We start from the raw sequence: 140,601 nt of genomic DNA on the forward strand, positions 1-140,601 counted from the left end.
GGAAAGTCTAGGCAGCCAGGCCTTGGGGCGGTGGCCCAGGCTTAGGCCCCTGTTCCACCCAAAAGAGAAAATGGATTTAGAACATTTCTCATGCTCTAGAAGCCAATGTCTTTACTTGTAAAGGGTCTTAGGCCCGTTTGTGTTCAACCAGATCCATCAGATGTCCGTTAGGTGCCAACAATGTGCCAGACAGCATCCGGCACTAAAGGACAGTAAAGGTGGTTCACATGTGGTTGCCACCTCAAAGGAGGCTGTTAAGAGACATGACAAGTACTCCAGTGACAGTATCACCAGATAGCAAATCAAGATGAACCTGACACTTCATTTAATGAAAAAGTTTTGGGTACCTACACCTGTTTTATATAGAATTGAGGCTTTTCAAACTTTTTCTGACGATTGCTTTAGTCTCTATGGACTCCGTGAAAACAGCTGGAGGAAAAGTGTTCCTGGTGTTTTTGTCCGGAAACAGGAAGTGTTATTTCACTGAGTTGCTAGTTAATCTTTACAGTCCTGGGTGTACAGGTCTCTCTGCTCTTCTTGAGGGACTCTGCAGTTTAGTCCTCTCCGAAGAGACCTGGGTGCAGGATGGAGAGGGGATAGTGAAGGTTTTCCCTGAAGTGTCCTCGAGGATCACTGGACTAAAAGTCCAGTGTGCTCATGGGATGTAATCACTTTCCCCTCCCTGCTCTAATAAATCTGGCCCTCAGTCCTGCAGTCTTTGCATTTCCTCCTTAAGGAGTCTCGTAGCCTGAACAAATGCCATTTGTCCCCATTTGGGCCTATAAATCTCCCCCACAGCTGGTCTGACCTTGACAGATTACTGGATAATCTCCCCCTGGTCTTGTAAAAATGGCGGGGGGTGGGCGGCAGGTCAGTGTAATGGTTCAGGGCTCAGTACTGACTGACTGGCTGACTGTGCATTGATCTGGACACCAGCTTCTCTTGGTTGCCCACTTTGGGGCAATCAGACCCATGTGGTTCCCAAGGAAGGAATGGAGAGAGGGTCAAGGGCTTTGCTTTGTTGGATTTTTCTGTAATCTAGCCCTCTCCTTGAGGCAACCCATCAGGGGTTGGCTCGTTAGATTTTCCCTTCCCAAAACAGGCACTTGACCCAGATCTTGGCCCTGGACCATGAGGGTCAAGTATACTTCACTTTACAAAAACTGCCATGTCATGGGAAGAGAAGGGATTTTCACACTTAAGAGTCTGTATCGGGGCGCCTGGGTGGCGCAGTCGGTTAAGCGTCCGACTTCAGCCAGGTCACGATCTCGTGGTCCATGAGTTCGAGCCCCGCGTCGGGCTCTGGGCTGATGGCTCAGAGCCTGGAGCCTGTTTCCGATTCTGTGTCTCCCTCTTTCTCTGCCCCTCCCCCGTTCATGCTCTGTCTCTCTCTGTCTCAAAAATAAATAAACGTTAAAAAAAAAAAAAAAAAATTAAAAAAAAAAAAAAAAAAAAAAAAGAGTCTGTATCACCCCTGACTTGCATCATAATTTCAGAGATTTTCTTCATCCTTGATTATCTTAAATTGCCATCCCATCTCCTTCCCAATCCTAAATATCTCTTTGAAGAGGACGTAAAATAAGAATTTAAAATCACTCTTCTTATGGGAATGAATCCTTTCTGAGTGTGTACCTGCCAACCATGCAGGAGGAATTCTCTGGAGTATTTTGTAAATTTATATTCTTTATGGGTTTTTCTCAGAAGTGAGGTTCATATGCATTTGGCTGCATCGGCCTTGCTACCTGTACGTCACTTTTCCCTAAACACATCTAGAAAGGGCCTGGAGCAAGAACTACCAGGCTAAAGAGGGACATTTGAGGACAACATTGTGTTCTGCCAGTGAACTATTCCTTTGGCACGGGGGGGGGGGGGGGGCGCGGTGCAGAAGCAAATGGAGAGGACAAGGAGACCAAGGGGGAATGGAAGGGACGTGCTGCCCATCATGCCCATCAGCTCTGTCTGAAAGTCAGTGCCAGGTCCAAGACTGGGAGCAGATATACCAATTCTAGAGGCTGCTCATGGAGAGAGGAGCCAGCCTCAGAGACTGGGATGCAAATTTAAATCTCTGTCAATCTTAGGGGCAGTCAGGGGCCACCAAAGGCACAGTCTTTACAGAGTCCGCTTAATCCACTCAGAGATCTGACTTGGAGCCTGGATCCCCAAGGCCCTTGCTCAGGAGCCAAGGAATCCTCGCTTTGTTAGCAGGGAAAAGAGCCAGAGAGACATCAACTTTGCTTAGTGGGGGGAAGGGGAGAGGGAGGAGGGAAATGGGAGACTTGGAGGTTAGGAAGAGGCCCAGGGCGGGGAGAGAGATTTTGGAGAAAATGTCCTTGTGCTTCCTGTGGTGTAACCCTCACCCCGGTCCCCTCCCCTCTCCACTCATCTGCCCTGGGTTGGACATGATGACTCCGAGGCCTCAGAGACAGGCTGCTAGTCCAAGCCAGCTGTGATCATTTCAGCTTCAGTCAAGGGGCAGAAAAGATGCGTCTTCAGCCATAAAAAGGATGAAATCAGTAGCTGAAGAAACAGGCAAGATTCAAGTGATTAGTATGGAATCCCCCTACGGTGGGGGTCCATGAGCCACTTCTAGCTGAAGAGGTGGGCATCCTTCCCGGAATGCCACAGCGTCATCCCAGGAGAGCAGGCCCTGACTCACGGTGGCCTGTCCAACACAAGAGAAGTTCTGCCACTTTGTCAACACCAGGAGCTCTGTGGCCATCAAGGATCACTGAGGGAGAATGGGGCAAGGCTGGAGGTGGGGAAGGAGAGTCAAAGGAGGCGGAGCCTTTCTATATGCTGTTCCCTAGGCCTAGAATGGCCTCCCCACAAGCAACTTTCCCATTTCCTCCATTGTGAACCCCTAGAGGTCTTGCAAAACCAATGTAAATGTGGCTCCCTCTGAAACCTCCCCTGTAACTTTAGGTGGTTGGCTCATTCCTCCTCAGTGTGACAGGAGAAGTTGGCAGATACCCAAATAAAGTAGAGGTAGGCCAGCACCCTCTGGTTTCTAAGTCCGACTGTGGGTTCCACATCCCCTAAATCTCCGGTTCCAAATTAGTGGGGCTGTGACAGCCTGTGGTTTTACTGACTTTGCCCTGTATTGATGAGTCCCAGTGTCCGGGAAGCCTGGAACACAGCAAAGAACCAAGTGCCGAGACCAGAAACAACAGCAACAGCTAAGTGTGGCCCCCAGAGGATCCAGTGGAGGGTGAGACCTGGCAGACCGTCCCTGAAATACAGGGTTGCAATCAAAAGCAGAGTTGGAATCTGACAGGCCTGGGTGTAAATCCAGGCTGTGCCACCTGGAGCTGTGTGATCTTGAGCAAGATACATAACCTCTCTGGCCTCCCTTTCCTCAGCTGTAGAATGACAGTAAGAATGGACGCCCCTCCACCTGGTCCTCCTATTTTCCTATCCCAGGAACAGCAACATCACTTTGCTCAGAGACACTAACTGCATTCTCCCTAAGACCTACAAAGGAGCCGAGTGCTTTCCTGCATGGCTTCCCCACCTCAGCCTCTCAGATTCTGAGGACTGGCATCCAGCATAGGAACCAGAGCCTCATGCAAGAATGAGACAGTTAGATGGAAGACGCATCTTCGGAAAAGCCGCTAACTGATGGTTGGCCGGAGATGTGGCAGACAGGGCTCAGGTTAGACCCAGGGAAGAACCACCGGGCTGGGAGACCTGGAAAAGTGGTCATGACATGTGCCCAGCTGGGGACGGTGCATCCTGCTTCAGAGAAGTCTTTCCATCTCGCTTCCTGCCCCCGCACGCACTACATCCACACAAGATCCGCGGTCCCACCTCCTGACCAGAGAGTGAGTTCTTACAGTGGACTGCAAGTCTGGCTCGGGCCTGCCCTCCTGCCTTCTCAAGAGGAAAGGAAGCGCCGCCTCCTGCCCAGGCAGGATGGGGGAGAGAAGCCTGACAGCCTCCTCACACCTGCTCGCTCCCGAGTCAGTCCCAGTCGGCTCCACCTGCTCTCCCGAAGGAAGGCGTCCCGGGGCTCACGCGCTCGGAGAGGGGGCGGGGGGGCCCGCAGAGAGCGCGGCAAACGTGGGTTTTGCCAGGGCCGCATCGGTCAAGCTCCCGTGGTGCCCAAACTGCCATGCCTAGCGTCCGGTGCCCTCCACCGTTAGGCCCGATCTACTTTGCCGGCCTCCCCTCCGCGATCCCGCCCCCGGGCCGACCAGAGTTACCGTGGGGCTGCGAGGGAGCAGCTGCGAGCCACCAACCCGGGGCGTGACGGCCCGCCCCCACTGGAGCACCGCCGAGCCGGGACTGGTTGAAATCTCCTGCGTTCTGATTGGTCGAGTCAGGGTGTTCCTTCACGCCGAGCCGTCCTCCTGCAGAAGTTTCTCCAGTGCTGCTTCACTTTCTTCTCCCCGCACGGTAGTTGTACGTTTTCTATGTAAATAGGTACAGTGCAGCTCTACGCTTCCGCAGGTGAAGTGCCGCCGAATAGCGTTGGCCCCTGAAGGATGGCCGGAGCTGTCACTTTGTTGTAGCCAGCACCCAAATCACACAGGTGCGGCGAATCGGGAGAGGCTTGTGGGAAGCTGGGGGGGACTGCGTTTTGCAGCCCTTGGGAAGGCCGCCGTTCATCCTGGGATGGCCTTTGCTGGGGTGGCCTTTCAGAAGACTCGCTATTGCTAGAAACCAATCCGTTCTTCCGCCTACGCTTACATTTCACATTTCATTGCCTTCTGTCATGTTGTTCCATATGCTAGGAATGCTTTTCTCACTCACTTTTTTTTTTTTTTTCAAATGTACTTAAATATTCCTGCTCACCAGGATCCTCCGGAGAAAACCCTGACTGCAGGGCTTGGGCACAGAAAACGTAAAGTGAGCTTGAAATATTTTTCAAACACTTTTTATTTGGAAATAATTTCAAAATTACAAAAAGTTGCAAAAATGAAAATAGTACAAGAAACACCTGTATACCCTTTACCCAGATTCACCTATTGCTAACATTTTATTCCGTGTTTAATTACATATAAGCTCTCTCTCTATCTCTAATTTTTTAAAAACTATTACAGGGTTTCATACATCACGGCCCTTATCCCTAAATACTTCTGTATGCATTTCCTAAACATAGATAATGCTCTTACACTCTTATACTCTTATTAACTTTATACACTTACATCTGTATAATACTTTCATTTAATCTACTATCCATATTACAATTTCGTCAGATGGTCTAATTATATCCTTGACGGCACCCAGTATAAGGTCTAGTCTAGGGTCAGGTATTGTGTTTAGTTGTTGTGTTTCTTTAGACTCCTTAAAACTGGAACATTTAAATGACTACCTTTATTTATTCTTATTATTTTTTAAATTACAGACCCCTGCTTTTTTGGGGGGTTTGTTGTTGTTGTTGTTGTTGTTGTTAATAGAACGTTCCTCTGGGTGCCTGGGTGACTCAGTCGTTTAAGCGTCCAACTCTTGATTTTGCTCAGGTCATGATCTCACAGTTCATGAGTTCGAGGCCCGCATGGGGCTCTGCACTGACAGCACGAAGCCTGCCTCTGATTCTCTGTCTCCCTCTCTCTCTACCCCTCACCTGCTCGCTCTCTATCTCTCTCTCAAAATAAATACATAAACATTAAAAAACGAGAAGACATTTTAAAAAATAGAACATTCCTCGTTTTGTGTTTCTCTGATGTTTTCCCATGGTTAAATTGAGATAATGCATTCTCAGCAGGAATACTGCTGAGGCAATGTGTCCTCAGGATATCCTATCTGGAGGCACATGATGTCCCTCTGTCCCCCATAGATGATGTTAATTTAGATTGCCCAGTCAAGGTGTTGCCCAGTTTCTCCACTTATGATTACTTTTCTCCCCCTTGCAACTAATAAGCAGTCTATGGGAAAACACTTTAAGACCATTCAAATATCCTCCTCATCAAAATTTCCCCCCAGATTTAGCATCCATTGATGGTCTAATTCAGGTTCACCATGGTGGTGTAAACATCTCTTTGCACAAGTTTGTAGAGATGGGAATGTATCAGATAAAATGGGAACATACTGAAAGAACACAGGAGCAAGGAAATGGCCAAAATCTGGAACAAACTAAGCATTGAAATAAATAATGATAATAAATTATAACATTGAAGGAAAGTAATAATCCATGAACCCACAGTAAACCAAGCCTGGGGTGGCTCAGTCTGTTGAGCATCCGACTTCAGCTCAGGTCGTGATCTCACAGTTTGTGAGTTTGAGCCCCACGTTGGGCTCTGTGCTGACAGCTCAGAGCCTGGAACCTGCTTTGGATTCTGTGTCCCCCCCCCCCCCCCCGTGTCTCCCCTCCTTGTGCTCTTTCTCTCAAAAATAAATAAACATTAAAAAAAAAAAACCAACAGCATAAATCTCAGTTTGGGCTTCCAGTGACCCCACCGTGCAGTGGTAGCTATGCCCCTCTATGCTACTATATTGCTGTGCCTCTCCTCTGACCTGCCACCATCATGTGACACTTTCCTAATTAGGAAACAGAGCTGAATTGAGCCCTGGCCTCTATCTCCTCCTGCCCCAAGGGAAGCAGGCCCTGCAGGATCAGGTATGGGACCTGGAGCTGAGGGTCTTGGACCCTGGAAACTCAGTCCTGTCACAGCCTCAGGGTCCCCTTGTCCCAAGGGTTCAGCTCTGCCAGAGGGCTCTATTTTCCCTTTTAAAGAGACACCCAGTAGGGGCGGCTCGGTCAGTTGAGCATCCAACTCTTGATTTCTGCTCAGGTCATGATCTCCCAGTTTGTGGGATCGAGCCCCACGTTGGGCTTTGCACTGACAGCGTGGAGCCTGCTTGGGATTCTCTCTCTCCCTCTCTCACTGCCCCTCCCCTGCTCATTCACTCTAAATAAATAAATAAATAAATAAATAAATAAATAAATAAATAAAAACTTAAAAAATAAAAGAGACACCCAGTAAGTGGAATCTCCCTCAAAGATATCACTCAGCCCTCTAGGGAGTGTCCCCTGCCCACCACCTTGGAACTGGCCGTGGTACAACCCCAGGGAAGCTCTTCTGCCAAAGAAGAAGACATTCCTGCCTTTCCACTAGTGCCCAGAGCCTCACTCAGGGACCGATGATGTAGCGCTAGCTTCCTCTCTTTCCTTCCTTGGCCATTTACCAGCCCGCCCGAGGGGTCCTCCCCAGATGCTCCTTTACCTGTGGCTCTGCTCCCCAAATCCGACTCAGGAATAGTTATCTTGCCCCATCCCCAACCCCCTCCATGAATCATTATTGCTGGGACGGACCAGATCTAACATCTTAGACTAATTTGATTTCAGGCAGGCCTCTTAGAATTATAAGAATGACAGTAAGCAAAACAGGCATCATTGTCTAAGTGTATTACAGTGATGAGTCACGGACACTGCAGCCAGACCACCTCCTCCTGATCCCAGCTCTGCAAAACAAATGTGCACAAGTTACTTAATCTCTCTGTGCCTCAGTTTCCTCATCTGTGAACAACGCCTAATGGTAGTACCTACCTGAGGGCTGTTGAGGAGTAAATGAGGTAAGAATGTTAGTGTTGGGGAGCCTGGCTGGCTCAGGCAGTAGAGCGTGCAACTCTTGATCTCAGAGTCCTGAGTTCAAGCCCCAGATTGGGCATAGAGTTTAAACGTTTAAAAAAATTTTTTTTAATTTTTTATTTATTTTGAGAGACAGAATCCCAAGCAGGCTCTGCACCATCAGCACAGAGCCGGATGCGGGGCTTGAACTCAAGAACGGTGAGATCGTGACCTGAGCCGAGATCAAGAGTCAGACACTTAACCGACTGCGTCACCCAGGAGCCCCTAAAATTTTTTTTTTAATTTTAGAGAGAGAGTGTGTGGGGGAGAGGGGCAGAGAGAGAGAATCTCAAGCAGGCTCCACACTCAGCATGGACTCGATCCCAGGACCCTGGGATCATGACCTGAGAGAAAATCAAAAGTCAGTGGCTCAACCGACTGAGCCACCAGGAGCCCTGAGGGTAGAGTTTAAAAATAATAAAAATAGGAGCGCCTGGGTGGCTCAGTTGGTTAAGTATCCAACTTTAGCTCAGGTCATGATCTCAGAGCTTGTGGGTTCAAGCCCCGCTTCAGGCTCTGTGCTGACCGCTCAGAGCCCGGAGCCTGCTTCAGATTCTGTGTCTCCCTCTCTCTCTGCCCCTCCCCCGCTCGTGCTCTGTCTCTCTCAAAAATAAACATTAAAATTAATTAATTAATTAATAAAAATACTTTTTAAAAATAATGTAAAGGTTGACTGGCACATAGTAAGCATCATGTGTTTGCTTTTATAATAATTGTAATTGTTAACTCCAGGAGTGTAGTGAAGGGTATGGACCCTAGAGTCACAGGCTGGGTTTGTACCATGGTTCTCCCACTTACGGTTGGAATTTGGGCAAAGCTTTTGGCCTCCCTCTGCCTCAGTTTCCACATCTGTGAAATAGGAGTGAAAAACAATGCTTGCCTCTTAGGGTGTTTCTGGATTAAATGAGGTAAAATGTGCCAAAGTGCTTAAAACAGGGTCAGACGCATTGTAAATTGTTCAAAAAACTTTGTCATTGACTATTATTATTTTTATTTTGCTGTTTTTATTTTTAAGTAATCTCTACGCCCAGTGTGGGGCTCAAACTCACAACCCCAAGATCAAGAGTCGTATGCTCTACCGACTGAGCCATCCAGGCGCCCCATACCATTATTATTTTTTAATCTAGTGAGGAAGACAGTGATATTCTTACTGTCGTCTTAGAGATGAGAAAACTGAGATTCAGGCTAAGTACCTCGCCAGTAAGTAGTACAGCAGGGATTTACTTGTGCCCTGGTCTGACCGGCGCCAAGGTCTTGGTCACCACACTATGTGGACGGAGCAGGTTTAGAGGGAGTTTACGAGGAAGAAGGAATCTGCTGCTCCGAGCCAGGATTGAATGTCCAGCCTCGTGAAATATTTGTGCAGGCTCAAAAGCCACTTCGTCAAAGGCGCCCTCTCTGATCTCTCCCCCGTGACAATGAACCCCTTCCTCCCTAGATCTGCTTACACCTTGACCTTCGTGTCACACTCTGCCTTGTCTTGTTTGCCAGCTGCTCCACATCTACCTTCCCCTTAGACTTGGGAGGTGAGGTGAGGAAGGGCTAGACCTTGTTCATTTTGGGGGTCTCAGTATGGGAAGTGGGCGAAAAAGGTCCTAGAACTGGCTTGAAATTGCCTAAGTTAAATGTAATTGCAGAGGGAAAGGTATTTATGTTTAACTTTCCTCCTTCCAATCAAGGTGACCCTGAAAACTAACACAGACATATACATATATATGATTACAAAGGAATGTACATTCAACGTAGGAAATTTGGCAAGTCCAGAAAAGTATTAATTAATAATAATTATTAATAAAACAAAAGTTATCTGGGGTGCCTGGGTGGCTCAGTTGGGTAAGTGCCCGACTCTTGATTTCAGCTCAGGTCATGATCTCATAGTTCATGGGTTTGAGCCCCAAATGTGTTTGAGTGCTCTCTCTCTCTCTCAAAATAAATAAACTCAAAAAAAAGGTAAAATAAAAGTTATCTATAAAACTCTCATTCAACAATTTGTTAATATGTTGGCAAATTTTCTTCTATGCTTATAACTAAATAAATGAAAATAAATAAACGGGCTCATAATGCATAAGCTGTTTCATAGCCTCCCTTTTCCAAACACATTGTGAACATTTTTGTAGACATTAAATATCCTTTTTGTTCGTTTGTTATTATTTATTTATTTTGGGGAGAGTGCAAGCAGGGGAGGGGCAGAGAGAGGGGACAGAGGAGCCAAAGCGGGCTCTGTGCTGACAGCAGCAACCCAGACTCGAACTCACAAACCACGAGATCATGACCAGAGCTGAAGTCGGATGTTTGACCAACTGAGCCCCCTGAGGCCCCTGGATAAAGGTTACCTGAAATTCCATTTATATACACCTGATCTCCACCCCACTGCCTTGTAGAGGACAAGCTGGCAGACTTTGTACAGGAGGTCAGGACCCCTGCAGCCTTACAAACTTACCCGTGAAGGGAGGACATGTGGTTTTTGTAAGGGCAAACCAGACGCGTCTCACCCCCCTGTCAGAAGTCAGTCCTTTGGCAAATAGTTACAGACAGTCCTTGCCTTTCAGTGGTCCAGTTTGTGATTTTTCGACTTTATGATGGTGCGAAGCACATACACACTCAGTAGAAACTCTACTTCGAATTGTGAATTTGGATCTTTTACCTTGAAATGTGAATTTGAATCTTTTCCCGGGCTCGTGATATACGAGGCTCTCCCGTGATGTCGGTGGCAGGACGAAGCTTCTAGTCAGCCCCAAGATCAGGAGGGTCACAACCCACACACTGATAACCATCCTGTACCCATACAACCGTTCTGTCCCTCACTTTCAGTACAGTATTCAATACGTGACATGAGACAGTCAGCACCTTATTATAAAATGGGCCCTGTGGTAGATGATTTTGCCTACCTGTAGGCTAATGTTAAGTGTTCCTAGCACAGGTCAGGCAGCCTGGGCGAAGCTGTGATGTTCAGCAGGTTAGATGTATTCGATGTGTTTTTGACTTATGACACTTTCAATTTATGATGCGTTTGTCGGGACGTAACTACTGTAAGTTGAGGGAGATTTGTACTCACTCATGGCGCTGCCAGGCTGGGTGGTGCCAGCACTGAGACAGAGGACACCCCCTGTCTCCCAGGAGCTCATGCAGAGAGCTACTACCTTACCCTGAGCTATATGTAGGCAGGATGGACAGAGGGACCGCTGGGGAGCAGCGGGCTACTCAAGAGAAGGAGAGTTCGCAGAAAGTGCTACAGGCATGACATTGGCATTGGTGCCCCGGGAAAGGGGTGAGGGGCCTGGGAATCCTTCTCTCAGTTGGAAGTCAGGTTGGCAACCCCACAGGTTTCCATCTAGTTACCATCCCGGGAGGGGAGGTGCGTACTCATTTATTTTGAGTAAAAAATGTTTCCCGTGTTTCCGTGTTTCTCTCATGTGTTCTTTCAAAACCCCCACGTGTTACTGCCAATTACTTGTCAGCGTCCTCTGAGTTTCCTGCTCAGATCGGTGAAGCTGGAGAAAGGGATAGGATTACCCCAATTATCTGGATGTTCACGCCACTTTCTTTTCCACCTTGGACCTGACTAAGCTTCGGTGATGCTAGAAGGCTTCTCTTTAGGGCAAGAGAATGGGCTGTTTCCCAAGCCGCAGCCACGTGTTCTTGTCCACGATTTGTGCCCCAGCATTTGTCTGGGGCTGCGGAAATCCCAGAAGGGCAATGTCTGGTTTTCCCTGGGGTCCAGTTGGAACCCGCTCTTTCCAAGCCTGAGCCCCACAGCTCAGCCTCAGCCTCATTGCAGAGGTGGGACACAGCGGATATGCTCCCACTTATCTGTGCTTAGTATAGCCACAGACTTGGCAAGAAGCTTTCCTCACCTTCCCATTTGCTCAGTGGGAACAGCAAGTGGTCTTGACTGTCCTAGCATGGGGGTAAGGGGCAAGGACAGGAAAGGGGAGGGACTGGAGTGTAGGCGAAGGGCAGGCTGGGAAGGGCCTCTCGAAGGAGTTCAAATTTTATTCTCCAAGCAATGGGTTGTCATTCGTATCTTTTCAACAAGACAGAGACATCACCAGTCTAAGCTTTAGAAAATAACCTGCTGGGTGCCTGGGTGGCTTGGTCGGTTAAGCGTCCGACTTCGGCTCAGGTCATGATCTCACAGTCCGTGAGTTCGAGCCCCGCGTCGGGCTCTGTGCTGACAGCTCAGAGCCTGGAGCCTGTTTCAGATTCTGTGTCTCCCTCTCTCTCTGCCCCTCCCCATGTTCATGCTCTGTCTCTCTCTGTCTCAAAAATAAATAAACGTTAAAAAAATTAAAAATAAAATAAAATAAAATAAAATAACCTGCTAGCATCGAGAAGGACAGATTGAAAGTCAGGAGCCCTGGTGGCACCAGCAGAACAAGGGCAGAGCCGTGGGAATGCAGAGGGGGCACATTCCAGAGACATTCAGGAAGTAGAAAGCCCTGAATTCGCAGCATGTGAACTTGGTAGCTCAGATGAATGGGAGGTGCCCTTCTTCAGGACAGAGAGTTCTGGCGAAGGAGGATGTGGATTTCACGGCTTCCAGGCTTGCCACGCTGAAGGTGAGGTGGTTCTGCGCCAGCCTGTCCAATGGCAGTTACACATTCCAGGCAGGAGCTCAGGAGAGGGAGTGGGGACCCCAGAATGGGTCATCACCCCAGACAGCTGGCGGCAGACGCAGTGCTACTCTCATCAGTAACGATGCTAGCCGTCACTGAACATTTTGATGTGCCAGGCAGTGGTCTGGGCACTTCACATGCGTGGATTTGTGTAAACCTCACCCCGATCTTTGGAGGTAAGGCACTGTTGTGAGCTCCAAATTCAGGTGAGGAAAACAGGCCCAGAGAAAGTTCAGTTACTGCCCTAAAGTCATGCAGCACGCAAGTGGGGGCAATCGGGGCTTGGTACCTGCTCCACTCTAGCCCCACTGGGAGAACATCTTGGGAGTTGTGGGATTTAAGGAAAAGGCAAGAGGACTGTACCCTGGAGAAGCTCCTGGGGCAGGCAGGGCTGAAGAAAGGAAGGAGCTGGTAGGAAAACAAAGAAGGTGGGAAGCCACGGGGTGGGAGTCATTTCAGGGTGTTAACTGCCCCTGGAATGCTGGGAGCAGGGTCTCAACTGCAGGATCCAATGGGGATTGAGGGATTAGACAGCATGTCTGGTTTCTTTTTGGAGAAGTTTATTGAGCTATTGAGGAATGGGCAAGAGAGAACCAGGGCAATGGCCGGAGGGCAGGGCAGGGTTACAGGCTTCTTAGAAAGGGGGGCATCCCTCAGGTTTGAAGGTATGAAGCAGAGAAGGGGAGAAAGAACCGATGGAGCCTCCTGGAGCGTGGGGGTTGTGCCTGAGAGCATATGTCATCCTCTGAGCTGAGCAGGGACAACAGGGGCCCAACCCAGGGCAGAAGCTGGGGGAATAAGGTGGGGGTGGGGGTGGAGGAGGAAGGAACAGGACTTGGTAACCAATAGAATATAGGGCAAGGGACAAGGCTCGGAGTTCGATTTTAGCCTCCTTGCCTGTGAGGTGTCCGAGGGACCTGCAGGCCTGGCCTGGGAGCCTCTGGGCCCTTATGGCTCAGAGGCAGTGGTAGGAGGGAGGGAAGTTACCCAGGGTGGGTATCAGAGGCAGGGGAGGGGTCTGAGGAAAAGCTTCCAGACAGCCCTGAAAGGAAGGATAAGGTAGCAATGCCTAAGAAGTGTCCTTCAATGAAGAGCGTCCATTCGAGTGATTGATTTCATTTGATGACTGTATTAATAGCATATTAAAAGATTTTATGAACACTCAGGGGCAAATGCAAATAGCGGTATCTCCAAGTCTGCGGATGCGTTTTCCGGGCTCTGCAGGTGACAGGGAGGAACTGCAGAAGCATCTTGCAAGTAGGCAGAAAAGTGAACCACACTGTGGGCTGGAATAAGGTAACACTCATGATGACATAATTTAGAAGACCGGCAAACAGGATCAATTCCAAGCTCCCAGTTACAACGTCAGGACAGGAGCCAGGAGTCAGCAGGGAGGCAGGAGGCAGTTGGTCTAGATAAAGGGTCTTTGATCTGGGGTCTAGGACTACCTCCTGAGGTTTCAAGCACCCCCCCCCCCCCCGCAAGGGCATGTACCACCAAGTGAAGGAGCATGAGGTGGGGGGTGGGGTGGAGAGGAGATCCTCAGAGGGTCTGGGCACCCCACCCTGGAGCTGTACTCCAAATGCTAACCTGGTGTTGGACCTCCCCAAGGAGGGTGTGGTTCTGAGGTTTCTCCTCCTCACAGGTTCCCAACTTGCTAAAGAAACCTTCCCTTGACATGCAAATGATGGAAACACATGGTGTCTGGGGCACTCTGGTTTGTGGTTTTTACCATCAGATGTCTCTGTGGCTGAGCAGGTTGACTTGTCTCAGCAGAGCTAGGGGGAAGCCCTCAGAGGAAGAGGGGAGAGGGGCTATTCCCTGGAGTCTGGGCCCACATGGGAAGTGGGCCTCCAAGGCAGGCTGTGGAAGAGGAGGGTGCAGACCCTTCGCAAGCTGTCGGGGGCGGGGCTGGAACTGCACCCTCCTCAGACCTCCTATGTAGCTCCTCTTCAACGCAGAATACTGGGCTGTCGCCACCGGCCCCCCCCCCCCCCGCCCCACATTGGAGTTTGAAGCCAAACCACATGAAAAAGAATAGTCAAATCTGATCTCCCATTTATTGGACAAGTTCTTCTGTGGAAAATCTTCTCAGGGCTCAGAAGCCCTCAAAAGTGACCGGGGATGCTGGGAGATGGGGAGATGGCAGGAGGTATCTGATGATGTGATGTGATGGATAACAGCTTTGATCTCCTGACCCCCTCCTCACCATCTCCTCCGACCTCGGCATTTTGTTTCCTTCCCGGAGCCCTGGCTTCCCAGGGGCCACCCTTCCCCCACACCGCAGCTGTCCCAGGCCCAGATGTGCGTCGTCCACCCTCTGCACCCGCCCGGGCAGCTCTGCTCTTAGGTGGCCCTCCGAGCCACGCGCTCGGGTCCCCGCCCCACCCCGGCCCGTCTCCGGGAGCGCCTTCCCGGCGCCGGTCCCCGAGCAGGGAGGGGCAGGACGCCCCGCACCCCACTAGCCGGGGGAGACCGAGGCTCCTAGCTCACGCCCTCCGGCCCGCCGGTGGGGGCTCACGGCGGCTGGTGCGGGGGCGACGCAGGGGAGACCCCGCCAACCGTCCCCCGGGGCCCCCCAGCCCCGCGACTGTGCCGCTTCCCGCCCCCCCCCCCCCCATTCCGGCTTCCCTCCTCTCTCGGAGGGGGTCGGGCCTCCGAGCGGGTCTGGGGGCGCCGCGGCCTGGCCGGCGCCCCGCCCGCGGTCCCGCTCCTCCCCGCGCGGCCCCACTTGTGGCCCCGCCGGCGGCCGCGCAGGGACAGCTGCATTTCTCGCCGCCCGCCGCTAGGAAGCTGGCCTCGCCTCGCATTCTCCGCCTCCCGCGCCCCAGCCGCGCCGCCGCGCCGGGCCCGCCGCCGCCACCGCCGCCACCGCCGCCGGCGCGGGATCGCGGCCCCTCCCCCGCCCGCCGGCCCCTCGGGCCCGCGGGGCAGCGAACGCGCGTGGCGGCTGCTCGGTAAGACCCTCCCTTCGCTCCCCCGCGCGAGCCGGCTCCGGCCCGGCCCGGCGGCCCCACCTTCTCGGGCGCCGATCGCCGCGGCGCCGCCGGGAGGGCCGGGCCGGCGCGAGTTTGATTCCCGGCGCTGCCGCCGCGGCTTCCCGGGAGCCCGCGCCGCCCCAGCCGCGTGCGCCGGGTCGCGGCCCTCGCCTCCTCCCTGAGCCCCCTCCTCACCCAGGCCGTGGGCGCGCGAGGCGGGCGGGCACCGGGGGGCGGGGAGCGGGGCTCGGGGCTCGGGGCTCGAGGGGTGGTCGCGGGCGGGCGGGCGGGCGGCGCCGGGATGGGCTGCGAGGCCTCCCCGAGCCGGCGCCGCCCTGAGCCCCTGCCCCGGCCGCTCCCCCTTTTGTGTGGGCGCCCCTCGCAGCGCTGCCCGGGCCTGGGGGCGCTGGCTGGCGGGGGGCGCCTGCTGAGGGCAGAGCTCCTCCTAGGAGGAGGGGAGGCTGGCTTCCCGTCCCCGCCGATGTCACAGGTCGGCTCAGCCTTTTCTGGTCCCACCCGGTCCCCTGGGAGCTGCATCTCCCGGTGGCTCGCTAGGGAAAGTTCAGAACGCACTGTCCCCGCCCCTGCTCCCCCGCCCCTCCGGCTCGGTATGCCCCCGGCTCTAAGCTCCAGGGGGTTGGTGTTGGCGTTTATTCATTCTTTCCTCTTCAGTTTCTCCTTGCATTGTTGCCTTACACCTGGCACTGGCTTGGCCTTTTCTTTTCTCCTTAAAAGAAGTTTTGGCTGCAGGAAATTTTTGCTGAAATTAAATTCCTGGAGAGGGACTTGTTTTAGGGGAAAGGAGGTTTTAGATTTTCCTTTATTTTATTAAGGAAATAAAATGTGTGTGTGTGTGTGTGTGTGTGTGTGTGTGTACATTCACACACACACACACACACACACATATGTATGTATGTATTTTGGTGAGAGTGAGGGGAATGACTGGGAGTTTAGATGTAAGATGTCCTAGAGGTGGTACGGGATGCAAGGAGACCATCTCACTCCCCACCTGGCCCTGAGGCAGGAACACCACCCCACATGGGGAATAACCTTGCCTGTTGGTTATTCTGAGCATCCTGAGCCACCTGGTCCTGCAGAAAGGACTCAGGGAGATGTTCTGGGCCTCTCATGCTCTTTCTCTGGCAGGCATGCTCATCTTTACCGCCTGGTGGAGTTAGCCATGTATGCCTGAACAAGTGAGGGACACAGGGAATTCTCATGGAGGAGGTCACCTTACCATGAGATTTGGCCCCTTTGTAGCATCAAGTGTGAAACTGGCCCCTCTCTGTTGTCAGGGGTCGATGCCATTGGGACCTCTATTTTGAATGGAGGGTGGCATCTCTGGGATGGAGAGAGAAACCTGGCTCACGTCACCAGGAGGCTGAAGGGTGTGTGCAGGAGGGTTGGGTTTGAAATCCGCCTGTCCCCTTTCTGCTGCTGGAAGGAGCGGGAGACAAGGGAACAGGAGTGGTGCGTCAGGCCTGGGCACATCCTTAAACAGGAGAGAGACCTTGGATGACTAGGATGGCCCAGCAGTGGTAACATGACTAGGGGGGACTTGGGGCCAGAGGCTGGGGTCATGGGCCCCTTTGAGAATCTGGTGAAAGCCCCAGCTCCTGCTGTCTCCAAAGTGCACGTGTGCAGGGACACATTTTGTATACGCTATCACGATGTTACCATACCCTTTGGAACTGGAACCCCTTGGAAGACCCCTGATCTACAGTCTTGGTCCAGCAAAGTCCATTCAGAACAGTTCTCTCCTTTGTGGCCAGTCAGTGAATAATCCCAGTGTGCGAAGAGTAGACTTCTCAGGAGGTCGTTTCTCATGACCTTCTCATGCAACTTTGGGCGTGTGGCCACAGTGACCTGGAAACTCTGGACCAGAGTCCAGCTCCCTACAGTCAGCCAGAGGATGGGGGCAGATGGCTGGGGCAGGGGGCTTCTCCAGGGGCTGTCTGTGTGGCGAGAAGGCTCTAGGCGCTGCGTGGGGGCCACAGTTCTATCGGATTAGAGGCAAGTATAATTTCACTGGGTATGGAGCCAGGCGCTTTAAGAGCCCCAGCTTATTCTTGGGGAAGAGGGCTTCAGGTGGAAGGAGGAGCTTCAGTGGAGAGTGCAAGTGTGAAAAACACTGCCCCTCTTGAGGAGTTTTGGGGCACCGTTGTCCAAGGCCAGGATCCAGGTACTGTAGGTTCCTTTGGACTTTAAACGACAGTGGGGGGCCCAGAGGAGACAGATGTCACCGACCCCAGTGCACCCCAGGAGGTGTGGCCTGCCTTTGGTTTCTTAACCAAAGTGCCCTACTTTGGCTGCTCAGGTGTTCGTGGCACCTACGCTTGCTGTCGGATCTGGAAGGGCCTTTAGTAGGGGCTTCCATCTCTGACTTCTCTGCTTTGGTGTTGAGAAGCACTTCTGAGGCTCAAGTGCCCCGAGACAGTGGTAGCTCATGGGCATTTTGCTTTATTTAAGTAGCCAGCGCAGTGTTTGGGGTACAGCAGTACCCACACTTGTTCCCTCCTTCAGAGCTTCCTACATTTCCTCAGGAGTATTCTAAAGCCTTGGGGGCAGGAAGCTGGAGTCAGGCAGGGGTCACCTCTAACTATGCAAAATGGCCCAGAGGAGGAGATGCCTCCATTTCATTGAGCCACAGGAGGCCTTGGAGACGCCATAGTCCAAGTCCCCGAATTTGGGACTTGGAAGTTGTCTTGGTGAGATGTCAGGGTCCTGTGGCAGTGTCTAAAATTTCACATTCACTGCTGCTGCCCTGGATAGCACTGGCGAGTTGAGGATGCTGGTTGTGGTGGCTCACTCAGTGCTTCTCTGATCCCTGCCTTCAGCCTCCCAGTGAGCACGTCTGATCTGTCAGAGCAGTTATAGTGGGCTCGTAATAACGCGGCTATTACGCTTATTTTTAATTTTTGTTTTGTTTTTTTTTTTTTTAGAGAGTGCACATGAGTGGGGGAGGGACCGAGGAGCGGGGGAGACTCTCATGCAGGCTCCACGCTCAGTGCGGAGCCGGACACGGGGCTTGATCCCACGACTCAAGGATCATGACCTGAGCGGAAACCAAGAATCGGACGCTCAACTGACTGAGCCACCCACAGGGGCCTCTCTTATTATTTTTAAAACAGGTCATAAATGGCAAATGCTATAACAATGCCTGTAAACAGAAACTCCCTTGTAAAATGTGGCCTTTCCATTTCTGTTATGGTGGCACCAAGTGTCTCTGAGGAATGATTGGTGGGATAAAGAAGTTCCAGCTCCCTCTAACCTCCTTCCCCAGAGGCAGTTGGGGCCCTTTGGTGCCCTCCCCCCCACCCCCTAGCTCAGTGGTTTAGAGCGTAGGATCCGAAGTTAGAGTCCCAGCCCTCTCTCTTCCTCTCTGATTTTATAAGTGCCTCAGTCTCTCAGCTTTAGAAAGCGTGGAAGGAGAGCTAATGTGTATGCCAAAGAATAAATGTTCTTTAGTGTGGACGCTATTAGTACTATTATTTTTGTTAACTTTTTTTTTAATGTTTATTTATTTTTGAGAGAGGGTGTGCGGCAGTGGGGGAGGGGGAGAAGGAGAGGATCCCAAGGGGTCTCTACACTGACAGCAGCTACCCCACGTGGGGCTCGAACTCACAAACCACAAGATCATGACCTGAGCCAAAGTCCAATGCTCAACGGACTGAGCCACCCAAGTGCCCCTATTATTACTATTGTTATTTCTGCGCATGGGTGCTAATGTTCTGAGGCTCCTTGTTGTTAAGGAAAATCTTTGGTAAAGATTTTACAGTCTAAAGACTGTAGAGGTGGAAGCTGGCTTTAGGAGGAGTAGGATGAAGTGTGTTCAGGCTTTTAGATCATGAGCAAAGGGCTCTGCATGGTGGGGAGATGGGAGCCTGAAATGTCAAGGGTGATGATAGAGAAGCGTAGTTGGGTACAGAATGACTCAGCATCTGTAGCCCTGCGGTGGAACTGACTCTTCTCCCTTCTTTTTGGGTAAGAGAATAAGCTGATGAGAGTAGGGGAGTTGGGAAAGGGTCATAATAAAGTAGGAGAGTTGCATGACTTTTATGTTGATGCTAACATTGGTTCTGGAGAAAGGGAGTGTAGCGGGGGTGGGGGGCAGGCCCCCTATGCAGTCAAGAGTGAAAGCTGCAAGGTGGAGGGGGTTTCGGGAAGGAATAGATCTGCTGAATGATATAATTCCAGCACTCCCTGAGCACTTGCTATGGCTCAAGGCCTGTTCCAGGTGCTTCTCACGGATCAGCTCATTTAATTCTCACAAGACTCTATGAGATGTCAGATCTGTTTTTCAGTTAAGAAACAGAGACGTAAAGAGGTTAAATAACTTGCCCAAGATCACATGTCTAGAAGGTGGTAGAGCCAGGATTTGAATCCAAGAGGCCTGTCTCTGTAGAGCTTACATCCTTAAAGAAATTCTGGGCTAGGGGTGGAGAGAGGCGAGGATGGTGGGGCTGGGGCTAAAGGGCTTCGTGCTCTGCTGGAAGGGCAGCCCAGGCCACATTCAGACATCACCAGAAGGTGCCTGGAGTGTTCAGTCTGCCGAGAACCGCTGGCCAAGTGCCAGGCACTCTGCTGGGGCTGACCCCCCGTACAAAGGTCATTGAGGCCCCTGCCTGCAAGATGCCTGCAGTCTTGTAGGGGAGACAGGTTAGCCCAGAACTCCACGGCAAGCACTGCTGTGAGACAAAGCACTGCAGAGGGGACGCTCTACCGTCCAGAAGAGCTGGGGTGGGGAAGGCTGCCTGCAAGAGAGGGCACTTGAGCTGAGTGAGAGCAAAGGTGGCCGCTGTCTCCGGGACATCGCTCTCCCACTCTGTGAACTTTGATTAGAACCGAGGGTCAAATTTTCTGGATCCTGCAACACCCTGGCTGGGGTGAGGCAGGAACTGGGAAGTGCAGTTGGCTTCCTTGATGTCTTTGTGGTTTTTAAGAGTCACCTCCTGTAATGTTTGCAGTGAACTTGCTGAAGAAGAAATAGAAATCTTCTAAGAGTTACTGCCCAGAGGGGCACCTGGCTGGCTCAGTCGGTGGAGCATGCAACTCTTTTTTCTTTTTAAGTTTATTTAATGAGAAAGAGAGAGAGAGAGAGAGAGAGAGAGAGAGAGAGCGAGAGCGAGCAGGGGAGGGGGAGAGAGATAAAAGAGAGAGAGAGATTCCCAAGCAGGTTCTGCTTTGTCAGCACAATGCAAAGCCGGATGTGGGGCTCGAGCTCATGAACTGTGAGATCATGACCTGAGCAGGAATCAAGAGTTGGATGCTTAGCCCACCGAGCCACCCGGGTGCCGCTGGAGCATGCGACTTGTGATCTCAGGGTTGTAAGTTTGAGCCCCACGTTGGGTGTAGGGATTACTTTAAAAAAAAAAATAGAGTTACTGCTCAGAGCACAGTGATTCACTCCTGTCTCTCCGAACTTAGAAGCAGAACCAGAGGCAAATGAACGTAAGCTGCGGAGGAAGGACTCGAGTAAGGGATGAGGAAAACGTTCCTTGCAGATAGGATGTGAGATGTGAGAACAAGTGACTCATAGGAGCGGAGGGGAATGGCCTCCCCTGAAGGTCTTTAGAAATGGGAACGAGTTTCATTTGTCTTGGTGGTTTCAGAGATTTCATCTGGAGACAGGAAGATGAAGTAGAGGCCCCTAGAGGTCTGTGTCAGCTCAGCGATAGGAGGGTGAAAGGAGCTGGAATTTCTGAGCTAGAAGATGGCTCAAATCTGGCCTAGGTCCTTATTCTGCCATAACACGGAGCAGCTCATCCATTAGTCAGTGAGCCGGGACACGAAGCACATCTGCCCAACAGCTGGGGTCTTGCCCTGCGCTGATCCCAGTCAGAGGGGATGCTTACCGGGAGTGCCCACAGGGTGGGGTCCAAGCCTTGTGACGAGGCCTGCAGGAAACCCGCAAGGAGTTGACCTTTGGGCTGTTGGCACTAGAGAAAAGCATCAGCTGTGCTCAGATGCTTCTGAGGATGCCTGTTCCCTGCTGGAGCTACTGGGTCATCCAGGTCACCCTGCTGGCCTGGCACCCAGAAGAGCTTTGGGTGCACATTTGGCGCCTTTGGCGAACCTTGCCGAATGAAAAGTAAATAGCAGAAGTTATTAGTCTTTTGCCATACACCTGTTGGGCCAGCACCCTTGTCCTTGCACTTCTGTGTAGCATAGGCCGACAGTAGGATCATTGTCTAATCCCCCCAGGCGCAGAGAAAGGTGTCCCAAAGCGTGCTGGGGCGAGGGGAATTGACACAACACAGTTTAGGATCTTCCTCAAAACGTACAGTTCTTTGAAAGAACATCAAGGGCTGACGTTATGTTCATTTATAATGACCTGCTTTTTTCGTTTGTTTTGGGTTTGTCATTGTTCCTAGCACAAAAGTAAAGGCTGAATTTTCCAAATTGAGGAAAAGCATAAGGATATAGTGATCTAAACTGCATTCAGCAAGAGGGCCACAGAGATCTCTGAAGAGAAACAAGGCTTGCTCTCAGAAGGGAATCTGATTAAGAATGAGCCAACGGGCGCCCGGGTGGCTCAGTCGGTTAAGCGTCCAACTTCGGCTCAAGTCGTGATATCACGGTTTGTGAGTTCGAGCCCTGCATCGAGCCCTACACTGGCAGTGCAGAGCCTGCTTGGGATTCTCTCCCTCCCTCTCTCTCTCTGCCCCTCCATAACTTGTGCTCTCTCTGTCAAAATAAATAAATTTAAAAAAAAAATAAAGAATGAGCCAAATATGAACAGATGCGGAACAGTGGCTTTGAAATACTGGGTGGTGGGCTTCACTTGCTGGGATCAGTTTAAATGGACTCATGCAAATTAAAACAAAGCAGCAACAGAAATCACTGCCTCCTCCTCTAACCTTGTTGTCCCTTGTTTGTTAAGGAAGCAGTAGGTACTAGGGGGCCGTTCTCCAGAGCTCTGGTTTAGAGCTCTGTTGAGAAGATTTTCAGTGGTCATGTAGGGTGATCAGGCATAGGAAATGATTTCATTTTGTTCAGGTCTGAGATTAGTTTCGGTTTCAGGCTGTGCCAGGAGCTGAGAGAGCCAGGGAGCTCGGGCGAGCGGCGGGAGGGGTGAGCTGGGAGAGAGCCTCCCCGCTGGCCTCGTGTGGGCCCGTGGTAAGGTGGCCAGACAGGGAGCCCCTGGGTTGCGCAGGGAGAGGAAGAGGATGAATCAGAGATGGAGTCGGGCTAGGAAGCCGTGGAGGGTCTGTGTGTCTGGGGACTGGGATGCGCGATGAGGAAGGGAGCGTATGAAGATATCAACAGGAGTGTGTAGGACACAACGTTGCGCAGTTACCTGACTGCTGAGCCACCGGGCTGGGCGGTCACAGGGAAGCTGTGAAACACATTGCCTGCGTCAGGTGGGTTTTCCACGAGCAGGTGTAGACCTGAGAGGAGAGCAGGTGTAAGTATGCCACAAGGCCCACACACACCTTGGACTCACAGCCTTGAAACTAGCCCCCACTGTGCACATTTTCTTGCATTTGACTTTCGTTAAAAAAAAAAAAGAAAAAAGAAGAAGTCAAATTAAGGTTTGCGCACTGACAGTTGAGAATTAGCAGACCCTAGCAAGTTTGGGGTGTCCTGTAAGAACTTCAAGCTGTCATTTTTCCAGAGACGGTTTGGGGCCTGTCTGGTTGTTTTACAGGGTATCATTGTCCTGGAAAACCAGGAGTTCTCCTCCGCTGGTGGGATCTGGGGAAGGCACACACAGATGTTTCAGTCCATCTTAGCAGTCCCACCACATCATTGCATTTCTCCAAGTCATAAATTCATTTTATTTCTAAAAGAGAGAATCACTGGGGTGCCTGGCTGGCTCAGTCGGTAGAGCATGTGATTCTTGATCTTGGGGATGTGGGTTTGAGCCCCACATTGGGTATAATGATTACTTAAAAAAATAAAATCTTTAAAAAAAATTTTTAAAAAAAAAAAATTTTTTTTTTCAACGTTTATTTATTTTTGGGACAGAGAGAGACAGAGCATGAACGGGGGAGGGGTAGAGAGAGAGGGAGACACAGAATCGGAAATAGGCTCCAGGCTCCGAGCCGTCAGCCCAGAGCCTGACGCGGGGCTCGAACTCACAGACCGCGAGATCGTGACCTGGCTGAAGTCGGACGCTTAACCGACTGCGCCACCCAGGCGCCCCTTAAAAATTTTTTTAAATGTTTTATTTATTTTTGAGAGAGAGAGAGAGAGAGAGAGAGAGAGAGAGACAGAGCATGAGCGGGGGAGGGGCAGAGAGAGAGGGAGACACAGAATCTGAAGCAGGCTCCAGGCTCTGAGCTGTCAGCACAGAGCCTGAAGGCAGGGGCTTGAACTCACGGACCACAAGATCATGACCTGAGCCAAAGTCAGATGCCTAACCACCTGAGCCACCCAGGTGCCCCAAAACCTTTTTTTTTTAAGTTTATTTCTTTATTTTGAGAGAGATAGAGCGTGAGCAGGGGAGGAGCAGAAAGAGAGAGGTAGAAAGAGAGAATCCCAAGCAGCCTTCATGCTGTCATCACAGAGCTGAATGCGGGGCTCGAACTCATGAACCGTGAGATCATGACCTAAGCCGAGATCAAGAGTCGGATGCTTAACCGACTGAGCCACCCACACACCTCCCCCAAATAAAAATCTTTAAAAATAAAAAAATAAGAATTACTGAATTTCGTTTATTTATAAAGTTTATTTATTTATTTTGAGAGAGAGCAAGCAAGCAGAGGAGGGGCAGAGAGAATCCCAAGCAGGCTGTGCACTCTCAGCCCAGAGCCCCACGTGGGGCTCGAACCGGAAACCACAAGATCATGACCTCAGCTGAAACGAAGAGGCTTAACTGACTGAGCCACCCAGGTAGCCCTTGAGAATCACTGAATTTTATAGCCAGAAAGGATTTCGAAGCTCGCCCAGCCCGTTCCTGGAAGAATTTGTGATCCTGGGTTGTAAGGCAGCTCAGAAAGACCTATGGTATGTGGTTAAGAACATGAGTTTGAATGCCGCCTCTGCAGTCGCTGTTGGGTTTTTAGGGCAAGTTACTCAGTCTCTCAGAATCTTGGTTTCCTGACCCACACAATGAGGGTATCGCTGTTCCCTAATAACTGCTAATGAGAATCAAATACTTAACCGTTTTTTTAAATTTTTTTTTTAAAGTTTATTTTTATTTTTGAGAGAGAGAGAGAGAGAGAGCGCAAGTGGGGGGGAGGAGGAGCAGAGAGAGAGGGAGACAGAGGCTCTGCAGCAGGCTCTGCACTGACAGCAGAGGGTCTGATGCGGGGCTCAAACCCATGAACCGTGAGATGGTGGCCTGAGCCGAAGTCGAACGCTTAACGGACTGAGCCACCCAGGTACCCCGTGAATCAAATACTTACTGAGTCCTTAGCGCAAGGCTTAGCATATTTGCAAGTTAGCATATTTGCTAACACGTAAGCGTTAGCTGCTGTTGCTGGTGCCAGTTGTTGTTTGTATCATCATTTCGTGAAATGACGTGGTAGTTGGTGGTAGGGCCAGGGCTACATGTGAAACGCTTTTCATTGCTAGCTCTCCAGCATGGCCAGAAGGTGACTTCATCAGTCTTGATATACGACGTGAAGAGCATTCATGGAAGCGCATGTGTAGAAATCTTGTAACGAGCCTTCATAACAGAGCTAGAAGAGATGGGCTTAGTCCATTTATTAGATACAATTAAGAGTTTGGGCAGGAGCATATGCTTACCAAATAATTTGTTTCCACAAATATCATTTACTCGTGTTTGGAGGTTCCCTAAATGCCCGCTTGGTTACCTCTGCTGGAAAGGTTGGTGTGTTTTTTGATGTTTTTGTGGAAGAGTTCGTCTCAAACTGGAAACCTCCATTTCGATGAGTTGTGGCGGCAAGTGAGGCTTTGGGCGTAATGGAAATATTTCTGTAGCCTGGCTGCTATTTATCAAGGGTGAAGACAGTGCGTGTTTAAAAAAACTATGGGCTTGGCAGAAGTCCACACGGCTTAGGCCAGGCCTGCATAAATGTGCTCCCAAATGATTTGCACTGACCTTTTTTGCAAATCGCTGACAGCCTAGGAGCCTCCCGAGGGAGCCCTTTTAGTCTGAAACATTACTGAGGCCCGTACAAGCCTCCGCCGTGAGTGGTCTTTTGACACCTCTGATGGGGTGGCACCTTCTCCTAAGGCCGCTTTGGTGTGTTTTCTTGGAATATGAAAACAAATGGAAATTGATTTTGTTTGGCAAATCCTGCACCCTTCCCTTGAGATACTGCCACTCTCTGGGGGCTACGGAACTGAAATCTGTTTTTGATGCTGATCCATGGCACTTCTTAAATTTCTGTGCCTGAGGGAGGGAGCGTGTGAAAGTGTGAAGCTCATCAGCGTGTCATTTGGAGTCCAAGACCAGAGGTCCGGTCTCACCCCGGACCCACGAATGGACCGTGTCGTTCTGAGCAGATCACCTAACTTCTTGGTTTGTACTTTTTTTGAGGTTAAGCTATTGTTATACCCACAACAACAAATGCCAATTGAACACATCTGCTAAACAGAGCTGTTAATAATAATCCCTCCAGCGCAGGATCGTTGTGATGGTCCAGTAATAACAGCTAGCATTTATTCCATGCCTGTTGCCTGCCAGCCACCTTCTTAAGCACATTAATTTATTTACTCAGCCCTATACGAGTATGGTATTATCACCACTTTACTGAGGCACAGAGGGTTGAATCAACTCGCCCGAGATCCTTCAGCTAGTTAGTTGAGGAAGTGGGATGCGAACCCAGAAAGCCAGGCTGCTGAGTCTGTAGATGGTGTTTACAAGAGGGCTTTATTCTGTGGTAGCGTTGGACTTTTTATTCTTTCACTGCTCCTCTTCTTTTATTTGAGGAGCCGAGGGAGGGAGAAGCTGAGCCTGGAGGTAGATTAAGTGTACAGATCACAGTGTTGGAAAGAATGAGGGGACGGAGCATATGAGAGCTTTTTTTGGAGTTATAGGGAAACAGCTGCTTCTAAGTTTGGGACAGAGTTGAGGAGAGCCGCAGGGACAGAGAAGGACGTTTTCTGGGTGGATTTTTACTATCTGCCATGAGGGAGTGCACCGTCTACGGATTTAAGAGCCACGTGCCTCTTTCCCTTTCTATCACATTTTATCTGGAAGCCTGTCTTTAAATCCCAACTCAGCCCTCAGCTGTGACAGCTATAGAAACTTAGAAAACGAGCCAAGGGTAGTGAATTCTTGGGATGTGAAAGGAAAGGTGAAGCAAGGGCTTTTTAGTGAATTTCTTCCTCGTTACCAGATTTCTATCAAGGACTTATGGGGATGAGCCATAGAGTGGCTTGCGTTCAATGAAGAGAAGATTGGAAACTTGGGTGACTTCCTTTTTTCTCATGAATCGACTTAATAAGAGACTGAATCATCCTATTAGCTATCATCCTGGAAAAGAAAAAAGAAAGAAGAGGGCAAGAGAGTGGGATGGCATTTGACCAAAACCAGAAGCCTTCTGTGGCAGTCTCCCCAGACAGAGGCCAGGCGGACACGAGGGGCCTTGAGGTTCAAGCCAAGGCTGAGGTCCCTCCAGGGGCTCTGGGAAGAGCTCCCAGCTTCCTGTCACTGCCACCCTCAGCCCTTGCCATCCCTGTGAGGCTCTGGGGAATGAACAGGCCTTAAGGGGAAATGAATAGGGGGTGTAAGGGTCATTTTTAAATGACAAACCACTGGTGAAATTCACACAGCAGTGATCATTTTGAAGACATTAACATACAAATTCATTACATAAAACTAGACAATTCAAAAACAGCTTTTGACCTTCGGGGATGTGAATGGCTACTTCTGACCCCGTCCTGTGAAGGTGGCAGGGGCCCTCCCTGTGCTGATGGCCTGATGCCTTGGACCGTCTTTGGGGATCTCTCGGTCTCTTCCGGGACTCCAGGCAGGAGGCTTCCAGGTGTGAGCGCATCCTGCCTGCCCAGCCCCACCGGCAAGTTGCCCTGTTCTCTGAGTTTGCCAAGCGGCTGGGGAACACATCCTTTTCTGAGCCACTCTTTGTGACCTTTTTGTGGACCTTAATTTGGATTCTGAGCTGAGGCTGGGGTCGCCAGGGGAATGTGAAGTCTGCCCGGGAGAGGCAGTGGGGAGGGTTGCAAGGAAGCTCCTCACACCAGCCCCTGGAGTGTTAAAAGGGTGGTCGCGTTTTCAGACTCTCTCTGGCTTCATGGCACACATTTTCCAGAGTGTTGGCTTTTCTCAACAATGTCTCTCTGTCCCCATTTTGCCTCGTTTTCCTTCCTGCCCCAGCCATCAGCAGCCGCCACTGTTAACAGCTCCCATTCATAAGAGGACTTACTCTGTGTCAAGCATTTCACTTAGGTAATTCAATTTAGTCCTGTATCAGCCCTGTGAGCCCGGGCTGTTGTCTGTTTAGAAGTAGGAGCTACGACTAAGGACTAAGGTGTGAAGTAACTTGTCCAAATAATGCAGCCATTTACTAGGTAGGATGGTTTTTTGGTTTTAAACTTGTATTGTGAAATTTTTCTTTTCTTTCTTTTTTGTAATGTTTCTTTATTTTGAGAGAGAGGCAGGGGAGGGGCAGAGAGAGAGAGAGAGAGAGAGAGAGAGAGAGACAATCCCAAGCAGGCTCAGCTCTGTCAGTGTAGACCCCGACTCGGGGCTCGATCTCATGAACTGTGAGATCATGACCTGAACTGAAATCAAAAGTTGTATGCTCAACCCACTGAGCCACCCAGGCGCCCCTTATTGTGAAAATTTTCAAATATACACAGAAGTAGAGAGACCAGTATAGTACATTCGCATATCCTCATCATCAGACTTCTCCAAGCTTTATTTATGGAGAAGCACTGTCTCTGTGCTTCTGTGGGTTCAGCATACAGCAGATACCGCCGTGTGAATTAGAAGACAGGACCCTTTCTCGGGGGACCGAGCTTGGTAAGCAGAGCATAGGCTAGATTCCAGCCCCATTTGCCCCCTTGGATGGGCACCTTGTGAAGTGAACAGCTCACACAACTGTATATGGCAACCCTACCAGCTAACTTCTCGTCTAACTTTTGGCATAAAGAAAGGGGACAATAGCGAGATACCAGTTCTGGACAATGATTATTTCTCTGGTTGGTCCTCAACTATGTGGGGTCAGGAGAGAAAAGCGTAGTCATTGGAGACTTTTGGGGCTAAGAGAAATGAAGTGTGGGGGGGTGATTCCCAGAGGAGATCCTTCTGCTACAGAGGAGGGTGCGGGCAGAGGAGTTGTGTCTTCCGCTGCTCTTGCTTTCTACCAGCCACCTGCTCTCTTGGTGACTCCTCCCTGATGCCTTCTCTCTTATGTTCTGTGCCCAGGGCAGGGGAAGCACTTGTGTGTGGCCATGAGGCCAGTGGGAGGGGAGCTGGGAGGGAGCAGGGTGTGAAAACCTGCTGTGAACTCACTCTTGGCTGCCACCGTCCTGGAGTTGCTGGGACCAGCTGCCTTTCCCTCCTGGCAGCTTACCTTTTCTCAGAGCTCAGTGTAGCCAGGCGCTGGTTGGGGAGGGGGGGCGGTGGGATTGGGGGGGTGAGGGGGGAGCTGCTTTCACACCTGTGGAACTGTTCTTTTTTAAAAAAAAAGCCCCAGAGTGGGCATGTGGGTCACCAGATGAGGACCTTCTTGAGGGAGGGACTGGGTTTTTTTTTTTTTTTTTTTGGTGCAGTGCTTTTGGCTCTCCCCATTACAGCATTTGGCTCTGGTGCTCTAAAAAATATTTGTTAAGCAAATGAATGTTAAAATAAACAAATGTAGCATCCTGCAGACCAGGAAAATGTGCTGAAGGGCACAACAGGTCGAATAACTGGTGAACTTCAGTCAGGAGAGGCTAGACCTGTGCTGTAGTAATAATCAAACCCTAACGTGCCGGGGGCTTGACACAATCTGGGTTTCATTTGTGCTCATGGAGAGTCTGATGCCGTTCAGCAGTCCTCCCCTATCCACACCGTCTGAAATCTGGGACCTTTAAAGTTATCACAGGAGTGGAAGAGAGATGGAGACAGCCCCCGGCTTCTAGCCGCCTCGCAAGGAACAGACACCCCCTACTTCCATTCACATTTCATTGGCGGGAACTAGTCCCATGGATTCAACCTAACCGCTGACGAGGCTGGGAAACACAGCGGGGCAAAGGGCTGTCTTCCCGGTTTCAAAGGCGAGGATTTTGTATTTCTTGCCGGTGGCTTTAGTCCATTGGAGTGCCTCCGGCCTAATCACTTATCCTCAGTTATCCGAGTTTTGTTTTGTTTTTTACCTGCCACTTCCTTTAATCCTTTAAGGGGAGGAGGCACGAGATGGCACTGAAGGAGAGTCACACAGCACCGATTGTAACCTCTCCTTTACTACACGTTGGTCATGTGACTTCCATTGACTCACTTCACCTCTGTGAGCCTCTTTCGTCATTTATAAAAGGAGGATAATAGCGCAGCCCATCTCTTAGTTCAGGCTCTACTGACAGCCAGTAACAGAAACCTAGCTTGAGCTATTCGAAACCACAGGGGAATGGAAGATGGAGGGCAGGGACTACGGCTGGCCTCCCAAGTATCTACAAATGCAGGACGCCACTGCTTCCGTGTGTGTGTGTGTGTGTGTGTGTGTGTGTGCGTGCCAGAGTTCATGGGCCCTCAGCTTCCAACTAGACCGGTTCTGGTTCCAGTAACCATCAGGCTGAATAGCAGCTCAGAACCTTGATTCAAATTCCTGGTGAAAGAAGCTGGTTGGCCCATTCGTGTCAGCTGTCTCCTGTTGGTCTCATCAGCTGGAGCCAGGAGGCCATGGTCTGTATAGTACCACCAAGGCCTGGGGGGTGACCCTGTGAAGGGGGGTAGAGACGGTCCTCAGAAAGGGGCCTGTGCTTAGCTGGTTCAAGGACTGGCGAGTTGGTTGGGTAATATCTGGAGTGCTGCGTTAATGTGAGCTGGCCTGTTGGTGTGTGATTTCTCATTAGGAATCTCGGAGATTGCACTGCCCCAAAGGGGGATGGGAGAGGTTGTAATCTTGTGAGCGAGGGGCCTATTTTGAAACAAAAACAAAAGATAAAACTCTCCTAGAGGCAGAGGAGCTGTGTGTGGGAAGGTCACGGAGCCTGGACCCTGGATGGGAGGGAATGGACAGGACTGGCTTGGGGCATTGCCCAGGGTCAAGCTAGGTTCACAGGCCATTAGACCCTAACATGGTGAAACAGAGAGTACCTTGACTGTGCTCTCACCTGCCTAAATATGGATGCTTCTGTAGCTGAAACTGTGATGTGGAAAGGAACTGAGCCCAGGTTATGGCACTTCGTTCCTTGTCTGGCACTGTCCCAGCTGGCTGTGTGACTGTGAATGAGTCACTTCACCTCTCTGGGCTGAGTTCTCTGAAGATCCTGAAGTGCAGTATATGCGTGTGTCTGTGCAAGGTGGGGTTAAGGCCTGGAGTCTGGAATTAAGACAGCTGGGGGCGAGTCCTTATCCTCACTCTGCTAAGCTGTATGAGCTGGGGAAATGTCTTTACCTCCTTGAGTCTGGGCTTCCTCACTTGTGAAATGATGATATTTGAGGTACCTTCCTCATATGGTTATGGTGGGGATTACATGAAATGAGTGCCCCATAAAATATCAGCTAATACTATTAACAGAAGCCAAAGCTGGCCACTTGCAGGGACCTGTGACCTGGTAATTCTGTGCCCGCAGACCCTCTGCGTTGGAATGAGCATGAGGGCTGTATAGGGGTGTGGCGGGCCGGGTGCAGCCAGAAGTCCTGAGAGGCTAGGGGGCTGGAGGGAGCTTGGGGAGACTGCTGACAGAGGCAGGTCTCGCAGGCTGACGCTCAGGTCCTTGTATTCATTCAGTTCTGCCAGCACTGCCAGGTGCCAGGTGAAGCTTACAGCCCCTGGAGTGCCTGCCTGCCCACCATTCTTCCCACGCCCCATCTGCTTCCAGCAATTTGTTGAATTCGGGGGTTGGGGGGGCTCCTTCCTTTCAGTCCTGGGGGGTGGGTGCGCGGAGGTTTGGGAGGCTCTGGGTGCAAAAGCGGGCTCAGGGTTGGGATTAAAGTGCTTCCCTTGTGAAACTGCAGACCTCGGAGAGCTGAAAAATAAATGAAGAAACCCTTCTGAGCGCAGAGCAATTTGAGGGCTGAATTATTTAGAGGCTGCTATCCCTCCGGCCGGTCCTGGGGGAAGGGGGGCTAGGGAGGAATGTAGGACCCGTTGGGGCTGAAGGTCCCTGACCCGGCCTGGGCTGCCCCTTTGTCCTGGGGTCAGCGCGGCGGTGGCCTCCCGCAGCCCGGCGACCCCGGCTGGCCTCCCGGGTCCTGCTAGGCTCCGGTGCGAGGCGATAATGAGTTACATAAAGAAGTGACCCCATTAGGGGCCGGCGGGCAGTGTCACCCCCAGCGTGGACGGGTCACCCGCCCTCCTCCAGGGAGCCACCGAGGGGGGCTGCCGCTAGGCTGCTGGGGGGAAGCCCTAATCCTCTTTCATTTCGTTCAGGATTATGTTTTGAGCCGAAGACTTGAGGAAAAGCAGCGCCTCCAGCAGCTACGGGCCCCGGAGAGGGTGTCCCGGCGCTGAGGCCTGCTGTGTCCTGCCAGGGGTGGACCGTGGCCATGGCAACTCCTGCCCGGGGCTGCGTAAACACGGGCTTTCAAAGGGGGCCTTGTTCCCTGCGGGAGCCCTTCAGTTCCAGTCTGCTGGGGCTTTTCAGGCCTGGGGAGGAAAGGGAGGGCAGTGGGGAGGGGCGGGCCTGCTGGTGCTGGTGAGGAAGTGTCACTCGCGTCCCCGCCTCTCCCCCGCCCTAGGAATGTTTCCTGGAGGCCCCAGTTTCCAGAGCTCCTGCTTCTGGGGAATGAAAAGAAGCGTAAGCATCAGGAATTCGTTCAGTCTCCAGGCAACAGGGTGTGTGTGTGTGTGTGTTTGTGTGTGTGTGTGTGTGTGTGTGTGTGTGTGTGTGTGTGTGTAATTGAGGGGAGGGAAGGAAGCTTGAAAAAAAAAATCACTCTCCCTCTGGCCACCTCAGAACGGAAGCCCTCAGTCCCCAGACGGAATTTCAGCAAGCTAGCCAGGGCCACCGGAAGCAGATCCTTTTGGCAATGAATATCAAATGAGTGTAATCTCACAGAAAACGTCGAATCTTTCATTAAGTGTAATGTAACCTCATGGGCAGTTTGTATGCTTATGTATGAGCCGGTGAATTTTTGTGAGAAGGCTGATCTTTGGAGCTTGAATGGACTCTGTCTTTGGGGGAGCCTGGCCCTGGGTTCCCCCTCCCATCATTTTGTCTTTAAGGTAACCCCGGTGTAAAACCAGGAAGGATGCGTGGCTGATCACTAAACATCCACGTCATTTATAAGGCATCTTCTGTGTGTTGGTTACTAAATGAGTGATGAATGCATTTCCACTAGGGAAGGTGGGGTTGTGACCCAGTCTTTCCCCTTGACACTGCCCTCCTCTCTGGCCTTGTGTGAAGACAAGGCCAGCAGGTGTGGGGAGGAGAGGAGGCAGAACACAGATCTGACTGCTCTCTCAACTGTTAAGGTTGGCCAGCCCTCTGTCTGTGAGTTCTGATCCTACTGGGGCTCCTTGAGGGAGGTGTGAGAAAAGACCCTAGCCTTTCAGGCTCAGATTCGGACAGCGGGTTCTGAGCCTGCTTATATTATTTTCAAGTCACTGTCAGTCAGTCTGAGGACCACAGGGTCCTGTCTGGTACTGCTACCGACCCCCAGTGTCACACCTTACGTTCTGGTCAAGAGGGGTGGGAATCGGGGCGCACCTGGGAGGCTCAGTCGGTTGAGTGTCTGAATCTTGATTTTTGCCCAGGGCATGAGTGAAAGGTTGGTGGGATCCAGCCCCATGTCCAGTTCTGCCCTGACATTGTGGAGCCTGCTTGGGATTCTCTCTCTCTCTTTCTCTCTCTCTCTGCCCCTCCCCTTCTCATTCTCTCTCTCGCTCACTCTCTCAAAATAAATAAATAAACATTAAAAAAAAAAGAGGGATGGGAATCCACAAAGTTGAGTGAACATAGGTGGGTGCCCTGGCCACTCAGCCAAGTTTCCTCATACCCAAGGGAGAGCATGAAGGGTTCTCATTCACAGGCTGGACACTGAGAGCAGAAGCAGGTGGCTAGATTCTCATGGACTCTTATGTCTTCTGCCCCCTCCTCCTCTCAAAGCTTGGAAGGGTCTAAATTCTTCTTGTCATTAGCTGCTGAATTTGGGGAAGCTGGTGCTATTTGAAGCGGCTTCTTCATTTGAAGTTGGAGTGGAGGAGGCTCAATAACTTTCCAAACTTTTCTGATTAACACAAAATAGGGGGAACTGCATGGAGCTTTGTGGAGAGAGAGAGAAAAAAGGAAGATATAGTTCATGCTTCTGGAGAGATCCGGTCTAATGGATGAACCAACCAACACATGAAAAGAACATTAAGGGTTTGTAAAGTGACAGACATTCTTGTTTGCTTGTTGAATCTGGGGCCAGAATCAGAATGGTGTGGGATGGGGCCCTGGCGTGGGTGAGTTTTATAAGCTCCCCGGGTGTTCCTCATGTGCCACCAGTGTCCCAGGGCACTGTTCACAAATGGGGATGGTTCTGTTTCCCAGAAGACATTGGTTGTGTCTGGAGATATTTTTGGTTGGCATTCCTGGGGTTACTGGCATTTGTGGGTAGAGGCCAGGGATGCCACTACACATCTTCCAATATACAGGATAGACCTCCTCAAAGAGAATGATCTGGTCCCAAATGTCAAGTTAAGACAATGTTAAGAAACCTTGCTCTTGTGACCGCACCAGACCTTCTGGAGATTTGTGTTGAGCAGAAGTCTGAGAGCAGGAAGGACCACCGGTCGGGTGGAAAGGAGCCAGGTGGGAGCATCGTGCAGGGAGATAGCACATGGCGGGGTTTGGAGGTAGGAGAATGTGATTTGGTTTTTGCAAAGGGAGAAAGGCTTGTGGTCGCATGAAAGTCATCTGAGACGTAGAAGGAGGTTTTCAGCCATGTGTCCCCTGGAGTTGGGCTTGCATCGGGTCGGAGGGACTTTTGGTTGGGACATCAAGCCCTTCTGACTGTTGGCTGTGTATGTCAGTGACTCTTAGGCCTCTGTCCGCTCTGTGTGAGTGAAGGAGCCCCTGTCAGGTACCGTCCAGTCCCACTCTGGGGCTGGCTTTCCCTGAGCTCATGCATATGGGAAAGCTGCCCGCCACCCCTCTGGCACCAGGAACAGGCAGTGCCTTTTGCCTTAGTTAATGGCTTCGTGCGTGGCCCCTTCTTTCGTGTCCTCCCTGCTTTTCAGGGAAGGTGAGGAGAGGCCCAAGTCTGCTGAGTGCATGCTGTCTGCCCACTTCCTAATGGTCCTGGCTCATGGCCGTTGGTCTGTCATGTTTTTGAATAAACGAATGAATCCTTGAATGAATGGCAGATCGGGGCCTTCCGCAGTGAATTGCCCCTTTTATAAGTACATAGTCCTTCAGTCCTTGTGCCATAAGTTGTAATAGGAGAGGCTGAGATTGGCAATAAGGAGGAAGGTCTCTATCTATTGTCAAGAATTTCCAGGGAGTAGAACGCGTAACCGGAGGGTCACCTGAGGGAAGTGGGGGCCGTTCCTCTTTAGAGAAGAGCTGGCCTTTTCTGGCTGCAGGATTGGCCACCGAGGGGCCATTTTTGCCCTCCCAGGGTGACCCACATTACGTTCCCTCCTCTGAGGCTTCCAGCTTTTAATTAGATTTCTTAGCTCTTAAAGTAGACGTGAATATCCTTTTATAAGGAGTAAAAAGTGCTGTCCGAACACGCGCGTGTAGTAATTCTCCTGGGGCATCACTGCTGGACATCCACAGGCTGGCACTCTGGCACGAGCGGAGCGAGGCCGTGGGCACAGTTCAGCCAAAACACCCCCTCTCCTAGGGTATGCTTAGAGGCAGCATTCCTCTGAATGTCTGCTCCTGCTTCTGAGCTGGCTTTTCTCTGCCTTCAGTCAAACCCTTGGGACAGAAAGGGCTTCTGTTGGTGCAACTCAGGAGAAAAGGGCCCTGGATGTCCCAGGCTCAGGCTGGTGTGGTAAAGGGTGTGTTTCAAGGGCTGCCTGTGAGCTGAGCCCAATCCTACCTTCCTCATAGCCAGGCCCAAGTAGTGAGCCTCTTCTTGGGCCCTTTGCTAGACTCTGGCTGGCTTTGTCAGGCGAAGTTTCTGGCACCTGCCTCATCTGCCCTGGTGTGCATGTGCAGTTAGAACCTTGCTGCTCAAAGTCCAGACTCCGGACTGACAGCCTCACATCACCTGATTAGAAACGGGGAGTCTCAGGCCCCACCTCAGACTGCCAGAGTCAGTCTGCGTTTTACCAAGATCCCTGGTGGTTCATGTGCACGTTCAAGTCTGAGAAGCACCATGCTAGAAGACTGCATGCTGAGTGGACAACTGAAGGGATGGCTGGAGGCTCGCACACATATGCCCCCGTCTTTGCAGAGTGCTTTAGAACAGGGCTTCTTTGGGGCGCCTGGGTGGCTCAGTTGGTTAAGCATCTGACTTCGGCTCAGGTCGTGATCTCATGGTTCATGAGGGCCTCATGGGGTTCAAGCCCTTCATGGGGTTCTGGGCTGACAGCTCACAGCCTGGAGCCTACTTCGGATTGTGTGTCTCCCTCTCTCTCTGGCCCTCCCCTGCTTGCTCTCTGTCTCTGTCTCAAAAATGAATAAACATTAAAAAATGTTTTTAAAATAGAACAGGGCTTCTTCAACCAGCTGAGGTGAAGGATGGGTTGTTTTCATTCATTCAGGGATGGGTGTGGGGTCCCAATGAGTATGACCAGTCTGCACAAGTCTGACAGTGTCTGAACGGCTCTGTATGTGTTCCCTGTTCTAAGAGGCAAGTCCACCACCACCTGCTGGGTTGCTGTGGCAATGTCAAATTGCTAGAAACGTCTTTAAATCTACTTTCTTTTCCTGTACTTAACTTGCCAGGGACCCATAACTAACAGTTTGTGGATGGTCTGTGGACTTGCTTTCAGTGGTCCTGGTCTAGAACCCCGTGTTTAGGGTCAGATAGACCCAGGTTTGAACCTTGGCTCTCTCACTTATTTGCTGTGTTTTCTTGGGCAACTGTTTGACCTCTCTGAGCCTTCATTTTGTCATCTGTAAATCAGAGATGATAATGTCCTTACCTCATAGGATTGGGATGAGGATTAAATGAGGGAAGCACAGAGCCCAGCGCACAGAATGCACACTTAATGATATTGTCTGTCCAATGGCACTGCTGTTATTGTTTAATGTCTTGGAACATCTGAAAATGAAGACAGTAGTGCTGGTTAAAGGATGCCTTTGTTTCTAGATATATAGTGGTCTTTAAAACTAGCAAATTCCTTTGGGACAGAAACATTTTTCCCCTGCTAACTTCTGGTAGTTTAGGGCTGCTGATAATGAATTTTCCTCTGTATGGATCCAAGCGAAACCCAAAATCAGAATTAAGACAGTGTTGGAACTTGTTTTTAAGTGATGGAAAGAAATAGTAAGCACTGTAGGAAATCCCTATCGTCCCGCAGGCCCTCGCTCTGAAAGCTTTCCCTTCCCTCTACCTGGGTGGACTTTCAGTGCCAAGTTGCCTAATTCTAAACTGCCAGTACATCCTTCCTTTCTGGAAATTCAGGCTGCCCTCTTGGCTATTTCTTCAGAGGAAAGAGGTAAAGGGAAGATGTAGAGGACCCAAGTCAGAAGATCTGTGTTCTAGAGTCATCTTGGCAAGGCTAATACCTCATTGGAATAAAGTTCTTAGCCTCTTTTTGAGGCCCAGGCCCTTTGGATAATCTAAAGAGAACTTTGACACTCCCTTCCACCCTGAACAGTGAATGCACACACAAACACCAAGACTGTATGTTCTATTTTGGGGGATTGGTGGGTTTGGGTCCATGGACCTCATCAAACCCTCAAGGACTCTTCCACAAGGCTTGCTTCTCGTGTACCAGAATATCTAAGTGACCCGCAGCATGGGACAAGGGTTAAATGCACAGGCTTTGGAGTCAGAGTGCTGGGGTCTCAATCATTCTTCTGCTCGTTGCCAGCTTGTCGACCTTGGGCGAGTTACTTATGTCTTCCAAGCCTCAGCTTTCCCATCGATAAAGTGGGGATAAGAGTGCGCCTACCTCAGTAGGGTAGTTGTGAGATTAGAACAGGTAACATTTGTCAAATGTACATATTGCACTATTGTTTCCCCTACAGAATGTCCCATTGCCTTCTGAAGGAGTCCCACCTCGGTAGCAAGAGCCCACGTAACCCCTTTTTCACAGCATCCAGTATTTGGACTGAGAAAATGAGGCTTTCCTGTGGATGGGGGGGGGTGGGTGGCACAGACCCCTTGCCGTACCTCTTGGAAATTTGAAGGGCTGGGGAGCTTTGGAGCAAGGCTCCTAGAAACCCGCTAACCCCAGCTGCTCCTGTTCAGTAATTGCCATGCGCTGTTGGTTTTGGCTGCAGGCGCGCAGATCCCTGCCTCGGGAGCTTCCCTGAAACTAGACGCCCAACCCAGAAGGCTGGGGAGGAGTCGAAATGAAGAATGGAGAAGCAGACTTTTTTTTTCTCTCCTTAATTAACTCTGGCTCTTTTGCTCCCTGGGCTCTCTGCAGCCCCAGCAATTAGTGGGAGTGTTAACTGGGGTCAGGGCAGTGGCAGGGCTTCAGGGAGCTCCTGGGGACAGTGCTGAGGAGGCAGCGGAGGAAGTGCCTCTCAGGCCCGGAATGAGGGCTTCGCCTCCTGCTGCCCCGGGGCCCTCCTACCCCTTGCCGACCCCTTTCAGCTGAGCTGCCCAGACACCCAGGCTGCCCCCGTTACATTCCCCGCTCTGGCTCAGCTGTTCTGTGAGAATGGCGAGGAGTAAAAGGACTCCAAACATTGGCCCCCACCGGGCCCTTAATTACATTAACGCACAAAGCGGCAGTGCCGGCCGGCTGCTCCGGGTGCAGCGCCTGGCCTGTCCCCGAACAATTGCCCTTCTGTTCTCACGGCCTGTTTTCCCCCAGCTGCGCCTCCTTTCATCTGGGCCTCTTTCCCAGGGTCGCGGGCGCATTCCCAGGAGGGTGGAATCTCAGTCCTAACCTTCTTACTTCTTCCCTGGTTTGGTCGGTTTCGTTTCCTCCCTTGGCCTCCCTGAGCCGTCTCTTTCCCCTCTGGTTCAGGAGGCCCATATGAGCCCCGTCTCGCACGCTCTGGACGCCGCCCCATCCAGTCTGGGTTTGGAGCGTGTTGCGGGGAATGATTGCGGTGGGGGGGTTAATTAGCTCTTCTGTTTTTGCTTCTAGTTTGCAAGTTGTCACGAAAGGGAAGCAGAATGCCCACTTTATAACGACACCCCACTAATCATAATGATGCCTTCCATTTGTTTAGAATTTGGTAGTTTTTAGAAGTGCTGTCCCATACATGTCTCACCGACCTGGGAATTTTTGTGTACGGCAGCCAGGACAGGTACCCCTGACCCCTCATTCAGGGTTGCTCAGGGACCAGGAAGCCACAGAGCCGGGCCAAGACCCAGGGTGGACTCCCAGGCCCCCCTGCCTCCTTGGCTTCATGAGCATGGCCCTTTTTCAGGCCTCCTCAGTGCCTCAGCAGAAATGCTGGCCACAGAAGGATGTCCAGGAGGGGCCCTGTTGGTGTTGGTGAGCTGGAGCTCCTTGCCATGACCTGCAAGAGAGGGGCCCCTGAGAAGTCGCATTTCTAATCTCTCCACTTGACTCTGTCCCCTTCCCCAGCTTCAAGGGCTGAGGCTGTCACTTCTGCTTCTTCCTCATTTTAGTGTTGAGCCATTCCAGATGCTTAGGTCTTTTGAGACTCCAGAGAAGGAAATTCTCTAGTCCTACCCACATTCCAGGGTCAGCTGGCCCTGGCACGCGGCACAGGCCTCCTGACCCTGACGTGAGCTTGCCAGTAAGCGCACCCGTGGAATCTGCTTTCTGGACCTGGGCTTGCCTGCCCAGCTCGGGGAGGCAGCAGGCCTGCGGCCCCAGCCGGATGCCCTCTCACCACTGCCGGGCCGGCCATCGGGCGGCTAAGCACAGGCGGCTGGGTGCCTGCTGCCCCCCCACCCCATCCCCCGGGGAGCATCTCTGCTTGCAGAACCAGGCCTTGCTCAGGCAGCACAGCCCCTGTAATTAGTGTTCTTCAGGAGACAGCTGGTGCAGTTTTTTTGCTTTAAACCCCCTTCCTTCTTCACAATTGTGCACGGCTTAGGGACCTGCCATTCTCACTCCCACCGACATTCCCACGAGGCTCCTGAGCCCCATATGGTGAAGCTTGTCTCTTTTCTCTCCTTGTGGCCGGGTGGGGAGTGGCGCAGGCAGGAATCCTTGTCCGCTGGGGGTCTCCAAGGGACACTGGGCCCCCACGGGTGGCAGCTGGCTTCTGCTTCTCTGCCTGGGGCAGGGCACCTGACTGGGCCCTGTTTCACTTAAGCGTCTTTCACCAAAATCTTTTAGAGCACTTTAAGGGCTAATGGGCTTTTTGTTAACATTCCCTGGAGAATTTCAGCCCCTTGGGAAGGGTACCCCACTGGCTTGTTGCCCAGGTGTCAGCACTGCGCCCGCTAGCCTCTGGACTGCAGCTGGGCCAGTTCTGTGTCACTGCTGAGGGTCGCCTGGGGTTTATGCCATCCCTGCAGATCTGCATCCAGACTCTCAGGCTCACTGCCTGTAGTCAGAATGTGTTCCTCTTATTCCTGTGCACTTTACATGCTCACTGAAGAAGAACTGGAAAATGCTTAATTTCTGACACAGAACGATCATTCTGATAATTTAAGCACTGCCACTGATAACGTTTGGTTGTATTTCCTTCTGCTTTTTTTTTTTTTAATGCACATAGATTTTAAAAATAGTTGTAATCTTACTAATTACCTACTTTTTTTGTAGGTAGCTTTTTCGTGTAACTGCAAAATGAGCATTTAAAAAAAATTTTTTTTCAACGTTTTTTATTTATTTTTGGGACAGAGAGAGACAGAGCATGAACGGGGGAGGGGCAGAGAGAGAGGGAGACACAGAATCGGAAACAGGCTCCTGGCTCCGAGCCATCAGCCCAGAGCCTGACTTGGGGCTCGAACTCACGGACTGCGAGATTGTGACCTGGCTGAAGTCGGATGCTTAACCGACTGCGCCACCCAGGCGCCCCTGAGCATTTTTAATGAAATGGCATGATTTTATTTTATTATTACTTTTTAAATGTTTATTTATTTTTGAGAGAGAGAGAGCGCGACAGTGCAAGTGGGGAGGGGCAGAGAGAGGAGACAGAATCCGAAGCAGGCTCCAGGCTCTGAGGTGTCAGCACAGCCCACTGTAGGGCTCAAACTCATAAACCCTGAGATTATGACCTGAGCCGAAGTCGGACACTTAACTGACTGAGCCACCCAGGCACCCCTGAAATGGCATGATTTAAAAACGTGATTTCTGGGTGGCTCAGTCACTTAAGTGTCTGACTTCGGCTCAGGTCATGATCTTGTGGTTTGTGAGTTTGAGTCCCCTCACTGGGCTCTGTGCTGAGCCTCCTTCGGATTTTGTGTCTCCCTTTCTCTCTGCCCCTCCCCCACTCATGCTCTCTCACTGTCTCTCAAAAATAAATAAACATTTAAAAAATTTTTTAAAAATGTGGTTTCAAATGGCTGTAAGATATTTCATTGAATGGTCATACCATTGTTTATTTGCACATTCCACTGTTGTTGACCTCTCCCTCCCCAGCTCGTCTTTGTTTTGAGCCTCAGAACTTTATGGAACATGACAGTCAGGAGCCATTTGTTTGGGTTGTATTGGTGTAATATTAATCCAGAACTGGGACCTCTGCCAAGGCCTCTTCTTGCCAAGGTGCTGGGAGGAGGGACCTGGCTATGGTATAGGCCTGGCTGCGACAGAGGTTCCTAGCATGGCCCCTTTAGTCCTCAACTTCCTAGTCCTTAAAGTGGGGGAAAACTCATGTGAGTGGCCATCAGGAAGCTTCTGTGGCTTATGCAGGGGTAACTCGGTGGGACACAAGTTTAGACTGGCTCTCAGAACCCATCAGGAAATTGGTTGAGTCTCATTTCCAGCCTTGGGCCTGGCATGGTGGCCCAGGTGCCAGGAACATGCTGCTGTGACCCAGCTTGGTCTCCTTCCTTGAGCTGTTTTGGACTCTTGCCTTATCCCACAAGCAGAGCCATCCCTCCAGACCTCCTGGGTATTCACCCTGGAGTCATCAGGTGCTGTTTACCCTTTCCCGGACGGCCTGGGAAGCTCAGTGGCCTGGGCTGCTGGAGACTGCCTAGGGCCAGTGCCTTGTTTAGCCACTCTAAATGTCAGGGCAGAAACCAGCCTTCTCTCCCAGTACCTCTTTTTTTTTTTTTTTTTATGTTTATTTTTGAGAGAGAGAGAGAGAGGGAGAGAGAGACAGAGAGACAGAGCACGAGTGGGGGTGGGCAGAGAGAGAAGGAGACACAGAATCTGAAACAGGCTCCAGGCTCTGAGCTGTCAGCACAGAGCCCAATGTAGGGCTCGAACTCCAGAACAGCGAGATCATGACCTAGGCCGAAGTCGGACGCTTAACCAACTGAGCCACCCAGGTGTCCCCTCCACCCCCCCGCCCAGTACCTCTTAATTCCACATCTGATGGGGGTGCCTGGCTGGCTCAGCCTGAGGAGCATGCAACTCTTGATCTCAGGGTTATGAGTTTGAGCCCCACGTTGGGTGTAGAGATTACTTAGATAAATAAAGCTTAAAAAGAATTATACATCTGATGGTGATAAGGATTAATAATAACTATAATGATAATAAGCAGTGTCCTTTGTACTTGAGACCCACAGCCACTTTCAGTTCTGTTGACCCTTTTCCCTCTCTTCCTGCCCCAGTGAAGGGATAAGTTGAGGCGTTGAGAGATTTGAGTTTGGTGCAGTAGTGTAAGTAGGCAGGAAGGATTGGCCAGGCTTGGGTTCCAGTCCTGGCTCTGTCCTCTGATGTTCCCTTGTTGCTCCCCCACTGAGCCTCAGTCTTCCTCAAACATCCAATGAAAACAGTGATGCCTGACTTGCAAAGCTGATACAAGGATCGCATGAGAGTCTTTCCGTAAAATTCCCTGTGACGTAGTAGGTGCCCCCTCAGTGTTGTTTTGTGGATATGGTTCAGGGTCACAAAATACCAGAGGGACTGGCCCACCCAGTCCCCTCCCTGCTCACGTTTTCCTGGAGTCTCTTCAACTGTGTGTTTACCTAGCCAGCTCTAGGCAGGAAGCTTTCCTGTTGGGCCGATCAGAGAAGTATGGCAGACCAGAGCTGACATCGTTTTCAGCTCCTGGCTAGGACATTCTGCCAAGACAGGCCATGTTCTCCTACACCTCGCTCATTCAAGTGAAAGTAACTGGGGCCTTTTCCTTTTGGCTTTTTCCTTGGCTGGTCTGGAGAAGGCAGCTCCACATAAATGCTGGGTGTGGTGTCATGATTAATTTGCAAGTATGTCTTCGTGGCCACACATGTCTGCAGGCTCTTGTTGGAACCTAAAAAAGCCAACAGGAAGCCCAAGAGAGTCATCTGGGAACAGGCTTTGCTTCTGGGTCCTGCCACCCTAACTAAGGTCACAAAGTTGGCTGCTTCCAGCAGGCACTGAACTCCAGCCTGGCTAGACTGAGCTGGCTCTTGAGAGTGTCCAGAGAAGAATCTTACAGACTTTCCAGCCGTCTTCCCAAGACCTTGAGTTTTGGATGCCATTCCTCTGGAGGCCATGGATCCATAGCATGACATCACCTGGGAGCTAGTGGGAAATGCAGAATCTCAGGCCTCAAATCAAACCTATTGAGTCAGGACTTGGAGTTTAGCAAAATCCCTAGGAGGTTCGTGTACATGTTAGAGGTTGGGAGGCACTGATTTAGATCAGTTCTCAGCCAGGTGAAGTTAGAATCAGGTGTAAAAATGGGGCACCCGGGTGGCTCAGTTAAGAGTCTGACTTCAGCTCAGGTCATGATCTCATGGTTCGTGGGTTCGAGCGCTGTGCTGGTCACTCTGCTATCATCGCAGAGCCCCTTCGGATCCTCTGTCCCCCTCTCTCTCTGCCCCTCACTCACTCTCGTTCTCTCTCTCTCTCTCTTTCGATCTCTCTCTCAAAAATAAATAGACATAGGGGCACCTGGATGGCTCAGTCAGTTACGTGTCCTGACTTAGGCTCAGGTCATGATCTCGTGGTTTGTGAGTTCGAGCCCCGTGTCGGGCACTGTGCTGACAGCTCAGAGCCTGGAGCCTGCTTCAGATTCTGTCTCCCTCTCTCTCTGCCTCTCCCTTGCTCATGATCTGTCTCTCAACAATAAATAAACGTTAAAAAAAATAGACATTAAAAAATACAGTTAAAAAAAAAGTATAAGCTGTAAAAAATGTACCGATTCCCTAGGTCCTTCCCCAGACCACTGAATCAGAATCACTGTGGATAAGATCTGGGCACTGGAGGGTTTTTTGTTTGTTTGTTTTGTTTTGTTTTGTTTTAAGTTTATTTATTTTGAGAGAGAGAGAGAGAGAGAGTGAGGGAGGGGCAGAGAGAGAGAATTCCAAGCAGGCTCTGCACTGTGAGTGCAGAGCCCAATGCAGGGCTTTAACCCGTGAACTAAACCATGAGATCATGACCTGAGCTGAAACCAAGAGTCCAACGCTTAGCAGACTGAGCCACCCAGGCTCCCCTGGGCACTGGTATTAAAAAAGAAAAAAATTTCCTCAGTGATTCTAAAATGCAGCTGTAGCGGAGAATTAATTTAGACCCTTATCTTTGGGATGGATGTTCGTAAATGACGATGATCATGAGAGTGCTAGTTGCTGTTTATTGACCTTCTACTCTGCATAAAGGTCATTACCCTTACCTAGAGTGCTGGATGAAGGTCTTTAGCTTTATCTAGAATCCTGCATGAAGGTTCTTTACCTTTATCTAGAATCTTTACTTAAACCTGAAGGTTGTAGCCCTCTCACTGAGGCTCAGAGAAGTGACGCAAGGCCCCCAAGGCCACGTAAGTGGTGGGGCTGGAACTGCCTGCCCAGACGCTATACTGAAGCTCGGGATGGTTCAGATGGGTCTGGTTCTCCTTGGAAAATCCGGCAGCGGGTTCTTTTCTCTCCTGCCTCAGTTTCAATGATACTTTCAGATGGTGTGGCTTGGGGATCATTTAGTTCGAGGAAAGGCACAGCAGCTTTTAGCCCTCAGATTCATGTGTCTCCTAGAATGCAGGGATGGAGCGGTGGGGTGAATGGCAGACAATGATAGAGAAATCTCAGGGAAGGGAGGTATTTCCACAGGTCGTAGAGCCCCAGCCCAGCTCTGTCTGTGTGAAGCTAGCGGTGGGTTCCACCAAGTCCCTGTGTCCCTGTGTACCCAAACTCCGCACGCCTCCAGATGAGCAGTGCTCTTTCCAGTTCTGCAAATCTGAGTTTCTACGATAACAATGGGGAGACTGAAGCATTGGCCAGAAGCAAGCCAGACCGCAGACCCTAAGTCGTCTGCTCCAGGAGTAGCCGGGAGGCCATCGCGCGGGGGATGGTTGCCATGGGGGAGTCAGCGCACGGTGGAGGGGGGAGTACACAGAACCCTGAAGCGGAACCTCCCCGGGAGTTGTGAGCCTGCAGAGAAACCAGGCGAGAAGTGCAAAGAAAACGGGCCAGACATTGAGAAATGGCCCTTTTCTTTCATGTTTTGAACCATGTCCAAACCTAACTTCTGAGTTCGAATAAGGATTTGAAAATCAGCCTGAGGCTCCCACGGAATCTAAATCCAGGTTACTGTGTGCATCTTCCTTATAAAGTCATGGAATTGCTGCGTTGAGGGAATGGAATGAGCAAGGGTGGGTGTTTCACTGCTTCTTTTTTTTTTTTTCTTTCATTGCTTTTCTTTTTAAGAAAACTCCTCGCCCTTGTATTGTATGGCACCTTGCTATTCTCAGGGGCCTTTGTGCATGTCAGTGCATTGCTGATCCCTGTACCATCTCTGTGGGGCCCAAAGAGTGTGTGAATGACCCCCAATGTGTAGCAGAGGACGCACAGGCCCACAGATGCTAAATGAGAGCCTTGAGGCCCCACAGCAAATTGGGGCATAGCCTGGCCTGGAATGTGGGTCTTCAGACCCCAAGCACAGCAGTCCTTGTGTCCCACCAGTGCTTTTCTGGTGACTCCCTCCTTGGGCCTTCCAGGGTCTGGAGCTGGACGCTGTCATAGCCTTGGTGTAGGTGTCGCTCATAAAATACAGTCAATTTCAGTCATCTGCACTTGTGTTTTACTTATTTATTTATTGTGAGAAAGGGCGCAGCGAGTGAGGGTGGAGAGAGAGAGAGAGAATCCCGTGAGAGCAGAGAGAGAGAAGCGGGGCTCACCTGAAGCGGGGCTCGAGCTCATCCGATGTGGGGCTCGAACTCATGAACCGTGAGATCATGACTTGAGCCGAAGTCCGATGCTTAACCGACTGAGCCACCCAGGCGCCCCTGCACTTCTGTTTTAAAACATGGTTTCCTTTTAAATTATATAGCCAATGCACAACTATATTACTTTTATTAAAAATTTCAAATAATACAAATAAATAGCCCCCTTTGGCTACCCTCTCCCTAGCCCACTCTTCAGAAGCAACCGCTGATGACAGTTTGATGTGAATCCTCCTAGTCCGTTAAAAAAAAAATGCATTTTGCATGTGTTACTGATGGATTATTATAATCCCTAACCATCTTGCTTGCTTTAATTGCCAGCTGTGAGTGCATGTGTGTAGAGAAAGCAAACGTTCTAATATTACCTTCAGCAAGATAAAACCAGGGTGGTAAATCAGCCGGACTGGGGGTTTAAAGCAGTGATTCTCCAACTTGCACGTGCATATGAATCACCCATAGATTGTTCTAAAATGCAGATTCTGATTCAGTAGGTCTGGTATAGGTCCTAGGATCCTGTATTTCTTTTCTTTTCTTTTCTTTTTTTTTTAATGTTTATTTGTTTTTGAGAGACAGAGTGCGAGCAGGGGAGGGGCAGAGAGAGAGGGAGACACAGAATTGGAAGCAGGCTCCAGGCTCCGAGCTGTCAGCGCAGAGCCCGACGCGGGGCTCCAACCCATGAACCGTGAGATCATGACCTGAGCTGAAGTTGGACGCTTAACCAACTGAGCTACCCAGGCGCCCCAGATCCTGCATTTCTGATCAGCTCCCAGTTGGCACAGATTCTGCCAATTGTAGGCCACATTTTAAGCAGGAAGGGTTTAGAGCACAGGCCCTGGGCTCAAACACACCTGCCGGGCCTTTCATTGCCAGGTGACTGAGCTGGGCAAGTGTGTAAGCTTTCTGTGCTTGTACAAAGAGGATAAGAAGGACGCCTTATCCATGGGATTCTTGTGAAAACAAAATGATCTGGGGCATGTGGAGCATTTAGTCCAGTGCCTGGCACGTAGTGAGCGCCCGATAAATATAAGTTATTAGTGTGACCTAGAGATGAATACCATTATGTTGTCTAAGCCAAACAGAAAACGCCTGCTGGTTGGCTAGTATATGGAACTGTCTGTACTGATGCACTTCTCCATTATTCGTCCCGTGTCATAATCACCATCGTCATCATCAGGAGTTTTAATACGCTTTGTATGGTATTCTTTACTTATGAGGGAACTGAGGCTCGGGGAGTTTTTGAGTGAATTAACCAGATCCACAGAGCTAAGAAGTAGCAGAAACAAACTTACACCCAGGTTCCAGGTCTGGTGCTTGTTGTATATACGCTGTAGCTGACCTCTCTTGCCTGCGGAGCGGGAGCTAGAGCCTCTGAGGGTGGTGCCAGGGAAATTTTGAAAAACTGTATCCCCTTGCACATTTTTAAAATTCACATGTAAAAACTTCTATCATAACTTTAAGTAGAGTGTATTACCAGGCTGACGGTAGGTCACCTACTTGCTTCGAATATATTTTTGTCAAAGCCCTAACACAGCAGGCTCAGCCCATGCAACTACGGAAAATGTCTGTCATAAGTCCTAATGGGCAGACTGGACCTCGTTGTTCCAGCCCTCAGCCAAATCTTACCTTGTGTCAGAAAAAGTCAGACTTCATTTTGCGATTTGAATAAATGTGTTAAACGGGTGTGCCTGTGTCCGCTTCCTTGCTTCCCGATCCTAACCCTGAAATAAACAGATGGGTAGGTAAGGAGGTAGATAAGGCCTTGGTTAAATAAGGCCAGCTCCCTTCTCAATGTCCATCCCCTGGGGACTCCCCCTCCCCCCCGCCCCCCCCCCGCCCACGGGGGCTGCATTCTCCAGTAGTCCCTTTGTTTGGTGGCTTTCACCGCCGCCCCCCCCCCCCCATGGGAGAGCACCAGTGTGCAGTTAGGATGGCTAGGGGTGGGTCTTTCTTTTGGGAAATGTTGAGGAGGGCCATCATGAAAAGAGAGCTGTAGATCCAGATGGTTCCCAGCACCGTCTGTCTTTTCTCGTTTTGGAAAGGACTACCTGGGGCGCCTGGGTGGCTCAGTCGGTTAAGAATCTGACTCTTGATTTCAGCTCAGGTCATGATCTCATGGTTTGTGAGTTTGAGTCCTACGTTGGCTCTGTGCTGACAGCATGGAGCCTACTTGGGATTCTCTCTCCCTTCTCTCTGCCCCATCCTGATGGGTGCTTTTTCTTTCTCTCAAAATAAATAAACTTAAAAAAAAATTTTTTTGGAAGGAAGGAAGGAAGAAAAGAAAAAGAAAGAACGAGAAAGAAAGAAAGAAAGAAAGAGCAAGCAAGTGAGCAGACTGTGGAAATGAGGTTTTGGAAATTGATTCCTTGAAAGCCAACACCCCGGGAAGTGCCCGCATTTCCCAGATGTATGCTGGTGGGAAGAACACTAAACCAGGTGCCCCACCAGAGATGCTACCCAGGGTTTTGCTCTGCAAATGTTATACCGCTCACTCCAGAGCTTGTGGGCCTTTGGGACTCTTTTGCTGGAGCTGGAGTCTTCCTCCTGTGGGCTCCCCAGTGACACCTTGGACCCATGCCCCATGGCTCTTCCCAGCTCCCCTTTTCCCAGTGAGATGGCAAGAGCTCACACTGTATACCTCCTTGTTACAGGTAAACTGAGGCCCAGAACAGGAGACTAACTTCATGGCCACACGCCAGTCCACGTACCCCACCAAGAAAGCCATTGGCCTTCCCAGGGGGAGCATCACAAGGCAAAAAAAGGCTTGGGTGGGTCAGAAGAGCTGGTCTTCAGAGCTCATCCCCTGCCTCAGTGAAAGTCACTTGCACTCTCTCGTCCTCAGCATCTCTGCTAAATGGGCTGATGTGGCAGGCATTTGGCCGAGTGTTCACAGGCTTGGAAGCTGGGCACACCACGCTTTGCCATTTACTAGCTGAGTGACCTTAGGCAAGTTCCTTACCTCTCTGTGCCTGTCTCCCCCTCAGGAAACCGGGATAAGGATAGTATCTCCCCCCTGGGCCGGTTGAGAGGGTCAATGAAACAAAGGCTATTTAGCGTCTGGCCCACACAGCATGCTCAGTAAATATTATTGTTGCTGTTATGCTTGTTTTTTGTTCTCCGTAGGAATTGTAGTCAGGAGAAAAAACTGAGTGGAGTGAAGTCCCAGTTGAGGCTTTCCAAGGGCAGGGCTGTGCTAGTGTGTGGCATCGTCTCCTTCCCAGGATGGCAACACGTGCGGAGGGGCGCTTAATATGTGTCACCTGATGACTGACGGGAGCCAGCCCGGAGGCTCTCATTACTGCCCTGGGCCCCTGCCATCTGCTGAGCCTGCGGTTGGCATCTTCCTCTGGCCTTCACCCTCCCGGGAGCATTTCAAGCCTCCGGCCTTGTGCCGGGGTGGGCGGGGGTGGGGGTGGGGGGCTGAAGACTGCCCCCTTCTGCTCCCCACGCTTCCCCTCAGCTAATAGCTTTGAGAGTGCCCTGCTTTTGGGGTCCACCTGCCTGGCCCCTCCTGCTGCGGGTTCCTGCGCTCTTTGGGGGTGCTCTTTGGGGATGCATGGGGCCACAGACGCTCAGCCGACTCACCCTTCTGTTTCCAAGCTGGCCCATCTCCATTTCTCATGGGCCTCTCCCAGCAGATATTTCATAAAGAGTCTTGTCCCCACCCCTCCATCCCTTCCCCTTGGGAATTTTGTCATCTTTTCTTACAAACTTTCAGCTGAAAGTCACTCCCTGGCTCTCTGTCCTCAGCCTCAGACACGGAAATAGTGAAACAAAATAAACGCTCCAATTCACCATGGGCTTTTGCTGTTCCAAGGAATCTCTTTGTCAAGCAAAGAATCCTTTTGTAAAGTGAATAATTGCTCACTTTGGATTTCTATCCGGGATTTTTTTTTGTTGGGGAACTTTCTCAAGAGTGGGGCCAGGCTCGTTCTCGTAGGCCTGGGGGGTGGGGAGGCTTCTCACCTCCCTCCCTCCCTACCAACTGAAAAAGCTCAGGGTATGGCTTCTAGATCTTCTGATTACCTTTAATCCTTCCGCCGTCTTCCTGTCAGGGCTCTAGCCCGCCAACATCGATCATGCCGCCCGGAAGGTGGTGACGGGTTTGTGTTTCTCGCTCTGTTTTGTTCCTTTGCTTCGCCAGTCGTGTCTCCATGGAAACAGGTGCAGCCTTTGTGTTGCGTTTGCTTGGGGCAAATCGATGCCTAGTGGGGATTTTTCTTTGCTCTCCACCCCCCTCCCCAATTTGGCATCAAAGACAGAGGTGGGGGCAGCGCAGGGATTTACAGGGGCACTCTGGTAGCCGGGAGCACCCAGGGTGGGGGAGCTCTCGTTAGTCCTCCAGCGGGGACTCCAAGACTTGGAGCCTGGCCTGGCTTCCCTTCGTGGTTGCCGCATCATGAGGCTGTCAGAGGGAGGGGAGCCCGCAGTGGTTTGTAGACACGCAGCCCTCCTGGGCCCTTTGTATTTGCAGGGGCAGCTGCTTGCCCCGGCGGCAGGGGCGGGGCGGGGCGGGGCGACGGGAGGCTGGGTGGGAAAGGTGACAACAGCACTGATCCTTTGGCAGGACCTGCGGGGCGAGGACTTTGACCTTTGCGGGCCTTGGTGACTTCTGAGAGCGTGTGAGGTTTTAAACCTCTTTGGTACTTAGACTCCTTTTACCTTAAGGAAACCCCACATGTGGGTAAACTCTGCTAAATTAGCGTCACATGATTGTTCCATGGTGAAGAGTAAATGCTGTGTTTGATTCAAACCAGTGAGTTACCTGGTTTGCGATGAACCTTCAGAATCAGGAACCTCTCTTTAGACTGAGCCTCGTGCTTCTGATCCAGCCCCCCTCCTCCCAAGCTCCCCCACCTCCTGCCCAAGGTATTCTGCATCCCTGGCTGATCACAGTCTAGTAGGTGAACCTTCTGTTCCAGGTCAAAGCCCCAGGGTTGGCCCCAGCAGCCTGGGGCGACAGCAGATCCACTCTGTGTTCTCAAAACCTTCCCAGAAGTTCATGGGCAGGTGGGCTTCGAAGCAGCAGTGTCCTGCCTGAGCCCTGCCTGCCGTATTTCCCACAGTCACCTCTGGTCACCACTGCTTTGACCAACTCCGTCATCCAATGGACGACACAGTAGGCTTCTAGCAATACTGCACTCATGCTAACCTTAAGGCAGTCACATCCACTTCTTGATTGAATCAGCAAACTCCAAACTTCATTTTCATATCTGAACTCTACCCAGCTGCTTGTTAAATGCAGCAAAGGTTGTATTTAACCTTGGCTTTGCATTGTCTGAAAGCCTCCCTCGACACCAGACCTGGAGCAAAATTCACTGAGGAGACTCCTGAGCATGTTAGGAGATACACTCGCTAGTGGTGGTAAAGGTCAAGTGGTCCAGTCTCCTGCCTGCAGAATGGGTACATGGTGGGGCTACGACTTTCAGGTTTCTGTGCTGGAGAGTGAACTCTCTAATGCCTCTTCGTAGTCAACAAGTTTCTAATGGAATCTAACTTAAATCCCATCTCATTTTGTCCTGGCTTGAGGAAAGGTAGAGAACAAAGGGCAAGTATCCTTAATGCTTTACTCAAAGAGCCTTAAATCTCTGCTCAGCCTTGGCCAAACACACCCCATTTTTGAGGGTTGCCTTCTCGCTTTCTCTCCTTCCCGCAGAACAATGCCCGAGTTTGCTGTTGGTAAGACAAGGAGAATAGTAGCTGTCTCATTGGGTTGGTGTGAAAATTAAATGGAGGCTCTGGGAATACACCTCACTGTGCACCTGTCCTGTGGTTCATTTTCAGTCACTCCTGAGCCTGAATACATTTTATTTCCTGCCTACTGTTATGCCACTCAGCCTTCCTGCTTTTTTGCACAGCCTCTCTGGAGTAAAGCCCCTGGGCTAGTGGGACCTCCTCCTCATTGTTCCTGGCCCAGACAGGCGGGGTGGGGCCCATGCAGGCGACCCCTCTGCTGCTCCCAAAGAGATGTGGGTGTGGGGGAAAAAAGCCTTTCTACGCCAAGGTCTTGGATGGCATTGTCCCTGTCCCTGTTTCTCACCCGACCTCTGCTCCCAGTTGGAACCGCTGACGCCTGGTCTCTCTGCAACCTGGATCCGTGCTTTGTCCAAAGCGCGAGGTATGAGCTGCTGCGACCCCTAAACCTCAGGGAGCGAGGGCTTCGGAGGTAGCAGGTTTTTTTTCTGGGTGTTACTCTTTCTCCCTTTGAACCCCACATGCCCTAGCAGACTGGTTGAGAGCAAGGAGCGGGGAGCCATGCTCCCTGGGTTCTTGCCCAGCTCTCCCACTGTGCCTCCCTGGGCCTCAAGCTTCTCCATGGCACATGGGAAGTGCTAAAACAAGTATTTGCTATAACTAAAAAAATTTGCCTAGTGGAGCTGTTTGATTTTAAATCCCCTCCCCCTTTCTCCTGGTCAGCATAAATATCCATATTGCTCGTCCGCTTTATGCTGCGCACTGACCTAGGTGTTGGGGCGGAGGAGCTGAATGAGACCAGAACAATCCCTGCCCTGCAGGTGGGCACCGGCCTGTTGGGGCCACCGGTCAGCCGCACACTGGTAATTGTGATATGTGACGTGCTGATGGTGCAACAAGAATCTAACAGGCCAAGGCTATGTGGGGGTGAGCCAAAGAGTGCCTCTGGGAAGACTTCTTGGAGGAGGAGGACTGCAAACTGAATCCTGAGATAAAGAGTTGCAGTTGATCAGGGTGAGGCTGTTGGGGCCAAGGCATTAAGAGCACCAGGAAAGGGGCACCTGGGTGGCTCAATTGGTTAAGCGTCTGAAACTTGATTTCTGCTCAGGCCACAATCTCACAGTTTGTGGGTTTGAGCCCACGTCAGGCTCTGTGCTGGCGGCGTGGAGCCTGCTTAGGATTCTCTGTCTCCCTCTCTCTCTGCCCTCCCCCACCCCACTTATGCTTGCTCTATCTCTCTCTCAAAATAAATAAACATTAAAAAAAAAAAAAGGAGCATCAGGAAATGTGCCAGGATCAGCGGTGGTCAGAGGATGCCGTGGCCCAGGACTCGGACATGCACTGGCTAAATCAGCAGGTCCCTGGAGGGCAGGTCCACCTGAACTAGGAGGATGGCATCTCCTCTCCAGAACCAGATCTCTGAGTGTGCCCCGGGTGGGGCTGGGGGGCAGAGACTAAGAGTACCTCAATGTTGACATTCCTTCTCCTCTCCAGCTGATCTCTAGGTTCTGGTGATGTTTTTCCCTACAACCCCTGCCCCTCCCTTCTCCCTCTTAGATAATGATTTGCTACTCACTTCAGGGGAGCTGGGTGGGGGGGAGGGGTAGTGTCTTTTAAATAGAAGCCCCCAGAATACCCTGAGCCTCTTTGACTTGCTTGGGGTGGGGATGGTTGGGGAATGAGAATTGCCTGTTCCTCAGGAAATTCTGATTCAGTACGGGGCCCCGGACCTTTGTCTTTCACAAGCACCCCCCCACCCCCACCCCGTGATCCTGTTGCACAGAGGGGTGGGGGGCGCAGACCCCCCTGCCTGGTCTCCTTGCAGTTTTTTTTATTTTACTTTTACAGGAGGCATTATTGTTGCTTATTTTTAAATCTCTCCTTTTATTCTTCCAATGGGGATCCCTATCATCTTGTTTGGGGCTTTACTACTTTTTAAAAAGATACTGTTAGCTAGTGAAACGGGGGCACAAAGAAGTAGAAGTGGCCCAAGGTCACGGAGAAGCCAACATCTGCCTTATAGAATCCATGGGATCTTCAGCCTGCTCAGAATGGCTCGTCAGGCAGAAGCCTCAGTGCCCAGAGCCCCAGATGTTTGTCGAAGTGGGACAACGGTCTGCTCCTCAGACATTCGCTACCTTTTTATAAGGCAGGGTATCTTCTTGCCTCCCTCCCTTGGGTTCCAGGCCTGTGTCATCACAATTGACATAGGCTAGCAGTCCAGGGACCCGGGGCAGTGGGGGGGGGGGGGGGGCACAGGACAAGTCAAGAGGGTCCTTGGCTTCATGCAGGATAGAAATCAAATGCAAGCAGAGTTTACTAAACAGCTTAAGTGATAGGGTATAGCAGACGGTATTGTCTGAAAGACTCAGAAAGGAAAGTTGTCTCTTGGGCTTAGGGGTTTATATTGGAAAGGGGTCCAGGGTACGTGTTCCTTCAGGAGTCCGGGATAGGGTCCAATCCAAAGTGAGTGTCAGGTGAACAATAGGTGTTGTTTCATAAATCATCAAAGGGAGGGAGTATTGATGCCAGCGTGGGCCAAGGTTTGTTCGAAGCAAATGTCCTGGAACATGTTTGAGATCTGGTTCTTCTTAGATGGTGTCATGTGTCTTGGGGGCCTGGGACGAGACTCAGAGAATGTTTAACTTCCTCGTTTCCCCCTTGCAGTGGGAACGTAGCTTCTCTGGTTTACCCAGACGCAAGGTGGGATATGGAGCATGCGTAAATGGAGCCTTTCTAAAATGGGGTCCCTTCTGCTTCCCTATCTCACAACCATTGTTCTGCCCACTTTCTTGAAAATCTGTTCTCCTACCAATACCTGCCCATAAATCTTGTCTCCAGGAAGTCCTGGGTGGCTTAGCCAGGGAAAAACGAAGCCTGCAAACGGCAAGCAAACCTTCACCATGGCTACACGTGGGTGTGACCAGAGCTGTGGTCACCTCTCAGGCCAAGGCTGTGTGTGGGTAGCCGTCTCTGGGGCTGCAGAGGTGGGCTGTTTGACTGCCTTTGGGAGGAGCCCTTTCTGCAGGCTTCTGTGGCAACGTGTGCTATTGTAATTCTTGTTCTCCACGAAGAAAAGATATTTTCCTCTTGGGTATCCGACCTACAGTAGGTGCCCCCTAAGTATTTTTTGACTGACACTGAGTGAATGGGTGCATCGTTAGGAGTCTGTGTGTGAGTGAAACAGATTCAGTTCTCCTGGGACATTTAGAATACCTCCTGGATAATGTGGGGTCACTGAAGAAATGTTCCTCCCAGCCCCTGCCCTTAAGAGCTGATATGATGGAAGGAGGCAGTGAATGGCAAAAGTGACAGGTTGCCCATCCACATGGCCACTAAGTGCTCTCTCCCCTTTTCCAGACCACCAGAACACTTTCAGTGCTAGGGATGGTCTAGAAGAACAGAGATCGATATGGGCTGACGTTTCCAGGGACTGCCTCATGGAAAGGGGAACTTGCACTAGCTCTTGAAAGCTGGACAGGGCTTGTTTAGGAGACGGAGGAGAGGTGCAAATCAGTGTTCTAAAGTGTGGTCTCTGGGGGCGCCTGGGTGGATCAGTTGGTTGATTTCAGCTCAGGTCATGGTCTCGCGTGAGTTCGAGCCCTGTATTGGACTCTGCGCTGACAGTGGAGCCTCCTTGGGAGTCTCGGTCTCCCTCTCTCTCTCCCTCTCCCCCCTCTCTCCCTCTCTCTCTGTCTCTCTCTCAAAAATAAAATAAAGTGTGGTCTCTGGACCAGTGGTGTCAGCATCACCTGGGAACTTGCTAGACATGCAAATTTTGGGGCCCCACCCCAGACCTAGGGAACAGGAGCTGTGGGTTAGAGCCCAGCAGCAGCGTGTGTTCAAGAGCCCTGCAGGTGACCCCAATGCTCTCTGAGTGTGGCCACCGCTGATGCAGACAAAGGGAGGAGTCTGATCTTTCCAGGACAGAGGAGCTGGGAAGTGACGCAGCATATCGGCATATCGTAGATGAGTCCTGTTGGCAGCACAGAGAGAAGACAGGAGGGGGACGGGAGAGCACTAGGACACATCAGAGAAGCAGGCATGGGATAAACTTGAGGTTTGCCCCACTTTAAGAGCATTCTTTTCAGGGCGCCTGGGTAGCTCAGTCGGTTAAGTGTCAGACTCTTGACTTCAGCTCAGGTCGTGATCTCATGGTTGGTGATTTCGAGCCCTGCATTGGGCTCTGTGCTGACAGCATGGACCTTGCTTGGGATTCTCTGTCTCCCTCCCTCTCTCTGCCCCTCCCCTGCCTGCTGTCTATTTCTCTCTAAATAAATAAATAAAGCACTCTTTTCTTTAAATGTTTAAAATGACTTGTGCCCTGTCACACTTATATGCTGATCATGGAAAAAATGTAAGAAGGAATGAAAGGTAGGGGCGGGACGCAGAAATCTACCATCCAAGACAACTATCGACAGACAGAGTGTTTCCTGCCACCCGTCCCCCTACGTGTGTTTCCTTGACAGGGCTGAAAGCATACCATATGTATCCATTTGCATCCTGCATTCTTACTTAACAAAATATTGTAAGCATTTCCTGATGTGCTTTCAGGCTGTCTCTTTTATTGTCATAAGAGCCCTGTAAATTGCCCAGAGGCATTGCTGGTAAGGAAGGAGTAACTGAGGCCCAGAGAGAAAAGGAAACTTGGTCCATGAACTTCAGACAGTTAGGGAAGTCCATAGTCACATGGCCTGGGCTCATCAATTCACAAATTATAAGGGGGGAAAAAGGGGAGATGATGGGGGAAGCTGTAGATTAAAATAGGCTTAAAGGACAAACAATAGGCAAGACTAAAAGTACAGTGTCCAGGGATGTACATTTGAACAATAAAGAAGTGCACAAAAGTGATTACTGCAAAAGTCAGTGTGTGGCATGTGGAGGGGTTATGGAGTGGCTGGCCACGTCTCCTTTCTTTTTTATAAATTTGTTTTTAAGTTTATTTATTTACTTTGAGAGAGAGAGAGAGAGAGAGAGAGAGAGAGAGAATCCCAAGAAGGCTCCACACTATCAGCACAGAGCCCAACTTGGGGCTGGAACTCATGAACCACAAGATCATGTCCTGAGCGGAAGTCGGACGCTTAACTGACTGAGCCACCCAGGAGTCCCGCCGAGTCTCCTTTCTTGGCACGAATGCAACAAACTTACATTTGTTTAGAGCCGTTTTCTCTTATTTATTTATTTATTTATTTATTTATTTATTTATTTATTTATTTATTTATTTAGGGAAAATGTTCAGGGGACGAAGGTGTTGCTCAAGGATCTATGTGGCAGAGCCAGGAGCAGAACCCAGGCTCAGAGGTTCCCCTCAGGTCTCCATTCCCCATCGTTCCCACACTTTGTGCATTGTCTGCTCACCTGCCCCCCAGCCCCCAGCCTCCATCTGCCGCTTGCTGGAGAAACTACAGATTGATGGTTCGTGTTGGTTGACTTTCAGGGCTAGGCCAGAACACGCTTGGGGAGACCGGTGATGGCCCTTGACTGAAATGGGGAAACTCTCAAGGAGATTGGCCACGTTAAGAGTGAAGGTGTAGGGGCTCCTGGGTGACTTAGTCAGTTAAGTGTCTGACTTCAGCTCAGGTCATGATCTCCCAGTCAATGAGTTCGAGCCCCGTGTTGGGCTCTGTGCTGACAGCTCGGAGCCTGGAGCCTGCTTCGGATACTGTGTCTCCCTCTCATTTGCCCCTTCCCTGCTCACGTTCTGTCTCTTTGTCTCTCTCAAAAATAAACATAAAAAAAAAATTAAAAAAAAAAAAGAGTGAAGGTGTGTCTGACGCAATCTCCCGTCATCCTGTGCAGTGTGTGCTGGGACGGGGGGTGCCTTGACCAGTCCTGCTGTCTCCGGTTGGTTCAAAGACAGACACCCAAACACCCAATAATGCTTACTTCTCAGAATCCCTTTCCTTAGCCCGATCCATCAGTTTCCTTAAAATACTGGTTTTTTCTTTAATAAGCACTTACCGTCCCCCCTCCCCCCATACACGTGGCCCCTCTGCCTCAGCTGTTCTTTTCTCTTTCCTATTGTTTTGGACAAGCCCAAGGAGGCAGTGCCAGGGCCACCACGGGGCACACCTAGGAGAGGGGACTGAAGATGAACCCTGATGATATGAAGCACACCCTTTCTCCCGGCAGACAAATAGGAGGGCCTTTTCCAAATCTGGGCTTCTGAGGCCAGGACCTTGCGAGTTTTGAACCCGGGACTTGGGCTTCTAGCTGGACCTCTGCTTCTCTCTGCCCGGACTGGCAAGTTTCATAGAACCAGCTGAGGTTCTGTGAGGACCCCAGTGGGGAGGGGTCCCAGGACTCACCCCAGCCCTGCCTGCTCAGGAGAAGCGGTCTCTGCACTTACCCACCCTTCCCGGAAGGATGTGGAATGGCTCCTCTGTCGGGGATCAGCTGCCCACAGTCCTTGGTCTCTCCCAGATAATTGTAACAAAGGGCTCCAGGGCTTTTCACACTGCTAAGGAGGAAGGCTCCCCTTTCGGTTCTAGAATAGCACTGATAGAACTTCCTGAAATGTTGGAAATGTTCTAAAATATGTACTGTTCAATACGATGGCCATTGGCCTCGGTGGCTGTCGAACACTTGCAATGTGGTCTATGAGGAACTGAATTTTATTTTATTTATTTATGTATTTTTAATTAAAAAAAATTTAATGTTTATTTGTTTTTGAGAGAGAGACAGAGACAGAGCATGAACGGGGAAGGGTCAGAGAGAAAGGGAGACACAGAATCCAAAGCAGGCTCCAGGCTCTGAGCTGTCAGCACAGAGTCCGATGAGGGGCTCGAACCCACAGACCTCGAGATCATGATCTGAGCTGGAGTCGGACATTTAACCGACTGAGCCACCAGGTGCCCTGAGGAACTGAATTTTAAGTTTTATTTCATTTTAATTAATGGTAATTTAAATGTACATGTCATATGGGACTAGTGGCTACCTTCTTGGACAGTTCTAGAAGGAATGGGTCTCTGAGAAGTCCACAGTGGCCAGGTCGAGATGTTTCAGAAGTGCCTGCCGCCCTCTTTCCTACAAGCCCATGTACACACATTACACATTTCAGCAAGGCCCTGGATACAATGTCCTTTTATAACAAAGGCCACTGTTTGAATATTCTTATCTCGAATGAGGCGGAGCAGCCACGGACCACAAATGTGCCCCCACGCACGGCTTCCCTTTGTCCTTGCACAATTGAAGGCAAGCGGGGTAAGACCTCAGGAAACCGTGCACCTGAGAAGTCCCAATCCAGCAGACAAGCCTGCTGTTGCGCCCTGGCATAGGGTCTTGCCGTCCCCAGCTCCTCGCCTTCAGGAGGAATGAGTCCAGTACCAGTTGATGCCTGGTAGCTCGCCGACCCGAACGCTTGTGTGAATGAGGCCTGGTCACCGGGGTGATCCGCCCACACTGGCAGTTTTGATCTTACTTCCTTTTGAACAGCTTGGCCCTCAAGTAGAAAGGATTTTTCCTTTCTGTAGGAAGGTGGAGGCTGGGGGCAGTTTTGGGTTTCTCGGCTTTATATATGTGTGTGTGTATATATATGTGTGTGTATATATATATACACATATATCCATATATATATCCATATATATATATCCATATATATATATATATATATATCCATATATATATATGTTTATTTATTCTGAGAGAGAGAGTGATCAGGGAGGGGCAGAGAGAGAGGGAGAGAGAGAGGATCCCAAGCAGGCTCCACACTGCCAGTGCAGAGCCTGATGGGGCATTCAGACTCCCGAACTGTGGGATCGTGACCTGAGCCGAAACCAAGAGCCAGACACTTAACCGACTGAGCCACCTAGGCACCCCTATATGTACATATTTTTGAGCAGGATGGGTGGTGGCACGGATGTTTACCAGATGAGTCGGTTCTCTTACCCCCTGCCCCCTGCCTCCCATTTTCCCAGTGTCCAGCGCCCAGGAGCGCCCTGTAATGTTTGCTGAATGCATGAATGAGTGATTTCCCCCTGCCAGAGCACCCTGTAAGACAGACCTCTTCTTATCCTCCTCTGTCTTAGGCTCCTTCTGTCTTTTCTTCCTCTGCCCCTGCAGTACAGACAAGCCACCTCCCCTCCCTGCTCCCTTTCTGTCCCAGGCTCTCAGTCGCGTGCTTCATTTTCCAGCACGCTAACCTTTTCCAATAGCTGTTTCCCAGTGTGTCGTAACCCACCTATTCCGAATGTTCCGGAACGTATCCCTGCACTGCCATCTCCCCGCGGCCCCATGGCATGTGTGACTCTGCAGGACCACGTGAGCAGTCCTCATCAACAGGGGTGTCATTGTCCCCTGGCCCACTCCATGCAGATGGGGACAGAGTCCCTCTGTGCCGGCAGGATTTCCTGTGCGCTGGTTGCCCTGTGTCCGAAAAGAGCCCGAGTGGCGCCCCCTTCTGTCTGGTGATTCCGCCACCTCCTCCTGCCTGGCTTCCTTAGGTCTTTACTTCGTGTTGTGGTAAAATCTGTATAACGTAAGCTTTACCATTTTAACCACTTCTAAGGGGCAGTTCGGTGGCATTAAGTACGTTCACGCTGGTATACGATCATCACCACCATCCACTTCCAGAACTTGGTCATCATCCCCAACAGAAACTGGGTGCCTCAAACCATAACTTCATTCCCCCATTCCCTCGGCCGCCGGTAACCTCTGTCCTAATTTCTGTCTCTCGGAATTTCTCTATTCTAGGTAGCTCGTAGAAGTAGGATCATACAGCATTTGTCCTTTTGTGTCTGGCTTTTAGCATGTTTTCAAGGTCCGTCCGTGTTGTAGCTTATATTGCAATTTCCTTCCTTTTTATGGCAGAATAATGTTCCACTGTTCCATATGTATACACTCTAATTTGTTTCTCCATTCAACATTTATTTATTTTTGGGACAGAGAGAGACAGAGCACGAACGGGGGAGGGGCAGAGAGAGAGGGAGACACAGAATCGGAAACAGGCTCCAGGCGCCGAGCCATCCGCCCAGAGCCCGACGCGGGGCTCGAACTCACGGGCCGCGAGATCGTGACCTGGCTGAAGTCGGACGCTTAACCGACTGCGCCACCCAGGCGCCCCTGTTTCTCCATTCATCTGTGGATGGACTCGGGTCATTTCTACCTTTGGGATATTGTGAATAATGTTCTTAAGAACATGGGTGTGTACGAATATCTGTTTGAATCACCGCTTTCAGTTCTTCGGGGTGTATACCTTCGGAGTGGAATTTCTAGAACATATGTTAGTTTTGGGTTTAACTTTTGAAGGAACTACCAAAGTGTTTTCCAGCGCAGCAGCATTTTACATTCCTACCACCAGTGCACTTTATTACTATTATTTTTGATTCTTAATTTTAAAGTACAGAGCTAATACGTGTTTGTTGAAAAACTTCAAAGGATGCAGGGAGGCGGGAAGTAAACAGCAGAAGATCCCCCCTGGTGCAACCCCACCTCTACTATAACTGCAACTTAGTAGCTGGGGTGTCTGCACCTCCTGTGCAGGTCTAGATACGCAAGTACACACTCAAGACACCTGCGTGCAAACAGTGGGTGTGCACGTGGCCCAGTAACTTGGCTTTCTCGTGTCATTCCTTATTGGCCCCTGAACGTCTCGGCTGCATGCTTTCCCGTGTTGGGGGTGTATCCTGTGTTATTTATTGGTTAGTGGGTATTGAGAGACAAGTGGGGGGCTTTCCCCTCTTTGCTCTAGCAAACTGCACTGAGCTTACTGCTTTGCACACGTGGGCCACAATCTCACCAGATCACAGCCTATGTGGGAAAAATGTGAGTGGAGCTTGGTACTGGGGAGGCCATGCGGCCCAGAACCACCTTCCCCACCAGTGGCCGCTTTTCCCAAATTGCTCTCCTCTCCCAGGGCAGCTAAGCTAAGCTGAGCTGTGGGCCTCTTTGTGAAGGCGGGCCACCCACCTCAGCCAAGAGACAGCCTTGGCCGGGCACGCCCTCCCCTCTGGGAATTCCCAGAGTCAAGTAACTTAGAGCTGGATGGAGAGGTGAGCAGTGGGCTGGAGAGAGGGAGAGAGGGAAAGAGTCTGGGCTTTGGTGCGGAGGGGGGCAGGGCGGGGGTTTCTTTTAGGGGCACGGAGAAGGTGCTTGTGAGGCTGGCAAGGCATCCAGTGCTCTGACACACTAGGAAAGACCCAGTTTAGGCCTGGCAAGAGTCCACCTTTTAAGCCAAGGACCAGCCTGTCTTTTGCCAGCACCTTTTTCTGCAAAGCCCCAGGCAGCTGGTGGGAGAGTACAAAGCGGCCTGGAAAATCCATAAACTGCATAATCAGCCCCTGCATCTTGGCCGCTTGACTCTGTTTATTGCTTCCTGTCCCCGAAAGCCCTTTACAAACAGAGCGGCTTTGAGGGGGGTGAGCTGGACCTGGTGGGTGGCCTGCCCCTGCCAGCGGGGGCCCTAAACAAGCCCATTCCCTTGTACTGCGCCCCCCCGGAGGATGAGAGCTAGGGGACTGTCTGAGGGTGTGAGAAGACACCCCCCAAAGGAGGGTGAGCCCCCAGAGAGCTGTTTACTTTGTAATTGACAAAGGACAAGGATCCCATTTCTACCAATTTCCTTGAAGGCCTGGAGGTGAAGCTTTAATGAGGTGCAGGACGGGAGCAGGTGAAAACCTTAGCCTCTGACTGACCCCTGCTAGGTGGCGGTGGGGGGAGCAGGGGCCCATTCCCAGGGATCTAGGGACAGCCCTGGTTCCAAGGGCTTAGGCGACTTGCTCAAAACCTGTTCTATTCTTGTTGTATTACTTTTTTTGAAACAGGTTTTCCCCTGCTGACTGACTTCTTCCTTCCCTCCCTTTCCTCTCCCAACTTCATCCTCCCTCCCCCAGGATTAACTAATTCACTTTACATCCCTTCCTGCCACTGCGCCACTGCCCGTGGCCAGGATGTGACTCTCTCAGGGGAGAGCTGCCGCCCTGAAAAAGTTGGTCTAGACACTGCTGGGGTGCCTGTGAGGGCTGTTTGCTGTACTTCCCTTGCCTCTGGGCGACGTAGTGACACCTGCTTGGTGGGAGGCGGGATGGTAGGCAGGCTTCCCAGAGCTGGGGCAGCCCCTCCCAGCCAGATGTGTTAGAGCCATCCCTCTGGAAGACCTGGGGTTCCCACCCCCCTCTGCTGCCTTGTTATTTCCTTCCTTTACTTGGCTTCCCTGGATGGTTGACTACAACGCCCTGATTTAAAAAGCAGTGAAGGGGAGCCTGGGTGGCTCAGTCGGTTAAGCATCTGACCCTTGATCTCAGTTCGGGTCATGATCTCATGGTTTCATGAGATTGAGCCCTGCATTGGGCTCTGCGCTGACAGTGCGGAGGTTGCTTGGGATTCTCTCTCCCTCCCTCTCTCTCTTCCCCTGCCCCGCTCGCTCGCATGACACAGTCTCTCAAAATAAATAAAAAATAAATAAACGTACAAAAAAAAAAAAGACCGTGGAGATGGCTTGGCCTGCCTCCTCTGTGTGGACCGGCCGTGGGTTTGCTTGTGCTTTTCCTCCAGGGGCTTGTCTATACAGACTTCCACGTGGGACCTGTGTGTGTCTGAGCCTGCTTTTTTCGTTGTGCAATTCCGAGCCAGCCCCACCCTTCCAGCTCCTTCCTGAAAGTGAAATGTTACAGTCCTTGCTCAAGAACAAAAGCCCCAAGTTCAGCCCTGCATGTTAATGATTTTCAAGTGTGGCCACTTCCTCCTGTGGGGCGTGCAGCGGATTGTTGAGGACAGCCCAGACCCTGACCGGGAGGTCGCGCAGCGGGTGGGAGAGGGAGCCTGGCGCTGTCCCCTCCGGGCCTGGGGCCGCCGTAGCAGAGGAGGCATGTGGCGGGACTGGCTCAGCTCTCAGCTCGGCTGCACCCACTTCGTTTCTCTTTCCCTGCTCTGGGGCCTACTCCACACAGGGCTTCTGCTCCTGCTCCGGGATACCTGGAGGGGGGTGGGGAACCGTTGCCAGGCTGACCGGAGCCTCAGTTTCCCTGTTTGCCCCATGCAGAGGTCAGAGGTCCTCTGATGGTGCAATACAGTGAGAGTGCGCTAAGTGGTCGGGAGTGTGGGCTTTGGGGAAGAATCCTGACTCACCACTTCCTGGCTATGAGACCTCAGGCGAGTTAATTCCTCTGTACCTCAGTTTCCTCATCTACAAAATAATCTACTTCCTGCCTTGGAGGATTGTTTCGAGGATTCTGTGTAGGTGAAGTGCCTCACACAGTGGCAGGGTGAGGCCCTACTGGAGCGTCCATGCCCAGCCTAGAGCCCGGCTGAATGGAAAGGGCTGTGGACTCTTTCTCCAGCATTATAAACTGTGAAGTGCAGAGCACATGTAAAGCACGGTCATTTGGGGCAGTCAGCATGCTCAGAGTGAGAGAATGATCTATTTCGGTACCTTTAAATGAGTAGAATCAGCAGACCCTAGCAGTGATTCCCAGATGTTTCCCACTGTAGAAGTTGGATTTTCATTCTTGCCTTTTTTTTTTTAATTTGAGAGAGAGAGAGAGAGAGAGAGAGAGAGAGAGAGAGAGAAAGCACAAGGAGGGGAGAGGGGCAGAGAGACAGAGAGAGAAGATCCCAAGCAGGCTCCACGCTGTCAGCACAGAGCCCAATGTGGGGCGCGAACCCATGACCCCGAGATCATGACCTGAGCTGAAATCAAGAGTCGGGCACGCAACCGACTGAGCCACCCAGGTGCGCCTCATTCTTGCCTTTCTTGTTTGTCCTTCCCCTTGGTTAATTTTGTGAGAACACATACAGGTTCACCATATGCAAAGGTGGCACAAAGCTGAATTCACCCTGTGTCTGTGGGCTGTGGGCCTGATAATCCCCACAACTCCACTGTTAAAGATGCATAGACCCTGAAGGACGAAGCAATCATATGTTTGCTGCTAGTAAGCAATGTTTGAGCACTAGCTGGATACACTGTATTTTAACTGGTGATTATCAAGGAACTCCGGGGACTGAGGAATGCCCAGCTGCTTTTCAAAGGTCCCAGCAATCGTTGGGTGCTTCCCAGGCTGTTGCCTCACACCCCTTAGGTCTGGATACCTTGCGGCCCACTTCCCATGGCTGGGGCCGTTCTGGCCATACCCTCTATCTGACCCAGCCACCATTCTGTGGTGGGAGGAAGGCGTGCAGGGTCCGCACATCCCAGGCCGGGTGCTTCCCTTTGAGAAACAGAGCGGGTGCGAGTTTGGGCTTGTGGGATGACTTGGCAGGGCCTTTGTTTGCTGACTGTTGACTAAGCCCAGGTGTGCAGACCCAGTGTTTACAGAGTCCTGGTTGGCTCAGGCTGGAATGAAGAAAGTCGATACTCAGGGGAGGGGGAAGTGTTATGGATAATCCAAAAGCCATTTGTTTAGGGCCTGGAGCCAGAGATAAGGTATTTTTGCAGATCTCTCTAAATCAATCAGACTGGAATTCTTTTTAATGTGTGCCTACGGTGTACGTTGGAGGCTACAGGGAATGAACAGTCCATAAAATTCAGTTCATACACCTGTGGACCATCTGGGGACTTAGGGTGGACACAGAGGATGTCAGAGGAGAGAGAAGTCTGGAGATCATTTAATCCTCCCTGCCCATTTTTCTGGGAAAATGGAGGGAAGCTGGAGCCCAGGAGGTAAAATGACTTGCCTAAGGTCACTTAGCTGGTTATTGATGGAGCTAAAACTAGAATCAAAGGTTTCATACTGCATCAGGAGGTAGTGGTCCTCGCGCTTTACTGGGCACCAGAATCATCGGGAGAGCTTGTTAAAATTCAGATTCCAAGACCATGCCCCCAGAGATTCTGATTTTAGTAGTGGGAAATTCCCCACCCTGATTTTAGGGGAATATGTGTTCTTAGCAAACACCTTGGGGGAGTCTGATGCAGTCTCACCACCCTCTGGGGACACACTTTTTTTTTTTTTAATGTTTATTTTTGAGAGAGAGAGAGCATGAGCAGAGTGGGGGAGGGCAGAGAGAGAGGGAGACACAGAATCTGAAGCAGATTCCAGGCTCTGAGTGGTCAGCACAGAGCCTGACGTAGGGCTCGAACCCACGAACTGTGAGATCATGACCCAAGCCAAAGTCAGATGCTTAACCAACTGAGCCACCCAGGTGCCCCAGGGATATGCTGCTTTAATGCAAGGAGTAATTGGTTCTGAGACTGATAGGGAGGCACGATTATGCTTCCCAAAGAGTGGGTGGTAAGCAGTAGGGCAAACAGGCAGAGATGCAAACAGCTCAGGAGATGAGAGCATGGGGGTTACTCTCCCAGGCTTTAAAACTCTCGCAGGTAACTAGGGTGTCAGGAGACTTGGCGGGCACACTGGCCTTTGCCATGTAAGGCCATGCAGGTTGGAGGTGGCACAGCCCTGGACAACCTCTAGGTCACACATGATTCCGGAAAGTGGCTCTGATAATGGTAGAGGGCGATGATTTACAGTTCTGGATGATCGTGAGGATTAACTGACCCCATGCACGGGCAACATTGCCCGCACTCAGTAAATGGCAGGTTCTCTGACGATGCATAACTGCTGGGGGTGGGGGCAAGGGTGGGTTTCTGCTTAGTGTCATTATGGAATGGACTTCTGCTGAGGATTTCGTACGAGGAAAGGGGTCTGGTTCTGTATCTAAGAAAGGGTGCCAGTCCTTCCAGCCCTAGGGTACTGGGATCCAGCCACCTCCTTCTGCAGAGACACCGTCATGGTTTGTAACTAGTACAGTGGTGCCTTTCTCTGGCCCCAGTTCACCCCTACCCCACCCCTGTCCTTGCATCCCTGGGAGATTTCAGTGATGGGAAAGGTCGACTGAATAGGGACTGTTTCTGTCTCTAGCGGTGGAGACTGAGACCCCTACAGGCAAAGAAGGCTGGTTATGGGACACCCAAGAGTTCCTGCCCCCTTGCTCTGACTTTCAGATCTGAGGGCCAGGGCTCCCAGCCCCAGCTGGCCTGAGGCCCTTCCCTGCACTCCATTCCAGGAGCTGGTCCTACAAGCAAGTGGGAAGGCAGTGCCTTGGCCAGGGTGCATCGCTTCCTGGTTCTGGCCAGTTCTGCTGCAGGTCAGGTCGGCCTGACCTCACCTTTGCTGCACCAGACGCTGTAAAAAAAAAATTCTGGGCACAGATGGGGATGAGAGAAAGGGCCTGGGGGCTCCCGTGGTCCTGCCGTCAGCTTAGTGAAGGGAGCAGCTCGCGTGGTGGGCTGCAAGACGGATGGAGGGTGGTGTTAGTGCAGTTAGTGTGTGGGGAGGAGAGTGTGGCTGTAATTTTAAAAACACAGCTTCAGAGTAAGGTGAAGGGAGGAACGGATTGAGTACCTAGGCTGGCTGGGAGTGTTCGGGAAAGATCTAATGAGGGTTGTCTGTGTCCCGTGGCTGTATGAGTGAACGGGTTTGGGTGAGCCGGTGTGCGTAGCACACGCAGACGTATGGGCTGTTTTGTAATTACTAGCGTGTGCACCACCGGGGGAGAGAGCACTGGCCCAGGAGTCTGGGTTCAGATCGCAGGCTTTGTGACCTTTGGCAACGGGCACCATCTGGAAGTGACAACATTGAGATTTCTTTCTGCCTTCCCAACCTGGCCTCTCTAGAGGGCATGTGTGGGCACATGGCTGTCTGGAGGCGAGGCCGTGTGGGCGAGTAAAGGCCTCAGGTGGGGAGGGGATGCCCGACAGCTGGCTACTGGGTGCCCCAGGCTGTGGAAGGGGAGCTCTGCTCTGCACAGATGAAGAAGGGGCCAAGGCGAGGAGAGGGGAGCAGCCTGCGGTCGGGAAAGTAGCTGGCCTGCTAAGTGGCTCTAAACAATCCCATCTGCTGTCTGGGCTGGCCCTTCTTGCTGGGGTGGAATTTCTGATGATGTCTTGGCTGCCAGAGGGGGAGGGCCACGGCCCTCCCAGCCACAGCTGCTGCCTGTTCTTTTGAAGCTCAGGGCCAACCACCCCCTCCCCAAGCCTCTGCTCCCCGGCCCTGAGCCTGCATTCCTCAGCTGCCAGAGGCGGCACTTCTGAGAAGGCCACTCAGCCTGTATGCCTGTGCTCCTGCTGCCCCGGGTAGGGAGCCCCTACCGGAGAGCCGGGCCCCCAGGAGGAGTGGGAGGGCCTGGGCGACCCAGGCCCTGGTATATTCCAGTCACTTCTCCCCCTAGGAAACACAGCAGAGTACGGACAGGCGTGGGGCTGTTGGCCCAGCTCCCCACTCCACTCAGGGGCCACAGAGCCCCTCAGCCCGAGGTCCTGAGGAAGCCTTTGTGCTGTACGCTGTCCCTTCGGGGCTGGATTCAAGATCCTAACTCCGGGCTTGACTCCTGGGCCAGGCTCTAGACTCAGCCCCTGAGAACTGTGTGGCCTTAGAGCCTTACTAACAGCCGCCCCGGGCTGAGAGCATCTGTGTGGAGCCTGTGTGTGCCCATGGCATGAATCCCCCTCAGAGGGGAACCCATCCTCAGAGGAACAGGCGTCCTGTTCTACAGGTGAGGAAACTCACTCAGAAGTCCACTCACCCAAGCAGTGGTGATCAGAATGTAAGCTGAGGTTGGCTTGGAGCTAAATCTCCCCTTTTCCGTGCTCTACAGTCTTTTACCCCCGACTCCGCGCCATTCAAAAACCAGCTTGTGGGGACGCCTGGGTGGCTCAGTCAGTTAAACGTCCGACTCTTGATTTTGGCTCAGGTCACAGTCTCACAGTTCGTGAGATCGAGCCCCGTGTCGGGCTCAGCACCCGACATTCTCTCTCAAAATAAATAAATAAACTTAAAAAAAAAAAGTCTAAGTTAACTTAAAAAAAAAGAAGAAGAAAGAAAGAAAGAAATAGCAACCTGCGGTTTCCCCTCTGCAAGGAGCTTCCTGGCCAGACCCGACCCTGCTCTGCCCCAGCGGATCCCCCACGCCGTGGTCTAACCTCTGAAATAGCTGTGGCCTGGGCCTCCACCTTGCTCATGGGCCTTCATTCTGCCCCGTGAGGCCACCAGGAGGCGCGCGGGTCCCTGAGCACAAAGGGGCGCAGTGGGAGGAGTGGCGCCCGGTTCCCACTGGGCACGACTACAGGAGACCTGCTGAAATAGTAGAGGCGGGAAGGATGGAGCTGGATTCTAAGGATTACAAAAGTTCTAGAGTCCTGGAGGCTCTGGGGTTTGCTTTCTTCATACGCTTTTCTTCTGTCACCAGTTTTTGTTTTGTTTTGTTTTTTTAACGTTTATTCATTTTTGAGAGAGAGAGAGACAGACAGAGCATGAGCAGGGGAGGGGCAGAGAGAGGGGGAGACACAGAATCCGAAGCGGGCTCCAGGCTCTGAGCTGTCAGCACAGAGCCCGACGCGGGGCCTGAACTCATGGACCGTGAGATCATGACCCGAGCCTAAGATGGACACCCAGCCGGCTGAGCCACCCAGGTGCCCCTGTTTTGTTTTGATTAGAGAGACAGTATAAGGTGGAGGTTAAGAAGAGCATGGACTCTGGGGCCAGACAGTTTGGACTCGGATTTTGGCTCCATCACTGACTGTGTGACCCCACATAAGTTATTTGAACTCTCTGGGCCTTAGTTTCCTTATCTGTAAAGTGGGTATAATAATTGCTTTACTTTGAGGCTCGGATGAGATAATGCATGCCAAGTGCTTAGAAAGTAGATGGCACACAGTTAACATTCAGACATTTGCTATAATTATTATTAAAAAGTAATTCACGTCCATTGTAAATAATATACATATGCAAAAGGAAAATTTTAAAAAATCGCTGTAATGCTGTCACTTTGCTATTCTTTATAGGTTATTATTTTATTTTTATGTTTTTATTTTTTAGAGAGAGAGAAAGACAAGCAGGGGAGAAAGAGAGAGAGAGAGAGAGAGAGAGAGAGAGAGAGAGAGAGAGAGAGAATCCCAAGCAGGCTCCACACTCTGCATGGAGCCCAACGCGGGGCTCGATCCCACAACCTTGTGATCACGACCTGAGCTGAAATCAAGAGTCAGACGCTCAACCGACTGAGCCACCAGGTGCCTCTGCTTATTTTACTTTTAAATTAATGAATGTGAGTCAAAACTTAAAAGATATACAAAGATTTACAGAGACAAGTTTTCCTGGTCTGTCTCTTCTGACCTAATCCTTCCCAGTGGAAACCTATGGAGTCAGTTTCCTACGAATCCTTTCCGAGTGTCTTCTCCATACACACTGACATACACGTGCCATAACGCACTATAGTACGTCCTGTACGCACTGTGTTCGGCCTTGTATTGCTCCCCTGAGCGATGGGTCTTGAGCATAGAGACATAAAGAGATGCCTCATTTTTGTTTACTCTTGTATAGTATTCCATTATACATATTATATGAATTCCATAGAAGTGGGGTTCATGGTCAGTGGATGGGTGCACAGTGTATGTTAGTGGGGGGAGGGAATGGGGGCAGGAGTTGGCATTCTGTTCCCAGGACCCTCCTCTGCCCACCCTGAGCACCCCTCCCTAATCTTGGTTCCTTGACCTGGATTCCCTGGGCATGCTCAGATACTAAATTGTCTGGCATCATTGACTGACTACCTGTCCCCAGGGGCCCAGAGACATCTGTGACTGTCTAGACTTGAGAGCTCAGCCCCAGACCACACAGGCCCTGCCTACGGAGGGGCCTTCAGCCTGACCGCCTGAAGGAGAGGCCCAGGGAGGGGCCACTGGCCCGTCTCTCCCAAGGTGCTGGATCTGGGCCAGCATGAGCTCATGTCTGGAGCCAGCTCAGCTTTACTGCCTTGCACCTGAGCTGCCAGTGGCTCCCTTCTCCCGGTTTGGGCCACGGACTCGGTCCCAGGTACACATACATTGGTGCCAGCCCTGAGGGGCGGGCCTACGGCCCCTGGGTAGGGCAGTGGGGAGTAGCACCCCCCCTGTCCACTGAGGTTTGATCTCCTCCCAGTCTCCTGGGCTGAGTGTCTTGGCTAAGCTGGTACAATTTGTTGATGGGGAGAGGGATTGTTGTAGAAATCGGTTTTAAGCAGCTCAGGTAGAAGTGGAAAACAGTTGGTCGCCCGGCCAACACCCTTGGTGGGGTGCGGAAAAGGGTTTTGTAAGGAAACTGCCACGGTTCTGTCTGTCCTTCAGGATGAGGCTTTGCCTGCAAACTTCCCCTTCTCTTCTCTTGCTCCCCCAACACAGGCACCAGTCACCCCCAGCCTCTTGAAGGGCAACTCTGCCTGGTTAGGACTCAATTCAGTCCGCTGAGTTCTTGCCATGTGCCCAGCTCTAGCAATACAGAGGAGTGGTTGAGCTCGATGGATTTACAGTGCTGGCTCCGGGGTCAGACCTCCTGGGCTGAAATGTCAGCTTGGCTGTGTGACCTTAACAAGTTACTCGACTCTTCTGTGCTTCATTTTTCTATCTGTAAAGTAGAAATCGCATTGACATAGGCACCTTGCAAGGCGCAAAGAGCGGGTGAAAAGAGCTAACATGCATAAGGCACAGGGAGTATGGCTGACTTGTAAAGAAGCAGGCAACATATGTACCATTATCCTACCAAGATGCGCCAAACAAGTGACATGTCCCTCGTGCCTGAGGAGCTTCATCTTGGGCCTTTTCAGCTGGAATGCAGAAGTGGTTTCCTGGTGGTGCCGTTCACACAGCCAAGCCCTGTATTTGGGCCTCAGGAACAGAGATGAACGATGGTGTCCTTAAGACTGAGGCTCCAAAGCAGATGCTTCCATAGGGGAGGGACCTTTTTAACTTCGTTGGAAACCTCTTGCCCTAGTCCTTACTGTGTATAGTTCCTGTTGGCCACAGACCTGGCCATGGGAGTTGAGGCAAGACAGGGAAAGATTAGGAAAGAAAATGTCATTCTTCTCCTTTTTTTCTTCTACAGACTTTTAAAAGATTTTTTTCTGGGGAAAGGGGATTTTTTTTTTTTTTTTCTGCCCCAGCCTTAGACTGGACTAAATGATTGGGCATGGCCCAGAGAAGGTAAGTGGGCAACCCAAGGTCACACAGCAGGGCATGGCAGAGCTGAGTCTGTCTCTCCTTTTTCTCCTGCTGCTCTCAGGTCCAGCCCCCCCCCCCCAGCGTGGCTATGCCTGAGGGTCCTCTCTGCTCCTAGTGCCACCCAGAGGTGGGCACAGGTGTGGCCGCCCAGCAGCTCAGTCCCTCAGAATGAGGCTGGCTTTGTCACAGCCCCAGCAGCTGTGGCCGTTTGAGTTTCCATTAAGCCTTTTCCGCGCCTTGGGCAGGAGCAGGAGGCTCGGCATTTAAAGGTCACCCGGCTTTTGAAGCTGCAGCGACATTAATAGCTTGGGAAGAAAACAAGCCTGTGCAGGGGCAGGAGGACAAGGCGCCTCTGTCAGGGCCGCCCCTCCTCCTCCCGCTGGGCCCGCACACGCATCCACACAGGCTTATACGCTTGTGCACCCACACGCAGCCCCCGAGAGCCTCTCTCTGTCTCTTGTGCCCCCACCTTCCTTCCTCCCCCCTCTTCTGCGGCCTCTCCGGCTCGGGAGCCAAGATGCTTAGCAGACTAGCCTGCGCCCTGCCCCCATGGCGTCTGAGGTGACAGTTGGACAAGGACGCAGCTGCCCTGAGTCCAGCAGCCTCTCCATTAGCGCTGCCATTACCCGCCTGAGGTTTCCCCGGGACTTAACCATGGTTACACAAGCGTCCCAGGGGTCATATGACCTCATTCTGGCCCCGCTGGCTTTTGCAGCCTGGATTCCTGATAAGACGAAGTAAGCCCGGGCCTCGGATTCTCATATGGGAATGAAAGGGCTGGCAAGCAGGGCCTATCTTGCTTGCCAATTCTAATCACTTGGTAGGGGCTCTGTGGGCTCCAGAGGACAAGAATACCTGGATAGATTAGTGATGTCTGCCAAGGACATAGGCTGGAAATCGGTGGCCTGTGTGCCTTGCATTTCCCACTTGGAGAATAAGTCATCTTGAAACTTCCAGTCTTGGATTCTGAGACCCTTGGGCTGGTTGGGTTCCTCTCCTTTTGAGTCGGAGGTGGGGTGGGACAGATTCTTGGGTTCTAGGAGAGAAGCTGCTCCGTTTGCCCTTTCCCTGGGAGCCCCGGGGCCTGAGCCCTAGAACTCCACCTAGTGGCCTGGCATGGCAGTGCCACAGGGCTGGGCCTCTGAGTCCCCTCTGCGGGGCGGGATCACAGCAATTACAGATGGGTCACAAGACCTGGTCTGTCCCTTGTCCCTCAGGGATTTTCAGAGGAGGGAGCCAGGGGTGTGCAGAGACAGAGCTGGCCTCAGGCAGTCCCTCCTCCTTCTAGAAGAGAAAGGGTCGGGCAATTGGGACCTCTGGCCTCCCAGCCCCACATCTCTTCCTAGGGCCTCCTGTTCTATCCCTGCTTTCAGGGTTGGGTTCTCCCAGGGGGCAGTAGAATGTCAAGTCAGATCTTGGAGGGGGTTGACCTCCTGTCCCCTGGAACTGACGCTGGCTTGGAAAGGGGACCATCCTGCCATTAGCCTTGTGTGCCTTTTAAGGGATGAGCCCCTCAGGCCAGGCAGCAGAAGGCTCACGGGACCTCAACCATGTCACTGATTGCCTTGGCCTCAGCTGTTTCGTCTGTGAAATGGGGTAATAATGCAAGCCCCTATAGAAATTATAGCTTTTTTGTGTGAGGACTAAATGAGAACATAGAGGAGAAAGGGCTTTGGAAACTAAAAAGTCCTCCCGCTAACCCCCATCTTGCTATGAGCCAGAGGGAGGAGGGGAAGGGAAGACAACCCACAGTTAATTGTGCTCCTGCGTCTTTCCTTCCCTTCTTTATCCACTTAACAAACCTCTGTTGTTAGAGCCAGGCACTATGTTAGGCACTTTACTCAGCACAGTGAATAAAACGGAGACCTCGCCCTCACGGACCTTGCATTTGAGTGGCAGAGGTGGTCAGTGACAAGTAGAGAAATAATCTCTCAGGTGGCCTGTTCCATGAGGAAACGAAAGTAGGGCAAAAGGGGAGGGAACGTGGCAGAGGGGGGTGGTGATGCCTCTCTGGTAAGGTTGTGCTTGAGTAGGGGCCAGAGGGAGGGGAGGGAGGGCGCACATCGATATTTGGGCAAAGAGCATGGCAGGTAGTAGAGAGTAAGTTCAGCATGGGAGTGCGTGTGGCTTGCAGGTTGACGAGCCAGGATCCAGGATGCCCAGAGCGAGTGAGGGGAGGGGACAGAGTGAGGTTTGACAGTGAAAGCAGGTGGCACAGGCAGGACAGTGTGGGGCCTGGTGGACCACGGTAAGGCTCTAGGTTGTGTTCTGAGGACATGAGGAGCCATTGTGGGGGGTGGAGCAGAGGAATGACATGACCACCGTGGTGAGTTGTCTGCAGAAAGGCAATGGGGGACACAGAGGCAGTCGGGGGTGGTAGCAGTGGAGGTGGTGGGGCGTGGCCAGATGCCGGGTTTTGAAGCTAGGGAAGATTGGATTTGCTGGGACTGGGTGTGGGGTGTAAGAATTCGAGCACTCAAGGAGACGCTCAAGCTTTTGGCCTGAGCCCTGTGGAGTTGCGGTTAACAGAGACGGGGAAGGTGGGGGGAGCAGGCTGGGCTTGGAAGGAACCAGGGAGTCGAACTCAGATGACCCATTCTGTCGGAGCTGCTATTGGACATCCAAGTGGAGGCAGCAGGTCAGATGTGCCAGTGTAGAGTTGAAGGGCATATTCCCAGGAGGCCTCAGGGCAAGAGAAATTTGGGAGCCGGTATTCAGCATGTAGATGGTATGTATTTAAAGTCATGGGACTGGATTACATTGTTGAAGCCACAAGTGTAGCCAAGGCAAAGGGCCAAGACCTGTGCCTGAGGCCACACCAACCTGTCTTCTTGGGTGCTTCCTGGCTCCAGGCACCCGTGTGAGTTCCATCAGAGCACCCCCTCCAGGGCGTATTCTACCAATTTTTACAAATGAGGAAGCTGAGGTTCAGAGAAGTGAAATGATTTCTCCAAGTCACACAGCCTTACTAGGCCCAGTGAGAATGGAAGCCCAGGACTCTGGCTCCTAGGCGCTCAAGTCTCCCAGGTGGACCCTACCTGGTGCTGCGGGAGACGGGCTGGGATGACCTTGGGCAAGGTCAGGCGGCGAGCTTGCCGGCAGCCTGCCCACCTCCCTGCGCCAGGCCAAGAGTGACTCAGGCCTTGGCTGTCTTCTCACGCTTGGAGTGAGGATTGGCAGGCTGCTGCCCCCCTCCCCCCAGTCCCAGATTCCTTTATGGGGAAGTGGAAGGCCTGGCTCCCTGGGACCTGGGGGAGGACAGGTGTGGGATTTCCACTTCCCAGTGCCTAGGTCACACACAGCCCAGAGTTCAGGAGAGCCTTAGAGTTGGCCTCCAACACCAAGACCTCCAACAGGCTCAACGGGTTTCATTCACTTCCTTTTTCAGAAGTGGGTCAGGGGTTATCTCCCTCTGTTGCCCTGCCAGAGCCCCGCAGCTGGGGTTCAGAGAGGTCAAGTGGTTTCCCCAAGGTCACAGAGCCAGCTCTGGGGCTGAGCCAACAGACACCCTTTCCCCTTCCCTCCCCCAGTGCTGTCTAGGTCACATTTCCTCTGCTGGAATGTCAGCCAGGCCGGGCCCAGTCTCCTGAGCCTGGGCCACACACGGTTGCATTTCTGAGCCTCCTTGGCTCCTAGCCCTTCAAGCCTGACTTGGCATTTTGGGCTCTCAGGAGGTGGATTCCTAAATCTGGCCTCTTTACGTACTGGCTGCGTGACTTTGTGCAAGTTACCTAACTTCTCTGAACTGGTTTCCACAGCTACGAAATGGAGACAAGAGTGTCTATCTCTGGAGTTGTAATAAAGATTAAATGTGAAAGTGTCTGGCACAGGGCTGTAAACCTAAGTCACCTGCCTTAATTCTATCATGTGGTTTTTTTTTTTAAATTTTTAAAAAGTTTATTGATTTTGAGAGAGAGAGTGAGTTGGGGAGGGGCAGAGAGAGAGAGAGAGAGGAAGAGAGAGAATCCTAAGCAGGCTCCAGCCATCAGTGCAGAGCCCAATGCAGGACTCAATCCCGCCGACTGTGAGATCATGACCCGAGCCAAATGGAGTGGGACGCTCAAACGACTGAGCCACCCGGGTGCCCCTCTTCCATGTGTTTTAAATTGCTTTTCATTTGAGCTGTGCTCGTTGCAAAAGGCAGCCTGGCACGGATGACCCTGACCCCTAGGACAGTCCTTCTCCCTGCTCCCAGTGGTGCTAGCCCACCTCAGCCCTGGCCTCACGGTTTGCACTTGAGCTTAGCAAGGGATGGTCCTGTCAGAAGGGGGGAGGGGCATGCACGGCCACACCTGGTGCCGATTATAGGCAACTTGGCTTTTGGATCTGTGCATTCCGGCAGAGTCCTGTGGAAATGGTGTTTCTGAACAACGACCTCTGTTCCCTCACGCTTCCCATTAGCGTTTCTGAGCCACTTTCTCCTCACAGAATGACCTTTGACGGAAGAGTCTAGGCTTTGCCACTGCCGGCCATATGTCTTTGGGCAATTCTGACAAGTCTCGGGCGTCAGTCTCTTCATCTGCAATGTGGAGCAGGCTGTGGGGCTGGCCCAGAGTTGTCATCCGTCACATATTGGGGCACACACAGAAAAATGCTGTTTTTCCAGGCTTTTCACCTGGGGTAAATGGAAGAGGAGGCTGCTTTACCTGCGGTTTCTCCAGCTGCCCAGGCCAGCCAGGCCTCCCCCGGGGCTTCGCAGATCAGTACTCCTTCCAAGGGCTGAAGGACGCCCTCCCCCCCGCCCCCCGTCCAACCCTGGGTAGTAGCTGGGCCAGTGTCCCGACTGCTGGCTCTCTGGTTTAATTCTCACTGAAGCCCCATAAGTACGGGTGAGGTCACTGGGCACCGAGAGGAGAGGACACTCCTGGGAGGTCCCACAGCTGGGGAGTGGCAGAGCAGGGATTGCAGCCTGGGTCTGAGCCACTGCACTTCCTGTAAACGGTGGGGGTGCGGGAACTTCCCGACAGTCACACCCCGAGGGGCCGGTCCGGATGGCCGCTAAGGGGGAAATGTGGACCCCATCATCTTCCCTCCTCCTCCACCAGGGGTGGATCAGATCCTGGCTTCCATCTCTAAGGGTCTCCCCTTGGCTAAGTGAGAACCAAGTCTCTGTCTTAGTAAGTTACTTGCAGGGCAGGGGAGAAGGTGGCTTTACTCCAGAGGGTGTTCACACAACACACTGACTCGAATGTGTGATGACACCAGGACAGCAGACGGCGGCCCTGGGCACTGGCTTCCCGGGCCCCGTGTCCCTGAGGTCCTTGTTAGAGGCCTCAGCGCAGGTTTCCAGAGCTCGGGGTAGTGCCTCGCCCTGGAAAGCGTTCTGGCAAAGTCAGACCAGCATCCTCACCTCCCGATGTGGCAGGGTTGGCGGGAGGTGTGGACATGGGGGTTGGGGTGTCTAAAGCCGGCTGTGGGAGGCCATGTTGTACTTGGCGACCTTCCTGTGCTCATGTTCGTAACAGTTCCTGGACTGATCATTTGAGGTCACCCCTCCGTTTCTCCTTGTGAAATGGCTCTAGCCTCTCTGGAACGTGAGTTGCTCATTTGGGAAGAGAGGGCGTGTAACAAGTTGGATGGTAAATCATGCTTCACCCAGTCAACAGAATACTACTCAGGCATTAAAAATGATGCAGTAGATCTCTATGTTCTGACATGAGAAGATGACTACAATACATTACTAAGCGGAAAAAACAAGTTGCAGAGAATTTATGGTTTGATCACATTTCAGGAAAAAAATTCATACCTATGGTAGTAGATGCATAAAGGAAGTATCTAGATGTAGATACACCAGAGTGTTCACAGGTATGTTCTGGAAGCTGGGAGGGATTATAGTTCTGTAACATCTGTGTCCAGAGGTTGCATGGGGCCAAAGTGCTTCTAGTTTTCCATTCTTGAATACAGCTCACTTCTCTGGACTGGGCAGACGCCCACCCGACAGGCCCCAGAACAGGAGCCCTGGACAATTTCCACGGGCCTCTCAGGACGCAGATCTTTCTAGTAGGTTAGAATCTCAGCATGGTGGCACTGGGGAACAATACGCAGCCTCATTTGACCTGTGCGGAGACTGTCCTAAGGGGAGAGAGGGAATCCGTGGTAGCGCTGGCTCTTCTGACCCCAGAGGGAGTGAGAGCCCATCTGTTGCACTTTCCACGCTCCTCTGCTCTTGTCTTTCCTATACCATCAGCTGTTTGACTGTTGGAATCATGGCAAGGAAGATCATCATGTCGATTTGCTCACACGCACGTTTCAGTGTCAGCTGTTAACGATTATGATCCCAAGTCCTAGAAACGGGAAAACAGGTTTGCACCTGTTTCATCAAGCTTAGGAAATACCCTTTGATGGAACGGTCCCTTGAAATAAAGCTGCCACTTTTCTACAACTAACAAAATTACTGTGAATCTTGGGGTAAGCAAGAGAAATTCAGAATTTGATGTTTTTAGATGTACTCACCTCTCAGTTGACTGCACTAACAAAACTGTGATCTTCGCAGTGATTTACATGCTTGGTGGTGAGTGGGCAGGACAGTTTTCTGTCGCAGATATAATGGCACTCTCCACAAACTGGAGGCCATGGTGTTGGGATCAAGTTGGGACCCTGATGTGAGAAGCAGAGACTGGGTGGGTCGGAGACCAGAGGGTCAGGATGGGACCTGTACAGGCCCCTCCTGCCCTCAGGTCCTCAGGGCTCCTTGGCAGTAGGAGTAGTGATTGAAACCAGCAGCCACAGTCCTGGGTTCAAATCCTAACTCCACTTCCTCAGCATCTATGCCTCAGTTTTCCTACCTGCGAAATGGGGATGCTAGAGCCTACCTCGCAGTGGTGTCCTGCGTCAACCCACGCAGAACCCATGGTGCCTGGCCCAGAGTAAGCCGTGGCTAACAGGTAGCAATCCTGCGTCAGTACAGAACGGTGGCTATTTAATTATTGCAGCTGGAGAGAAAGCACAAAGAAGTGGTTCTCCCGCGGGCGAGGCAGGAGCACCCCCGTTCCCTTGCCATTCAGCTCCTGACTCCTCCTCCCTCGGTTTCAGGTGGGACCGTCGGTGGAGCCGGCTCCAGGATGCCCCGGGGGTGTGGATGACCAGCTGCCCAGCCCGGATGCCGCCGCCCCGCGAGGGCCGCTCCCCGAGGGCCGCCGGTGGCCCCGCGCCCTAGCCTCCTGACCCGGGGACCCCGCGCGCCCCGCCCCGCCTCGGCCGCCCAGGGGAGCGGGAGCCACGGGAAGGAGCCTCCCGAGCCCGCCGAGCGAGCGGCCACGGCGCAGGGACCCGGGGGCAGGGGCTCGGCGCCGGCCGCCAACATTTTCCCCCAGCGGCTCGGCAAAATGACCAGCCTGTTCCGCCGGAGCAGCAGCAGCGGCGGCGGGGGCGGCGGCTCCGCCGGGGCGCGCGGGGCCGGGGCCGGGGCCGGGGGCGGGGCGCCCGCCTCGCAGGAGCTCAACAACAGCCGGCCCGCCCGCCAGGTGCGCCGCCTCGAGTTCAACCAGGCCATGGACGACTTCAAGACCATGTTCCCCAACATGGATTACGACATCATCGAGTGCGTGCTGCGCGCCAACAGCGGCGCCGTGGACGCCACCATCGACCAGCTGCTGCAGATGAACCTGGAGGGCGGTGGCGGCAGCGTCTACGAGGACAGCTCCGACTCGGAGGACAGCATCCCCCCGGAGGTAGGGGCACGGCCCCGATCATTCGCCTGGAGCTCCAGCGCTGTTTGAACCTCACAGAGGACTTGGGTTGTTTCCCCTGGATGAGTTCTAACTCGCGGGTAGCGGGTTTCTCCTAGGAACACCATACCCAAATCAGCCAGTGGCCTTTTATGGGCAGAAATCATGCAGTCATTCAACAAACATTGAACACCTACTCAGTGGTGTGCCACGCACTGTACTGGAGCCAACTCAGGGGTCATCAGAATTGAGGAGCTTGTTAAAAATGCAGACACTTGGGCCCTACCCCAACATACTGAAACACAATTCCAGGCTGGGGCCCTCTAGCCTGTATTGTTCTAGAAAGGCTTCTTTTGAACCTCTGGGTGTCCACCTTGGCCAAGTCAGACCAAGTTTCGGCCTGCACAGAGCTCACAAGAATCAGGCAATGACAGCCTCCAGTGGTAAATGCTATGATGGGAGAAATGGAAGCAGGAGAGGCTTCCAGGATGGCTTCCCAGAGAAGGGAGGGCTAAGCTGAGGCCCGAAGAAAGAGTACGGAGCAAGGGAAAGGGTGTGCAGGCAGAGGGAACCACTCGTGCAAAGGTTAAGAGGTGAAACAAAGCACGAGTCACTAGGGAGCTGGCCGTGGGACCATCTGTCAGGACCCTGGAATGAGCAGAGACCGGCAGCTCGAGGAGGCCTGGTGGTTGAGAGCGAGCAGGGCTGTATCCTTAGAGCACAGGGAACCGTGGAAGAGGAGTGACCTCAGACTTACTAACTTCCTCTGGCCAAGCCATGCCGGAGGCGGGAGCAAGCAGTGCCCGAGCGGTTCCCTCCTTCCTCAGGGAGGTCACTGGGGGAGAAAGGGCCACCCTGCTGCATCAGGGCCCAGCCGGCCGCATCCAAGAGTCCAGTAAATGTTTGGCCCCTCAGTCTCCGCAGGACCTGCAGGGCTGGGTGCAGAAGGGGCACACAGGTCACCACCTGCAGGGACATCTGGCACATGTGGCCATGGGCAAGACTGAGCAGGTGGGATTTAACTCCGCTCTTCATGGAGTCCCAGCCTGTGCCAGGCACCACCCTACATGTTTTAGATGTATCGGTCCTTCCAGCCCTCATACACTTTGTGAGGTGGCATTATTATTACCCTCTTTCACAGAGAAAACCTAGACCCGGCTCTGGCCTCAGACTCCATCTCAATGTCAACACAGCCCTGCAGGGAGATGCCCACCTGCCCTCCCTTAGTGGGTGCTGCCTGGGATTTCTGTCTCCAGGCAGGGGAGAAGCTCTGTGGGCAGTGGCATCTGACTCACGCCCGTGTCACCTGCAACACCCAGCACGATCCTGGCACATAGCAGGCACCCAAGGAATGTTTGTTGAGTGAATAAATGTTGCTGCTGTCTTTGCACAGCTTTCTTTAGTCTCTTTCCTGAGGAGACCACTCTTGACCTGCCTGGATTAGCCAGTGGAAGGAGTCTTAGAAAACCCAGATGGTCTTTGTAGAAAGGAGGGGTGTGCGTGTGTGCGTGTGTGTGTAGGCGTGGGCGTGTGTTTGCAAATACATCCTTTAAGTGTGAGCAGGAAGGAAAGTATTCTGCACACTTTGACCCCTTCCACAGTCTCATTTATCCTGCAGTCTGGCAGGTAGGGGAGAATAATCTTTCCTCCTTTGTCCATGGCACCCACAGGGCTGTGAACCTTTGTGGGGCTTCACCATCCCCTAGTTAGGCCTGTACTGTGCGAGCTTCTGTTTTTCTGAGACCCTTGCTTTCCAAATTGAGCCCCTTCTCAGCACCCCGCCTTGGCTGTGTCCCCAAGCCCCCACCTTTGGAGCTCTGCCTGGCCCGTCGGCAGGCAGTTCCTGAGCCAGCGGAAAGTGCTTCAGAAAATTTATGAGCAGCAGCTGGAATGACAATAATGGCTGACTGGTGGATGGTGGGCTGCCCGAGGGGGATCCTTGCTACAGAAACATATCTCCTGTCAGACAAATGGCCCAGCCCCCAGCCCCGAGAGCACCTGGCAGGCATCTGTCACCCACACGGAGTTAAGCCAAGAGGCCACAGAGCCGAAAACTTCAGCACCTTTAGAGCCAGAAAAACAACCTCATTGTGGCTGGTGGGGGTGCAGGGAGAGCGGCAGAGGGAGGCCAGAAACATGGCTGGGGTTACTCTCCCTGGAGACTCGGGATCAGCCTTTCTGGAGCGTGCCTGGCCCACTGCCTGCCTCCTTGGCGTTTCCTCATTCTGCTCCAGGAGCCTCTGATGAACGTCTGGTTCTTGCGGCCCCAGGAGGCTGTGCTGAGGAACGGAGTGGCTGCCAGGGGAGGGGGCCTCCTGGTGCAGCCCCCGAGGCCTGCTCTCCCTGAGTCTGGAGGCCAGCCGCTGCAGGCCACAGTCTAGGAAACCCCAAGCAGCTTCCTTCTGGGAAGAGTTCCTTCCCAGCTCTCCCCTCCTCCCCCATCTCCTTCACACCAGCCTCAGTGGGCCAGGTCGGCCAGCCACTGAGCGAGAAGCTGGCCTCAAGGCCCCGGTCTGGAACCCTGGCCCTCAGAGCAGCAGGGTCTGAAGAACGGGCTGGGGGTCAGGAGCAACACGTTCTCTGGGGGCACCTGGTAGTTGCTGAGCCCCTGTCCTGTGCCAGGCACCAGGGGCTCCCCAGTGAACTGGACTGGAGCTTGCAGTGTTCTCTCTCTCTCTTTTTGCTTCTTGTGGAAATTTGGGGTAAGCAGAGCAGTGGCCCACAAAGCAGCTACATTCTTCTTTTTCTGCAAAAGCATCTGTTTAAATACTTTCCGCCTCAAAGGAAAGAACGTTAGTGCATTCCAGGGCGGGAGGCCTCCTTGGGTCTGGCTGGCTGTGCATGCACGAAGTGTGGCAGTGCGTGTGTGAGTGTGTATGCACTCGTGTGTGTGCTCACTCACCTGCCAGGGTGTCCCTGCAAGACCCTGGGCGCCTGGGCATGGGTGGGCTCAGGGCAGAGAGGGGGTAGTGCAACCTGGCCCCGCCTCGGCTCGCAGAAACAGTTTAGCGTGACTTCTGCAAACTCACTCGGGGTTAAAAGGCAGGGCCTGGGGCCTCAGGCCCATTGACAGCCTCTGAGCCCTTCCCATGTTCCTTGGTCTTGGAGGAGATGGAAACAGAAGTGGGGAGCAGAGGACGGGAAGCTAAGGTGTAGGTCAGCTGGGGTTGGTTTGACCTGGGATCCCCTGGTTGATGGTCGCCTCCTGCCCCGGACTCCCCTGTGGATCTCTGGGGAAGGATCTAGGTCAGTCCATGGCACAGGAGCCCTGGGTCTGGCCCAGCCCTTGGCTTTTCCCTGCCCCTCTTTCTGGCTTCTGGATGAAGAGAGTAGTCCAGGAGGGAGAGACATTCTGGGTCTCTCAGGTCTCCCTGAGACCTGGGTCTCTCCCCTTGCCACTGTGCCCCCTGAGAATCCAACCAGGGTGTGTAGGCATTGTGCCTGACAGACAGGTCTTTGCTGTGGACGCCATGTCCAAGTTGAAAACTCAGTTCTGAAAATAACACATGGCTTTGCCATGTCACTTAGGCAACCTGGGTCTCAAGTTCCTTATCTGTAAAATGGGAGTAACAATCCTTATCGTACCTTGCCAAGTCGTTTGAGGTTAAGGTGAGCTAATTGAGGTAGAGGCAGTCTGAGAGCATGAATGACGTTAAAGTTACTTATCAGAAGGAACACACATACCGAAGGGTACATGTGGCCGTGTGGCTCGATGAAGTTTCCCCAGCACCCGGGTCAAGAAACATCAGCAGAGCCTGGAATCCGGGTGTCTTCGCAGCCTTCTCCACCCCCCGCAGAGGTCATATTGCTCTGACTTCTAGCACTGTGATTTGTTTCGCCTGTTTTTAAACCTTGCTTGGATGGGTAACGCTGCTCTGAACATTCTTTCGGGGACGTGTGCTTTCATGCCCATTGAGTATGTTGGAACTGTAGGGTCAGAGGCGGCCATGCGTTTAGCTTTACAGAAGCCCAAACAGTTTAGCAGAGTGGCGGCCGTGTCCCTTTACACCCCCACCAGCAACACAGCGTTCCCTTACTATGCATCCTTGCCCACACTTGTGATTTTGTCTGAATGTTATGTAAATTCAGGGAAGGATTGTTAACATTTTTTTTTTTATTGTGTCTGATATAGATCTTGGAGAGGACTTTGGAACCTGATAGCTCCGATGAAGAACCCCCGCCTGTATACTCCCCGCCAGCCTACCACATGCACATGTTCGACAGGCCTTACCCGCTGGCTCCCCCGACCCCACCTCCCCGGTGAGAATCCATCTCCTCTCCGGGCTCAGGGCAGTGGGGCAAGGGATCAGGGGTTGGGCTTGAGAAACAAACACAGTGGGAAACTTGGCTGGACCCCTCAGTATATTATTCCACCAAGAACAGGCTTCTACAGCAGCAAGAGACACTTTAGCTAGATACCAAGGAGAACTTTCATGCCGTAAGGATCGAAAGAGCAAATATTCACTAAATTCATACTCTAGGCTAGGTGCTGTGCTGAAGGCGACTGGGGACACGATGTTAAATAAGGCTCAGCCCTGCTCTCTGGGATCTTACAGTCAAGGCTGATGCACGTGGGAGAAACATGTACTGACGCTTCCCCTCCTGAGCCGTCGGCAAACATTACTAATTGATCACTGTGCTCTTTCCTGCTCCGTTGAGACAGAGCTTCAGAATGCTCTCCAACACAGCACTCCCAGAGTCCTCAGTGACTGATGGAATGGAGATCTATTGGCTATCCCTGGCCTAGGCATGTCGTGGGGATTTTCAGGCAATGGGAGCAAGTTAAGTCTTTTTCTGGGATAGTCTGGTAATTGGAGACCGAGGAATGGACTGCCGGGTCCTTGGAGACTTCTGGCAGGTGAGGGACTCTGCAATTTCGAAGTTTAACAGGAAGCTCGTTGCCAGCGGGGTCCCGCGGTCTCTCGGGTGCTTGTTTTTCTGTGCCTCGTGTCTGTAGGGGGGGGCTGCTGGGTGGAGCTCAGGTGCCTCTGTGTCCGGGAGTTTCATTTCCTTAGAATGGCTCAGGGCGGGGGTGCTGAGGAGTGGGGACACATGATGGGACAGGGGACTTTTCCAGTGGATCGTTCCTTCTGGGGATCTTGGGAGCCTCAGATGGCAGTAGTGAACTCTGTCACACCCGCGTGGAGAGTAACAGCAGCTACCGTTTACTAAGTGCTGGAAACCGGTGAGGCTTTGTACGTTCGCCGCTTAGGAGGCAGGCACTGTCATCCTCATTTCACAGGGGAGGAAGCGAAGCCTAAGAGAGGTTTCGTAGCTTGCTCAAGACTACAGAGCTGAGCTTTGATTTGGTTCTGAGTCCACAACCAATGTCCTTGCTGCTGTCTGTTGCCTCCCTTTATGAGAACATTCTCTGCGGTTGCAGCTCAGAGGAGCTGACGGAGGCCTAGAAGTTTACAGGGCAGAGGGGACAATGTTTTGAGTCAGGGGCAGGAGCAGAGCTGGGCCCTTCCTTGATTGCAGGGGGTACCAGGAGGCTGCAGTGTGGGGCGGGGGAGAGGCAGGGAGTGAGTGGGTTGGTCTGGCTGAGGCCTCGGCAGGACTGGCAGCCTGGCACAGGTCATGGAACCCAGGGCTAAATAGTTTTCCTTCGACTTCTCTTTCTTTTTTTAAAATATGCCGAGATGCTTTCGCAAAAGGTGCAGTTTCTGCCAGGCAAAGTGGTTCTGCCTGTTCTTCAGAAGCGAAAACTGAGGCCGTAAGAGATGGGATCCCAGCATGAACCCAGGGGGACCCCGGCCACATCCTTCTTCCTCTCCTTTGGCCGGGTGTTCAGCTGCTGTGGGTGCAGTAGGGCTGCGGGCAGGGGCGGTGCAGCTCAGTGATTGAAGCCACTGTTGGGGGCAGGATGACCTCAGCACTAGACCAAGGCTCCAGAGGCCTGAGATTCAGGGTCCTGACCTGGAAAGGAAGGCTTCGCTAGGCCTGGGAAGGATACAGGGAAGAGAACTTGCGTTGCGCAGTCAGAAAAAAGGAAAGTGCTCTCCCACCCCTGTCTTTCAGCTGCCCAACTTCTGATACTTTAGGTGCTTCTGCTATGTGGGCTTTGGCTCACTACTTAACCTCTCTGAGCTTTGCTCCCCTCACATGTGGAGTGGGACTACTAATCCCGGCCTCGGCACTGCTGTGAGGACTAAAAGAGATACCGTGCGTGGAGCACTTAGCAGTCCCAGGCGTGAATCAGACCTACTCTCTGTGGTTTCCTGCTCCCTCCCATCCCTGGCTGTACCACTGGCCTCTGAGCTCTAATGTGGAACACTGAGACCAGTGGTGAGGCTTCTCTCGGGGGCCAGTGTTCAGAAGAAGCGGGGCCAGGCTCTGAGCGTGTGCCCCTTTGTCCCAGGATAGCCCAGATATGCCCCTAGGCCATCTCTAGGCCTAGAACATTCATTTCCAGCATTTATTGAGTCACCTGCAACATGCAGGTGCTGAACCATGTGTGTGACGCTGAGATGAATATAGCATTGCCTTGACCCCCAAGGAGATCGGAGTCTGGGGGAGGTACAGGGCTGGGGGCAAGAAAGCCTGCTTAGAGGAACTCATGTCTGAGCTGTGTCCTGGAGAGGTAGAGGACAGGAGGGCATTTCAGGCAATGGAAGCAGCATGTGCAAAAGCCAGGAGGCAGGAAAGGGGGAACCATCCAGGAGCTTCAGGAGTCCGGGGAACTCCGGGAAATGTGGAATGGCCTTGAAGGCTGGAGGTCATGGGGAGCCTCTGGGTCCTCTGAGGAGCTTTGGCCTTATCCTGCAGCCAGCAGGTTTAAGCCGGAGAGTGACAGGATCAGGTTAGTGTTTTAACAATCTCCGTCTGGCTGCCAGGAAGGGGTTTGGGGGAGGAATAGCAGGAGGTCCCTGAGGGACTGCAGCCAGGGCGGCAGGGTTTGGGAGCTTGCCTTGCTGAGACACAGAGAGGCAGGGTGATCCGAGGGGTAAGTGCCCGGAAAGTCAGGACCCCTAGGCCCAGATTTCACTGGCCCCATCTGTGTGTCCCTGGACAGGGCCTGGATCCATCTGGGCCTCAGTGTCCAGTGTTTACCAAAATTCCTGCCTGGGAGGTTTATGTCTGAAATCTTCCTCGAGTGTGATGTTCCATGGGTAAACCTGCGGGTCTGATGGGTGTGCAGTGTTAGTTTTGGGGCCTAGGGGCCAGGAGAGCCTCCCAGCCTTCTCTCTCCTTCCCCTCCCCCAGCTTGCCCTTCCCTCTATCTGAGGGATGAAAGAGGTCTCTCAAACCCAAAGGCACCCCTCCGCACTGGCCACCTGCTGTTTTTCCATTGAAATTACAGCCTTAGAAGTTTTTTATTTGCCTCTCAGCTCATTTCTGACATTCCTTTCCGACCACAATGGAGTTGCCTGGGCTCAGGCCCCCCGCCCTGGCTCTCGCAGCTGTGGCTGACCTCATCTCTGCTAGTGCCAGGGCAAGGGCTGGGGAGGGACTGGGCACGTCCTTCCTTGGGACCACGGGCCCAGCAGTCAGGGAAATGGGGCTGAGGAGGGGGCCTCCGGCTCCTGTCCCCCCTCGCCTCTTGGTCTCAGTAACTAATGGCCAGAGGGGTCCCAATGCAATTCTGGGAGTCTCTCTCTGCCCTTGCCTGGGTGGCTCTGGGTGTGGTTGAGTTGGGGTGGGTACCTGTGTCCTAGGGGAAGATGCTGGAGAGGAATTCTCTATGCTGGGACCAACCCCGGGTGGTCTGTGAGTCCCCAAGAGACATCCTCTCCTCTGCCTCAGGCCCTTGGGAGAAATGAAGCCTCCAACAGTGACAGGCGGCAGAGTGATGTGGAGAGAGATCCGCCTAGGACTCAGAGTCCTGGGTGGCGATGTGTGCTCTTCTGGAGCGGTCCCTCACCTGTACACGAGAGGGTGGACAGCGTGCTGGTTTCCTTGGCTCCCACCGCGCACTTAGCAGCTTGTTATCCCGTCTGCTGCCGCCCCCGCACCCCCCCTCGTCCTGCCAGGCCACCCGCCCAAAATAGAAAAGGAAAGGAAGTTATTTCCACAGTCAGCGGCAGCCCGGAAAAGCTCCCCTCTAGTGAGGGGGCGGGCGGGATTCCTGGAGCTGGAGACAAATCAAAGCCAGGCGAGAGCGGCCGCCACCCCCGGCCCGCTGCCTTCTGTGTGTGTCATTTCCCTGATTCAGCAGAACACGTGTCCTGCGGTTGCCACGCTGCAGGCTGCCGAGGAGCTGTGGGGAGCTCCTGGCCGGGCCCCAGGCTGCCCTCAGGCCCGGGATGGCAGGGCAGAAGGCTGGGGGTCAGGGGGGGCCCATGGCCCCCCTTCTCTGCCTGCACACACCCTCCCCTCCCCCGTTGGCCTCTGCCTTGGCCCTCGGACCTCCTGCCAGGCACCTTGCGAATGAGGAGCCGCTCCTGAGCACCCCTTGGAACGAGAAACTTTCCATTCCCACCTTCAATGTGCCTTTTCAGAACTCTGTTCAAGACATAGCCTCAGAGCCTCATGAGGGGCTCCTGTATGCTTGGGCAGGGAGGCAGTTTTTCCATGAGGAAGCTGAGTCCCAGAGGGGAGCAAGGTCTTGCCCAGGACCATCCTGGTGGCTGTGACTGAGCCAGAACTGGAGCCTGGAGCCTGGATCTGCTCTACTCTGTAGGGATCCTGCCGTCCCCATGTCCCCCCCTCCCCCCCCCCCCCCCCCCCCCCCCCGGCAAACCAACATTCAGGCAGACTGGGCTTGGTGGTTTATGTGTCTGGTCACTGGGAGCACGCCTGTTCTCAGCAGCCGTGAGGGCACACTGTCCTGGGTGCTAGGGAAATGCCGCTGTGTTTAGAGGACATTCGTAAACATCTACCTGTGAATGCATGACATGCAACTTGAGCGCCGTGAACACAGAGTGCTCTAGGCCTAGAGATCTTGAGGGCACAGGGTGGCTGGAGAGCAGGGACTGCCTGGAGCACGAGAAGGCTAGGCCCTGGGGCCAGAGACTGAGGTTAGCAGAGGCCTGATTGGGAAAATGAGCTGGAGCCCTTGGCCTTCGTTCTGGAGGCAGTGGAGGCCTTGGGAGGCTTCAGAGCAGAAACACCATTCTGAGCAGCTTCCCGGTGTGATGGGCCGGGACCCCCGTGTTTGGGCCTGACCGTTCCCTCCTCATTATTCCCTCTCATCCTCCAGCATCGATGTGCTGAGCTCCGGACCTGCTTCGAGCCAGAGGCGCTATCGTAACTGGAACCCACCACTGCTGGGCAACCTCCCGGATGACTTTCTCCGCATCCTGCCCCAGCAGCTGGACAGCATTCAGGTAACGGGGGAAGCCCCTAGCTGCCTGTGCCACACCTCTGCTTGCCCATGGCTTGTGCCAGCCGTTTTCACTTCCTGATGTTTAAGCCCGGGTGAGCTATTTCTGTTGCCTTGGGTTGGCAAGGAAAAAACGCTAAGCCCAAAGCCTCATTTCCTATCTGGGCCTGCAGGTTTCCTATTCCACCCAGGAAAGGTGACAGCCCTGAGGAGTCCATGGCTGCAGCCATCAGCTCAGGCTGGAGGGAGGTGGGCCTGGGGGCAACTGGCCGTGGAAGGGCAGAGCACCTTCCCTCCCTCCCGTGGGAAACGGCCAGGGGCAGCTCCTGCCCCTGACGTTGGCACGGCCCGAGAGGCCCTGCAGAAGGGGGCCTCGCCCTGGGACAGGTAGGACAGGGGGAGTTGGGAGTTTGGGAATCCATGTGGAGCTAGCCAAGCTATTGAGCAGTTTGCAGATCACTTTTCAGGACTGATCCCTCGGGACTGACGAGGGATGGGGTGGTCCAAGGGGGAGGAAAAATAGTTTTTAAGACCTAGCCACTTTCTCCGCAGAGAGGCCTCTGGCCTGCTAAGTTGGATTTTGGCTGACCCCTAGAGCTCAGTAGCAGGTGCAGGCCCCAGGGTGCGGCTGGAGGCTCCTGGGAAAGAGCACGTGTGCACCCAGATGTGCGTGGATGTCTGTGCGGCACGTGCCCTTGTGAGAAGCCATTCGGTGTGCTTGCTCCCCCGTCAGGGTAACACTGGGGGCTCCAAGCCCACGAGCGGAGAGAGAGGCCTGCCCCCCGTGGCTGGGCCCGGGTCCCGGGACCAGGAGAACCGCTGGAAGCAGTACCTGGAGGACGAGAGAATCGCGCTCTTCCTGCAGAACGAGGAGTTCATGAAGGAGCTGCAGCGCAACCGGGACTTCCTCCTGGCCCTGGAGAGAGGTGGTGCACCGGGCGTGGTGCCACGGTCACTTCTGTGGTGGGGAAGGGGGCTGGAGTTGGCTTTAGCCTTGGGGCTCAGATGAGGCACTGAGCTGGAGGCCAAGGTGGCTTCTGTCCTGTTGATACACGACCCCCACCAAGTTAACCCCCCCCGGGATTCTGGGATTCTGCCAACAGGGACACGGGTCAGCGGCCAACTCTTCTTCCTCCCCTGGGACTCAGAGCAAGAGGGATGTGCCTTCTTAGGCCCTCTCTTTGCCCCTGTGCCAGGCACTGGCCGTGGCCTGGAGCTGGGTCCATAGGGGCTCTCTGAGCAGAGGACATCAGAGCGGGGCCTCTCAAGTGTTTTAGCAGTTTGGGTTATCTCTGGCTGGGGACTGTAGTTCCCAGTCTGGCTGCCTTTCTCCTTCAGGGTGGGAGTGTGTTTGTGGTGGGGTGTGGTAAGAGGCCTGTGGGAGGCCTGTCTTGTGAGGGTGTGCATGTGTGTGTGTGTGTGTGTGTGTGTGTGTGTGTGACTGACAGTGTGTGGTTGGGGAGGAGTAAGGTGTGCAGAGAGAAGGTTGGTTCCAGACCTGCAGCACAGGTGCTGGGGTCTCAGGGCCTGGCATTTTATTTTATTTTATTTTATTTTATTTTATTTTATTTTACTTTATTTTTTTTAAGTTTATTTATTTTGAGAGAGAGAGAGAGAGAGAGGGAAAAAAGCGGGGGAGGAGCAGAGAGAGAGGGGGAGAGAGAGAATCCCAAGCAGGCTCCATGCTGTCAGCTGTAGAGCCTGACGCGGGGCTGTATCCCATGAACCGTGAGATCATGACCTGAGCTGAAATCCAGAGTCTCTTAGCCCACTGAGCCACCCCGGCACCCCAGGGCCTTTCCTTTTAAATGAAGGGTTGGACTACATGATCTCTCAGCGTCCTTCTAATTCTGATGTTCTAACATTCCACGTGCTTGTCAGGGCAGTAGTTTCTATGGTACGGCTGGTTCTTTGAGAGCCGGTTGACGTGTGTGTGCACATATTTTGTGTGTGTCATGTGAGATCTGGGGCCTTAGCCGCCAACGACCTCCTGTGTCTCAGCCCAGGGTGCCCCTGGGAGAGAGCTAACTGTCCTGACAGGAATGTGGTCCTTTTCCAGATCGCTTGAAATACGAGTCCCAGAAATCCAAATCCAACAGCAGCAGCAGCAGCAACAGCGTGGCTGTGGGAAATGACTTTGGCTTTCCCTCTCCTGCCCCAGGTAACCTTGCCTTCCTAGGAGAGAGGCCCAGAGGGCATAGAGGCTCACACCCCAGCTGTGCTTTGCATGTTTGGAGTTTAGAGGTAGGGTGAGGAAACAGGCTGGAGGGGAGGGTTCTGACCCCACCACCGCACTGTGGCGTCAGAACTGTGAGTGACATGGCCCTCCACTTAGCAGGCCTGGACTCTTACCAATCCAGTGGCTGCTGGAGCCCCCCCTGGGATTGGCTAACAGGCTGGCTGAGCTCAGAAAGTGCCTGGAGCATGGCCAAGAAGGGGACATACCACATCACATATGTCCCGTGGTGGGTGGGCTCCGGAAGGACTCAAAGACTTCTAAGGCTTGATCTCTGCCCTGGGGAATGCAGGAGAAACATCCCCAAAATGGGTAGAACCAACCAGCAAAGCTGAGGACACACTGATTATAGCAAATGCTCATGGTGAGAAGGGCAGGGAAGGGTTTATTCATTCAGTCGCTGGGGGAATACCCATCGTAGCCAGGCCCTGCCCTAGTGTTGGAAGAAGAGAACTTTGAGTTTCATGTGCAAGGTGGTAAGAAGCAAGAACTGCCTCAAAAGAGGGGCAGGCCCCTCCAGGAGCCCTAACCCGCTGGAGGTGGGCCAGGAAGGGACAGCAGGCTGTTGGGATGCACGAATGAACGTCGGGCTGGAGCTGGGAACATGGGAACAGAGAGGTCTAGGAGGCCTAGATTCCGTACTTGACATCTGGACCCTGCCCATGTGTCCCTGTGTGTGCGTCGGGGCCCCTAGCCAGTCAGTTCCTCCTTGCGTACGTAGGCTGCCCACCTCAGAGGAAGAAGCAGCAGCGGCTTTTGCCCAAAGCACACCTCACGTCACGCCGTGGAGTGGGGTGGTAGGGCAGAGGATGGGACCTCAGCTGATCCCAGCTCAGAGAAAGAAAATCCTGTGGAACTGATTCATAAGCAACAGGCTTGGAGCTTAGGCCCCACCAGATGTGCATCTGGTAGTCTTAACGACAGTCTCTTGTCCTTGATCCTGAATTAACTAGACACACCAGGGCTGCTGGGTTGGATCATAATGACTCACAGGGGACTTAGCAGGCAAGGTGACTCGGGATTAGCCGAGTTGCAGGGTGGAGAGCAGGGGCTTTAGAAGGGCAGCGAGGGATGCAAGTGGGTGCTGAGTGATCGGGGAGACTCTAGGTGGCCAACTGGGTTTTGACTTGGGAACTGGCCCTATTCTCATTCCTACTCATTGTCTAAGGAGTCAGGAACTCCATGTCTGGAGGGAGTTAATGGAGGAGCTGACCCAGGCAGGAAGGAGAAGGGAATCAGCACGGACAAATGTCTGCTCTGTGCCCACGCCTCGTCTCCATTCCCTTATTAACCCTCTCACTGGGTCGGGCTGCAGGCCAGCCTCTGTGTGCTGGTGGGTATCTAACAGCCAGATCAGGGTGCAGGGGCAGCCCCGGTGCTTAGCGTCTGGTGACTTCCATGATGTAAACACTCCCACCATACTGGTTTCAAGCTACCAGCATGGCTTTGCGGAACACGGAGTTGGTCAGAGCATCGGACGGTTGGAAGAGTGTGTGAGCCACGCACACAGGACATACCATTGTCTTGCCTTTTACACAAAAAAGCAAAGCGGGGTTTGGCAGAGAAAGAAGTCCTCCTCAAACCCCTAGTGTCCTCCTTTCTTTCTTTTTTTTTATTTTATTTAAAAAAATTTTTTTTAATGTTTATTTATTTTTGAAGGAGAGAGAGAGAGAGTGCAAGCAGGGTGGGGGGCACAGAGAGGGAGACACAGAATTGAAAGCAGGCTCCAGGCTCTGAGCTGTCAGCACAGAGCCCGACACGGGGCTCGAACTCACGAACCGCGAGATCATGACCTGAGCCGAAGTGGGTTGTTTAACTGACTGAGCCACCCAGGCACCCCTCCTTTCTTTTTCTTTTCTTTTTTTCTCCTTATGTTTATTTTTGAGAAAGAGAGACAGAACATGAGCGGGAGAGGGGCAGAGAGAAAGGCAGACACAGAATCTGAAGCCGCCTCCAGGCTCTGAGCTGTCAGCACAGACCTGACACGGGGCTCGAACTTAGGAACTGTGAAATCATAATCTGAATCAAAGTTGGAGGCTGAACCTACCGAGACACCCAGGTGCCCCTAGTGTCCTCCTTTCTTAAAGCTCCCTCTTGGTTAGGGAAGAAGCCTGATTTTTGCCTCTCTCCTCAAATGGAAGGGTTGGGGCCGTCCCCTGTCCTATGGGGACAGCCCTGACCTGCTTCCCCTGGGCCCCCAGCCCCGGGGCCTTGGGCAGCTACTCTCCCTCTGCAGCCAGACCTCAGAGGTGTCTTCCCCTTCCAGGAACCGGTGATGCCAATCCTGCTGTGTCTGAAGATGCCTTATTCAGGGACAAGTTAAAACACATGGGAAAATGTGAGTCCTGCCTAGGCCCCCTCCCCATCTCTTCCAAGACAGGCCCTGTGGCCTCGTAGGAGGGAAGGAGCCACGGGTGTTTTTAAGGTAGCTGACTCTGGGTGAACCAAAGTGACATTTTAATCGCAGGCTGGCTCCCTCAGCCTTCCTGCCTCGCTTCCCTCTCTGCGGCTGAGTGTGGATACAAATTAAGTTTTAAATCCTCTTGAGCCAGCTGTCTGCAGAAAAATAATAATGTGCTGCACCCACCCCACCCCGTCCCTGTTTCAGAGTTCACGTTCTTTGTGGCTTGAGGGGACTTGGCCTGATGAGTGGGGAGGCCCGTATTAAGCCCACTGTCTGCAGGCAGGAGGCCAGAGGGGTCGGTGACCTCTCCCCGCAGAGTCCTGCCGGCCAGGATGCACCTACCCCCCTCCTCTCCTCCCCACCACCCAACCACGTGTGAATGAGGCTGCCATCCTTCCAGGCTCCATTTCAGGGAAAATCTCGGATTAGTCATGGAAATCCCAGAACCGACTCTGGAGGTGGTGAAGGGGGCGGGAGAGGCGGCGGGAAAGACAGCCAAGACGCATCGGTGTCTGTCACAGCTGGGGAAGGAATACCCGGATCTCGGGCTGCCTGCCCGGGCCTGGTCCTGCTCTCGGTGGCCTTTGCTGCCCCTGCAGGCCGGGCCGGGAGGGCAGCCTCCCTGCTTGGGGATGCCCGGCCACCCGCCGCAGCCACCGCCGCCCCCGCCGCGGCATTCCTGTCGCCCTCCCACCCAGGGGAGGGAAGGCGGGATGGCCCTGTGGCTGCGGCTCTCTCCGCTCACGGGTCTCTCTGCCCCAGCCACCCGGAGGAAGCTGTTTGAGCTGGCCAGGGCCTTCTCCGAGAAGACCAGGATGAGGAAGTCAAAAAGGAAACACTTGTCCAAGCACCAGTCGTATCCTTTCCGGCCTGGCGCTGGGGGGCTGCGGGCGCCGACCCCCTGGCCAGACTGCCGGGGCTGCGCTCTCCCTGGGGCTGGGACCGGCTCTGCGGCCACCCCTCTCCTCCGCGCGCCCGAGGCCAGCCCACCGCCCTGCCTGGACCACCTTGACCGGCCCTGGGGACAGGCCAGCGTCTCCTGCCGCCTTCTGTGGGCTCCCAAGGAGAGAGCTCCACTTTCTGGCCGGGCTAATCTGCTCTTGGGAGAAAACTTGGTTCTTCCACTGAAACCAGCGAACCTCTCCCTGATTTCCTGAGTTGAATTGATCTGTAGATCTTGCTACCTCCCCACTTTCCTCTTTGTCCCCTGTCTCCTTGCTTTCAGTGGTTCCTTGAGGAAAAATAGGGTTTTCCACATTTTAGCCTAGACTCCCACCCATGCTTGTCACATGGGACCCAGGCTATTAGAAGCTGAAACGGCCAGTGGGGAACAGGGAGGAAGCCCCTTCTCCACCCCCAGAGATGGGAGCTGGGTGAGAAAGTCTCCCCCCCCCCCAAGGAAAGGAGGCTTTGGGGAGCCCTGGGGGAGAAGGCTGGAAGGGGAGGAGTCTCCTGGGCTCTCAGTGGGCGGTAGCCAGCCAGGGGCAGGGGCGGTACAACTGGAGGACGATGGCAGTGCCCCCCACCCCTGAGACGTTTTCCTGAATGGCCTGGCAGGCTGGGAGCTGCGGTGTCAACGGCTAATCTGCTGGACGACGTGGAGGGTCACACTTGTGGTGAGGCGAGGAGGGCAGGGAAGCTGGAGCTCTAAGTTGCTTGTGATGGGTGATCCTCCAAGAGGAGGGCCCGGGTATTTCATGGGTGGGCCCAACCTGGGGGGGATACATCATGGATAGGTGGGCAGGTGACCAAGGAAATGGGTCCTCCTGCTTGGTTCGTGTCGCCTCTCCCTTCCACTCCCCGAAGGGGGCCCTGGCCGCACCTCCACCTAGATCTCTCCCTGGAGCACAAAGTATCAGGTGCTGTTTCTGGGGAGTCTTCCCTGGGGTGGGAGGGGGCAGGCAGGCCTACTCACGTGGAGGGGCCTCACCTTTGAGAACCAAGCGCTGTGCAGTTTTAGTCTCTGGGCCCAGACACCTTTCAGCGTGCATGCAGTCCCTCCCAAAAGACACTGCCTTAGATGCTAGCAGGCCCATAGCTGAGCCTGATCCTTAGGCCTCAGAGCAGAGGGACCCTTTGGTCAGGAGATACCCAGAAGCAAGGGCCAGGGGGGTCTTAGAGGCCATATGGAGGGTGCAACTTCCGCACCCATTTTACAGATGAGGAAGCTGAGGGAAGAACTTGTCCAGGGTCTCAGAGCTCAGTGATGCAGCCAGGCCAGCAGCTAGGTATTCTAACTCCACACTGTGCCCTGGTGCCCTCACCCGACCCATGTATCCCCCCGCCCCCACCCCACCCCAGAGTCAGCTTGTGCCCCAGCAAACAAGGGGGATGGAGAGAGTTGGGTCAGTTCCCTTGCCCAGCCTGGAGGACGTGCCTGCGCGACACCCGGCACGGTGGAGGATGAGACAACTTCCCTCTGCTTTTCAGATGAAGACTTCCGGGGAAGGCGTCAGGAGGCACCCAAGATGGAGGAAGCCCTACGGGAAGGACAGTAAGAGGTAAGGCCTGGAGTCACAGCTGCCCAGAGACCGGGCCTGCCATGCCCTCCTCGAGGTGTCTTCCCAGGGCTCTGGAGGCATTGGGCTCAGGCAACTGGATGGCACAGGTCCTGGTTTTCTTCCCTTGTTGTGAGAGGGGACATGGTCTTCTGCATGGAACTCGTCTTTGGCCTTCCTTCCTTCCTTCCTTCCTTCCACCAGAGTAATCACACCTGCCTGTGCCAGATCCTGGGAAGAAGGGGGGGAAAGTCAGCTTTGACCTTGAGAGTTTACAGCCAAATTGAGAAGACAGTCCAGGATACACACTGCACAGTGGGAGGGCCTCTTAAGAAAAAGTGACATGGCCTCACCACAGCCAAGCACAAGGAACCCTCCCACTGCCTGCTTGGGTTGGGTGGTGTAGGATCGGCCAAAACCAGATGAAGAAACAGCCTCTCTGGAGGCAGCTCTGTTTCTGGCTGCAGCCCTGGGCCCTCAGGCTGCTTTTCCTCCTCTTAACCTGTGCATCCCTGGGGTTGGCGGGGGGGGGGGGGGGGGGGGGGGGTGGGTGGGGGTGGGGGGGGGTGTGGATCAGGGAATGTCAACACCTCCTCCAGGGCTCAGCTGAACCTGTCCCTGTTCCAACTCCCTCTCTGCCCATGCTTCCTTCCCCTAGCCGCTGTCCTACAAGGCTCCTTGAGCTGACGGTGTGGCAGGCATGACCCTGTTTGACTGAAGAAATACTTGCCTCCCTCAGGATAGTTGTAGTGGAGGGAGATTGGCCAGCTGGCCTTCACATCACTTCAAGGTGACTGCCTGTCACCCCCCCCCCCAATGTGGACACACTCAGTCTTTCCTCATGCACGGAGCTGCTGCACCCATGATTTCCACTGGTCCAGAATGCTCAAATACGGCCAGCCGGGGAAGGGCCCCCACAGCCCCACCGCTGCTGCCATTCGGTCTCCTTTCCACTGCTCCCCGGGAAACCGTGTCTGGTCCAGAGCCACCCCCCACATCAGGACCTTGCCATCATTTATTTCTCTCCCCAAGCCTTCGAGCTTTTCCTTTTCCAGCTTCTTCCTCAAGTCTATACCCTGTTCCTCCTCATCTTAAAAGCCAAGAGATTTCATCGTTTCTCTTCATTGCCCGACTTGTGAAAAAGTGGCCTCCTCTCCACCATCCCCAGGTTGATCCAGGAAGGTCACCGGCAGGACCCGGTCCTTCTCCGGTTCTGTATCTTTGTGCCATGCCCCGCCCCCCTACCCTGCTTCTGTGGCCCAGGGCTCCTGGGCCGTCTTCCTCTCTTCCTCTCTGCTGTGTGCTTCCTGCTCCTGATGCCCCTCCGGGTCCCTCCGCCCCAGCTCCCCCGAGGTCCACCTTTGACTCTCTTCCAAGTCTTCTCACTCCTCTCTGGCAGTCCACCACGCTCGTTTACAGCAACAGCAATACTTCTGTGCAGTGGGCTCCAGAGTCTGAATCTGCCTCTCAGTCAGTCCGCCACATCCACCCTGCATCCCCACCGTGCCCAGGATTGTCTTTCCAGCCCTGGGTATGAACTCACTGGCAGCCAAACGACACCTTCCTCCCGACTTCCCCATTTCATTTCCCCTACCCCTTTCAGCCCCGCGCTGGCAAACTCTCACGGCCTGGTTAACGCTTGCTGGTCTCTTCGCTGCCCCTGCTCTGCTCACCCCATCTCCGGGACACCACTCTCCTGCCATTTCCCTCTTGCTGTTTGAGCGAGTACAGGCTTCCGAACTCCCAGCCTGGTGTGTGTGGCCCGCTGAATTCTGACCCCAGTTTAGTTTTCTGCCCCTCCAGGTCCCCTGGGTCCAGCTTATCTGAGCTACAGCTGCGTCCCGGAATGGGCTGGCCCCTTCCCCACCTCTCGGCCTTTCCTATCCAGCCACTTCCCCAGCCCCCTACTCTATCTCTAGCTGCCAGAGGCCCTGCTCTCGCTGTTGTAGGAGCTTGGGTTTGGGGGGGCAGGGCATGACCCGAGGCAGAGTTCCAAGGCTGGCATAGAGTCCCCGGAGGAAGGACAGGGCACCTGTCTTTGGTATCTTCTGCCCCAAACTGTCTCTCCAGGAACCACTGACAAGGAAAGACTCCTGGGCTCCAATGAAACACTTCTTCCATCTCTCTTCCCCACCAGATGCCAGCAGTTCCTCCTCACCGGACAAGATCAGACCTGGCAGAGGCGGCTGGAGAGCAAAACCGGCCCCCAGCTGAAGGGCCCAGCTGCAGCCGGACAGATGGTGCTTGAGTACTGAGGCCTCGTGATTCTCCGGCCCCAGTCCAGCCCAGCCACTGCCACTGCCACTGCCACTTTCACAGGACTTAGAACTTTGGAGTTTTATGCTGTGATTGGAGGAAGGACCTGGGGCCCCTAGGGGCAGCAGCCAATCATGGCCCCTTTTGTAGCCAGGCTGTTCTATGGGCAATGAGCAGAAATGCAGAAACCACCATCAACTTGACCCCCCCCCCCCACCTTGTTTAAAAAAATCCCGGAAAATAGGCAAAGGTGGGGTGCCCAAGAGGGCAGGATGGTGAAGCCCCGAAGGCAGAGACCCTGCCTCTCTCCTTTCCCCATCTCTCCTTCTGGGCAGCAGACACTGCCCGACAACCCCCCCCCCCCCCCCCCCCCCGCCCATCCCCATCCTCAGCTGCCTCCTGGGCACCTTGGGCCCTTGATTCCCATGATTTCCTGCATCCCAGCCGTTTCCCCAGGGCTGCTGACACTTGGTACCATCCCTGCACAGAGCCGTGGGTAGGAGAGCTCTGGGCAGTCACTCAGGCTCCCTCTGAGTAGTTACTGGCCACCGCAGAGAGGTATCTACTGACCGCCCCTCCGGCTGCCTCTGGGGTTTGCATGGGCCCCCAGCAGGGACGGGGAGGGTGGCCCCCAGGGAGCTGGAGGACTCTGGCCAGGCAGGAGGATTCTTTACTGTGGCAGGAGACAAAAACCAATTCTGGATGGGAACTGGGAAGGCGGGGGTGGGGGTGGGGCGCGGTTCACGGGTGGGGTAGGGGCCCTGAGCAGAAGTCCTGCTGTCACTAAGGGTGAGCAGCAGCAGGTTCTGAAGTGATCCTTGAGAAAGTGCAGGACTGAGGAGCGTGGGGGATGAGGCTGCCAGCCTGGGTGGGGGCAGGGCGCCTGGGGCAGAAGGGCTTGCTGGGCGTCTCTTGCCTAGAACGAGAAGGTGAATGATCCGAGGAGGCACACTCCGGTTCTACGAGCCTTACCGGGCACCGACCACTGCCAGTGGGAGGGTGGCTGGCCCGGTCTCTCCGGCCAGACTTCAAGACGGGAACGCGCTGACCTCTCCGGAGAACCCGGGAGCCTGGGCAGGCACGAGGCGTCGCGGCCCCCGCAGTGGAGAACCAGCCCAGCCCAACCGCGCGGGGTGGGGAGGTTGGAAGTGGGAGCCAAGCCTCGGCGGGGTCCTTGTGGCCGCAAGTCGCCCCTAGATAGTGAGGACTTGGCGGGCGTGATCGCACCTCCTTCCGCCGAGGCCGGGCGCACTCGGTGGCCCAGCTTTCCCGGCGCGCTCCGAAGAGGCGGCCCCCGGAGGACGTGGGGGTGGGGATCGGGACGCGCAGCGCCGCCGCGGAGCCCGACCAAGTTTGGCACCCGCGCGGGGCCTAGGGCGCTGGCGCGGGGCCGCCCGCCCTCTGCTGCTCCCTGCGACCCGCCTGTGGCCCCCGAGGAGCCCCTGGGCCGCCAGCCCGAGCTCCGAACAGCCTGGGCCCGGGGGGCAGAGGAGGGGCCTCTGGGCTGTGGCCGTGACCCTCCCGGCGCATGGCGGGGAAGCCCCAGCCCCACGTCTGTGTGTGTTGCTTTGTTAGTTGTTTTTTCTCCTATGTGTGGGTTTTTTCTTGGAGCTGTTTCATAGGAATTCCTGTAATAAAGACTTGGTGTTCTCTTGGTGCTCTGATGTGGCCGGCAGTGTGGGCTGGACCCTTCCTCCTCTCTTCTTGTCCTGGGCAGGGTTTGGCCCCTGGAGCCCCCCTCGCCCCCGAGGGTCACCTGCCTCAGTTAACCCGCAGCGTCTGTAAGGCCCCGAGGGCTCAGCTTTCTCCGCAGCGCACTCCCGAGAAGAGACCTGCCGCCCGCAGGGCAACCTCGCCCACCTGCTGCTTTGCTCTGCGCAGTCGCCTTCCTGTTTGCCCTGGGGAAAATCCCTAGCTCTTCGGCAAAGGAAAACTCCAAGGCAAAAGCCAGTGTGTGGCGAAAGCTTACCCAGATATCCAGAAAGCTTCAGGAGTGACGCTGACGGGAGGCTGCAGGGAGGTGCAAAGGCCCGTAGAGATCTTCCCATTCAAGGACCTCTAGCTTTCTTTCCCTTACTCCCCAGCAGTGTAGGACTACTGCCCATGCCAGGGAACTCCCAGCCCAAAGAGGAAGCTGGTGCCCTTTGCAGACAGGGCAGTTCTGAAGGTTAAAAGGTTCTTTGTTGTGTTGAGCCCATAGGCCTCCTTGTGGCTTTCACTCACATTTTATTCTGGGCTCTCAGTCACCCAGGCTAAGGCCACCGCTCTAACCCCTGCTGCCACATTTGAGCTCAGTCTGGAGGAACAATGCAGGTTCTCCCTGCCCTCCTATAAACAGGTTCTCCTTCACCCCCAGTTAGACCAAGGTAAGACAGCGGGTGATGCTCTCCATACATACTGTTTGGATGTGGGCAAACCAAGCTGATCCTCTAACCCTGGCTCTGTGCATTAAAAAAAACAAAAAACATTATATATATATATATATATATATATATACTGTATATTATAATATATATGTAATATAATATATGTTATATATATTTAATGTTTATTTTTGAGAGAGAGAGAAAGAGAGTGCAAGCAGGGGAGGGGCAGAGAGAGAGGGAGACACAGAATCTGAAGCAGGCTCCAGGCTCCGAGCTATCAGTGCAGAGCCCAATGTGGGGCTCAAACCCACGAACAGCGAGATCATGACCTGAGCCACCCAGGCACCCCTAAAAAAATATTTTTATGTAATCTCTACACCCAGCATGGGGCTTGAACTTACAACCCCAAGATCAGGAGCATGCTCTACTGACCAAGCCAGCCGGGTGCCCCAGTGTTGTGCATTTTTTACTGATAGGTGTGTAACCCTCAGGTGTGTAACCTGGGACCTTGTTAGAAATGCCAATTCTCAGCCCTACCCTAGACATACTGAATCAGAGACTCAGGGAGTGCAGCCCAGCAATCTGAGTCTTGTGTTTGAGAACCACAGTGCCAGGCCCCTACCTACTACTGGCTGCACAGAATTACCTGAGTAGCTTTAAAAAAAAAAAAATCCTGATGCTCAGTACCCCAGATCAATTAAATCAACAGCCATGGGGTGATTTATTTTACAGCTCCTCATGTAATTCAAATTTGCAATCAAGTTTGAGGACCAGCACACTGGGCAGTCTGGTAGTGTTTCATATTAGCTCAATTAGTCTGACCCAATAATGGCCACTTTACGGATGATGAAATGACAATTCAGAAAGTAACTTTGCAAGGTTGCAGAGGTAGCAAGGTGTGAAGCCAGAAACACGGTCCAGGGGTGCCTGACTCCAAATGCTGTTCAAGGTGTGCTGTGTGGACCCGCAACATCAGCATCACAGAGCACATTAGAAATGCATGTTATGGGGCCCTACTCCAGATCTACTGAATCTCAAACTGGGAGTATTTTAACAAGCCCTCCAGATGATTCTGATACATGCCAAGTTTGAGAAGCACAGTTCCACAACTTGCTACTCAAAATTTGGTCTATGGGGGGCGCCTGGGTGGCGCAGTCGGTTAAGCGTCTGACTTCAGCCAGGTCACGATCTCGCGGTCCGTGAGTTCGAGCCCCGCGTCGGGCTCTGGGCTGATGATGGCCCAGAGCCTGGAGCCTGTTTCCGATTCTGTGTCTCCCTCTCTCTCTGCCCCTCCCCCGTTCATGCTCTGTCTCTCTCTGTCCCAAAAATAAATAAACGTTGAAAAAAAAAAACTTAAAAAAAAAAATTTGGTCTATGGACCGACACCCTCTGTATCACCTGGAGCTTGATAGAAACACACAATTTCAGGGTCTACCCTAGACCTACTGGACTAGAATGTCCACTTTAATATATATATATATATATTATATATATAATTTATATATAAATTATATTATATAAATATATATAAATTATGTATATTTATATATATATTTATAATTTATATATATATATAATTTTTTTTTGAGAAAGAGAGCAGGGGAGAGGGGGAGAGGGAGAGAGAATCTGAAGTAGGCTCCATGCTGAGCATGGGGACTGATGTGGGGCTCGATCCCACAATCCTGGGATTATGAGCTGATCTGAAATCAAGAGTTGGACGCTTAACCGACTGAGCCACCCAGGTGCCCCTAGAATGTCCATTTTAATAAACTCTTCAGGTGACTTGAGTGCACATTGAAGCTGGAGAAACACTACTCTAGAACACCAGTTCTCAAACTTGCTATATACGTTGGAATTCTTTTTTTTTTTCAAGTTTTTAAATTTTTTTTAGTAATCCCTACACCCAACGTGGGGCTTAAACCCACGACCCTGAGGTCAAGAGTTGCACATTTCTCCATTGCTCTTCCCAGCCAGGCACCATATACTGGAATTATTGCTGAAACTTGGGTCCCATTCCCAAAGATTCTGATTTCATTGGTTTGGGATTTAGCCTGGGAATCAGAGTGTAAAAGTGCCTCAGGTGATTCTAATATGCAGCAAAGTTTGAGAACCATCCACTCTTTTGCCTTTTAGTTAACTGACTGAAGGTAATTGTATCCAGAGAGGGGATGTGGGGAGAGAAGGCAAAGAAAGCGTTCCAGATACAACCGGAAAATGGAGATGCACAGCAGATGAAGCCTCTGCTCCGTGATGAGTCCCTCTGGGCCAAACAGTGTTTATAGGACCTAGGAGGGAGTCAGGCTGGGCCAGGCAACCCCCTTATCCATCTGCCCTCACATGCCAGGCTCATCTACAAATGTTGGGCTCCTGGTATCCACAAAGCGATCCTTGGAGAGTGACCTGCTAAAGTGCTGAGCTGGGCTGTCTGGAGTCTGGTCCAGATAGTGCCTCTCCTCCTTGCTTCAGTGTCCCCAGGGCTCAGCCCCAACTTGAGAGATCATGGGTCTGAAGAATGCTGTGCCCAGAAGAACTGGCCTGCTTATTACTATCCTGGAGTCTCAACCCTTCCTCTGTTCACTTGAGGCACCTGGTAGGGGCCTGAGATTGGAAGAAAGACAGGAGGACAATTTGGTTTGAAGAAGGCAGAAGACAGGCAAGATATAGGATGATGAAGATGATGGCTGCTTATTGAGTGCTTACTGTATGCAACTTTTCTGGGGAGCTTTACGTACATTATTTTACATAATCCCCACAACTATTATATGAAATCAGTATTATTATTTGTATTTCACAGATCAGGAAACTGAGGTACAGAGATGTTAAGGTCCTTACTCAACATGCCCCTCAGTAAGTGGTAGTACTTACTACCCCAGCAAACTCCAAAGTTGTTACCTAAACACTAAGCTATAAACTGGGGCGGGGGAAGAGGTGGTAAGAATTAGAACCTCGCCATAGACAGGATCTGCCGAACACAGAAAGTTCTACCTGCTTAAAAACATCTCCATAGTGTGATGTGTGATCCAACAGTGTGCTCGGACGTCACCTATTAGCATTCTTTATTTGGTTTTAAAAATGATCTTAGCATTCCCATTAAATGGAAAATACGCTATTTAGAGAGAAGCACATGAACTCCTTGGCCCATTATCAGAGCATAGATTAATTTGTTGGATTAGCTGGCTAGGCCAGCTGGAGGAAGATTTAGAAATTTCTGGAGATGGGGGGGAGCGGGTAGGGAGCAGGGCGGGTGGTTGAAACGGGGCTGTGTAAATCTACTGCCACCTGGTGGTCATCTCACAGAACCGGCCATTGAGAGGCCAACACCGTTTTCCCAGAAGGAAGCGAGCACCTGTTTGGCCAGAGGCCAAAGAGACAGAAGGGAATTTACTCTATTTGCATGGTTATATGTTTTGCAAATTTTATAAAACAAAGATATTTTTGTACTTTTTTTCTTAAAAGAGCCACTAAGATTATATAAGCCTTAGGCCCTACAGAGCCAGCATCTACCCTGTCATTTCTAGAGATTAAAGAGTCACAATTCTTTATCAGGTCAAGAGGATTATTCAGGGGACTCTGAAGTGAAGGGCTGTAAAGCTCAGTACAAACTCAGCTGGCTATGTCCTTGCTACTCGAAGTGTGGTTCTGTGGATCCAGTGACCAACTGTCCTGGTTTTCCAGGTCTGCGTGTTCCTCGGATGTGGAAATCTCAGTGCTAAAACTGGGAAAGTTCTGGGCAACCTTAGGCCAGTTGGCTACCCTGCCTGCAGGTTAGCAGCGCTGGCATCGGCTTGGAAGAAGACTGTTAGAAATTCAGAGTTTCAGTCCTCACCCCAGACCGCTCGAGTCAGAACCTGAATTTCCTAAGATCCGGGAGGTTCCAGAGCATATTAAAGATAGATTTGCTCTGCCTTCCACAAGAAGAGGGGGGCCCACACCAGCCTGTAACATCTGCCTGCAAGGGGCTCATCCTCTGCTGGGAAAGCTCCAGAGTGATTCCAATTGGCCTTTAATTCTAATAATAAAAGGCCAGATTGTTGCTTCAGGCCCAGCTGGCTCCTGTTTCCTTGGCTACAAAAGGAGCCACAGTGATACAGGGCTGGTAGCGGCATAAAGTGCTTTTCTTTCCTCTGCTTGAACTAGATTCTTGTTGGGGGTAAGACTGTTTGCTGAAGAAATGAACAGGCAGCTGTGTGAACATGCCTTGCAAATTGTTAGGTGTGATTTAATTGTAGGTGTGATTTAATAAATTGTGATTTGTTGCTCTTAAACGTGCAGTGGTCAGAAAATGTTATTATCATCACTCTTATTTATTGAGCCTGTACACTAGGCACTGTTTTAAGCACTCGGCAGATATTAACCCACTGACTCCTCGGAAGAAGGCTATAGGGTGGGTGATCCGATTATGCCCATATCACAGGTAATGGAGCTGAGGCCCCGAGGTTTGTAAACTGGATCTACCTGTCAGTGGGCCACAGAGGATAGCCAGGACTAGAAATGACCAGGTTCTTGGAGGAGTGGAGGGTTATCCCCATTCAGCCACAGCTTTTGCCCACAAACCCATAGCGTGTCTGAGGAAGGCCTCCAGAAAGGAGGGCCGGGGTGGCTCCCTCATTTGGCCTAACTTGGCCTGATTCAGCCATGCTGTTGATGACAAAACTTTCTGAGAGCCACCTCTGAGCCAAGCAGCAGCCTGGGCGTGGGGAGGCAGAGATAAGAGAGCCAGTTCCTGCCCTCAGAGAGGCCCAGTTAGACAGACTCAGACCAGTGAACACAGTTACAACACCACATTCCGAGAGGGAAAAGCTTAGGGAGCGAGGGAGCAGAGTCTGGCAGAGTGTGCGCTGCGGGCCGAGGTGCCCTCCTGGCTGACCCTCGAAAGGAAGCGGAGGAATGGGCCTCCGAGGAGGTGTGGGCCTCCAACCCACGCGTGCCAGGAGAGACAGCACACAACAGCCTGGAGGTGGGAGATGACGCTCTGGTCTCCTCTTTGCGCATCTCCCCCGCTGCTGCTCCTCCCCCTGGTCCCTGTACTGTGTATTGAATGCATACTATTGTTTTCCTCCTCTTCTGAGGCGAGCAGCTAATTTCTCCCTGATCCTGGCTCTCTGCCAAAGATGGGTAACGGTATTCATGATTTCATCCATACGCTGGGATTTTCACTCACCAAGGCCGTTCTGCCATCGGGGATGCTTCTCCACTTTTTGTCTGACAAATTCCCAGGCACTACTTAAATAAGGGTGCTATTTATAAAGACGTGGGCAGAGTGTAGGGAAGCCACAAAGGACGGCCTAGAACCTATGGCTAGTAACAGAGGGGCACAGTTTGCTGAGTCTCGGCCTTCAGGGGCAAGGGAGGGAACAGTGACTGGAACCCGGTGAGAGCTCTGTGTGAACAGGTTGCCCTGTAGAGCTGTGACTTTATGTTCCTGGACTGTACGTGGAGGGAGCCAGGGGAATAGAGACTACCTTCACTCTCCTCGTTCCTTCCATTCCCCTGCCAATGCCTCCCACTGGTGGTACCTCCTGGAACCCAACCGGAAGGAGAGGGCCGTGGTTGCGGTTCCTAGAAGTCAGCCTCCCGGGGAACAGAGCAGGGTGAAGGAGAGCACAGAGTGCGTGTGCATCTGGCAGGGCACATGGATGCTGTTCAGCCAAGTACTTATCAGTCAGTGTCATGGGGCTGAACAGTGTCCCTTCAAAATTCGTATGTTGAAGTCCTAACCCCCAGTAGCTCGGGATGTGACTGTGTTTAGAGATAGTCTTTAAAGAAGTGTTGAAGTTAAAATGCAGCCATTAGGTTGGGCTCAGGTCCAATATGACTGGTGTCATTAAGAGCACACAGGCACATACAAAGGGAACACCATGCGAGGACACAGGGAGAAGGTGGCCGTCTGCAAACCACGGAGAGAGGCCTCAGGAAAAACCCACCCTGGCAAGTTGATCTCGGGCTTCTAGCATCCAGAATAGTGCGAAAGTATCTTTCTGTGGCCTAAGCCGCCCAGCCTGTGGTACTTTGTTGTGACTGCCCTAGCAAACTGATATAATCCACATGCTATTCAACACAGAAGTTCTCAGTTATGAATTTGCCAGTCTCCCCCACTGGATAGTCAGCTTGTCCAGGACTCGGCACAGGGCCAGGCAGGTGCTTAAGCGCTTGTGAGCTGAACGGGATCATTTAACAAGAAAATGAAACAATAAGGCAATTTATGAAATATCATCAGAATGCTGCAGTCCCAGGTGGCAATCACGACACAAGAGCAACAGTGATGCTGTAACTGCCATCAGACTTGTTACTTACCAGCTCCCGTTTGGTCTTTGCAGAATGGTGGCTTCTACTCTTGCAGCAAGCTACGCAGGTAGTTGATACTATTTAGTGGGCACATCTACCGGGGTCGAGCAGGGTAGCGGAAGGAATACGGCCTTTTGGAGAGTTGACAAGTTCTATTTCCTTCTGTGTGAGATTCGTCAGGACGTTACCTGTGGCATCAGGCAGCTGAACAACTGAATAGGACAAATCCAGATTGCTGCTGCAGTGCAAGGCATGAGTGCATCAGCCCCTTGCAGCCTTGAGAGGTCCTGGTGAGAAGACAGAGGCCTCTAATGTCCAGTTTGCCTGCCCCCAGCTGCCCCACAGCTTCCTCCTTTTCATGAATGAGTACTCCCTTGGGCACACACTTCCTGTTGCAGGGTCAGAGGGTTCCCAATTCATCCTGCTGTCACATCCCCAAGGTCTTCCTATCTACCCACCAACATTCCACTCTCTCAGTCACAGAGGCATTAAATAGGATGCTGAAGGGGAAACTGCAAAGTTTATTAATTTATTTTGAGAGAGAGTGTGTGCGTGTGCGCAAGTGGGAGGAACAGAGAGACAGAGAGAGAGAGGGAGAGATTCCCAAGCAGGTTCAGAGCTGTCAGCGCAGAGCCTGACGGACTCAGGGCTTGATCCCACGAACCATGAGATCATCACCTGAGCCAAAATCAAGAGTCAGAAGCCCAACCCACTGCGCCACCCAGATGCCTCAAGGAGGGGAAACCTGAAGGGCTCAGAAGAGGAAGTAACTTCCCTAAGAAGATCTAGAGGAGAAATTCCAACCTTGCAATTCCTCCCCCACTGAGGGTTTGGGTCCTTGGCTCTCCTCCCTGAATAAATTCTCCTAATTCTTTACCAGTGGTAACTGCAGTGGCCTAGGGGAGCAGGCCTGAGTGGGAGAAGGGAAGTGTGTCTGTGGTCTGGGCTGGCAGCTAGCTGGGACTTGGACAGAATTAGAAACTCGTTATGAGGCCTGGGAAGACTATATTTAGTTGGGAGTATGTTTGCTCGACCTAGAGCAAAGCCTTCCAGACCTTCCTAAGACTGGGAGACTGGAGTCTCTACACCTGGCCCAGCAGCCAGCACTGTGCTCTCTCTTCCCTGTGCCACAGGGCCCTGCAGCAGCCATGAAACCCACCTCTCAGGTTAGCCCTGGGCCTCAAATCCCTCCTCTCCTGCCCCTGGGGCCAGTTTTGGCTGACCTCATAGGTCTACCAATCTTCAGCTTGAGACATAGCTAAGGAGGGTTGTGGGTTTCTGGAAAAGGTCCAGGCTGTGTGGGAAGGCTGGCTCTGTCAGTTAGGTGTCTAACAGGTTACTTCACCTGCTATGGCCTCACTTTCTCATCTATAATAAGGCTAATAATAGCTACCTTCCGGTTAGGTGTGTGGATCCAAGACAATACAAACAAACAGTAACTGCTCCTGAAACATTACTTTCCTCCTCCTCACCAGCCTCCCATAGAGTGGGAGTGCTCTGGAATGACCTGCTGCTCTTTCTGGCTGACAAAGATGATAATGGGCTCCCGGGAGATATTTTGTGTGTATGCAATTCAAAACATTACACTGGATTAAAAAGTTCAAACACGAATAAAAACTCTACCGATCAAACTCTGAAGGAAATATAAAGAAAAAATGCTGTCTTCTTTGGCAGTCTCACTGGAGATAACCAAGGTTCACAGCCTTGTGGGCCTTCTACGTAGTTTCTATCTTCATAGAAACACAAACACATGTACAGGTGTTTTCGCTTTTCTTTTAGCAGGTTAGGATCCCACTAAAAGATGTTTCTCTGCAACTTCCCTTTTCATTTAACTATAAGTCATGGGCATTCACAAGTGGATATAACTTGTTCATTGTTAACAGCTGCATAGGATTGCATGGGACACACGAACCATAATTTTCCATTTGATTTTTTTTCCTCCAGTGCAGTGACGATCCTTGCACAAACATCCTCATGAAAGAAACTGTGCTTTCATTTCTTTGGGGTACTTTACCCGAAGCACGATTATTGGACCAATAAGTAACCCCGAGAGGCTACTCTTCCCAGATTTTTGGGTCTCCGTCTGGGAATTTGTTTCGTTCACTTTCGCTTTGCCAGCCCCACGGAGGAGCAAGCCCGCGACGCCTCCCGCGGAGAAAACACTAGATGCCGGGCGCATCCCGAAGGGAGCAGATGCAGGAGGCACTCCAGGGCCTAAGGACTCACGGGGCGCGCTGCACAGCAGGGCACGGAGGACAGACGCTTGAGCTTTAGTGTGACCCCAGGCCAGTGCCTGCCCGTCCCAGTGTCACGCCAGGCCAGTGACTGCTCGTCCCGGCCTCGACTTCCTTCTGCGGAGTCTGTGGCTCCAAGCAAGATAAGGCGCAGTTCGGGCCCAGCGCCAGCGTGACCTCTATCTGTGCCTTTACGTGTGTCCTGGCCGGGCTGGCTCCCCGGACGTAGGCTGCGCCTCCCTCCTTCCTCCCCCTCGTCTTCCCTCCGCGCCGCCCCACCTTCCAGACTGGGTGGCTCAGCAAGGCCAGAAAGGGTAAAGCAGTCACCAGCGTGAATCCCTCCTCGAGATCGGTCATTTATTGCTTCTGCCCGGCTCTGGCCGGCTTCCTTCCTTTCGTCTCGGCTATCGAGTGCTCCCGTCTGAATCTGGCCGGGAGCCGAGGGCCGCGCCAGTTCGGCCCATCCTTTGCTTCTGCCTGGCTCGGCTCTCCGGCTGGGGCTGCGGAGAGAGCGCCGCGATCCTCGGCTCGGCCAGCAGCCTACGCCCCCTTCGCCGCCGCGGGCGCTTCCGGTTCCGGTAGCCGCTAGGCGAGTGTATCCGAGGCGCCTGCCATGGCGGGGAGCCGGTTGCAGACGGTGGGGAGCGTTTTCTCGCGGTGTGTGCTCGGAGGCGGGGTGGGCTGAGGGCGCCTCCCCCGGGATGGGGGCTCTCGACCGGCCGCGCTTTTTCTGGGTGGGTGTGAGTAGGGCGAGGCATTCTCCAGAGTGCGGAGTGGGAGCCGGGTGAGGCCCTCTCGTGCTGTCCGCCGTCTCTGAATAGGTGTACTTGACATCACTCCCCGAATGTACCTTTCTCGTTCAAGATTGCACCTCTCCCCCTGCCGGGGTGGAGGTCTCTGGGAAGAGGAAGGGAGGAAGATGCTGATGGGCCCAGCTGGAGCCTCTATTTTCCTTGACTGGACGGGGATGGGGGGAGGGGGCGTGGGACGCACCTGAGAAAATAGAAGGACTTAACCCCTGAGCGTCGTTAGGTTGGTTTTGGAATATGGAAGTATCTTACCTGTAGGTGGGGAACACCCGTGCTGCGGCCTCCTTCCGGTTCTGTGTTTCGGACTCCGCAATCCCACTGATGCCCCAGGCTGTGACTAGACTGATTCTTGGGCTTAGACGGGCTGTTGTAACTGGCTGACCTTCGTTATTTTTCCTTCCTTAAGGACTCGGGACCTGATTCGGGCTGGGGTGTTGAAGGAGAAGCCCCTCTGGTTTGACATATATAACGCTTTTCCTCCACTGAGAGAGCCGGTCTTCCGAAGGCCCCGCCTGAGATACGGCAAAGCCAAAGCTGCCATCCAGGACATCTTGTACCCCGAGGATCGGATTAGAGCGTGAGTGCAAAGCACCCGTGGTGGACAGGAGGTAGCGCGATTTCAGAAGGAAAGGTTTGGCTAGCAGTCGGGTGACTTCCAGGAATTGAGTCAGGGCTTTCCCTGTGGAGAAGGTCTTGACTATCTAGCCTGGTGAGGGAACCAGTGCCCCTCCCACATGTGAGAGAAACAAGTTCTGGGAAGTAGAGTCTGGAGCTCAGCAACGGACTGATCATTGCAGTTATAGCTGCCTGTTTCTGTGCATGGATTAACACTCTGCTAAACCCTCAAAAACATTCTCTCATTTAGGCCTTACTTTAACCCTACAGTATTTTGTCTCCATTTTATTCATAGGACTATGGGGTTCAAGGAAGTGAGCTTGCTGAGAATTCAGTGGAAGAACTTTTTCCCTCAAATGTTGATGCCAGTTTTTAGTACCTAGAATTTGTAGGATTCCACTTCTCTTAAATATTAAGATCAGGGATTGTACTTTAGTCAATTTAATATATACACCTTATTCTTATCTCTATTTCTGGTTATAAGAAAACAAAACTCATAAAATCATTATATTCTCATTTGAGGTCCAGGCCCCTTTCTTTTGAGGAATCTCCTCTCTACCCCCCTCCTTGCCCCCGACTCTCCTTGAGGTAGTAAAACAAGTATGTTCTGCTCTACGTGGAAATTTTCAGAGTAGGACATGAGATCTTTGGGGGTATTAAATACTTTGACAGCACTTTTCTGCGCAGGCTCATTGCATACACTTGGAAGCATTTGGCAGTTTGCAAGGCCATATTGCAAATGCACATACCTTGAGCTAATAGTACTGTTATTATGAATCTATTCCAGACTTGCATAGTGCACTAAGAAATATTGATAAAGGTAATCATTGTAGCACTCTCTAGAGTAGCAAAGGATTGGAAACAGAAAAGTTCAGTGATTTGAAATGATCTTTAAGAACTATTAAGGAGGGGCGCCTGGGTGGCTCAGTCGGTTAACCGTCCGACTTCGGCTCAGGTCATGATCTCGTGGTCTGTGGGTTCGAGCCCCGTGTCGGGCTCTGTGCTGACAGCTCAGAGCCTGGAGCCTGTTTCAGATTCTGTGTCTCCCTCTTTCTCTGACCCTCCCCTGATTCATGCTCTCTCTCTATCTCTGTCTCAAAAATAAATAAACATTAAAAAAAAAAAAAAAGAACTATTAAGGAGAAGAGGCAAAGGCTTAATTAAAGTTATTTGCTCTTAGCTTAGAATATGAATTGCCCCTTCTCATTCTGAGGTGGAATCCACCACTGACAACAGGAGTTGAAATCTGGGGTTCTGTCTTCCATAGAATTTGTCCCTTTGTCCTCAAATGAATCACTTTAATTAAAATAACTTAGTGATCTTTGTCTTGCTCTCTCAGCTAGAAGAATTTTCTCCAAGACTCAGATTTGCCCTTGGATAGTTAAAAATATTGCATGGAGAAACTCCTTTTATTTCCTCTAGAAATACCTTTCCTTGTAAATACCTTTTTATTATGACTGGATATTTTAGTTGATGTCTTTGATAAAGATTATAACACCATAAACAAATTTAATATAGTTCAAGCCAGGGCAATAGAAATATTCTTCAATATTTGATTCTTTTTGGGCTGAACACAATGCCTAGTAAGACTCAAAATAAACTTGGTGAATGAAACAAAAAAAAAAAAAAAAAAGAAGAGGCAAGATGTACTAGAGTGTTTCCTGTCCTTTGGGTTAAATTACACAGCTTGGAACAGGGAAGGATAGATGTGTATATGCTTATATGTTAGGAGAATGTTCTTGGATGAATGCAGAAGAAACAGATTGGTATTGATTCCTGGGAGGGTACTGGGGGTGGGAGGAGGTGAGCAGGAATGTCACTTTCACTGGCTACCTTTTTGTAACATTTGTTATATTTACCATATGCATTACTTAAAAAAAAAAAAAAAGCTTATGCTTAGCCTAGTAATTTTTCTTTACTTTGCTCTTGGCCATGATCTGTAGTTGGAAATTTATATTGTGTTGTTTGTATTTTCTAGGAAATTTTATTCGGCCTATGGATCTGGTCAGAAAGCTTTTGATCTGTTCAATCCAAACTTCAAGTCTACCTGTCAACAGTAAGCCATTTTACAGGTCCTGTGTTGGTTGTTGTTGTTGTTGTTGTTGTTGTTTTTTGTAAGGAATTTAGTTCCCAGTGTGAGGAGTTTCATTGAATTCCACTTGAGGAAAAAGATGTTCCTGTAGGCGGACCTGTTGAGCTGCTTGATGTTGTGTAACAGCACATCTTGATGACTCTCCATGCACAGACCTAAGATGTGACTGCTTGGAATTCCAGGTTTGTGGAGAAGTACATTGAGCTACAGAAGCTTGGAGAAACAGATGAAGAGAAATTATTTGTGGAAACAGGAAAGGCTTTATTGGCAGAAGGTGTCATTTTAAGACGAGTAGGAGAAGCAAGGACTGTGAGTATTTTGTTATTAAAATTGTTGTTAGATTAACTGCCTGTTCATTAGAGGTTAAAGGCTTGGTTTTCCTTCCCCAACCTTGGTTTATGTCCCTGAACACCGGGTCAAATATTGGTAGATTAAATATACTGAAACTTGAAAAAATGTATACACATACACACACACGTATATACACTGAAATTTTGTGATAATGACTGCTGCTTGGAGCAAGTGAGTTGTCGTTAGGACTTTTGAAATTATGGTTCTGTAGAGATTTTTATCATGTGTATTGCTTGTTATAATAGAATCTGACCTGGAATATAAATGTTCTGTTTTTGACTCCGTGATAGAATGTGCTTAGTCATATAGCTTCAGCCAGTCAGTGGAGTGAAAATGACAGCATCTGTGTGACATATTTCTGTCTGGTCTTTTAAGCAAAAGGCAGGTAGTCACGTTTCCTGGGAATCTGAACCTCCGGATGTGAAATCCCAAACAGTGTTGGAAAACAACAAGCCTCTGCCGGAAGCTCTACAGGGCCAGCATATGGAGCCGTCGGAGGAACAGTCGAAAGGTCTCTCACCTCCCTGACGAACGTGTATACTGACATCCAAACTGTATTCGCTGGATGAATGTTGAACTGTTTTTAACAGTGGAACTGTGTAAATGTTTCTTGATCTCTAAGGCATTGTGTTTGCCTTCTTTCAGTTCCTATTTCTAGGTTGTCATAAAACTCAGTTTCATGGTTTGAATGAACTTTTATGTTAGGATGGTATTAAATAAAGAATTCCCTGGCTGCTTATAAAGTAAATTTACTTTAAAATTGTAAATAGCATAAGGAAACCTTTGTAAGTATTGTTTGAATGAGACTCGTTCTGAGTAGGTTTGCTTGGGTTTCTGTGTTAACATGTGGGTTGGCTCTATTTGATCCTCTGGTGTCTTTTTTCCATCAGGCTTTTACTTGTGCTTGTGGTATGTTCCCTGGGCCAACTGTTTCTGTCTGCAGATAATCTTTACATTTTGCTCTGGAACTATCTTGATCTTCAACTTGAGAGGCTAAGCTGACTTGTGCTTTGTAGTAAGAGTGAGAATCTATCACTGACGATGGACAAAGGTCAGAACCATAACTTTAATTTCATAGATTGAGTGTGCTGGAGACAGTTAGCATAGGCCTGAACATAGTAGTCTGCTCAGTAAAGATTTGAGTGAGTAAGTGATTAAATCCAGCTAAAGACTGAACTCAGAGGACCTCTCTGTAGATACCTGGATTGCCAAGAGGGGGCCAGCTAATTTAGATGCTGTTGTCCACCAGTGTTCACCTGCCTCCCTGGTGGTGTGATGTGTTTACACGACCTTATCAACTGTTCTGCTTTCTTCATTTTCATATCTTTTACTGAACATGTGAAATATTCCTTTCAGTTTGTAGCCCTTTTATTTGTGATCAGGCCAGTGGTTTTCAGCTACTAGTAATAAGCTGCTTCATAAATTGTTTATTTTATGTTATTTTAATTATTTTTTAATGTTTATTTTAGAGAGCCACAGACAGCATGAGTGTGGGAGGAGCAGAGAGAGGGAGACACAGAATCCAAAGCAGGCTCCAGGGTCTGAGCTGTCAGCACAGAACCCGACACGGGGCTCGAACCCACTGACTGGGAGCAGTTTTCAGCCACGCTGCATCCTCCTGCCACCTTTATCACTGTTTGGCAATTCCTCTTGTTTGGGAATGCTTTACTTTTATTTTATTTACTTGTTTATTTTTTAAGTGTATTTATTTTGAGGGGTGGGAGGGGCAGAGAGAGGGGGAGAGAGAGAATCCCAAGCAGGTTTCACTTTGCCAGTGCAAAGCCTGACACGGGGCTTGATCCCACAAACCGGGAGATCGTGACCTGAGCTGAAATCCAGAGTCAGACGCCTAACTGACGGAACCACCCAGGCGCCCTGGGAATGCTTTACTTTTAGATGGGAAAGTAAATCTCATCCATTCAACAACCGTAGACAACCAGTGAGTGCCAGGCCTTGGGAGGAGGGCTTAAGCAGGTGGAAAAGATGATCGTGCTCTCACGAGGAACAGTCGGAGAGTCACTCATTATTTTTCTAAACCCTAGGTTTCTGGGGTTTAAAAGGCAGTTTCTTTGCCATAACGATGAAAACATTTTTAGAAAGTTGTTGCATACTTTTTTTTTTTTTTTTCTATTTTTTAGAGAGAGAGTGTGAGCCGAGGAGAGGGGGCAGGGAGTGGGGGAGAGAGAATCTTAAGCAGGCTCCACACCTAGGGTGGAGCCTGGCATGGGGCTTGATCCCACACTCCCTGGGATCATGACAGGAGCTGAAACCAAGAGTTGGACGCTCAACTGACTGAGCCACCCAGGAGCCCCTTCACGTACTTTTTTAGAAAAACTATACATGCACATGGTTCAAGATTTAAAGGTAAAAAGCTGGTCTTTCCAAAACCTGTTCCCAGCCACCTATTTGCTCCCTCAAGGCCACCATCATCACCATTCCCTGTTCAGAAATATTTTGGGCATATGCATGGGGACACTATACCTCATTTGCTCCCATCCTCTGTATGGATGCACAGTGATTTAGTGAGTGCCAAGGTGACAAAAGTGGCTGTGTGTTTTCTTGTGCTGTAAACAGGCCAGTGTTGCTGTGGGTGCATTCTTAGCAGTGGTGCTGCTGGACTCGGGAATAGCTCGTCTTTACTTCTGATATTGCCCTGCATGGAAACTGCTCAGTTCTACTCCTGCCAGCAATATAGGGGGATGCCTGTATCCCCACATCCTCACCAGTACATTCCAGTCTTGTTAAATCAGGCAAGGATTCTTCTGTGAGGACACCCTAAGCCTGATAGAAGGGAGAGAGACTAGCCCTTATGGCAAACTTCCTTTAGGTTGAATCTCAGTGGTTAACACGGTGAAAGTCGTGAAGTTTATCGGGGATTTCAGAGCTCTTCCCCACAGTTGTGGGGGCAAAAGCCACCGTCGGGTCCCTATAGGGATGTTTGGGGAGAATGGAAGTGTGACCTCTTTCTTGCCTTAAAGAGCTTAAAATCTAGCTGGGAGACCAGAGTGACTTTGGAAGCCATAAGATGAACAGGAATCCTTTTAAATTATGATAGAAAATTACAATAGAGCTGGGGGAGGAGCCAGGTCTGGACCAGTTCAGGAATACGCACAGAGGGCCTTGCAAGGTGGGAGCAATTGGAGAATGTATGCTGTCTCCTCTGTCAGGAGTGCCCTCCCTGCCACCACGGTCTTCAGAAACTGTACCTTCACTGCCATTTCCAAGTGATGTCTGCTCAGAAACGTTAGCTGATGTTCAAGTCAGATCTCAAGTCCCTTATGGAGTCCCTTCCAGGCTGCACTCATGCCCATCATTCAGTTGGCACACCTGGCCCGCTGTTTACAGTCCTTGCTTACCTGGTTGTCATTCCAGGGTTCCTCTTTCTTCCTTTCTCTAACCCTTCCTCTCCCCTCCCTTCCCCTCCCCTCCCCTCCCATTCCCTTTGTTTTTCTGGCAGTTTTTTCTTCTTTTAATGTATATTTATTTTTGAGAGAGAGAGAGAGAGAGAGCCCAAGCAGGTGCCATGCTGTCAGAGCAGAGCCCGATGCAGGGATAAATTCACAAACCACGAGATCGTGACCTGAGTGGAAATCAAGAGTCAAATACTTGATCAACTGAGCCACCCAGGAGCCCCAGGGTCCCTCTTCCCATCCAGAGTGTAAACGAGTGTGGAAATTCTTACTTGTACCCACTAAAGCATTAAACAGAGCTTTTCTAGAGCAGGCCCTCCATGTGGGTTTGCTGAACTCAAGCCAAGAAGGGTCCACGTCCAGGTTACAGTGCAGTTTACGAAGACAAGTTTGAAGATCCAGGACTAGCTCTGGTTCCTCCAGTTTTTGCTGGTGTGACCTCGTGCCTATCGCAGTCTCAGATTACAAAATAGGGGTAATGTTTGCCTCTTTGGCTTCTAGATAGTGTTGCGGAAATTGAGACAGACTGTAAAGCTCACCTGTAATATTACAGATGCTTTCATTACTCTTGAGGAGTAGTGGGAAAAGGTTTGAACAGATAGGCTGGGATCAGACCACGTGGCCCCAATAACTACTCAAGAGTTGTTCCGTTGGCTGTAAGAAAGTTTGAGCAGGAAGTAATGTAGTGAAAGCAGCGTCAGGTGGAAGGAAGATTTGCTCAGATGTGATCCAAAGAATGGGATTGGCGGAGTGCGCAGGGAAGGGAGAGGGAGGGAAGAGGAGGCCCGTCAGACTTGGTCTCTGCAGCCATCCCAGTTGGAGGCGGGTTCCAAGGTCACAAACCCGAGTGACCAGAGGAATATGTGCCTCACTAACAGGCAGCAAGGTTGGGAAGAGGGCGGTCCTCAACACACTGAGTTAGGGGGTGATGCTGCATCATCCAAGTGGCAGATAGAGATGAGTTAGATGTCTGGGAGATGGGGAGGAAGTCCCTAGCAAAGGGTAAAGGTTGGAGGTGGGAGAATGAATGAGCTCTCCAAGGGGAGGATAGAGAGGTATGGGATGCTGGGGGCTGAACCAGGTGAATCCTCTTTTAAAGGACAGAAGGGACAAGAAAGCCAACAAAGGCAATAGGTCCCACATCTTCCATCGTCTACATAGCAAGACTTTAAAGTGGTTTTGGATTCACAAGGTTTTATAGAGTTCTTCATTTCCTTTTGTTCAGCAGGCCTGATTCTTGATTATGTGTCCTTAAAAGGCAAGCCCTAGTGTTTTTCTAATTTTGTGTAATATTTAGCGTCATGTTTTCTGATAATGAAAGTGGTTTTACAGAAAAATCAGTGCTCCCATAGGATTCCCGATTTTATTAAAATGATAGCCTTCCCTGTAAATAAATGGTGGCTTGCCACTTAAAACATCCTACAGCTTCCATGGCTCAGTCAGTGAAACTTCTGACTTCGGCTCAGGTCATGATCTCACCGTTTGTGAGTTCGAGCCCCGCATCAGGCTCTGTGCTGACACCTCAGAGCCCGGAGCCTGCTTCAGGTTCTGTTTCCATCTCTCTGCCCCACCCCTGCTCGTGCTGTCTCTCTTTCTCTGTCTCAAGTGTAAAAAAATAAAATAAAAACATAAAATCATTCAAGTGGAAGGGTAAGATTTTCTCTGAGCCTAGCACTTCTGCCCTTGGGAATCCAGACAGGCACACAGCTATGACCAAGTATGGCTCTGAACTGGGCTGTCAGTTTTCCTGACCGCCAGGGCACTAGGGCATATGACATGATGTGGCTCTGACAGGTGCTGGTACTGCCTCAGAGGCATGTGGAGCTGGGAATGAGGAAAGGTGAGTGTATGTGTGTGTGCGTGGGCCGGGGCATGCGATTATGACTTTGTTCTGGGTCTCCATGTTCCTGAGCTCTATTCCAGAACAGCCAAAAGGTAGAGGACTGACTGGCGGGGTTGGTCATGTGTTTTGAAGCTTTGCCGGTGCTCAGTGAGATGGATGCCTGAGCAAGTTCAGTGGGCCACTTGGGGTCACCTTGAATGGTGGAGGAAGGGCACCTGCCTTCCCGTGGGCAAGATGGGAAATGGCTTCCGTGTCACTGCTAGGGTAGTGCTCCGTGGGGCATCTGGGTCTGTGACTGGGTGAGTCTGGTGCTGGAGCGGTTTCTGGGGAGATGCCGAACGCGACCGTTGTTTTTTGTTTTTGCTACAGCACTCAAATGAAAAGGTTGCTAGGGGAAGGCAAAGGAGGCGGCAAAGGTGAGTGCTACCTCTTCTCCAAGATGTCGCCAGCACTGACCTCTCCGGCCAGACGTATCACAGGAAGAGGACTTTTGCTGAATGGTAGCTGACAATGAAATTACGTTTTGGATATAGTTTTAGCCTCGATTGATGCTTTTCTTGGACTGGAAGTTAAATGTCAGTCACCTGACCTTCTAGTTGTTCCGTTCTTTTAATTAAAAGATGGTTCTAAGCAACATCCAGTAGTGGTCTATTTATTATTTATCAAGCATTTTCCTCCCAGCAGTTAGTGAAAGGTCAGTGGCTTCAACGGATGCTTTGTTTTTGGTGAGTAGCTTAGATGAAAAAGATATACAATCAATCTCTGCTCCCTCCTGTTTGCTCACGGGCAGGACACTGTTTAATAGTCATTGTGGCATTTAGATCGCAGGCCTCTGAAACATGCAGAAAAGTGCATGTGTATCCCTTGCCGCTGAACATTTCTCCAAAAGTAAACATCAGGTTGTGATTATGGTTAATAATGAGATATTGATTGTTTGAAAATGTCACCGCCAGGGACCGTTGGCCCAAGAACCACTAGGTGGCGCTGCGCTCATGCTGCTCAGCCACAGTAATTTTATTACTTTGCCTCGGGGTACCTTGCCTTTCAAGGTTGGCGAGTGTCCTTGTAAAATACCGTTCTGGCTGAGATTTAGGAAGCTGAGGTCCTCGGGTGCCTGGGATAGGGTAGAGATGGGAGCAGAGAGGCCACAGGACAAATGACAAAAGCCTGCAGGGGGAAACCGACACTGCGCCATCATGGGAGCCGGAGAGGAGAGCGCTAACTGTGCGGAGCCCCTACAGACTGCTCAGATCAGTGTTTCCTAACCTTCTCCGGTCAATGACAGAATCTGCGAATTTGCTGCGGAGGTCGGCGGGAGAGCAATGCAGGCAGTGTGGGCCAGTGGAAAAAACCCAGGCCTTGTGGAGTGAGACCTGGGACGGAAGCCCTGATTGATTGCTTTGTCTTGTGCCATTAGGGGAGTTGGTGAATAACTTGACCCTTGGTTCCCTTGTCTGTAAAGCAGGGGTCCTAACATCTCCCTCATCAAGTTGCTATGCGGGTTAAATAAAAGCAGGAACAAAGTTCTTGGCACGGAGTCAGTCTTCCCTCTCAGTGCTTGGAAGGTTCTCAGCAACTGTTGCTTCCCACTGGGTGGAGGCGAATGTGCATTATATTAAAACAGAGAAGGAACAAAAAACTAGGATTGTGTACCTTTTCACCAGCTACTTGTCTAACCGCTTCTCTTTTCTGGGCCCCTCCCCACAGCAGTTGCTATCTCTTTTATCTCCTTCCAACCTTCTAGCGCCAAACCAATCGGCCAATCAATCAAACAATTATGAAAAAAAAAAAAAAAAAGGAGGAGACTAAAGAACAACCTGGGAACTCGTCCACTATTGGAGCTTACCCAGTGCTGGTAGGTTTCACTGGAAAACTTGCCTTTTTAAAATTATTTTCAAGGCAGAGAGACAGAGAGTGAGTAGAAACCAACATCTTAGTGGCCTTCCTTCTGTTTCTTCTTTCTTTCCTCATTGTTGCCCCCCTCCGCCCTCCTCGCAGTAGATTTTGCTCCCTTCTTCCTCCCCCCTGTCTCCCCAGATTGTGGCGGGAAGCCAGAGGGTCACTACCTAGAGGTCCAGCAGAAGAAAATGGCTCCAACCTCAGAAGACATTGTTTCTGGGGTCCAGTGCTGCTAACAGTTGGGGCAGGAGTTTCTGGAACTCCCTCTGGTCCTCCTCCCGGTGAAGGACAGGGGGGATGTCAGGGTTGAAGTGGTGGGTGGCATGGGAATGAGGTCTGGAAAGCCAGGAAGATCTATTTATGTCCTTCCCACTGTCCCGTGCCCCTCTCACTCCATTTGACTTTGGTTTGTCTGTAGGTGGCCCGTGGGGCCCCTCCACCACTGCTCACCTGGGATGCTAGGCTAGAGGACACAAGGGCTGAGGGTGCCACCGAGGTACCTTACCGAGGCAGAGCTCTGGTCTCTCTCCTTTTTAGGTCTCAGTCGAAAGAGCTGGGTTCCAATCGTGGCACTGCTGCTCCTCGTGTGACGGTGACTTCGGGCAAGTCACTTAGCCCTTCTGAGCTGCATTCAGTTCCAGCACAGGGTCTGGAGCCTGATAGATCCTTGAAAGTGTGCTTGTTGAGTGAGTGAATGAACAAATGAATGGTTTCCCTGACTACAATAGGGATACTAGTACTTGCTCCAAGGATGTTTTGGGGGTGCAGAACCCAAAGAAGGTGCTGGTTGTGGCAGAACTTTGTAAACGCAAGCCTTCTGCAGTTACACAAAATAAAGATGCCGGGCAGAAGAAAATGGCTATGGAGCTGCTGGGGCTGGGCTTCCCGCCTGAGGAGAGCAGAGCACAAGATTGTGGACTCAGGAGAGGAACGGCAGCGGGGAGGGTGACTGGTCTAATCTCTGCTTGCTGAGGAATTCTGCAGGAAATGCCGGGTTGTTCTTCAAACCCCCTCCTCGGTGCTTTATTTCAATCCCAAACATGCTCGGGATTATCTCTTGAATAGTAAACACAAAGACAGTTGGATCCTGGGCTTTATCACCCGCTTCCCTTGGCTCCTGCCAGGTGAGGTGAACCGGCCCTGCTCTATCTCAGCAGCAGAGGGTCACAGCCCCCCCCCCCCCCCCCCCCCCCCCCCCCCCCGCCCTGCTGGAATTCATCCCTTCTTCCGGCCTGGCCCCCTGCTGGGAACCATGTTCCCCTGCCCTGGCATATATGTCACTTTGGCTCCTCGGGGCTTCCAGCCCCTTAAAGGTATAACTCAAGGGCCGATGGGCTTGTGTTACCACTTCTGCCGCAGCCCTGAGCTGACTCAGCGCCGGCAGGGTCTCCCTTTTCAGGCTGGGAAAGCGTGGGCTCAGTGCCCGGCTCACCTCAGTGCGCATGCATGAGCCTCGGCTCCTGGTTTCCGGGTCCAGCCACACTGCCGGAGCCCCTGAGGTTAGAGCAAGAGGTAGCCAGCTTAATCCCAGAAAGTTTCCAACTGAAATCCTAAGAAGGCAAAGCTGGTCTTTGGCCACCCTGCCCCATCCCTAACTTTCCTACTTTTGGTTGTGAGAGAAGAAAAAGGGGCCGTGGGAGACAAGCCAGAAGAGTAGGAGGGGTCGGGTCATCTGAACTGCAGGCAGGTAGAGGGTACCAGAATGTTCCACGGTCCTGCTGCAGTCCAGCCCTGTTTCTCCTGGCTTTCTCCAATGCTGCGTGTTCTCAAGGTTGGAGCTGTTTATTCCTTCCCTTTTGATTATTGATCGACACACCTACCGTGGCTTTTTGAAAAGAGCCACTTTGAATACCTGTAAAAGTCAAAAAGGTCAAATTTAGGAAAGTCTCAAAGGAAGGACTTAGTTCCCCCATGCAGTTGTCTTATAATTAATAACTATGTTATAATATTATTATAATAGAGTTGATTATAGTTGTTATATAATAATATTAATGAAGTTGATTAATATTATAATTAATGTCACTGGAAGATAGATGACAGATACTTGTGGCTCAACTGACACACACCTTGCCAGGCCTCCAAGGGGTTACTTTAAGGCATAAAGGACCTGAACGTACTTTACTGTCGTGTTGAAGAGAATAGAGCTTTCAGGTATAATCAAGATTTCTTATATATGAGAAGCCAGTGACCCGTAGGCAATGTCTGCCTTAAAAAAAAAAAAAAGAACTGAGTGTGCCTCCATTGTTAACTGACACTGAAAAATAGCTCCTTCAGCCCACAACTGAGGCAGGAGATGGCATGGGACAGAAGCCGGGGACCTGGATGGGACTCCTGGAGACCCCGGGCCGGCCCCAACTCATCCCACTCGTTGGCCGTGTGAGTTTGGAAAGTCATTCAACCTTTTTGGCCGTTTGTAAATTAAGGAGGTTGAAGTACAAGGCCTTGGAAGCCCTGATCGTTGGGTCTGTGGGTCCAAGAAGAGTTGCAGTGGGAGAGAAGGCGCCTCCCGAGACTTACCAAGTACTTGTTTCAACTCTTGCCGCCTTAAAATTTTGATGGTGGAAACACATGACAGTAGAGAGAATGGTATAATCCTCCATATGTTCATCATGTCGACGTAACCATTATTAATATTTTTTTCTATTTGCTCTCTCGATCTTTTCCAAAGATTTTGCTTATCCATATATTTCTTATATTTTATATTATTTTTATTTTTTTTTATTTATTAAAAAAAATTTTTTATGTTTGTTTATTGAGACAGAAACAGCACAAGCGGGGGAGGGGCAGAGAGCGAGGGAGACACAGAATCCGAAGCAGGCTCCAGGCTCCGAGCGGTCGGCACAGAGCCCGACGCGGGGCTCGAACCCACCAATGTGAGATCATAACCTGAGCCCAAGCCGGACACCCAACTGACCGAACCACCCAGGCGCCCCTATTTTTTTAATTTTTTAATGTTTATTCATTTTTGAGAGACAGAGACAGAGTGCAAACGGGGGAGAGGCAGAGAGAGAGGGAGACACAGAATACAAAGCAGGCTCCAGGCTCTGAGCTGTCAGCACAGAGCCTGATATGGGGCTTGAACTCATGAACCGTGAGATCATGACCTGAGCTGAAGTCCGATGCTTAACTGACTGAGCCACCTAGGTGCCCCAGTTTTCTATTTTATTTTGAGAGAGAGAGAGAGAGAGCACACGTGAGTGGGGGAGAGGGGCAGAGGGGGAGAGAGAGGGAGAGAGAGAGAGAGAGAGAGAGAGAATCCCAAGCAGGCTCCATTCTCAGCAGTGAAGCCTGATGTGGGGCTTGATCCCACAACCCTGGGATCATGACCTGAGCCGAAATCAAGAGTCTGAGCCACCCAGGCGCCCCATCTATATTTTAAAGCAAGTCCAGACATAACCTCTCTCACTCAAGGCTTCAGCTTGCTTCTCTGAAAAATAAGACCTTTTCTTACATCGAGACCATTACCATTATGAAGCCCGGCAAAATGGTAATTAACAGTAATTTTGTAATGTTACCTAATCGTCAGTCCATATTCAAATTTTCTCACAGTCCCCTGAACGGGCTCTCTGCCTGTCCCTGGGGCCAACCAGGGTTAACTATTTTCAGTTTGGGTGCTTCTGGTGATTACCTTCGCCCATCAGTTTATACCCCCTAATGCAGCTAGTGTGTCCTCGCTCTCTGCCATGATGGAGGAGGGTGAGGCGAGTTAGATTCTCTCTTCCTTCCACTGTGGTATTTCCCCCCTTTAGTTCCTCTGTTATTCACACCTATTAAGGTTCTGTTTGGAGTTGAACTGTGTACTCCCTTCCCCCTCAAAAAGATACGTTGAAGTCCAAGCTGCTGATACCTGCGAGTGTGACCTTATTTGGCATTAGGGTCTTTGCAGATGTAATCGAGTAAAGACGAGGTCATGGTGGAGTAGAGCAGGCCCTAAACCCAATAGAGAGAGCTTTGGAAACACTCACAAAGCGGGAAGACAGCCTTGTGGAGACGAAGACAGAGATTGGAGTGGTGCAGCCACGAGCCAAGGAGGACGGGGGTTGCTAGCCACCATTTTGGGGGGGCGGAGCTGGAAGAGCGAGGCAGGAATCTCTCTGGAGCCTCCAGCGGGAGCACGGCCCTGGTGACATCTTGATTTCAGACTCCTGACCTCCAGACTGTGCGAGAGAAATTACTGTTGTGTTAAGCCACTCCATTTGTGGCGATTAGTTCTGGCAACCCCAGGAAACTAACATGGTTCCTCTACTTTTGGAACATTTCCGTAAGGGAAAACTTGGTTTTCCACCTTCCTGTGCAGGGAAAACCCTTCTCCCTACTGCGTTCCTCCCCATGACCCTCCTTTACCACCCATATAAAACACTTTATTTCTGATCACCAAATGTGGTGGGGCGAGGGTGGGGGCGGGTGTTGTCCCCTCAACAAGCAATTGTCTGCTACACCAGCTTGGTGGCTTACAATTTACTTTCATTCTAACACTACCCAGACATGGTGTCAGATGCCACAGGTTAAGGGCTCAATCCCACAAAACTGCCCCTCAACCCACATACACACACACACACACACACGCACACGCACTTCTGATGCCAGTTGAAAGTCTAGATTATCACCTACACCTCTCACCAACCGGCTACCGATTGCACGTTCCAACGACCTTCTCCTTGGGTTCGATTGATTTGTTAGAGCAGCTGCATCAGGGAAACACATTTACCAGTTTATTAAAGGATAGGACACTGGACACAGCTGAATGTCCACACGGAAGAGATGCATGGGACAGGTATGGGGGAAGGGGTGCGGAGCCCCGATGCCCCCTCTGGTTGCGCCACGTTCCCAGCGCCTCCCTCCACGTGTCCACCAACCTGGAAGCTCTCAGAACCCTGTGCTTTTGGGATTTTAAGGAGGCTTCATCACGCAGGCGTGATTGATCACTGACGCCACTTCTCAAGAGAATGGGAGGCAGGGCTGAAAATTCCAAGCTTCTAATTTCGGCTTGGGCTTTCCAGCGACCAGCCCTCATCCAGGAGCCACTCAGAGTCACCTCATTAGAACAAAAGACTCTCCTGTCCACGCAGGAAATTACAAGGGTTTCAGGAGCTCTGTGTTAGGAGCTGGGGGCAGAGACACAAATCACAATATTATAATCACGTAAAGTACTTACGCCTCTATTTCTTGTTCCATCTACTACCTCTTGACTCCCTACTTTGTACGATGAGGGTAAAAACCAAAGGTTTAAACACAGCTGGATGGACCCAGGGTGTGAGAAGTCAGAGTGATCGCCAGCAACACTAGGCAAAGGGTGGATGCCTTCTGGTCCCGGGGCCGGGACCTTCTCAGCCTGCAGAGACGCTGGCCGCCTGGATGCCGTGTCCACAGCAACGTGTCCCAGCAAGAGGAGCAGACGTTTGAGGGAGAGAACTGCCCAGAGTCGAGGTTAGTTCCTTCCCCTCAGGGGGATGCCTTCTAGAGTCTGCCTGCTTCCCTGCTGCTTCACCCAGGCCTGTTGCTCTGGAAATGTCCCAGACGCTGGCAATAGAGAGGGGCCCTCATACAGCAGCTCCTTCTGAGTCCCGCCCTCACGTGAAGCCATTGGCATGCGTTGGGGGATGCTAGAAAATGGCTGATGCCCCTTCCCCCCCTTTTATTTCTGTAGGAATGTTGTTAACCATCTTTTCCACTGTGGTGACGCATGGACGAAAATTCCTGTTACATCTTGATTCAGAGGAACCCCGTGTTGCTTCTGAACTACGGGGGTAGTTTATTGTCGTGGTCTCTGCCAATCTGGCACCTTAGGGCCCCTCCTAGTTCTGGCTGTGAGTCAATTCAGAGCTGAATTGACGGTCACATGCAGCTCACAGTCGCATAGGAACTTATGATGGCTGTGTTTTGATAATTATGAAATAGATCAGGCGTACAAAAATGACAGGGAATACATAACAAATGTCCCGCCACCCAGCTTCAGACGTAGAACTTAGCAAAGACAAACGCAGGCCTCTGAGCACCTGGTCCTGACCCCGTTCCCCCTCCTCCCAGCCCTGGGGGAGGGCTCTTCCTGGACTTGCTTTCTCCCTTCCTATTTAAAAAAGAATAATTTTTCTCCAAACATATGCCTCTGTAACAAACATATGGTATTGTTTTCCATATTTAAAGACATTCTATAAGTGGTTTCATATTATATGTATTGCTCTGTAATTTTTTGTTTTACTCGAGGAGTATGCTTTTGTTTTTAAGGTTTTAATTTATTCTGAGAGAGAGAGAGAGTACGAGGGAAGGGGCAGAGAGAGAGAGAGAGAGAGAGGAGAATCCCAAGCAGGTTCAGTGCTGTCAGAGCAGAGCCCAGTGTGGGGCTGGAACTCACAAACCATGAGATCACGGCCTGACCTGAAATCACGAGTTGGACGCTTCACCCACAGAGGCAGCCAGGAGCCCCAAGGCTTATGTTTTGAAACTTAACCTGTGCTGACACGTGTAGCTCTAGTTAATTCATTTTTCGTTACTGTGTAGTATTCCACCTGGAAGAGAAGACAAATGATTATGTGGTGTCTCAGAGCTTGGCCCCGGGACAGAATGCCAGGGTTCAAATCCTAGCTCTGCCACTTACTAGTTCTGCGACCTTGGGCAAATTAACCTCTCTACGCGTCAGTTTCCTCGGCTATAAAATGGGCAAATGATAGCACCTACCTCAGAGAATTGATGTGAAGATTACATGATGTCACAGATGTGAGGCATTTAAAACATGCCTGGCACACAGCGCCCACTATGTAAGAGCTGGCTAGTACCGTTACATATTTCTTTTCCTATTGGTGGACGTTTCCAGTTTTTTCCCTGTCTCCAGGATGGTGCAGGGAACGTTGTTACATCGGTTCCTTTGTGCACGGGTGCAAGACAGAGTTCCTCTGAGCCGGGGCACACACCTGGGAGTGGATTGCTGGGCTGTAGGGTGTGCCCAGCTTTACTTTTCTGGGCAATGCCAGTGTGCTCCCCAGAATGGCTGTGCCAAATCTCACTTTTGCCTGAGTGCGTGAGTGTGCCCGTTGCTCCTTCCCAGCACGTTCTCAGTGCCGTTTTGGTGCACCATTTTTGCCTGAATTTTGCTAAATCTTGCTAAATGTCCCTATCTACATTTTTTTTTAAAGTTTATTTTGAGAGAGACAGAGACAGTGCGAGTAGGGGAGGGGCAGAGAGAGGAAGACGGAGAATCCCAACGAGGCTCCGTGCTGTCAGCATAGAACCCAACGCGGGGCTTGAACTCATGAAACTATGAGATCAGGCCCTGAACTGAAACCAAGAGTCAGATGCTTAACCGAGCCGCCCAGGCACCCTCCCCCCACCCCATCTACTTATTTTTATCGTAGTATGTATTTCTGTAAGCATTCTCTTGCCCAAAGGGAAGAATTGGCCCTTTTTCTTTTGAATGATGTGAGATATAAATACATACCAATGAAACAAGACCCCACAGAATGAAGAGCACAATACCCAGGGGCTGCCTGCTGCCCCAGCCTTGACCTACAGGCTTCCTGGCTCTCAGGATTCATTAAGGTTGCTACCAGTCGTGCTAATGTTGGCTGAGTGCTTCCTATGTCATAGGGCTCTGCATACATTATCCTGTTCAATCTCATAGCAACCCCATGAGTAGGACCGTTATTCCCAGAACCTTGACTCAGATGAGGCCGTCTGATGCCAGAATCTATGCTCTTAATCAGGACCTCCTACAGGGCGGTCGTGTGAGGTGGCTCGGGCTGCACATTGCACAACTCTAGGGGGCACCATGTGCACAGATTGCGATGTGAATGGCGCCCTTTGGATTTGTGCAGTGCAGTGGTCCCGGCCTTCCAAGTAAGAGCTTAAAGAAAATGCTTTCTACCTACTTGACAGGCTTAGAAGGGTAGCGCCCACTGCCCACTGAGGGGCTTTTCTGCTCAGGATTTATAAGACTTTCTTAAGGTCATGGTTCTTCATGTTTTAAAAGCCTAGCGGCACGAGAGCCCTCCCGCCTACATAAACATTTGTTGAGGAAGGGGGAGCCCAGCATGGGCCCCGCACGCTGACACCAACCATGTAAGGTCACGGACTTGGCCGCTGTTCGTGGCTTTCCCCCTTGGCTACCGCAGACTTATTGAGCAATATATTATGAGTGTGGCTCACTCTGATGATGTGTTATGGATAAATCATTAAGGAGGCAGCTCACCGCGGTGATGTATTGGTGTAATAGATCATCAGAGTGAAGTCTTCTGCCGACATACGGGCTGGCTCAAAGGGTGGTGTCATTCAGGGAAGAATTAGCCCAGCAGCAGATCTGGCTTAATTACAGGATAAAAGGTTTGTGAATGATAGGCTGAAGTCTGCGGCACTGGCATTTTGATTCTTGATGTAAAAATATAATTGGGCTTCCTGAGAGAATTTTTGATTATTTTCAAACAGCCTTCTGCTTTATCACAACAGCACAACCTGCCACGTGGTTGCAGGGGTACCTTTCATCGGGGGGTCTCCAGGCCCTTTCCACGTCTGAATTATTGTCGTCCTTTCAATTTGTAGGTCACAGAATGAGTTAAGGGAGATAAAATCCAGGAGGCCTGCCTTTAAGGCCTCCAGAATGATGTCCTTAGCAACCAGACCGCTGGAATTGAGTGATTTATTCAAATCATCATTAACTAAGGCAGTGGTTCTTGACTGGATCTACGTGCACGTGTGAGGAATATGGGGCAGCCCGGGGAGGGTGTGCGTGCGTGTGTGTCTGAGGACATCAGCGTCTTAGGGATAATAATAATCATCATGTTTATCAGACACTTAACATTGTGCTAAAGGCTTTGCATGTATTATTTAATCTCGTTTAGTCCATACGACAACGTTGTCAGATAGACATTCTTCTTCTTCTTCTCATTTTCCAGTTGAGAAAACCAGCTAAGACAGGCGCCACTGGCCAAGGTTGCACAGTGGCTCAGTGGCAGACCCAGTGAACCTGATGTTGTGGGGACTCCTACAGTCTTCCCTTCCCACCTCCAGACCCCCTTCCTTTGAGGACGCTAAACCAGTGCGGCTGTGAACTGCAGGCCTCAGTGAGCGCAATTAAAGATGCTTTGTTGAAAATTTGATTATTTTGTTTTAAGACACATAAATCAAACCTCAGGTATTCATAGGGTCCCAAATTTGTTCTGAGTTGGTTATTTCGTTTTTATTATTTACTTATTATTATTATGGTTTTCAATGTTTATTTTTGAGAGAGAGAGAGAGAGAGAGAGCGAGCATGAGCGGGGGAGGGGCCGAGAGAGAGATGGAGACAGAATCTGAAGCAGGCTCCAGGCTCGGAGCTGTCAGCACAGAGACCGACACGGGGCTTGAACCCATGCACAGCAAGATCATGACCTGAGCTGAACTCAGTTGCCTAACCAACTGAGCCACCCAGGTGCTGACTTTTATTATTATTATTATTTTTTTTTTTTTTTGAGAGAGAGAGAGAGACCACGCACGTGTGCTCATGTGCACAAGCAGGGGAGGGGACAGAGGGAGAAAGAGAATCTCAAGCAGGCTCCACGCCCAGCCCAGAGCCCAACACGGGGCTGGATCCCATGACCATGAGATCATGACCTGAGCTGAAATCAAGAGTTGGACGCTTAACTGACTGAGCCTCCCAGGCACGCTGAGTTGGTTATTTCTTGAGAAACTTGTAGGATGAACCTTCCTAACAATGGCAAGGTAAACTACCTGGACCAACTCTCCCACTACATAAAATAACTTCTGAAATCTTCTTTTTTTTTTTTTTTAATTTTTTTAATGTTTATTTTTGAGACAGAGAGAGACAGAGCATGAACAGGGGAGGGGCAGAGAGAGGGAGACACAGAATCCGAAATGGGCTCCAGGCTCTGAGCTGTCAGCACAGAGCCCGACGCGGGGCTTGAACCCACAGACCGTGAGATCATGACCTGAGCAAAGTCGGACACTTAACCGACTGAGCCACCCAGGCGCCCCTGAAATCTTCTTAAATACTATTGCTGACAAACGGTAAGAAATGACTAGGTCAACAGACAGAAGAGTAGGAATAAAGAGGTGAGTGGGCACAGAGGCTGATTTTGCCCTGAGGATTACTGATCCTGGGTGGCCTTGTAGCCTAATGGGAAGAGAGGGCCAGGAGCTGGTCCAAGGAGGTGGGTGGGTGAGGGAGATCTGGAAATGGAGCACCTGCCACACAGAATTACAACACAAAGTTCCAATTACCAGATTGTCCTGGCCCAGGAAATTTCAGGCCTTGCACTTGGTTTAATTTGGGCCCAGGCTGGTATGGCTCTCATGCATTAGAGAAGCAGATTTTTGGGCATAGGTACTTTTCCATTAGGTCTTATATTATTCCTATCAATTATTTTTAAGATATTGGACTGTGGTCAGTGACAACCAGACACACAAGGAAACATGACTCCATGAGTGAGAACCAGCAAAAACAGACAATAGAAGCAGATCTATAAAGACTTTCAATATGAAGCCATCAGACTACAGACAATAAATGACTTTTCCTTCTTACTATGTTTAAACAAATAACATAAGTTTGAAGATATCTTTGGAGAGCAGAGAACAATAAAGAAGAAGTTGTTACAGAACAAATATGCAGCTATCTATCCACTGTTCTTCCTTCCCACTCCTCATGTCAGACATAGAACTTCCTTTTGGCCTTTATTTGTGACTTTAAAAAATTATAATTTGAAAAGTGTCATTAATATGGAAGCAAGAAACACCTATAGACAAATTGACTGAAAAATCTGGAAAACAGACAACAGACAATATACCACACCCTTATTTTGCAAAAAAAAAAAAAAAAAAAAAAAAAAAAGTATACAGCCTCACATTTTTAAATTGTCATAGAAAATATAATATTACATTTGATATGTAAGTGTTAAAATCTGAAATGTAAGCGGCATGATGCTATGGCTATGATGCTATATGACATTGCTAAACATCTGTAGGATATCAGACTAAAACATCACAGTTAAAAATACGGGCTCTACCTCAGGTGGGTTGGTTGGGGTTCCAGCTCTCCCATATACATTTCATAATCTTGGGCAAATTACTTAACTTCTCAGAGCCCCAGTTTGCTCATCAACAAAATGGGGATAATAATAGCATTGCACCTGATTCCAAGGGTTGAAGGAGCCAAAAAAGACCCCGGATGGAAAAAGCTTTCATTGTGCTGACAAATGAAACATGCCACAGTGACTTTGGCTCCTTAGAACCGCATTTCCACATCCAGGTGAAGTTGGCATTTGCATTTTGCTTGTATTTAAGTCCAGAAGGATTTACGTAAAAAAGATTGATTCCCTATGTGTAACTAGTCAGAAAAACTCTCTTACCGTGAAAAGGTGATGAGATTTGGCTCCTGGGGGCTGGCTCAGAGCTGCTCAGGCTTGGCCATTTACTGTGAACCTTTTGATAAAGAAGCCACTTATTCTGGCCTCTAAAATCAAGGGCATCTCCTTGCGAAAGTAGAAATCCAGGTAAGATAAGATTGATAATCCTGCATTGCAGAATTTATTAAAGATGTCCAGATTAAAAATTGGGTTGTCTGTCAATCAATCAGCCTGTTTTCTACGTTTTTCTCTGTCATTTACTAAAAATATTCCTGTATAACACTGAACCCCCTGTAGACATCATAATTGCTAATCTTTGTTCCCTTCCTTTCAGAAGGACAAGCTTGGTTGTGTTCCCTAGCAGATGTCCCTGGGTTCGTCCTTGTCTTGCTGAAGGCTTTACTATTAATACTTAAAGTTTTCTTGAGTCGTATGATTCAAAGTGAGGAAAAAGGGCATGTGAGTGAAATTCACCAATGAAGTGTGGTTTAGGCTGCATTCTCCTTTCTTTGGGTAGTTTCCTTGAACCCCGGTGAGAGGGGACAGTTTGGAAACAGCCAACCTGAAAATTGATCTAAGGCTTAACTGTCGATCAGTGGGTTGCTGTACAACTGTTGGGGTTCCTTGTGTCAGGGAACCAAGTCCACATCGTTGGAGTTTCCTAATATCTCAGCCTGAGTCTGGGGATGTTTCTCTGGAAGCGGACTCTGAGATGAAGAGACACATGTAAACCCTTAATTAGGGTTGTTCTCTGGAGATACACCTAGAAGGGGGCAAGGAAGGCAGGATCAGACAGAGGGAGAAGATGTCCCCCAGTGTGGTTGCCGTGGAGACCTCAGCTAATTGTACAAAGACTCTGCAAGTGGGGTGGCCCTTTGAAGTTTTCCCCAGGTAATGGGGATGGACCTTTGTATCCCCATCCCCCATCAACTAGTCATTGCTAGGGCCATCCCCGGGGAGGGGGTGCACCTCGGGTAAAGCAATTTCCAGCACGAAGCTCTGAGCCATCAGTAGCCCATGTTTTCAACAACTTGAGGATGGATGGGTGGCCCTGAACAGGGGCAATCTCAGCAGACAGAATCCATGGCAGACTGTTCTTTGAGCTGTTCAGATTCACTTGCTTCGTGCAGTAAGTTAGCTCCATCTCTATGGAGATGTCCAAAGTGTGGACCTTGGAACCTCCAGGATCTGATGGGGCCTACCAGGCATTGTGCTGCCTTTTTTTCCCCCTTGCCACTGTGCTTCCTTCCTTCCTCCCTCCCTCCTTCCCTCCCTCCCTCCCTCCTTCCCTCCCTCCCTCCCTCCCTTCCTTTCTTCTTTCTTTTATTTATTTTGAGAGAGAGAGAGAGAGAACAGGAGGGGGGCAGAGAGAGAGAGGGAGAGAGAGAGAGAGAGAGAGAATCCCAAGCAGGCTCTGCACTCACAGTGCAGCATCGTACTTCTTGACTAGTGGCAGGAGCTGAGGTCCTGACACTCTGGAGCTGGGACAGCTCTTCAGAACTCTTCCAATTGAGAAAAGGAGGCCGTTGGGTGGCTCAATCAGTTAAGCGTCTGGCTTCGGCTCGGGTCATAATCTCACAGTTTGTGAGTTCAAGCCCCACACTGGGCTCTGCGCTGACAGTGCAGAGATTCTCTGCTTGGGATTCTCTCTCTCCCTCTCTCTCTGCCCCTCCCCTGCTCCCTCTGTCAAAATAAATAAATAAACCTAAAAAAAAAAAAGGAGGCTGAGTGTTTGCACCCCCACCTTAGTCAGTCCTTGGCCATAGGCTGCCCCCTGGAAGGGGTGTGATTTGGGGCAAGGAAGTTCCCTGGGCTAGAGTGACCCCCAGTGAGGGATGTTAGCCACAAGCCATCATCAGCTGATAGTCTCAGTAGCTAGAACGGGTGCAGAGAGGGTCTGGACAGAGACCACAGTATCCACACAAAGGATCAAACTCCAGGGCTGGGCCAGAGTAGGTCCCAAATTCAAGGAGTCACTCATTCTCAAGGTCATACAAATGTACTTTTGGCACCTGCCTCACCTTAGTCCTGGCCCTGTCAGACACTCATGGGAATCTGATATCAAAAATGGTAGAAATTTCAGGTTGACCAGGATAAACATCCCAGTTATCAGGAAGGCAGCCTCTTTCTGGAACTGGTGGAATCTTGGGCAACACAGTCTTAGAATATTTCCTTTCTATTTATTTCTCTTCAGGGAATGGAAAGGTGGACACTAGGGAAAGGTGTTACTTGTTACTACTGTTAAAAAAAATTTTTTTTAAATACTTTTCCTAACCAGCCACTTCTTCTGTAACTTTATCTAAGCCCATGGTCATTTCCCCATGATCTCTGTGTTATGGCAATGAAGTCAGAGGAGGGAGTTTGAGCTAGAAGATTCATGTTTCCTCCTGCTACCATGACATTGAAGATATTGTCCAATCCTGACCCTACTGGCCAGCTTCGGTGGGTGAGACCACTCCCCTGCACGAGGGGGCATACTGGAGAATAGTCAGCCATGCCATGCTAGGAGAATAAGAGGCGTTTGAAAGGCCAGAGAAACACATAACTCATATGCAAGTAGGAATCAAAGTTGGAGCCCAACAGGAAGAAAACACAGGAACTGACTACTGAGCAGGCTGAGTGGAGGGTGACATTCCAGAACTGGATCTGGAGCAGGATCATTCCAGAACTGATTCGGAGCCTGTTGGATTCTGGCCATGGCATCCTGGGTAGGTGTGAAATCCATGCGTAGTTTTTGTTTTTCCCTTTCACATAAAGAGTCTTGGACCATCCTTCCCAACTTAATATATACAGATAGGGCAATTCCAATTCGGTCCCATTGAGGTGTTCGATTTTTAACTTCACAAATTGATAATAAAGTTCACCTGCAAGGAGAAATGCACGAGAATGGCTAATCAAATTTTGAAATATCAAAACATAGCATTAACTACTCACTGTCAAAGGTATTACGAAGCGACAATGATTAAGACAGCATGATATAGGTATAGGAACAGGCAATTAGACCAGGGGAATACAACGGAGAATCTAGAAAAAAACTGGTACATATACGGGCATTAAGTATATGACAAAGATAGCATTTCACATCAGTGAGAACAGGATAGGTTGTGAAATAAACTGTTGGGAATGGGTGGTGAATTGCAGGGAACATTTAAGTTTAATTCTCTATCTGGTACCATGCCCCAAATAAACCCCAAGTGAACTAAAGATCTAAAAACAGAAAATAGGGGTGCCTGGGTGGCTCAGTCGGTTAAGCATCTGACTTCAGCTCAGGTCATGATCTCACAGTCTGTGACTTCGAGCCCCGCATTGGGCTCTGTGCTGACAGCTCAGAGCCTGGAGCCTGCTTCGGATTCTGTGTCTCTCTCTCTCTCTCTGCCCCTCCTCCACTCGCGCTGTCTCTCTCTTTCTCTCTCTCTCAAAAATAAATAAACATTAAAAAAATTTTTTTAGAAAAGCTTAGATTTGTTCTTTAAAAAATAAATAAAAATAAAAAGTAAAACTATGAAAGTACTAGATGAAAATATAGGGCCTTTTTGAGCATGAAACAAAATGCAGAGGATAGCAAGGAAAGAGTGACTACATGAACAAACAACAACTTCTGTATGATGACAAATACCACAAACAACACTTAAAGAATGGAAGAAAATGTGGTTTTTTTTAAAGTTTATTTATTCATTTTGAGAGAGAGAGCAAGAGCAAGAGAGCGCACAAGCAGGGGAGGGACGGAAAGAAAGGGACAGAGAGGATTCCAAGCAGGCTCTGTGTTTTCAGCATGGAGTCCGACATGGGGTTCGAACCCATGAACTGAGATCATGACCTGAGCTGAAATCAAGAGTTGGGCACGTAACCAACTGAGTCACCCAGGCGCCCCTGGAAGAAAACATTTTAAACATATATACTAGACAAAAGACTAATGTCGATAACATACAGAGGGCTGCTACAAAGCAGTAAGAAAGAGAAATCCCATAGACAAATGAGCGAGGGTAATGAACAGGTAATTCGCTGAGGAAGAAACGCACACGGCAGACAAAGCGTGAAAAGGTGAGCAAACTGAACAACAATTAAAACAACACACGTGAACACAAGGAGGGGTATTCTGCCTGTCAAAGCTGGCAAAGGTTAACCAGACTGGTACAACCTAGAGTTTGGAAGAATACAGATAAAAGCTATACGTAGTTGAAACTGAAACTTGCACTAATGTTTTTGAAGAATAATTCGGCAATACTAGTCAAATTTATTTATTTATTTATTTATTTTTAAAAATTTTTTTTCAACGTTTATTTATTTTTGGGACAGAGAGAGACAGAGCATGAACGGGGGAGGGGCAGAGAGAGAGGGAGACACAGAATCGGAAACAGGCTCCAGGCTCTGAGCCATCAGCCCAGAGCCTGACATGGGGCTCGAACTCACGGACTGTGAGATCGTGACCTGGCTGAAGTCGGACGCTTAACCGACTGCGCCACCCAGGCGCCCCAATACCAGTCAAATTTAAAACACATCGGCCCAAGGGGCGCCTGTGTGGCTCAGTCAGTTGAGTGAACAACTCTTGATTTCGGCTCAGGTCACGATTCCAGGGTCATGGGATCGAGCCCTGCGTCAAGCTCCGTGCTGAGCATGGAGACTACTCAAAATTCTCTCTCTTTCCCTCTGCCCCTTGCTCCCACTCGTGCTCTCTTTTTCTAAAAAATAAAATATAAACAACAAAAAAAACACATTTAAAACACATTCGCCCTTTGACCCAGAAATTGTACTTTTAGGAATTTATCATTTAGAAACCTACCGTCAAGAGAGAAGAGATGCAGGGTTCCTGAGATCAAGCCTTGGGTTGGGATTCTCTCTCTCTGTCTCTCTCTGCCCCTCCCCTCCCCTCCCTCAAAATAAATAAATAAACATTAAAAAAAAAGAGAGCGAGAGAAGAGATGTATGCCCAAGTATATTTACTTAGCATCATTTCTTACAGCAAAACATCGCGAACAATCCATCAAGGTAAGAGAGGTTGGATAAATTATGGGATATCCATACAATAGAAAGCCATTAGAAGGGAGAGGGCTGATCTATGTTGCACAGATTTGGAATAAGGTCCACAAGAAGCTGTTAGTTAAAGCAAAAAGCAAATTGACTATTACATGAAATATCTGAAGCAAATCCCAGATAACCTATCATTGTATCCATAAATGCTCAGGTCCACTTTCAGACTCAGAGGAAGGTGCGGGAGGGGAAGCAAGGCCCAAGGAAATCGCACCGAGTTGATGCCAGTGGTCATTGTAGGCAAATGGGATTGATGGGGGTCGATTTTTATTATAAACATTTCAGTATTATATGATTTGTTTTCGCACTATTTATTTTTGACATAAGCTCAGTAAAGTTTTGAAGACAAAGAGAGAAACCTCAATCATCCCTTTTATCTCTACAGAACCTCTTTCTAAATTTTATTTTATTTTAATTTTTAAAATTATATATACAGAGAGAGCATGAGTGGGGGAGGAGGGCAGAGTGAGAGAGAGAGAGAGAGAGAGAGAGAGAGAGAGAATCTCAAGCAGGTTCCAGGCTCAGCACAGAGCTGGACACTAGGCCCAGTCCCATGACCTGAGCTGAAATCAAGAGTCAGACGCTGAACGGACTGAGCCACCCTGGTGCCCCCCACCTTCTAAATTAAAAAATAAATAAATAAATAATTGTTACTTGATTTTTTTTTACAGTAAACTCTAGGCCGAACGTGGGGCTTGAACTTACAATCCCAAGATCAAGCATGCTCTACCAACTGAGGCAGCCAGGCTCAATTACCTGATTTTTAAAAGCCGCCTCAAATCGTTTATGAACTTGGCTTGGTATTAATGCATCAATAAAGATATTAAAGCTTGACTACATGATTAATACTTATTATTAGTGGAATATCCAATTTAGGTCACATTTTTGATAGTTGAGTTGTAGCCCTTTTTGTGCTGTGTGTTTAGTGTGTATATTATAATACAGAGAAGCTCTTTTATTTTTTTATTTTTTTTAATGTTTTTATTTATTTTTGAGACAGAGTGAGAAACAGAGTGTGGGCGGGGGAGGGGGAGAGAGAGAGGGAGACACAGAATCCCAAGCAGCCTCCAGGCGCTGAGCTGTCCGCACAGAGCCCAACCTGCGACTTGAACTCACGAGCAGTGAGATCATGACCCGTGTGGAAGTCAGATGCTTAACTAACTGAGCCACCCAGGCGCCCCAGAGAAGCTCCTTTAAAATCAATGCTGCTGTGGACTGAAAGTTTGTGTACCTCGCAAATTCATCTATCGAAATCCTAATCCCCAGTGAGATGGTACGTGGAGGTGGGGGCCTTTGGGAGCTGATTAGGTCATGAGGGTGGAGCCCTCACGAACGGGATTAGTGCCCTCATAAAAGAGACCCCAGAGCACTGCCCTTTGTCCCATCCACCATGTGAGGGGCTGGTGAGGACACAGCTGTCTATGAACAGGGAAGGGGTTCTCACCAGGCACTGAATCTACAAGCACCTTGATCTTGGACTTCCCAGACTTCCCAGACCGGCAGCCCGGTCTATGGTAGTCTGCTGGAGCAGCTCAAACAGATCGAGACACACGTGCACATTGTGTTATAGAACTGCAGTCGCTCCGTTGAAAAGTTCCCAGAGGGAGAATCTGATAGGCTCCCATTGGGTCACCTGTCCCCTCCCGGCCTAGTCAGCTGTGAGGGGGGAGGGTGGTGTGACCTCGGCGGACATTTTGCCTCCGCTGGGCCTGCTTCTCCAGTTCTCTCCCGTGTTTCCTTCCCTGTGTGTGTTGACAAACTACCTCATCCAGCCAGGAAGAACATCACGGACACAGGGGAAGTGGCTTTGAAGGCGGACGATCTGGGTTTGAATTGACTGTGATTTTGAGGAGGTCCCTCATCTCTGAGGCTGGTTCCTCACTTTAGTAAAGGGATGTGAGGAGAAGATCCCTTATGGACGAAGAGTACCAGATCTAGGCCTGGCACGAAGTAGGCCTTCGATGCACCCTTATCGTGAAGCGTGACCCTGGGCTTCTCATTCGAGGATGTGCCCGCTCCCGGAACGTTCTGGTGTGGAGCCTTTGGAGTCGCCACAGCACGGGCCCTGTTCCCGCAGAAGCCTTTGGCAAAGGCCTCCTCCCTTCTTTCCCAAGCTGCGCTGACAGGACCAGGCACGTCCCCAGCCCGTGAAGCACCTTCTTCACATCCAGGGGCTCCTTGGCTCTTCCCCCACGACCTTGGAGTTCAGCCCCCAGGGCATTTCCTCACAGGCCTGGTGTTCCCACTCAGGCCCATCTCCCTCGCCACAGGCCTCTCCACAAGCCCACTTGGCTATGCACTAATGCCATTATCTTTCCGAAATTAAAATCAAGCCTCAACCTATAATGTTTCACGGAGAGGGAATTGGGGTTATATATTCCTGTGTCGAGCGGTATTCTATTTCAGTCATAGCATTTAATTATGATTGGTATGTTAGTGCCCACCGGAGCATAACAAATTGTCATTATGTTATTCTGCTGAGTCTAATTTAATTGGCAAGTTGTCACAAAAGCAATTATCCATCATTTATTTTGTTGCCATAACCACATCTAGAAGAGCACCCGCTGTCTGTGAAGAGAAATGCGCCACAGTCTCTCAGCCCTGGATCCAGGCCACTTATCTGACACAAAGACATTGCTTCCCCTTCTGATTTAAAACTCTGTTCCTCATTTCCTGCTGCGGTCTCATGAATCCTCCTGGGGGAGCCTCAAAGTGCCAAAGGAAATTCACGGGCTGGGAAGTCGCCTGGGGCCCCACCGAGAGGCTGGAGGTCAGCCCTGCTCTGTCAGGGTGTGGGTGGGAGGCAGCAGGAAGAAACAGGCCCTGTGGAGGTCCGGGGCCTGACTGGGTTGGGCTGTGCTCTGTCAGCTGTTTCAGCTGCCACCTCGGTGATGGATTTATAAATATTTGTTGCTCTTTTCTCCCAAGGCACACCGTGTGCTCGCTCCCTGGGAAGCGAGATTGTTTGGCCATTTCACAGAGAGGGACCCTGGGGCCCTGGGGACTGGAGACTGGAGACTGGAAGTCATGAGGGAAGTCTGAGAAGGAGCAGGACAACAGTGAAGATCTCTAGAGTCCAAAGGCTTTTTTCCTTTTTTCAGATCAGGCACGCGCAGGCAAAACCAAGGTACCTTTGGGCCTGACGGAGTCCCAGAATGTGCCTCTGGTGCGGCAGGACATTCCTCTGGCCTCCTAAAGGCTAGGCTTCTCTGGCTTTGTATCATACGGACATATCAGAGGTAGAGGCTGGCCGGTGGGAAAAGAACAGAGGCCAAAGAGAAAAGGGAGGGAAGAGCCAGCCGACTGCCTGCCCACTCAGAGAGCCTGAGACCCGAACTGCCCATTTTCCCCTGGAGCCTCCGATTCCCAACGCTTTGGAAGGTCCTGTTAGCCCCATCCCCGCCTGGTTGCCTCCCCATGCTTTGAACAGCATCCCCCATACCCAAGCACAGTAAGACTTTTGTGAGTGACAAAGTGATTTTTTTCTCCTCAAGTGGGAAGACAGTCATTGCTAAGGGAAGATGAAGCCTGCAGGTCTGTGCCCTATGGGCTGAAAGCAGATGGAAAATGACTAAATATTGTTCTTGCTTCCATGATGCTCTTATTAGCATAGTAAACAAAAGATTCCATTAAAAACAAAAGCAAAACCAAAACAAACAAACAAACAAAACAAAACAAAACAAACCATCCCACCCACCGTGTTGCAAAGGGGAGAAAAGGATCAGACCTTTAAAGCAACCAGCTTTTCCCTCTGGGGCCAGTCAGCTCCAATTCTCAGGCCCCGTCTTTGGGGACACTGGAAAATTACCAGCTTCCTGAACATAGGCAGATCAGTTCTTGCAACTCTTAAAAAAAAAAAAAAAAAAAAAACTCATTGTAATTGCTGACTAAAAATAAACTAGGGATCTGTCAGGTTGCTCCCTCCCAGACCAGCATTATCCCTAAGGAATGTTCCTCACGGCTGTGGAGAAGTCGCTTTTGCCACCAGGAAGGCCACCACAGCAAAATGTCCAGGGTGTCTGCTCAGGGTGGGAGGCCCCCAGTGAGTCCCGGGACCAAAGCCTGTACAGCTGATATCAAAGCAGAAAAAACTTTAATGTGCAGGGAGGAGGCTGTGCCTGAGGGCCCTGCTGGGCCCAGTGGTGGGTACACGGTGGTGCTTGATTACAAGCAAGGGCGCCGATTAGCTCTAACTCTCTGGAAAGTTAAGTTGGGTTAAATGGGTCAAGAGCCGTAAAAATTGTCCATCATCTTTGACCCAGGAAATCTGCTTAGGATAAGCAAATTGCTTCAAAAACAGAAGGATGATGCTTGCTCTGATGTTATTTTATAATAGCAAAAACAAAATCTGTGCCGAGGGCAAACTGACCCGAAGCACGTGGCTCTGCGCCCATGGATGTTGGTAGAGTTTGCTTTATGTTCTCGGGGAGGGATGTTGAGTCAGTGGTTCTTTACGCAGTTGCATTAAGGAAGCATTTACTGAGCACCGGAATAGAGGCAGCTGAGTTATGTGTGGATGCAAATTCGACCGAGACATGGTCCGTCCTGTGTCCGTTTTCCTATTGCTACTGTAACAAAGTACATCTAACTTAGTGGCTTAAACAATACATATTTATTATCTTACAGTCCTGTACATCAGAAGTCTGAAACGGGTCTCCCTGGGGTAAAATCAAGATGCCTGCACGGCTCTTTCCCTCTCCGGAGGCTTTAAGGGAGAGTCTGTGTCCTTGCCCTTTCCAGCACTTGGAGCCTGCCCGTGATCCTAGGCTTGTTGGCTCCCTCCTTCACTCCCTCCTTCACTCCACAGCCAGCAACCGTGAGCTGAATCCTCCTCACATTGTGTCACTCTGACCTTCCCCAGCGGTCACAGCTCCCTCCGACTCCCTTCTGCCTCTCTGTTCCATTTGTAAGGACCCATGTGATTATGTTGGACCACCCAGATAATC

At 51.3% G+C, this 140,601-nt stretch overlaps 2 protein-coding genes and 1 long non-coding RNA gene across 5 annotated transcripts; 2 read left to right on the forward strand and 1 right to left on the reverse strand.

Annotated features, from left to right (window-relative positions):
- The first annotated feature begins 15,049 nt into the window (after positions 1-15,049).
- Positions 15,050-99,053, forward strand: CUEDC1 (CUE domain containing 1). 2 transcript variants are annotated; one of them, XM_043583964.1, is made up of 11 exons: positions 15,052-15,143; positions 78,103-78,740; positions 82,870-82,997; positions 87,880-88,006; positions 88,736-88,928; positions 90,062-90,163; positions 92,505-92,576; positions 93,405-93,498; positions 94,200-94,258; positions 95,073-95,143; positions 97,278-99,053. In XM_043583964.1, exons 2-10 carry the CDS (start codon positions 78,396-78,398, stop codon positions 95,138-95,140), a joined length of 1,188 nt encoding a protein of 395 aa, XP_043439899.1. In that variant the 5' UTR covers positions 15,052-15,143; positions 78,103-78,395; the 3' UTR covers positions 95,141-95,143; positions 97,278-99,053. The 2 variants fall into 2 exon arrangements, with proteins under 2 accessions (XP_043439900.1, XP_043439899.1); XM_043583965.1 differs by lacking the exons at positions 93,405-93,498; positions 94,200-94,258 and having other exon boundaries at positions 15,050-15,143.
- On the reverse strand, positions 94,762-106,661 carry LOC122485336. The gene is made up of 2 exons (XR_006297841.1): positions 106,057-106,661; positions 94,762-95,371 (listed from the first exon to the last, which is right to left on the reverse strand). It is a non-coding gene; the product is annotated as an uncharacterized LOC122485336 (long non-coding RNA).
- Positions 106,662-108,810: 2,149 nt separating this feature from the next.
- On the forward strand, positions 108,811-118,035 carry MRPS23 (mitochondrial ribosomal protein S23). Of its 2 annotated transcripts, XM_043583967.1 has the most exons (6): positions 108,811-108,938; positions 109,497-109,667; positions 111,684-111,761; positions 111,980-112,106; positions 112,524-112,659; positions 117,771-118,035. In XM_043583967.1, the coding sequence occupies exons 1-6, from the start codon at positions 108,895-108,897 to the stop codon at positions 117,779-117,781; spliced, it is 567 nt and encodes a 188-aa protein (XP_043439902.1). In that variant the 5' UTR covers positions 108,811-108,894; the 3' UTR covers positions 117,782-118,035. The 2 variants fall into 2 exon arrangements, with proteins under 2 accessions (XP_043439902.1, XP_043439901.1); XM_043583966.1 differs by lacking the exon at positions 117,771-118,035 and having other exon boundaries at positions 112,524-112,887.
- The last annotated feature ends 22,566 nt before the right edge of the window (positions 118,036-140,601 follow it).

This window comes from Prionailurus bengalensis, chromosome E1 (assembly GCF_016509475.1).
Source record: "Prionailurus bengalensis isolate Pbe53 chromosome E1, Fcat_Pben_1.1_paternal_pri, whole genome shotgun sequence".
Lineage (NCBI taxonomy): Eukaryota > Metazoa > Chordata > Mammalia > Carnivora > Felidae > Prionailurus > Prionailurus bengalensis.

Bases quoted from the DNA above. Each gene is read 5' to 3' on its own strand.
- CUEDC1 (XM_043583964.1), top strand. From the start codon at position 78,396: ATGACCAGCCTGTTCCGCCGGAGCAGCAGCAGCGGCGGCGGGGGCGGC. The intron at 78,741-82,869 runs GTAGGGGCACGG...TGTCTGATATAG, and splicing joins AGGACAGCATCCCCCCGGAG to ATCTTGGAGAGGACTTTGGA. The intron at 92,577-93,404 runs GTGAGTCCTGCC...TCTCTGCCCCAG, and splicing joins GTTAAAACACATGGGAAAAT to CCACCCGGAGGAAGCTGTTT.
- MRPS23 (XM_043583966.1), top strand. From the start codon at position 108,895: ATGGCGGGGAGCCGGTTGCAGACGGTGGGGAGCGTTTTCTCGCG. The intron at 111,762-111,979 runs GTAAGCCATTTT...TTGGAATTCCAG, and splicing joins TTCAAGTCTACCTGTCAACA to GTTTGTGGAGAAGTACATTG. The intron at 112,107-112,523 runs GTGAGTATTTTG...TGGTCTTTTAAG, and splicing joins GAGTAGGAGAAGCAAGGACT to CAAAAGGCAGGTAGTCACGT.